Consider the following 141,443-nt stretch of genomic DNA (forward strand, 5'->3'; position numbering starts at 1 on the left):
GGCCGCCACGAAGCTATGTACCCTCAAATCAAGTGGACTTGTGCCCATTGTCCCAGTGATGATGATGCTGGGAAGCACGCATGTTGTTCTTCGTCATCATCAGCGGATGAGGTGGTAGGGAACTCATTTGGGGTAGCACTGGAGGGCATGTTGCTGCCATCATCTTCACCATGTCATGATGCTCATCTAGTGGTGCTCGGGGAGCCGGAACAGCAGCAAGCACAATATGAAGAGTATGGGCCTGTTGTTCATCATCATCAGATGAGGTGGTGGTAGGAGACACATTTGTAGAAGCATTGGAGGGCATGTTGCTGCCATCATCTTCACCACCATGTCATGATGTTCATCTAGTGGTGCTTGGGGAGCCGGAGCAACAGTAAGCACAATATGAAGAATATGGGTAGCAACAGCAGCAGCAGCAGGTGGTGCAGGTCAAGCAAGACCACCTCATTTTCAACTACACAATGCACAAGCAATCACTCTTGCAAGAGGCCGCTCAGTTGTAAGGTACCACCAACTTATCATGTGCTGCAGACAATGCCAACTGGCTCAAACATTTTATTGGTAATGTGGATGAGAGGACCCATCATCTTCATGGTTGTGTGGAGATTGGCTGAACAACGTCCCTATCGCTCCTATACCTGAGCTATTTGCTACTTTCTAGCTCCTTTCAAAACTTGAGACCAAACAAGAAAATGCATGAATGCCTCTCAAAAAGATGACAGTGTAAAAGAGCTCGAGTATGTTTTTCAACTCACAAAGCTTGTCAAGGAATTTTACTTATATAATCAATCAAATGAAACATAACCTTCATACTCTTTTCTTTCTATAACTTTGCATAAAATTATATATAACCAGGGATGTTGTTTGTTGTTTACATTCCTACCTTCAAATATAACACTTTAGTATTTAATTGCATGAATGGAGGTCTACCATACTCCAAGCAACTTTTTTTGAGCAAACCAAAAAATCAAGCGGAGTGTGGCAAAAAGCCTCCTATAAAGAAGGCTATTCACCATTACACAAGTGATTGGCACACCATGACTTTGACTTTCTAGATAAAGTGAATGCATTATCTTCAAATTGGTACAACCGGGTGTTTGCGTGCTTGTGTGTGTCCATAAGTAGATTGACAGTGGACCATATAAATATTGAGTGAGAGATAGAGCTAGAGGGAGCAATAGAACAAAAGAGAGTACTACAGTGCATATCTTCTGACACATTCATTAGTACATTGACCCCAAACCACATAAATATTGATAGCCATCGGTAAAAGTTGTGATAATTGATAAACCATAGCAATCCAAAATCATAGGAATCATAAACAACTACTATAAAAACTACAAATTCCTAGTCACCATTGTAAGTATGAGGAAGGTGCAGATGCTCACTAGTCGTACGGGCTTTCTCCCACACGTGCATCAATCTCATCATTAGCAGCCTATGAACTGCTAGCCTCCTCATCTCTTCCTCACTTCCTAGCATGTAGTAAGGGCTACACGTATGCAAATAGTAGTCTCTCATCCTTGCTCATCAATGCATACACACGTCTTGTCTTTAAACATGCCAAGAGAATAGGGGTTGAACCACATCCCAACTCAAGGCAAATACCATTGTGCTGGAAACACAACTCAACAAAGTGAGCCATAAATGTGAAGTCCTCTCCAAGCCACCACACCACTCCTCCCCAGTAGTAGGCTCTCCAGCCTATGATACCTTTGGCAAATGGTGGTATGCCACCCCACTGACTCCAAAGGTTGCATATGCAAAGCCTCAAATAGTGTTGAACTCTCCAAGCAAAACATAGGAGGCACCGTCTCTCGTCTACGCGTCACAAAGAGCATAGAGGAAGCATGCTACAAATTAAACCCATCACTTATATAATTAAGAAGTAATATAATCAAGTCTCAACAAACAAACAAGATTGCAACCTCATGTCGTATCTGTTCAAAACAGTCCTATGTTTGCTCTTCTTTGCCCCTTGGTAGTGTGAATTTTTTTGAGCTTATGGCCTTGACCACCACTGTCAGCGGCCCCAGGCTACATGCATGCTTTTAAAATAGTGTAGTGCTTGCCCACCATGCGATCATTAAGTCTTAGCTAAGAAGATTTCACTCTCATGCCATATATATATCTGTTCAAAATAGTCCAGTAAATGCTCTTCTTTGCCCCTTGGTCATGACCATAAACCTTATATTTGAACAATTTAACCCTTAGCTTAAGCTTAGTTGGTTTCCGTTGAACATTCTTCAAGTGGTAAGTTTGACAGATGAGCCTACGCGTATAGTTTTTTCCACTGAATCTACAAAGTACATTCTTAAAGAGAGGAACCTACATGTACATTCTTAAAGAGGTAAGTTTTCTCAATGAACCACCTTCTACATGTTTAATATCTCTCCATAAAATAGAGCAAAAGTTAGCTCAACTATATATACATTTTAAAACATTTTCCTTACTTTGAAAAATGACAATAAAAGTTCATAGGTATTGCAGTTTTCTATTCTGAATCAATTCAACTTCGCACGTAACATTTTATTTTTTGTAGGTTATTACTTTCTCTTACTCTCTTCCCACTTAACGTTTGGGTTTTTTCTTTCTCTTACTCTGCTTTAAAAACTTAGCATTTGCTTTGTCTCACCCAATGGTTTTTGAAATAACTCAAAAGAACTTACTGAAGTTTCATCAAAATGAAAACTAGCAACATAAGAGACCGGATCAACAACTAAATGCTTTCTAATGATCTTCAAGAATCATATGTTAAGGGAGGCACCTCAATTTTTTTTGGAGAAAAACAAAGGGAGAAAATTGAGAAATTGAGAAATTGAGAGAGAGAGAGAGAGAGAGAGTGTGTGTGTGTGTGTGTGTTTGTGCGTGATAATAATGACGACTAAATTCCTAAAAAATAAGGCTTACATGAAAAGTTTTGAAATCGTACTAAGTATTATAAATAAAATTACTCTTATAATTCATATTTTCCAAAGAAAAAAGGTGTTTAAAAGACCCTTTAGCATACATTGTAATTAGATTCTTAAAAGAACACTTTAAAAGCCTTTTGATTTTTCAAATGGAAGAGTTTCATTTAGTAACGAATTTTGACTAATTCCAATAGAATTTGGGACATAACATGTTATTCATGAGGCCATTATGTTATGCAATGAGGCCATTATGTTATGGATGCACATGTTATTCATGTTATTCATGAGGCCATTATGTTATGCAATGAATCCCACATCTTTTATGTTAGTATTGAAAAGTCTAGAGCAAAGGATGTGAACGACTTACTCTATGTCAGTAGTAGCTGACTTTCTGTGATGCACATGTGAAGGGTTTCAAAAATGAGAGAGCAAGTGCCTAGCACACATTCAATACTTCGTGTACTTGTGGGTGCTAGACTTGGATTTAGTGGCTCATGAGTTCATGCACTAGGCATCACTCACTAAGGTGGAGTTGTTCTAGGCCCTTAGTTGGCAGAAGATGCAATGTGCCTGCATGAGAGGCAGATATTTTTGGTGTCGCTTTTCAATAAATGAAATATAGCACCTCGACATACGATGGAACTTTTTGTGAGCTTCGAATTTTGTGCTAAAAAGATTTGCTTGCATGTGGCTTCAAGAATGTTTTTTTTGGATTGTGGTGAAGTTTCTTGTAGAGTGAGCTCAATATTAAAGGCGTGCTTGTACCCTTGGAATATCAAAATTTAGCTTAGATTAGAACTATAAAACCTAAACTTAGTTTCACTCTGGCGGCGGCTGAGTTTTAATAGCGTATGAGGAAACCAATGTTTTTATGTTTTTTTTTCCTAGGTGATGGTTGGTGTCATTTGTTCAATAATTAAATGGTAACTATAGTGTTATGCTTGTGTGTGCTGTTTAGAAAGTGTAACTATTTCCTTCTTTTTGGAGGTTATTTAGCAAGTTTTTCTTGGCTTTTGCCTCTACTTGGAAAAAATCGCTCGAAGAATGGTTTTCTTCCATGAATGCTTTTGATCTCTAAGGCATATTACATGATTTGCTTCCGTCCATCATACATCAAACAGTTTACATTTGATTATACAAGTATATAAGGTTGCATTTCACTTTTTAAAAGGTTTAAGTATATAATCTGTGCTATATAAGGTTGCATTTCACTTTTTAAAAGGTTTAAGTATATAATCTGTGCTATAATAACTTCCACTGATGGGTTTGAACTTCCATGCAGCATGGCAATGATTTTATTTTCTTTTTAATGCAAGGAGGGTTTCTTTCTTTATTACCACTTAGGGAGTGAAAAGGGGGGGTTGATTTCAACTCACGCTTGCATAGCAGGGCTCGAACACCCTCCTACTGCCAAGTTATCTCCCTCACCCCTTAGCCAATAAAATTGTTGGGTCCAAACTTTTGTCTTTACACCCATGTGACTAGTAGTGCCATAAATCTAGTCATGGTCAATTGCACACGAAAGCTCTTCATGATTGGATATCTTTCAAGAATATGTGTATCGAGAGTCTCTTGTAATTCAAGGACATAAATAACATGGAAGTGACAAATTCCTTCTTTTTTACCAATTCCTAACAAGTATAAGTAAAGTTTTCTACTATGACCACTTAGTGTTTCCTTTCTGACCAGCATGCTCTGAGTGAGAGAGAGAGAGAGAGAGAGAGAGAGAGAGAGAGAGAGAGAGAGAACCCATGTTGATACGAGCTCACTAGCTCTACAAAGCTTCCCAATCCCCATAGCTTTGATGAGACACAAAGGAGCAAGTTATCTAGTTTTGTTTAGCGGGGGTAGCCTTAGGTTTAGCCCGAAAACAGATAATTTTTTATACAGAATGGCTAATCTCTCCTAGTTAGCCAAGGAATTTCACATCAAGGTCTTTTAATGAGGCATCATATGAAATTTGGGCACCTAAAACTATAATCCAATCAAATATCCAATAATTGCAAAGCCTCTTTTGTCTGGGTACAAAATCTGTGCGCCTAAGCCCTGTCCCAAGTTTGGATAGGTGGAATAAATGAGAGTTAATTTTCTATAACTTCTATAACATTACTCATATGATGTTCCCACTTTGAATATCCCAAATTCACATAAAATAAAGCTTAACTTGATTTATTGAGTGTTTTTAATGTGTTTTTCTATTTTCTATATTATTTAAAAGGCATTGGAATTGTCAAGAAATGCACTATTTTTTCCTCTCATCACCTCTACCATTTAAATTGCTCAATTTGTATGGATCTAGTGATCATTGGATTGGAAAACATTACTAGAATGTGGATCAAAGGTAGAATTATAAATCTAATGGTTGGATTTTTGTATATGTAATTTGTAAAATTTATTCTAACTATCAAAGTTTCAATAAATAAATTATAATTTAATTCTAGAAAATCAAATATTAAGTTTTTCCATCTAGAAACTCTAGGGATTACTATAATTTTTATCACAAATTTATTTTTTAGAGAAACTGGCTTAGTTTGAGTACGAGAAGGTCCATTTTCACTCCTCCCAAGTAAAAATCTCCATAATGTGTCCACTCTCCTCTTTTCGAGTCTAAAACCAATCTTAATTAGGTTTAGAAATCTAGGCTTGGTAATCTACAAAGACTAGAGATCATGCCATGTGTGTGAGCCTTGGGTGGGTACAAATCTTACATGTACATACCACTTTGTGGCCACAACAACTTGGAGAGGATCCACATAAGCAACACCATACCACTTGCACCCCCATGTCAACATGGTCAACCTAGTTGACTTTCCATCTCATCATCCTAGTCATCATTAATGCCACATCATCTTGTCACCTTTGCATGCCACCTCACACTTGGTGACATGGCATGCCACATCATGGAAAGCCATGTCATGCATCCTTCCATATCATCCCTCAATGCCATATCATGGAATGCCCATGCATCCTCCCACATCATCTCTCCATATGTGAATCCATATAGCCATGGAGAGTAGTGACATTAGCCATAATGGTGTTATGGAGCATTGTTATGGCTCACCCTAACCCCCTTGAAATACATCCAACAAGAGATTACCTGGTGAACCGCAACTGTGGTGAGAGGATCTTTCCAATGGCCGAGCTCGTAACCCTTAAGGTCTCCAAGCTCTACAACTCCTTGAAGCAATTCCACTGCACCTCTCGACGAGCATTGTCACATCGTCGTGTTGCACTATGTGTACTCATCCCTTCTCTCACCTCACTTCACTCACACACACTCACTACTAGCATGCATTAGGGAGAGAGATTAGCAAGAGCAAGACTCTATTGCACAATGGGAGAGTCTCCTTGTATTATGAGAGAAATTCACTTATATACATGGCCATAAGTGTTCACACTCACTTAAATTGTGGCCAACCGAGCATTTTAGGCTTATAAGAGGCCTAATGCTATTATAATGACTACTCTCATAATATATCCATGAACTACATACTTAGGACTTCATCCTAACTTGATACCACATGCTCTTGAAGTGGGAATCGCCTTAAGTATTCTATAGAACCATTACGCGCGCCCGTCCAAGTTGTAGCTTTGGACACCATTGCTTCATATCTTGAATGTATAACCTTTTGGTATATCTACCTTGACTCCTTAATGTAAGATAATGGCGGTAGCTCTTGTTAACCCTAGGAATAGGTTAACATTCCCCCTTTCTTGATGCCGATCATGTCCTTGTGATCACATTGAAGACCTTTGTGTGGGGAGAATTGACAAGCTTATAGATGGCTTTGACGTTGAGTGACATTCAATGGTCCTTGTTTCTTCAGAAGGAATGAGAAGGGATAGTTAGTAAATGAAAAGGTTAGTGGTTTTTTGGGAAATCCTAACGGGTGGGTCGGTGGGATTTTTGCGAATGATTGCATTTTTATATTTGTGTGAGCATGTTTCTTTTCTTTTTGGTCACTTTGTTTTTGGCAATCATGTGCAATGTTAAAATTAATGTGTTTTAGTTGGGAAACTAAGAGATGTTAATAACAGGGAGAGAGGAGGAGGAAGGATCCAGAGGAACGTAGACATAATCATCAGAACGAGATGGTGATTCTCAATTCTTGATTTGATTCATTGAAGCAACATTCATCATTTGAAGAAATTGGCCTTCGATGATGTCCCTTTGTGTGGCAGGATTCTTGTCAAATGTTGTTGAGTAGGATCTATTCCTGCATGCTTCTTCCCATGTGCTTTTTATGCTTGTATGTATATTTAAGTGTTCTAATGAAGTAAATATATATGAAGTACAAGAATTGAGTCAAATAGACTCTTATTAAGCTGCTATTTTTTGTTAAAGTAGCCACTCATTGGCGAAACTTAAAAGAATTACGTCAACTTACGAGGCTTAGAGAGATATCTTCATAAAGGATTAGATATCATTATGTTATGAAGATTTTATCTTCATTTGGAGAGGTTTGCAATTTGAAGGAAAGTTCCAGGCGATGGGTTGTACCATTGACCAAGCTTTCACCCACCAGAGATGTTTCTGGAAAGTTGTCGATGATGATGAGGCCTTGGTGCAAATGTCCTCGAGTGCATGAGTATGGATATGTACTTATGGAGCAGCCGACTACATTAACTTAGCCAAAAAGAATAGTAAAGTATAAGCTTAACAAAAATGTATTAGCTATTAAAGATCATTGGGAGTTGTTTGTGATATTCTACCATTTTTAAGTATGCCATTTATGTGACTCCCTTGTGTTTGTTTGTTTGTTTGTTTGTTTGTTTTTTGGTTACCACCTTGCCAGCAAAACAGGTTCTTGTGGCTACTCTCCTTTTTGAGAGAGTAGGTTCTTATGTCTGCGGGTAGCTTCTGCACTTACGCTTCACATCGAGAGGGGTGAAAAGAGCATTATGAGTTTGTCTTTGATGCGCTCATCATAGTCTCTGTTTGCAGACGTGGGAATTGATTCTTGAATTTTTGGCTCAAATGTTATCGAGGCGGTATGTAAGACTGCTGGTTGGTTACCATTGGGGTTGCTTGAACACACAAGCTCTTGTGTAGGTTCTAAATGCACGAGAGTGGTTGAGTGTCTTACTTGGTGTTGCTTGGTGTTGCTTGGGACTCCATTCTTGTTGAACTTTAGGTGAAGCTATTGGGGTTAAAGTCTATAGTGAGGTTGTCTTCACTTTGTTCGATTCTGGCAACCACCACATGATGGAATTACCATCATAGTATCCTTGTTGTTGAAGCACGTGCATAGGCACCCATCTTTGATGAACATTATAAATTGGTGGTTGATGCCTTTGGTGCTGAGGTTTGTTTCTTTGAATAGGCTTAGGGAACTTTTTGATGCGCTTGGGAATCCAAGCTTCAATATTATCTTGGTAGTACCCTTATGCTTGCAGTAATCTTTTTGGTACCCACACTTGTTGACTTGGTGGAGTTCTTTGAGTAACTCGCATAGGCTTTTGTGGACAATGTTGTGGTATACTTTTGCCTTTCCTTGGCCTATAGGTGTGGCATTGAGGAAGATGCTTTGACTATCGAGGCACCCAATTTGGATTGGTGCCTTCATAGTAGCCTTGGGTTACAAGTAGCTTCTTCTCCACCCACCTTTTAATACCATTAAGATACCTTGATTTGTATTGTCGAGGCACCTAATTTGGATTGGTGCCTTCATAGTAGCCTTGGGTTACAAGTAGCTTCTTCTCCACCCACCCACCTTTTAATACCTTTAAGATACCTTGATTTGTATTGTCTTGGTGGATTTTTCTTTTTAGTGGAAGTGGAAGGTTTTAGGACCTCCTTCACATTGGTTGGCACACGAGGCTACAGGATTGAGACTCATGGGCATTGTTGATGATGAGGTTCGAGTCTCTTGCAGAGTGGTGGTTTTACTAATGTGGAGGCTTTTAAGCATGCAACCCCCTCATTTGGCGAGGTTGGTTGATGAAGAGGCATTTTCTCTCGAGTTTTTTCTTGAGTTCCTTGTTAGATGGTTGCACTTGGGAAACTTCTTCAGGAATAGCGGTTGATTGCATGGTTTTGGCATTAGAATTTGTTGGTGAGGATGGAGTTGAAGGAGTAGATGCTTTATCGGAGTCGGTCGTTGAGGTAGATGGTGGGTCATTGTGTAGAGGGGCTTCCATGGAAGAGGCTTGTAACTTTTTGCATTCAGCATCATAGAAATCCATTAGGGTTGGATCCTCTTCCGTGTAGTATGGTATTGTCAACTTTGTGTCGTTGACCATCATGATAACCCGATCGCTAACAAAGCACAGTGGTGCTTGGGTAGCAATAGTCCATTTATGCCCCAAGATAAAATTTGCTTCCAACACATACTCAACCAAAAAAAACTTACAAGTAAAGGGGTTAGTTTCAATATACATTGTATGTTCAAAATACCCCAAACATGGCATGTTCAAGTCGCATAAATGGAATTCTTTCAGAATGAGCCATAAGTGTTGGTTGATTGAACAAATCCCATAACTCGAGAGTCATGAGAGTGTGTTCTCGAGTTAGATAAAGTTGTGCTTGGATTGTGGTGATTTTATATAATTCTTGGGATATTCTCAGTGAGATATATTGGAAGTTCTAGTTCCTCCAAGGTCTCTTCTTCTCGTAAATAGCAATTGCACAATGCCTGCAGGAGTGTTCAAGGTGACTATTTGCATGGATTCATCAAGTGAATACAACGAGTCTCGTATCCAAGTTCCACCGAGGGTGACATCATACTCAAGGGATCTGTGGTAACATGGAAACTAAATTCCACATCTCCACCAATTGTTTGAGTAGCATAGCTAAAGTAACCTTGAACTTTAATGTTTTATCCATTGGCTCCTCTTGCAAGACCATTGTTTGTAGGGATTAGTTTTAGGTTGTCCCAATGACACCCATGTCTATTATCACGACTTTATGACTAGCTTGAGGGCTAATCAACACGCATTTGCGCTTAACATCATTGTCCGTAGGAAAATCTAACCATACCATGATAGAATCTTCAAGAGGAACCATGGATGTTTCAGTTTCTGTTTCAGCTTCAGATCACATTTCGGTTTCATATTCCCATTCACTTTCATCCTCCTTTTGGCTCTCAGATTTTTCAAGAGAACCCAATGTGTACGATGGCACACGGTCCTCTGACAATTTTAATTGAGGTCTATTTAGAAACTTGTGGATCCTCATAGTCTTGTTCTATGGATCTATTTATGTCTTGGTTTGACTCATGGGTTAGCCTTTAAAGGTGTAAGTGCTGATGCTATGCTGCCTTCACGTGCATTCCTCCAAATGAGGTTTTGAGAGACTGCTTTAATTGCATAAGGGATTCATCGAATTCCTCACGTGCTTTCTCAACCACATAATTCGTGCAATATGTCTCTAATGACTCTTCTATAGAGATTATGTCTTCCTCTCTTAAAAGGTGAAGCGGTACTTCTCTGGGTTTTGTATTTTGGTTGTTTTTTAAGGATTGGTCTTATTATGAGGTTCAATCGTAATCGGTGATCCTATAAGACACTCAACCATGCTAAGCATGCTCTCCTGAGCTTGCTTTTTGTGTTCTGCATATGTCATATGATCATGATTTTCAATTTGGGGTGATTGGGCGGGTTCTAGTTTCGTGATTGGTCCGTGAGGTGCACCTAGTCCCGAATCAGAACTTGTTTCATCCTCACTAAGTGACATACTAAAACTTGTTTCTTTCTGACTTTTGGTGGATCGTCAGGTTTTCATTATGTTTGCCCATGTGACGAGATCGAATTTTATTTTGGGCTTTTATATTTTGTGTCACACATTTGGGTGTTGTGGTTTGTGTGGTGGCCTTTGAGGTTGATGCTTATGCATCATGTGTAGCTTCAGGCTCTTTTGGGTTTATGTTTTCTACAAGTTCCTTTTCCCTGTCCTTTAATTCAACCTTGGTGTTGATAGTTTGTTGCACCTTGTTTTTCTAGAAGGTTTTGGTTTGTCTTTTGGTTCTTGCTTTAAGGCATGTTCTTCTACCCATTTCGAAGTATTATCTTTTGCGTTCTTTTTGACCGTTTCTCATGCCTTGGCTTGTAAGCATGTCAGCACATTCAAGTGTACCGTGGAAAATTGACCGTTTTGTACATTTAAGATGTTTAGAGTTGTATTGTGTGAGACAAGTTGCAGTGAAGCAATTCGCCTTAGGAAATCTTGGAAAATGTGATCAATGCCACATCATTCATACATGGGTTACAAGGTGTCAGTGATCATGGGCATGAAAGCATTACAAACTGTGCAGTCTGCCACCTTGTGCGGTCCACGACAATAGAAACATTGAAGTGTTCGATTAACTGCTTCTTGAGTGGTTGCTACTCTTTAGACTGTTTCTATTTGGTGTACGGGAGATGGAGGTTTTGAGTCAATTATTGATGAATTGGGACACTTTGTAGTATCATGACCAAAGGATTTATAATATATGTAGTACAAAAAAACAGGTGTCTTGTATAGACAATGGGGATTGGGATGGTCGTAGTGATTACACTGAACACAACGAGGATTGGGATGGTCGTAGTGATTACATTGAACACAAGGCATTTCGCTCCTCACTTGTAGAGGCATTAAGGATGCTTGACTCTGAAGGATTTCATCCTCTCTTAGAGATATCGATTGAAAGCTTTTAAGCAAGGCTGCATAGAATTCAAGGAATGACAATTCTGAGATCGATCATTATTTTGCCATTGCTTCACTTAGTTTAGATGAGGAACATCTCGTAGCATGATCATCTTCCATCATGTTTTTATCTAAACATATTGCTTCTTTACAACATTGATCAAATGTTTCTCTGGATTGGATACAATGATCAAGTTATGTAAGTTGTTATTCTTTAATTCCATCATGAAACATCTCTTCAATTGAGAATCATTTAATTTTTTCCATGACTCACATCGTGAGTCCAAGAGTTTTATCCGAAGGATAAAGTCTCTAATGGTTTCGCTTGGTTTACCCTCAATTGAATAGAGTTCGCTTGCTGCACTCCACCGATCACCTTGTCTTGAAAATTCATGGATAAAGGCTAACTTCAAGGTTCTGAAGTTTGTCTTCGCCACCAGCATCAATGTGATGAACCATCGACTAGCTTTTCCCACAAAGCATAGGTTCAACACATGAACCTTAGTGGGGTAATTTGGATTTCCAAAGGCTTCACATCTCTGTTCAAACATCTGTATGAATTGAACAGGATCAATTGTTCCATCATATTTGCCCATGAATTTGGAAATCTGTACGGCCGTATTTTTGTAAGAGTCATTGAGGCCATATGTGAGTTCTCTTGTGGTGGGTAGAGACTTACTTAGTTCTTGGGAAACCCCCCTTCCTAGATTAGTCAATATATACAAGGTGTGGGCATCCATGGGTTGGTATCTATAGGATTTGTGGGAATGTTAGGTGAAAGACCAAACCCCGATGGGATTGAAGTGTTAGGGGGTGTAAAACTCGATGACACGATTGTTGTCAGCATGACAAATGGTATTGGGAGTTGCGGTTAGGGCATGGATCTCAATGGCTTGAAGATGTCAGCCACCATTGGGTTCAATGACAGTGGCGGCCCACATAGTCCCTCTATCATTGCCATGTCTAACGTTGTCAATTGCTCTTTAATGAGCAAGCACACTTGTTTTTTTTCTTTTTAAAATTTTAAATTTTCTCACAACCCGTGGGAGACCTAGCATACTCTTCGTTGGGTCAAACGAGTGTCCGTTTGCCCTAATTAACTTGAATGCTACATGCACGTGAACCTCTTAGAGGTATTTTTCCTAAAAAGGTGCATGCTAGTAGCTTCCCAGATGGAAGAGGAGGTTTTAAAACATATTATCCATCATTGTCTCAAGACCAAAAAAATTTTCATAAATGTTTTTCCTTGTTTCGCATCCCATTTTAAAGGTGTTCCAAAAGGAATTTAGAGAACTCTGTATGAGAGAGTTGTAGTATTTTTGGAGTACAACTTTGTCTCTCTGAGTCGTTCATGATTTTGTTGTTTAGATCCTCAAAAAGTAGCCTAATATGGTTCGTAGTCGTTTTCACACTGTTTTGAGCAATTTTTAGTGCTTTAAGGATTGGTTTTTGCCTTAATTTTTGGGTTAAATTTTGAGGCTGTTGGTCGGAGGCCAAAACGATTGATTTTGCCTTCGAACGGTCTAGACCAATTTCAAAGAGCTTGATGTTTGCTTTCTGATGAGCACTAGAGCACGTTCATCGGATTCACGGTTTAGGAGATACAGGCCTCCGAACAAATAATCAAATTTGATAAAATCCGTGAAGTCCGCTTCATGCCGTGAAGCAGACTTCACGGATTTTATCAAATTTGATTATTTTTTTTCACGTGAGGTCTTAAGGCGTGAGACCCTTAAGCCGTGAGATGCTTAGGCCATGAGATGCTTAGGTTGTGAGACGCTTAAGCCGTGAACCGTGAGACACGTGTCTCACGTGGATTTTTTTGTACAGATCCCTTGGACGTGAAACCTTAAGGTGTGAGAGTGGATGAATGGTTCACGACGTGAGCCACGTGGCTCACTCAATTTTTTTTAGCGTGGACTCCTAGGACGTGAAACCTTAAGGCATGAGAGTGTAGAAATGGTTCACAGCGTGAGCCACGTGGCCCATGCTTTATTTTTTTGGTGCGCGAAATCCTAGGACATGAGACTTTAAGACGTGAAAGTGCAGAAATGGTTCATGGCGTGAGCCACATGGCTTACACAGATTTTTGTTTTTGGGCGCAGGCCCCTAGGACGTGAACCCTTAAGGTGTGTGTGCAGAAATGGTTCACGGCGTGAGCCACGTGGCTCACGTGTTTTTTTTGGAGTCAAGAGGGAAATTCGAATTTCCTTGTTTGGAGAGAGTATTTTTTGAATTTTAAATTAGGGAGATATTAGCATTTTCTCCAAAAGGAAAGGGGGAATCAAAAAAGTCAACCCTTTTGTGACACTCCCTTACACCTTCATAAATGACTCCCAAAATGGCTAATTTGACAACTCATGAGCATCTACCCATTCAATTTGACAACTCATGAGCATCTACCCATTCAATGCTCATTAGCCTTAATGAGTTATGTAAAAAAGTGATTAGAAATTAATTAAAGATTAATTTTTTCACTAATCTTTACCTCTTTTTAACTAATTAAAGACTCTAATTAACCCCTAATCACTAATTAATTCACACAATTGAGCACATCATTCGATAGAGCAAGATATTGCTAAGCTATGTGTATCAACTAATATTTAAATTAATATATAATTAGAGATTAATCAGACTCTTAATTTTGATCTCTTCTTTTAAGGCAAAATTAAGCAAAAGAGAGTCAAATTTCTCCAATTGATGAAGAAATTGATGTAATCAAGTGTTTTAAAGCATTTAGATGCTCTCAAAACACTAAAAAACACTAATTTCAACTACTTACATGACCAAATTAGATCCCAAAAAATACATTTTCTTACTTTTTTAATCTCTTGAAGTGGATTAATCACCCTTAATGATAAAAACTAGTTAATTAAGAAAGATTAGTCATTTTTAAGAGTTTTTTATGGTTTTAAGAAATTTTTTAAAGAATTAAGCTACTCCTAATTCTTGCTAACACTAATGCATACAATTCCAACAAAAAACACACAATTTAAGCTAAAATTAATGATTCTAGTTCTATGTTTAACTCTAAAGAGAGCTAACATTCACTAAAAATTGCATTCTATTGCGTTGTTTGATGCAATGGATGCAAAATAAACATAATACACTCTCTGTGCAAGTCCTAAGAACATTAAAAACCACATTATCAACAACAAATTAAGCTAAAAATTAAGCAAAAAGCATTCTTTACAAAAACAAAAAAGAGAGCTATTTTACACCAAATCACACACAAATCACCATCAAATCCACATCTTTTTCATGGGAAACCATTAATAAAGACAATGGGCAATGGAAAATGCGTAGATTAGAGAAAAATGATGGAAAAATCCAAGGGATGACTCCCCGATAGCGGTGCCAAAAATGTTATGGCTCACCCTAACCCCCCTTCAAAAATATCTAACAAGAGATTACCTGGTGAACCGCAACTGTTATGAGCATCTTTACAATGGCCAAGCTCGTAACCCTTGTGGTCTCTAAGCTCTACAACTCCTTAAGAAGCAATTCCACCATACCTCCCATGAGCGTTGTCACACCGTCGCGTTGCACTACGTGTACTCATCCCTCCTCTCACCTCACTTCACTCACACACACTTACTAGCATCCATTAGGGAGAGAGATTAGCAAGAGGATTAGCAAGAGCAAGACTCTATTGCACAATGAGAGAGTCTCCTTGTATTATGAGAGAAATTCACTTATATACATGGCCATAATAAGTGTTCACACTCACTTAAATTGTGGTCGACCGACCGCCGATCACTTTAGGCTCATAAGAGGCCTAATGCTATTACAATGACTACTCTCATAATATATCCATGAATTACATCACCTAAGAATTCATCCTAACTTGCTACCACATGCTCTGGAAGCGAGAATCGCCTTAAGTATTCCATCAGACCATTACGGGCGCCTGTCCAAGTTGTAGCTTTAGACACCATTGCTTCATATCTTTAATGTATAACCTTTTGGTGTATCTACCTTGACTCCTTGATGTAAGATAATGGCAGTAGCTCTTGTTAACCCTAGGAATGGGTTAACAGGTATGCACGCCTGCCTCTCTGTCACATGGCATCTCTCTTACCTCTTTTTAAATTAATTTAGTATATTTTTTTTTGAAGATAACATCATATATGAGAAACATATATAGAAAGATTAAAAAATATAAAATTTTAAAGAATAAATATATAACATATAAATATAAAAAATCTAAAATGACTAATTTCTAAGGATTCTAAATTATAACACTAGTTCTGTAATTGGACACTTAAGTGTCCTGAGACACTAAAGTGTCCTAAAAAGTTCTTGAATTTTTGTGGGCAATCTATTAAGAGTTTTGAAATGCTTAACATCCACAAATGTTCCTCAAGACCCAAAAAATCCTTGAGATTTTTTAAATTGCACTTTTCTTAGCTTTTGCAAGGCAATATTTTAATTTTCTTAGACACATGCTGATAAAATGCATGATTTTTGCTGTTTTCAAAATAGTAGTAATTTGGACATAACTTTTAGAAGGGACATAGTTTGATCATGAAACTTGGCTTGATGGAAAGCCCGTGATGTAAACTAAATCTTGGAATCATCAAACGACAATTATTGGATAAATTTTTGACTCGCTAATATTGAAATGACGTTTTTTATACAGGTGGAGCATGAATTTTTCTCCTTCCATATGCAAGCTAATAATGTAAAACTTGAGGTGCACCCATGTTATATAGGGTAAATACTACTTTTTTTTGAATTTTTCAAAACTTTAGAGTCACTATTTAGGCCTCTTCTCATACATGGCCTTTTGCGCAACCTGTTTTTAATACATAAAATGTCTAATTATGAGCCTAATTTTGATTTTCATCAAAGGGAAAAGCTGTGTAAGTGCATTATTTGTTGTAACTATAGGTGTAGACTACTTGTGCAAGCATAGTTATGATTAGTTTTTGATAAAAGATGATCAAATTTTGTATTTTTATTTTTTATAATTTTTTTAGAACTAGGCGTAAGAACCTACTTAAGTGGAGGCTAAGTTAGTGTCATACACATCAAAGTATGGCTTATTTATCTCATCTCAAGCATGAAAACCAATAATCAACATTCTCATTGATAGGGCTACATTATTTTTTAGTGGCGTGATTGAGTTTTGATAATACGCGTTACTTTTGCTGATTTTATGCAACTTTTTTGGAAAAAATTCTAGGAAAGGAAAATGATTTTTTTGGTGAACTATCTTCTTGGACTGATGTATGCTATCAAAATATCTTGGGAAAAATACTATTGATATCATTGGATTATTTTTTTTTAGAGAATGATGCTTGCATATTTGGAAAAATCCTGAAAAATGTTCATTTTCAAGACATATGCTACTTTGTTGCTTATGTACTTCCAAATAAAAAGGCATTTTATATGTTTAGCATTTTCTACATAAGCATAGGGTTATGTTCTACATGCCCAATGAAGCATTTTGGTTTTTAAAGCCTACATTAGGAGTTTGATTTTTTTTCGCAACCCCCAAAAAAGGACACTTAAGTGTCTTGTTTTGGTACCAAACTAGTGTTAAAATCATGAAAATAGTAATTTTTAAAAGTCCATGTTATTTCATTTTTAAAAGTTAAATTTTGGGAATTAATATTTTATGAATTATGGAAGAAAATATAGTTATATTACCAAAAAAGATAAAAGTTTATTTAAATTTTTTTATATTTAAATATGATAAATTTATAGATTTTTTTAGTGAATAATATACTTTTTTAATCTATATATTTATCTTAATTATCAAATCAATCATGTACTATATAGATAGGAAATCTAATGAGATGTAAATTGGATAAGCTAATTTTCGTATATAAGCACACATCTTTAGTACTATCCCATTATTAAGCCCTCATAAATTTTTCTCTCTTAGCTTTCTGAAGAATAGATTCTCAAAGTCGTAGGAGTCAAAAATATGATAGGACTAGACTTCCCCTCATCCACCAAGCTCAAGAGGAGGAAAGAAAAAGTATAGCTCATGAGAGAAAGAGAGAGTGGAGAGCACACGGGTAACACATACCATTGTGGTGACGATCCAAGCCTTGTCCCTCCTCTTGCGCTTCCTCCACCACTATTCCTTAGTTTAACCCACTTCCTCCTCCACAAGAACATCCCCCTTCTCTTCAACAAGACTCCACTCCCCTCTTTTGGGTGCCCATAGTGTGGATAGGAAAGAACTATCAAAGTTGGATGACCATGTAGTCTTCTAATCCTATTTCAAAGACCTTGAGTCTTCATCACAGTCGTGTGTTTAATGATTTGATCCATTATCCTAACATGGCCAAGTGTAGGGCGCTTTCTGATATTGAGGGTCGAAGAGAGAGGAGAGCTGGCATGGTGGTGCTACAGAGTGTTTGCATAATTCCTATACAATAGGATCTATGCGGATGCTTAGGCTACTCAAAGGGATATATTGTAGCAACCATAAGTAGCTCCCAAATGAAGGGCAAAGTGAGTGCCACATCTCACATCCTTTCCATAGTACTGTGTGGACTTAGAGTTGGCTCCAGATGGCAAAGTTTAAATGCTATATAAGGTTGGTGCTTTATGGGGGTGAGGACCGTGCCTCACCAATTTTCAAGAAAGCTTTGCATAAGGGAGAGGAGTGGTACTTGCTTTCTTGAAATGGCCCAAACCAAGTCGTATTCTCAGTTTGTGGCATTATTTCCAGACCTCAAAATTAGACAAAGGTCATTTGAGGGGTGTAAGCCTTGATTCATGAGGTACTCACGATGACGACAATGCAACACGTATTATTACCACTATCATGTTGAGTTTCAACTGTTTTATGATGTGTTCCATTCTCTTAGAGGGCATTGAGGGTTTCCTTACAGTCCTCGTAATTTCAGCCTGTGTTTTGTGTGCACGCAGAGCATGCCCATTACCATGTGATGCCTTGTGTGGAGAGCAACATGTATTGTTATCAATATCATGTTCAGTTTCAAGTGTTTTATGATGTGTTCCATTCTTTTAGTGGGCATAGAGGGTTGCCTTGCAGTCCTCGTAATTTCATCCTGTCTTTTGTGTGCACGCACAGAGCATGCCCATTACCATGTGATGCCTTGTGTGGAGAGAGAGGCAATAACACATCATGTGGTTCACTTGCACGGCTACAAATGGTAGATCTTGATGCAAGTATCCAAAAGATAAGGGAATGGTAGTGCTATGAGTATGTGACGAAGTTGCAGGTTCTGGAAAAACATACACCATGTTGTCACTTCACACAGCAATGACGTTTAGGCAGGTCTGGAGGTAGAGGGGTGGTGCCGAGTGAGGCATTGAGGAGAGGATGTGGGTGCGTCGATATAGGAGGGAGATCTTTGAAAGCAAAGGCAGGCCCAATCCAAGATGGAGGGAGGAAGGGGGTGACAGTGGTGTTGGTGAAGGGGGTGGCGAGGGAACACGAGGAGGGGTTGTATGAGGTGAACTAAAGAGGGGAAGAGGTTGGAGAGGAGAAGCTGGTGCCCGAGAGGAGTTTGGCGTGGAGGGTGGGGGGTTCGAGGGAACGTTGGTGAGCACCGGTGTGGGGTGGGTTGGGTGGTGGTTGAGAGGTGGAGCTTGGGTGATCCTATAAAAAATTAATACCATGTGGAGTTCAATAATTTTATGCTTCGAAACCTTAGAAATCTATCCTGCAAGATACGAGTGAATATATCTAGAGATCTAGACATGCTCTTCCAAATCTCAAAGTGAGAATATAGAATACATTGTAATATGCAAGAGAAATAAATGTTATCAATACTCCAGCTATTAGAAGTGTTTTGATCCAATCTTTTTGAGTCCTTATAAAGTAACAATATCCCCTTGAGATGTTATAAAGAAACAATATCCCCTTGAGATGTTGGCTCCATCTTGTGACCAAATTGTACCCACCGGTTGGGCAAGAAGAATTCCCCTTTATAGATAAGCCTACAATGTTGTTTAGAAAAATATGAGAAACATCACATGGTACCCTCCTGAGTCCTCTTCCTTCAACCAAATTGAGGGTTTCTTCTCTAACACATAAAGGTAAGCATCAAATGCATGAACTTGACGATATAGAAAACCTTATGTAGTCTTGAATGGTTTGTGTCAAGGTACCACATGAATGGAAATGTTGTCTTTATAGCCTTCTAACATCAAATATTTCATAACAATAACAAACCCATAATGATTGCAACTCCCCAAGGAGTTGTGCCAAGTACATATCCATGTTCTTTACATGGCCTTGTCCCATAAAGTTGTGTGCTACTAAGCTATTAAAAGGATCAAATAATAGCAAACATCACTAAGCTCAAAATCAAGTACTATTTCTTTTTCCATCTTACACATATTCATTGTCGGCTTCATGCAAACTTTTCGCACCGTCTCACTATCATGGTCAATTGCCAAATTAATGATTATCAAAATCCTTGCTAAGAATCTCCAAAGGGCTAGGATCACTTTTGCAAAAAGAATCCTAGATGGACTGAAGACTATCTATCAAGTTAACCTAGGCAGCTTGAAATGAGAGTGAAAACAAATAGGCATAGGAGGAACAAATAGGACGAGGAACTGTAGTCATGATGTTGTCACCAACCTTGATTTATTATGATTATTTTATGTTACATATAAAAAAGACGAGCGAGTAGGTCGAGTGTGTTTGGGTCCAAAGAAGTAGTGTGTACTCATTAGGATTCAAAGGAGTAGAAAGGTAGGTACTTGTAAATAAATGAGCCAAAATCATCAATATATTGATGTTCAAATGAGACAAATCTAATTCAATGAGTAGAAACTCACTAGGCGTGTAGATTGCATATAATCAAGTGCAATCTTTATAATGCACTTGCTTATAAAGATTTAATGTAGTTACTCTCAACTATTTAATCAAATTTATTTTCCACACATTGTGGGCCCCTATTGCTGTAAAGAAATGATACCATGTGGAGGTAGATATTATTATGCTTGGAAACCCTAAAATCTATCCTGCAAGATAGACGTGAATAGATCTAGACATCTCAACACAATCTTCCAAATTTCAGTAGTGAGAATATAGAATACATTGTAATATGTAAAAATTTTGTATTAATACTTTGGCTAATAAAATTGTTCTCCTCTAATCTTTTAGAGTCCTTATATAGAAATAATATCCCCTTGTCAATATGTTGGCTCCATCTTGTAGCCATATTGTTAGAGCACAAAGAATTGCCCTTTGTAGATAAGCCTCCACTATGTTGTTTAGAAAAGTATGAGACTTAGTGGTATTGAGGGTTTCTTTGCTCACACATAAAGCTAAGCATTAAATAAATGAACTTGGAGATAATAGAAAACCTCATGAATGGTTCACGTCAAGATACCACATGAATGGAAATGTTGTAATTATAGGCTTCTAACATCAAATATTTCATAACAAACCCATAATGATTGCAACTCCCTAATGAGTGGTGACAAGTAGACATCCATGTTCTTTAAATGGCCTTATCCCATAAAGTTGTATGTTACTCAAGCCATAAAAAGAATCAAATAATAGCAAAAATCACTACGCTCAAAATCAAGTACTCTCTGTTTTTTTCCCATGTAAACCATGGATATTGCACTTTACAAGTACAATTGGCCATGTTCATCATCTGGATGATTGGTTGAATAATGCATTGATCTGTTGCTTTACTCTATCTAAAAATATGGAATGTTATTTTGTTATGTTAATATCCCCCATGATCGTATTCGTAGTATTTCATCAGTGCTTCTATCTTTTACATGCCAATCCATGTACTGAGTAATTGATGGTACTGAAATATATGATGCAACCACACCTTTATAGGAAAAACAAGAAAAACAAGAGAGTAGCCTCAATTGCGCATGTGTCGCATCCGGAAAAGTGATGTCAAGAAAGCAATGAACGGCGTAACATGAAGTGTGTTCAAAGTGACCACCCACACCTTTTGCCGGGAAAGAGCCTCAGCTCAAAAAAGTAGCGCATGAGATTGGCAGATGACTAGGCAAATTGGTGGCTTTAGGGTGTAATAGTAAGTCCATGGCAAGATCTTCTTCAAAGCATCTTTGATTGAGCAGTTGGAAAAGCTAAGTTCCTTTGTCTACAGTGGCTGCCCTTTTGGACCCTAGAGAGATGGCTGTATCAAGCAGTAGAAATAAAGTCTCTCCGCTTTCTTGCCGCCTGGAAAGATTTTAGAAGTTAACATTCAAATTTGCTACCTTATTGTGAGACTTTTCTGTGCATTCAATTTCAAAGAGAAATAAAATTATATAAAACAGAGCCACAGTAGAAGATGATTCAAAAAAAGGGAGAAATCAGCAGAGACAAGCCAGCTGCCATAGAAGAGCATAATTCTTTTTCAAGATACAAAAATCAATGGAAACATATCAAACCGAAAAATTATGAGTAGAAAAGTTACAACACAGCGAGTCCATGTGCAATGGTACTTATGATAGATTGTAACCCCAATGACCAATCTGAATTTTCTCCATCTAGTGTACAACTTTACAAGCGTGCCAGTCAAGAAGGGCCACGGACACACTTCTTAACTGCAAGCACATCTAAGGCATTTGAGTCTGCCTTATTTTGAATAAGGAGCTAGGTCTCAACTTTGGATTCTGATCTCTGTAGAAGGATGACTTTGCACGTCCTAATGGCCAACAGTAGTGCAACTGGAAATCCATCAATCTTTAGTGCCACAAATATCAACAAAAGCAAGCCCAAAAAGTCTTGCAGCATCAATATTGCCTGGTCCAGGGTGGTGAAGAAAACATGCCATCATGGTTATTGACTGATGAAGGAGGAGTAAATGTCAAATCAAGGTTGTGAAGCTGCTCCATGAGCTGAGAGCGTCTCTCCTTGAAAAAATCAAGTCTTGAGCTCAACTCTACAAGAGCAGAAGAGGGCACCGCATGACGTTGGTAGTTCGTAGTGTTTGCCACCTAGCAGAAGAGCTAAGCAAGATTAACGTCTTGGACTGAAGTTTCTCATTCTTTTTAAGGGAGAAGAACATAATACAACACCACCCCATCCTAGGTCCCCCACACTTCCACTCTTACCATATCTGTGGTAGGGCCATCACTTGTACAGCTCGTCAATGTCTCATATTGCCTAGAATCAGCAGCAATTGTGTCCAATCCATGCCTCCATGCAAACTGCCTTCCACTGGAGGATGGCCCGGCCGGTGGCTGTAGTTGCCTCCAATCACCTGCAGCCACTGGTTCCTGCTGCAGAGTGCGCCAACGTAATTCCATCCCCCGTGCCCTTTCTACTTTCAAGGTTTCCTGGTACAAACACAGGAATTCAAAAATTAGACATTTGGCAATGGTCTTTCAAAACTATAAACGGATAAATAAAGACATGCAAAACCTTGGCCTCTGCCAGAGCATTTCTCTGGTGTAGTATAACTTGCTCCAAAGTCGATGTGTGTCCTGTGCCATTACAACCCTCTAGCTGAAAAACAGAACAAGTTTATTTGCTTTATGAACTTCACACTTTCTAGAACCCCCAAAAATAAGCTTTCAAGCAATACAATAAAAAAAGCCTGCCCTTGATAATGATACCATTGAATCCTGTTAGCAGCAAATGCACCTCCTTACATGTATGAATTATTTAAGCTATACATTACAGAGACACTGCATAACACAAAGCAATAAGTGACATTAAGCCATGAAAGTGCAGTCTCCCATTCGGAAAATTTGGGAAAGCAAATTAAGAATTGAGACTTCAAGAGACAATACCCCATGAGGATAAGGCAACTCTGCATTAATCATTACCTAAAATATGCAAAATGACAACTCACATGGATTGTCAGGTCCTGTAGTACCTGGTAGGGCAGCTCTGCCTTGAGGTAAGGATGTTTTAAAGGAGGTCCAGTGCCCTACCGTGTCCCACAGTGCACGATCAGTAAAGGGGATTGGTCTTTGCATCCGTCCTATAAAGCTATCCTGAAGAAGTGAGGGTAAGAAACGTTCTGTACAGTACTGTATGGCTATCCTGAAGAAGTGTGAGTAAGAATCGTTCTGTACAGTACTGTATGTACTGTACCAATCAAAGGGTTAGGTGGGTACTGCTTTGCAACTGTGCTGTATGGTGTGCAAGGTACTGCACGAGTAAAAGCTATACACTACGATAAGGCTCTACTGTAGCAACTTTGGTCTAATTAAAGACTTGCACACTCTTGAGAAAAATAGAAATATAAGCCATCTAAACTCTCAATCTATATGTTGAAGAGACAAAGCCCATAACAATATACAGTCAGCATTGAGCAATAGGATATGTGTATTACCCTGAATCTGAAACCATGCCAATATGGGTCTGTATCACTATCAGCTACACTGTTAATTTTGACGCCTACACTATTAGCTGGGAGTCTTTGCATCCAATGCACAGAACATTCAGTTAAGCCCACAAGAATGCTGCAATTCTCAACTCAACACCAAAACAAAGCAGGATTAAACCTCATTATTCTTCTGCTTTTCACTATGGCAAAGCGCTAAAGTTCGCTCCAGCTCTTGCTGCAGAACTTTCCTGCAAAAGTACCGAAAAAAAATGCCTATTTGAGATTGATAAATTCTTCAGCAAAAGCAGAAAAAACTTTTTATCACATCACTGGCTTGTGTAGATGCAGAAAAAACTTTTTATCACATCACTGGCTTTTGTAGATACCTGCAAGTAGTGGTACAATCACATTCAGATCAATAAGTTTAGTAAAAAACTTCATTCTAGGAGCTCCTTTGAAGCTTACTGTTGAGCTTGGAGATTTTTCACTCGTTGATATCTTTCATTTGTCTCTGCCAGAGAACCACCTTGCTGCTGACGTTGTTGGCTTAACTGTGAGTGAAGCTCAGTCACCTTCTGTTTTAACCTTGCCACATCAGCTTCGACGATTGCTATTTCTTCCAGTTCAGCTCTCGTCTAATCTATCAAAAACAAATACCATCACTTCAACCTATCTTAAGACCTCATAACATGCAGCCCTCAGTTTTTATGACAGTTGACCAGTGGATTTAATAAAGAATCCATACAACTCCAGATGTTCTTGCTGAGCTTAATGTTTTGTTTGCAGCCACTCATTCATGAACTTGAAAAAAGGAACAAGAGCACTAAATAAAAAAATATGTCCCTTGCTTTAGTAACCTACTCGAGAATAAACAATGCACGTCGAGCTCGCACTAGATCTTCCCCACATTGCGCACCTGCTCCCCGCACCCCCCCCCCTCCCGGGCGTGCTTCCCTCTCGCCTTTGCCATCTCTTCCACCCCCCCGACCTCATCTCCTGCTTCCTTTCCCATTGTGCTGCTGCCAAGTTGCCTGCCACCGCCCCTTCCCCTTTGCTGCCAGCTCTCCTTCGCCCCCCTTCACAGCCCGCCAGCCTGTGTGCTGCCCCCAGTCCCCTCATTTGCGCCTCCTCACCCTCCTCTTTCTCTTCATTATTGCCCTCACCTCCCCTTGTGCTGCCCAACTCCCTGTCAGTTCCTCTTGCGAGCTTTCTGTCTCACCATCCCTCCCTCTTCCGTTGCTAGTTTCCCTCAGCACTGCTGCTTTGCTTCCAAGTTGTTCTTCATCGACAAGAGTAGCAACCACTGGTCTTCACCTTCTAGGAGGACTCCATGGCAACAACTCCATCAGCCGCCGTCCCTTGCCTATTTTCAGAGGTGGACCTCCAGCTCTTAGCTTTGACAGCATCCTGCCTCGCGGCCTCTTCTTTGGTTTGCAAGATCGTAGGTGACCACCCTGCCCACAAACAAATCTGGGATTTGCTCCTGGCAGCCCTCATCGGCGAGCCCGGAAAAATCACCGACATTCATTTTCTTGGGTTTGGCTACTCTCAGGCATAGCAACAAAAAAACCTGTTTCTAGCTTTTGAAACCTTGAAACTTCGAAACGGTTTTTAAAAACCTCGAAACCTCTCCAGTACGGCAGTTTCACCCACATTTCAAGTTTTGTTTTTTTCTCCTCTGATTTTTTTGGGATTTTTTAAATTATGTTTTTCTTCCATATCCTCCTCATCACCTTCCTTCCCTCTTCTTCTCCTGCCTCCCTCCTTTCCTTTTCCATCTTCTGCTACTTTTTTCACCTCTACTACTCCTTCCTTCATTCTCTTCTTCCATTCTTCTTCTCTCCTCTTCTTCTCCTTTTCTCTTCGTCTCCTCTCTTCTTTCCCCTTTTCTTCCTTCAATGTCTTAAATCTCTCCCAATTTCTACCTTCTCTTCTTCGATTTCTTGAGAGTCCTTGATTGAACCACTTGTGGCATCTAATCAAGCAAAATTGCCATAATGCTTCACCAAAATAACGATGGTTTCCCGAGATGTGTGAGAAGAGACCATTTTTCCATCATTACACTATGTTTTTAGATGGCTACTATAAGTTCTTTAGGTATTTAAACTTTATGAAATTATTGATTTTTCGAAACCTCGTTGTTTCTTAGCCTAGGGACGAAACCTTTCGAAACAAAACCCCAAAAACCCCGAAACGAAAAAAAACCCGAAACGTTTCTTGTGACTATGCTCTCAGGTGGAGTTTGATTCACCCACAGCGGCTTATCGTGTGATAGAGTAGAGCCCCGTCACAATACGCAGCACTCAAGCGTTCTTCACAAAATGGCACCATGGCTGTCATGTGCACACACGCACACAAGACTAGCTTTGAGGCTTAGGGAAGCTTGGAGCTAGGCAGGCTGATTGGTGAGCTGGGCTAGGGATAGACTAACAGGCGGGCACCAAAGTATGGACGGGCGGATGTCCAAGTGTGGACACACGGTGACCGGCCAAGAGCCTATAAAAGAGTGGCCAAGGTTAGTCAATAGTTCATAGAGTCTCGCCTTTGTGAGAGCTCTATGGTCAGGAGCCTGGATCTAGTGTAGACGTGCATCTGCTTTATGCAGACGAGACCAGCAACAATCTCGTGGCCTGCAAGGGTAGCTTCCTGGCAATATGGGACGTCACGAGGTAGAGACTGGTCGGTACGTCCATCTAGTTAGCTCAGCTCGTGGCTCGGTGGGGACAGCCAAGACTTGTGGGCTTGCCCACGACTGTCAAGGTTGGGAGGTGAGTCAGGCCTACAGCCCCGTCATGTTTGTTTCGTTTGTTTGCAGGTTTCGAGTCTTGTACCAGGAGCGTTCTACGAGGAGATCCTATGGGGATTTGATAGTGGTATCAGAGCAGTCGGTAGGTAGAGAAAAAGAGGTCGAAGAAAAGGTATGAGTTCGAGAAGCTTGCTGTTTTTTCTGTGCATACTGCTGTTTTTTCAATTTCAGCATGTTGCTTTTTCATCGTAGGAACCCGTGAAGAAGGTTTTGGTCTAGTTTGGGTTGTTTGCTTTGCAAAGAAAAAGGCTAGATGTGTTTCTTGCAACTGTATGAACAGTTTGAAGAGAGAGAAAACAAGGAAAAAGCCTGTTGGCTGTTTGTAAGAGAGAGAGAGAAATGAAATGAAATGAAATGAAATGTTATATTAACGTCTTCAAAAGGCCATAATGACCTATGAGACCAAAAGTTACATCATGGTGGATCTGATACAATGTCTGGATAAAAAAACCCAGAAAATGAAAAAATAAAGATGATACTACTGGCACCTAAAAAATGAAACTGGAACTGGAAGGTACACTATGGAGGTACCTCCATCTCATAATATGTGCCGCATCGGACACTGGCGGATCTCCTCAATATCCAGTGTGGTCAGCACCCTGACTGGGTGTCTCGCATGCCTCGCAAGAATAATCCTCGCAAGAGAGAGAGAGAGAGAGAGAGAGAGAGAGAGAGAGAGAGAAGTAGCGATGGCTGTAACTGTGTGACGCCTATGTGGTTGCGCAGCTCTTATGAGCGAAGAAGCCAACTGCAAGAACGTTGCACCAGTCACGCAGGCAGGCAAACTGATCCACGCATGCAGCTGTACTGGTACACGCAGGTAGGCAAGCGGTATGCATAGGCAGGCAGGCAGCGTGCGTAGGCAGGCGAGTATGAGCACACAGGCAGCACTCCATTTGCCACTAGCGAAGAAGAAACGTCTCCTTAAGGCTTTGAAGCTCAAGGAGGAGGGACGTTGCTTCATCTGCGAAGAAAAAGGACAGATGCATAGTGATGAGTGCACGAAGCAAAAGCATGCAAAGACCAACGCAGGACCCAAGCCAAAGGCAGCTAACCAGTTGCCAAAGTACGTCAGTTACTATACTTTCTCGTCCTAGTACATGTTTTGATTGTCTGTAGTTTTTGGCTTGCATGATCTTCTCCGAGTTTATGGAGAAGTGAATGGCCATAGAATCCACATTCTTCTAGACCCTGGCAACTCACACAACTTTGTTAATTACAAACTTGTGCAGAAATTGTGTCTTGACACAACACCCAGCGATCATACCTATGAGGTACACCTACCTGCGGGTCGGCAAGTATGGGATCGAAAGGTGGAGACGCTACCGATCCCGATTTAGGACTACAAAGATACTCTGGAATGCTATATTATGCACCTAGAACATGTAGACTTGTTATTGAGGATTGAGTGGTTTAAGACTCTTCGAGTCCAGATAGATTTGTCTAGTCATATTTTTTCTTTTTAACATAGGAACACCCAGTATAGTATTTTAGGTGATTGTATACATCCCTCTCAGGGACCTCTTGTAAATACAGTTGATTTTGGCAATATAATGGATTCTTCTTTATATACTGCTTTCCATTGTATATTAATTCCACTTTCTTCATTTCTCATACCTTCTATGAATGTCAATGAATTAAGTGTATTTAAAAGCAAAGAATTACACAAGATACTTGATTTGTTTCAAGATGTATTTCCTAAGGAACTGCCACTGGGCTTACCACTTGAAAGGGCGGTAGATCATCGTATTGATCTGATCCCTGGTGCTCACCCTGTTAGTATTCCACCTTACAGGATGAGCCAAGCTGAGGAAGATGAGTTGGCCAAACAACTCGAAGATTATTTGAGGATGGGCCAGATCCGTCCAAGTAAATCACCTTGGGATGCACCTGTGTTGCTTAGGAGAAAGAAGGACAACAACAAGAGAATGTGTATAGATTACAAGAGATTGAACAAGCTGACAATTAAGAACCGTTATCCTCTCCCTGGATCAGATGACCTGATTGACCGCGAACTATTTCACGAAGATAGATTTACGTACTGGCTATCACCAGATACGTATTGATGAAAGGCATGTCGAAAGAACCGCCTTTCGGACTAGGTATGGCCATTACGAGTTTCTCGTATTACCTTTTGGGTTAACCAATGCTCCAGCCACTTTTCAATAGATGATGAATGATCTTTTTCGTGAACATTTGGAAAAATTTGTGATTGTGTTCTTGAATGATATTTTGAAATATAGTCGTACTCTTGAGGATCACGTTACACACCTCACGATAGTCTTAACTATTTTAAGAAAGAATCGACTATATGCTAAATTAAGTAAATGTGAGTTTTTCATGACAGACATCATTTACTTGGGACACAAGATCACTAGAGATGGATTGAGCATCGACTATGACCCAGTTTAGAAGGTTCTGGCCAGGCCTATACCGCGAACAGTGAAACAACTTCGTTCTTTTCTCGGTTTTATTGTTTTTCTTCGAAAATCTGTGCGGGAGTACTCTCAGCTCACACTACTGATGACCAACTTGTTGAAAGGTTGTGGACGTAAGTCAAATCAGCCTATCACTTGGAATAACGATCTGGATATGGCCTTCATACTTTTGAAAGATAAAGTCAAGGAAGCACCTATCTTAGCATTACCCAATCCTAGTCGGCCTTATGTTCTTGAAACTGATGCCAGTGACTATGCCATCGGGGCTGCTCTATTTCAAGATAGTAGACCTATTCTTTTTGAAAGTAAAAAGCTAGACGACACTCAATCTCGTTGGCCAATCCTTGAGAAGGAGCTTTATACTGTGATTCATGCTCTCAAGGTTTGGAGACATTATTTATATGGCTCCAAGTTTGTGGTATTGACTGATCATCAGTCAATCAAGTATGTGTGATGCGGATGATTTGAGAGAAAGGAAAGCTCAATGGACTTAATCAATGCAAGATTTTGATTTTGAGATTCGTTATAGAAAAGGATCCATGAATAGTGTTGCAGATACGCTTAGTCGAATTAGAGAGGTGAATACTTTGTCGTTCACCGAGATTTCTATTGACTTATTTCAGTCATTGAGAGGGCTTTGCAGGACTCGTAGTTATTTTGGTCCATTTTGGCAGAAGATCCAGGACGGGAGCTCATTGATTGACCAAGACTCAATGACTGAGCAACCTAACATTCAGGCTGCAGAAGGCCAGTGGATGATTCGAAATAGTTTACTATTCCGTAATGACAAAATTTATGTACCACAGATCCCGGACATTAGGTCCAAGATTCTTAAGGAGTGTCACGACGTCCCTTCTACTGGACACCCTGGGGTACACAGGACATTATCATTAGTGAAACACACTTTTTATTGGCCAAAGATGAAAGGGTATGTAGAAGATTATGTTCTCAAGTGTCAAGTTTGTCAAGCAAATAAAGCTGAACACTTTAGACAGGCTGGGTTATTGCATCCTTTGCTAATCCCAGGTAATAAATGGGAAAGTATTTCCATGGATTTTATTACCGGATTGCCAAGAACACATCAAGGCCACAATTCTATTTGGGTTGTGGCAGATCGCTTGACAAAAATGGCTAGATTTTTACCGACTCGAAAGACCATTACAGCTACGCAATTAGCAAGGCAGTTTATCGAGCAGTTGTTTAGACTGTACGGATTACCGCAGGACATAGTCAGTGATAGGGACTCTAAGTTTACAAGTGATTTTTGGAAACTTGTTTTTGAGAAGATGAAAACAACTTTGCATTTGAGTTTCTCAGATCATCCTCAATCTGATGGCCAGACTGAAAGAGTGAATCAAATTTTGGAGGATATGCTTCGAGCATATGTATCCAAAAGACAAAGTTCATGGAATGATTATCTTGTATTTCCTATCAGTAGACTTAAGGAAGTACTGGGTGGAACAGACCAGTTAGTTACTCCTCAAGAAATCATAGATGTCGAGGACATGACATTTGTTCCACACGAACTTGAAAAGATTCTTGGATTTCGTGAAAGAAGATTGCGTAATACGCTTATCACGGAATACAAGATCAAGTGGAAAGATCGTGTTGAGGAGGACGCTACATGGGAGACATTGTCTACTCTTCAGAGAGATTACCTTGGCTTTTTAGTGAGCTCAGGAGTGAGCTCTTAGAGGAAGGGGGAGTATGTCATGTGCACAGTGTGTATCTACCGTGTGCTACACACACGAGACTAGCTTTGAGGCTTGGGAAAGCTTGGAGCTAGGCAGGCTGATTGGCGAGCTGGGTTAGGGATAGATTAACAGGCGGGCACCCAAGTATGGATAGGTGGGCATCCAAGTGTGCACGCCCGGTGACCGGCCAAGAGTCTATAAAAGAGTGGCCAAGGTTAGTCAATAGTTCATAGAGTCTCGCGTGTCTTTGTGAGAGCTCTATGGTCCGGAGCCTAGATCTAGTGCAGACGTGTACTTGCTTTATGCAACCGAGGCCGGCAGCAGTCTCGTGGCCCGCAAGGGTAGCTTCCTGGCGGTATGGTACGTCACGAGGTAGAGACTGGTCGGTACATCCATCTAGTTAGCTCAGCTCGTGGCTCGGTGGGGACAGCCAAGACTTATGGGCTTGCCCACGGGTGTCAAGGTTGGGAGGTGAGTCAGGCCTGCACCCCCGTCATGTTTGTTTCGTTTGTTTGCAGGTTTCGAGTCTTGTACCAGGAGCGTTCTACGAGGAAATCCTATGGGGATTTGACAATGGCTTCGACCCTCCATCTGACCCCCTGGCAGGTGATAGCCGAAGTCTCCTCATTCCCTCTCAGTGTCGCTCCCGACAGGGAATGGGATTGTGAGTCAGCCTCCTCCACTCTAAGATGGTCTCCCTAACTCAGCACCTAGGAGATAGCCGTCTTGTCGACATCGTCAACCATTTTTGGGCCTTGGCCCAAATGGATCTAGCAGGATCATGCCTTGTTCCTCCACGTGGCAATCATTGTTCCTTTGAGGCCCTTCTTCCGTATCCTTTATTGCAACGGATGGAGCACAGAGCACCCATACAGAGTGGAGAGGAGCTTTATGGAGGAAAGGATCAGGGATCACTTGGCCCGCATCCAGCCACAGTCAGATTGTGATTATTCCCCCTCCAAACCAACCCCAAAAACCCTCTGTGGTGAGGGTGTCTTGAGCAAGTCTCACTCCTCCCATCCTTAGTATGGGGATCGTCTCTTGGAATGTTCACAGAATGGATCATGGGAAGACCCCACTTCCATCGCTGAAGAAGAGTCCTCCTCCAAGAGCTTCAGATCCTCTCGATAGGGCGCACCCGCAAATGCGGGAAGATCTTGTATGCACGCAACCAAACTTTCTGGTCCCCTGCCTTCGGCCCTAAGGGGAACCAAGGAGGGTAATGCATTTCGGTCAGTGAGCAGTTGCTTCCATCAATGCAAGATTCAGGCACCATTGTTCAAGGGAGAGCATAGTGGATTATAGTCAGGGTTGGGAAAGACCATGTGGGCTTCCTCAACATTTTTACACCCAACAGGGTGGTAGGGAGGACTGAGTTGTAGACCCAGATGAGACAGGCACTTCCCCATGCAGATTTTTGGTGCTCAGGTGGAGATTTTAACATGTTGGAGGACCCAAAGGACGGGAAGGGAGAAGGCCTGGATACTATCACAGGGAGAGAGTACAAGGCCTGGAAAGAGCTCATCCTCTCCCTGAGGGGCCACGATCCATGGCACTTACGAGAGCCTTCACTTCTCCAGATCAGACCAGAGGATACAGGGACCGAACCTCTCGCGCATTCCCAGATTTTGTGAATTAGTGGGTGTGCAGTCCTTCCTCTGGAGGACAACACATGAAGACCAAAGCGTCAGCTTATCCGCATCCCTAATTACTTGGTCCAGGACCCACAGATCGTCAGAAGAGCCGAGAAGATTTGGGGGGGCCTTGCTTTTAGGCCGGGAGAGGTGGCCGCAGTGCTCAACTATGGACTACAAGAGATCAACACACTTCTGCAGAGCACGACGCAGGACAGACTCACCATGTTCAGAGATCAAGAGAGGAGTCTCCACAGGGGCCTAGCCTCCATCCAACGGCTTCAGGAGCAGACTCCAAGCAGCCAGTGGATGGAGTCTGAGTTGGAGGCCACCTGCACGGAGATCCAATCGAAGAGAGGAGAGGAGGGTGGACTATTGGTACCATGACAGGACCTCAAGAAGGGGACAGGATCCCGCATGATTTCTTTAAGCCTACAGGCCCTAGACGAGATTCTGAGGATGAGGGCCTAGGTTCGGGCCTTAGCCACTGGATTTTTCAGAGATCTCCTTTCAGCACATTCAGTCACCCTGCAAGTGGATGCGGCGAGGGAGACCTCCAAGCCCTGTTGAGCTCCCCTTTCTCTCTCATCGAGCTGTGAGATTCCCTTTGTGCCCTTCCGCGGGGCAAGTGTCCAGGCGAGGATGGCTTACCAGTCTCTCTTTTTCCACACCACTGGGATATCATGGAAGGCAGTTTCATGGCCACCTTCAATGAGATCATGGCCTCACATCACAAACCAGAAGGACTCTGAGGGGCTGATCCGCTTGAGGGTGCTGACCGTTTGGAGATTCGTCAGTGGCGCCACATTACCCTCTTAGGAAATGCATACAACATTCTCGCCAACATAGCCATCAGTCAACGACTGCAACCTCATCTCCCCGACCTAATTCATCATTCTTGAACTTTCATCCATATGGAAACATTCGTATGGAAGATGAAGGCACAAACAAATGTTACGACTGTAGAACCCAAAGCAGCTTCATCCAGAATAGGAGCATCTTGGATATCTTCAGCTTTTGGGAGGCGACAGCTTTAACCAAGTTTTATAGGGAGGACATAGCAGTTCTACTTCCGGACTCTGAGAAGGCTGACGACAGTCAATTGGGTTTTCTTGGAGGGTACCAAGCTTAGGATTGGCTTTCTGGTTAGATGGATTAGAGGTGTCTGTGCCCTTTATTCAGCAGCTCATAGCCAGGTCCTCATCCAAGGGGCCAAAGGGACGGGTTTCTGATTTCCACATCAGTCATACAAGGATTCCCCCTTGTTCCTTTCCTCTTCCTCTTCGTAGCTGAGGCGATGAGAGGTTTTCTCTCCGCACATGAGACAGGACTTCAGGGTCTGTCTCCCCATTAGATCCCAACAGCAGCTTCTTGAGTCCAAGTTCGCAGATGATGCAGCTGCCTATCTCTCAGAGGAGGAGGGGAACCTTCAGAGATTTTCCCTCGCCATCGAGACTTTCTGCGTAGCCTCTGAAACTCAGATCAACTAGCACATGGGTGGAATCTTCACCCATCCCGGCTCGGCGCCCAGTTGAGTCATTCCAATGGATCCCCAGGGGGCACCCAGATCAGATAATTCGTGTTAGGTTGGACTGTCATCTCAGCCGAGCAACATCACATCTTGCTGGGTATTTTCCAGAGCATGCATGGGTCAGGTTCAGTAACTCGTCTGAAACTTTCTGTGGGCCGGGTCCGACGGCCAATCGGCTCGGGCCAAGGTGGCTTGAATGGTGATCACTCAGCTACAGACATGTGGAGGACCGGGCATCACTGACCCAGCTGCGCTGAGCAGAGCCCTGTTGGGCCAGTTGATCGTCAAGACCTTCTGCCTACTGCCTAGTGGTGAGCCCTCGAAGGCTTTTCTGATTGACCAGATCTCACCTTGGACCCCCTCACTTGGCGGCCCCCAGACTCCTAGTCTACGATGGATTTTCATGGAGGCCTGAACTCGAGGCCTGAGCACTGCTTTTGAGGACATATTTGCAACCAGTTTGATGAGATCTTGGGGCCACCTCAAGCCAGTCCTTCAGCAGCTCTCCTCGGCCTCGGACAAGGAATGACTGCGCCAGCCATTGATCTGTAACCACCTCTTCAAGATGCCCAGCGGTCACTCCTTGGGCGCATGTTCTCACATAGCATGGGGCCCCCTCCGCTTGGGCCCTGCCTAATCTCTTGGCAAGTAAGGTCATGGAGACTCTGGCTCTCAGAGAGCCGACCCTTGACGCAGATCCAGTGGGACCCGGGTGAGTGGGAGTGGACAGACTCCTTTAGCCCTGAGAGCCCCACCGCCCCCTTTCCGCTACTCAGCAAGACTAGGCCGACGGATACATATGCATGAGATTGACGGTACTCCCGCTTCAACAAACCACTGGTGCTCCCAAGACATCTCACCTAGCTTCTTCAAAGACTATTGGAAGCGACTATGGGACAGCTTCGAGCCTCGAAAGATCACTCTGTTCCTCTAACAAGTTGCTCACAAGAGTTTAGCAGTTGGCAGGTGGCTAGCCACTGGTGGTCGTCCAGTGCAATGCATGGGATGCAGCCACCTGCAGGAGACATTGCCTTTGGGACTGCCCCAAAGCACAGAAGGTCTAGCAGAGGATTCTTCAACTATTCACCTCTCAGGATTCATCCCACATCATCACTTGGGGGGCAGTCAGAGTCTAGGCCCACCCTCCACTATGAGGAAACAGATAATGGACAGGCCCTCAGGCTGACACATTACAGGATAGAGTCTATCCCCACCCCTGACTCTCTAGTAGAGGCTTGGTCCCCTCGCACTTGTCAGAGATGGGAGATCATCAGCAGCATAGCAGCATGGCACATTTGGCAGGAACGATGCAGCGAGACCATTGACAGCACCCCCACTCCCCCAGCGGAGTCCATCTGTGCCATATGGACAGATATCACTCATACCCTCCACGGCCAATTGGGGAAGCTACAAGGAGATTCACACCGCATGTAAAAATGTGGAGAGGCCTTCCTTCACATACGGCAGCAGGGTCCCTTCCTCTCGGATAGACCTCACTTGGCACTACAGGGAACCTGCCCCCTCACCCCTCTTCTCTGGTGTATGAGGTAGTTCCCTCCCTCCAAGAGCCGCCAGCCATGGCCATGAAAGGGACTACCCTCCCGTGTTTTGTCCTGACTCTTCTTTTAGAGGTTCTGTGCATGTAATTCAGCCTATTGGCTGGTTTTTCATATAACTAACAGAAGGATCTTTTTTCTGGGGGAAAAAGAAAAAACTACTTGAGAACACACAACAAACCTTGCTATCAAAGCTTCCAGGCATCGATAATTGGGATGACTGCATGCCGAGGCCGTGCTCCAAAGCTGCACGCAGATCTCTTTCTGTTTGTAACTGTTCCTGCAGCCTAACAACCTACACATTTCAAACCACAGAAGTCAGATTGATGGCTCTCTGCAGATAAATTACATCATCCATAATGTGATGATAATTCACAAAATATGCATGCGTAGATCTTACAAACATCATACACTCTCTTATCAAGATATACTGCACATTGACAACTAAATAGGCTTCTAGTTAGGCAAATCCCAATGGCAAAAGTAAATAACGGTGTGCTTGTGAACAAAAGGCAGCTCCTACCAATTTAGACAACTGATCCACACTTTTATCCGAGAAATATAAGCCTCAATAGTATTTAACAATGGAAAGTTCAGATTATTTCCAGAATGTAATAAAAACCAAATTGTGATCTTGACTCCATGAGCATCTACTCGCAAAGCTTTATATCACCATTGCATGTTAAGGCATACCCCCTCACGTCATCGGTGCCCAAGAGTAGATCACCATAGTAGACAAATCTCCGTAGATAAACCATCAAACTGAGTTTCTATCGCTTGTACAGACCTGGTTGGCAATTGAGCAGTTTTGGATAGAGAGGATTAATATAAACCAGCTGGCTCCAGCTTGGACGAAGACTTCAAAACAAATCTGCAAGTCCACTAATACCGCCAAAAGATCTACCACTGGAAAGTTCAGGTTATCTCCCAAACTTAACAAAAACCAGAATGCAAGCTTGACTCCTTATGAGTCTACTCACAAAGCTTCCTATCATCAACTTCATCATGCATATAGCATAGACTGTGTTATAACATCTCCACTCGAATCATCAGTGCCCATGAGTTGTAGCACTATCCCTCTCTGTGTCCATGTGTTTCCAATACATTATTACTTCTCGTAGCACTATCCATCTCTGATTCCGTGTGTTGAAACGAAGACAAAGGCAATATGTAATTGCACACAATTATTTTGTCCTTGTTTATTTTCTGGCAAGAAATCATTTTTCACTCAAAAATTAACGTAAAAAAGGGCTGATTTATTTTGTTCTCCCAAAATGAATTTGAATTGGTTGAAATGCATTACGATTCTGACGCCATCCCAATTTGTATGGAGATCACTGCAGCCCTCCTACCCTAAACATGAAGCACTTAAACAAGCTACAAGACATGATGGCAATGATAACCATAACAGAATGCAAGCACGAAGTGAGCGAAACCTTACCATGTGCATTCTCATACTCCACTATATTCCACTTGCGCACATATGTGACATGCACAAGTTCATCAAGAAGTTTGTATAGGTAACATTGATAGAGCGTTTAAAGGGCCACTTGAACTCTCAGCATGCATGCACATGTAGAAACATCAGGTGAGAATACTTGACTTTTTCTGGGTAGTATGTGTGATGAGAAATCTAAAATTAAGTACTAAAACAAATGAACCTGACGAGTATTCCAGCACATAACAAGAATTCCTTCATTTTGTGTGCAAGTGCACATGCATTTATGTACATACAACTGCAAGAAAACTTTAAACTTCCTTATGCTTATGTACAAATGGTGTGTTGTACAAGATCTGGGTATTCATCCTGAAATGACTTGCCCTTCTCAAGAAAATAACACAAAACCAAGAATTGGAGCTCACATCTTGTTCCAGAGCAAGACGACGTTCATGAAGTGCTTGTTTCCTTCTTTCAAGGCTGGCTTGTAGAGCTGCATTTCCCTTTGCCTGCAAAACAACAAAAAGTTTGTAAATATCTGAACATGTCAAGTGAAATGGGCCAAAAGTACTTTGAATTGAAATGGGGAATTTTTGCAGGTGCTTGTTTTTCATGCCATAAGTACGGGCATCTGGCCTCTGAATGCCCTACTGTCTTGCATCCCCCTCCAGAAAGCACATACACACACTCCTGTGCATGCACGCGCAACTTTAAAAATGCAATTGCAAACCTCTTTGGCAATCTTATTGCAAAGTTCTTGTCTCGTTGCTTCCAATCTCTGTATAGCAAGCCTGCAAAAGGAACATATATTCAGTGTTTCCTCAACTCCTCAGACATGGTGGACTTTACACAATCAATTAAAACATTCATGTTCAATTTTTAATACACGAATAAAGATAGCAGATAGTCAGAAGAAGAAACTCATGTACCCAAAATATATAACCACATACGCCCTAACCAATACAATTGTTTATGATGACCCACTTTCCAACAGTCCCCTACACCATAAGCTCTTGTAGCCAAAGTCCAGACTGGCAGTATCCTACGCAGAAGTCACAGCCATTAGGGCAGCTACCTCATTGAGACGTGTTATGGTACTGTTTTCAGTTGCATTTACCAGAAAACACCAAAAACAAAATAATCTGCAGTCATGTTTTGAGCAACAGACCGCAGACACTTTTGATCTTAGTTCTGTTAATATCCACGGACAAAAAAGAATCCTGTGCCAAGGCTAGAGGCTAGAAAAATATGTAGAACTAAGGGATGACATTGGAATGGGAGCTATGTCTGATTCTATATCAAAATAAAATCTTGATCTGGAAACCATATTTTACCACCGGCTTTGCAAGTAAAAGTGTGTTTTTTAAGCACGCATGCGCGCGCACACACAGCGCATGCTCCTGTGCAAGAGTATAAACCTCTACATCCACACCTATAAAAACAATTTATCTTTAGAGAAAAAGCATTTAGTTAAAAATGTTGTGTAAAAGGAGCAAATTGATGATACCTTGACCCCCGTCCCCCCCCCCCAGCTCCCAAAAAAAAAAAAAAACAACACAACTTTGTTAGCCTCACGGATGCATGGCAGTATGGTAAAAATCAGAAAAAACTTACTCTTCATCTCCAGATGAATCTGTTGCATCTGTTGATACAGTCCTCTTACCAATCTGAAACAATAAATCAAACCAGTACAATTAACAGTAAAGATAAACCAGAAAATTCTGGTTTTGCAACCACATCTACATTAATTTCAAGAAACCTATCAAACGAATGTTTTGCTTTGCTATTTTCTCTCTATAGAAAAAGATCAACAGAAGGTAAAAGATGAACATGGAAAAAGAATAATGACATGGATGCATACCGATGAAAGACCCCAGACAGATGACCGCGTACTATTGGAACCAGACCTTTGAACCTTCGAGGTTACTTTGTCAGTGCTTCCTCCTGCATTACCATTAGGGGTCTTTGCTCTAGGGCTAGCCACAGGCGACTCTGCATCACCCCATGATGTAATACTTACAGCAGCTGGAGGTGTATTAAATCCATCATTTTCTGGTCCTCTGGCCCTCTCTTCACTTCCCGTTATTACAGCTTGAGACCATCCTTTTACTTTCTGTTTGGTTGAAGAGTTAACCATTACACTAGGTGATTCTACTTCAGAGTCACCACCTTCAAACACCTTCATAGTGGATAAATGTGTAAGAAAGTGTCAAATAACGGTTGCATAGCAGAATAAACTTGTGTGTCAAGCTCAAATTTAGAGACTCAAAGGGATGGCCACACCTTAAGATCGTAAACATCACTCTCTTCATTGCCACTGCTCTCACTCAAAGTTCCACTAAGGTGCCGATCTGCATCTACATCAAGCTCATTATGAGCATCATGATAACCCTCATCATGCACCTGAGGAACCTCGTCATCCGCCGACAAACCCTCACTACCACTGTCTTCCACATGTGGATACATGTCAAAGGATGTCTGTGTTGGTTCAACAGTACAAGCCTGTAAGAAGATACACAATGGCTATTGGGGGTCTAAGCTCATCAAGTTCTTTAAAACTGCTTAAGTACACAACTCTAATCAGAACAAGTACACAACTCAAATCAGAACATTATCATAAAGAAAGAAACCAATGGTTATTTCCAAATTTAACAAAAACCAAAGTGCAATCTTAACTCCATAAGAGTCTACTGTAGAATTTGTGCTATGTATGACATCCCCACTCACGTACGTCATCAGCACCCAAAAATAGGTGCAGGCTCTTGCAAAAAGATGCGTCCATTTATGTAGACAAATTTTCATAAATAAACCCCCATATTTAGTTTCTCTCACTTCTCGGGAGGTGAAGGGCAGACTCAGCAGTGATGAAGGCAAGCACTACATAGTTAGGCAAATGCACCACTTAAGATAGAAAGAATTAGGCTGAGTTAGCATAAACCAGCTGTGTCATGTGCACAGTGTGTATCTACCGTGTGGTGTGCTACACGCACGCAAGACTAGCTTCGAGGTTTGGGGAAGCTTGGAGCTAGGCAGGCTGATTGGCGAGCTGAGTTAGGGATAGACTAACGGGCGGGCACCCAAGTATGGACGAGCGAGCGCCCAAGTGTGGAAGCCTGATGACCGGCCAAGAGCTTATAAAAGGGTGGCCAAGGTTAGTCATTAGTCATATAGAGTCTCGCGAGATTTGTGAGAGCTCTATGGTCTCGAGCCTGGATCTAGTGCAGACGTGCACCTGCTTTACGCAGCTGAGGCCGGCAGCAGTCTCGAGGCCGGTAGCTTCGTGGCGGTATGGGATGTCGCGAGGTAGAGATTGGTCAGTACGACAACCTAGTTAGCTCAGCTCGTGGCTCGGTGGGGACAGCCAAGATTGTGGGCTTGCCCACCACTGTCATGGTTGGGTGGTGAGTCAGGCCTGCACCCACCCCCCTTCTTGTTTATTTGTTTGTTTGCACGTTTCGAGTCTCGAACCGGGAGCGTTCTACCCGGAGATCTTTTGGGGATTTGACAAGCTGGCTGCAACTTGGACAAAAACGCAGAGTGTTGGGTGCAGAAATGGACAGCTGAAGCATCCTCCACCAAACTTGTTGCGCCTTCACACAGAGTCCCAAAGGCAATGTCGCAGAGTCTCCATTGGGGTGCTGCAATGACTACACAAGGCTGGCCAACCTTCAACACCTAGCCATGTACCCACCGCGAGGATGCGATGTGAGGGACTCCTCGCAAGGATCGCCTAACACACAATATAAACAAGATTAGAAAAGGGGTGCAGGCAAGCTATTGTAGGTTCACATCCGCAAAGCTCCCTCAAGCCAAGGGCTAAGGTTCCACTCCCACAGGCCAAGCCAGCCAGCCTTAAAGCCTCTCCTAAGGGACCCTCGGCAAGACCGCCTGTGATCCACCATGTCCATGTTAGGAGTAAGCCTCTTGGGCCAGATCTAGACCACAATGAATCAATAATAATCCAAAACTCACTTATACAGTGCTTATTGCTACTATAAATAACAGTGCGATCATAAATAGCCAATAACCTTGGATTTATGAAATGTGACCCTTAGCCAACTGAATCCGCCTGCTTTCCCTAATCCCAAGGCTCCCCTAACCTAGATGGATTAGTCCTTAACCCCTAGGGTCAGTGCTAGGTACATAACATTCCTCCTCACTTTAGGGTCAGTGCTAGGTACATAACATTCCTCCTCCACTCTTGGAAATAAATAAAGGAGAATCTAGCTACCTACATGAACTGTCTCCGAAATCGGGTTTATGCCTGTCTAGCAAATCCACATAGCCATGTATCAAGGAACTAGCTCAACCAAAGCTGTTGTTCCTCCAACATATGACCATGGAAACAAGACAAAAAAACAAAACCTTCTCATGTCCTTGAAGAACATAAGCCATCCTTCAATCCTCCAACCGCCCATGGAATTGGAAACCGGAAATCGACGAGACAAATATCAGCTATAGCAACAACATAATGCGCTTTGACTGTTAGTGTAAAGGGTGGTGGCAGATTGCTATTCGATACTAAGATCAACCAAAAGACAGCAGAGCCAGACACACTCCATCGTAGCTCTGAATGCTACTATGTATTCAGCTTCACAACTGGATGTGGCTTCTTGCTGAGCCATGAGATGCATGAGCTTCCAAGAAGGAAACCGTATCCACTAGTTGACACTCTTGTGTCGGAACATCCTGCCCAAGTCACTATCTATGTATGCAGACAAGCATAAAGAAGACTATTGCTGTAAAACAATACATGGTGCTAAGTGTCTTGGAGGTAGCAGAAGACACGTTCCACTGCCTGCCGTCTCACACAAAAGTCTTATACATTCTAGTGGTTGTTCACACACATTCGAACCACTTTATTTAAAGCCTACATACATTGCTAGTTTACTCAACCACCTAGCACTTGTTTATTCCCACATTAATCACTATTAATATTTAACATCCTTTCCCATAGTGATAATGTGGCTAGAAAGCTGAGTCATCATGGACTAGGTTTACTTTTTCTTATGGTTGCCGGTCTTGTCGTCCCCTCGCAGGTAGAAGAAGCGGAGTTTGCAGAGTCTTCATCAACTTTCAGCTTTACAAGCTTTGATGTAGTGCCCTGGCTTGTGGCAGTAATGACACTTTCCTTTCTTCTTCTTGGTGTCACCTTGTGACGAGTCCGCTTTGCCTTCATCCCTAGAGAAGAAGGCTTGGACTCCTCTCCTTGCTTCACCCCTAGATCTGTTCTTTCTTGTCTACTCATGGAGAAGAAATTTGCCAGCTCCTCAAAGGATATAGGATTGCCTCCTCCTTCCTTAGAGAGATTCAGAGAAGTATGGAAGCTCTGATAGGACTCAAGTAAGGATTTAAGAATGGTGGTGACCAACTTTCTGTTATCATCTATATTCAACAGCTATTCTTTTCGGTTTGCTACCTTGGTAAGATGATCTACAATGGAATTGCCTTCATTCATGGTCAGATTTTCCAGCTCCCGCATAAGATACATGACTCAAGCTCCATTACAGGACTGGAACATGGTCTCAGGGACAAGCTCTAATACCAAATGTTGACAAACACACAGCTAGTGGGAAGAAGAGAGAGAGATGGTGACCAACAAGATATTCAACACAAGCTGAAACGGATTGAGGAAGTACAAGATGTAGTGGAAAGCATAAATTCATTATAAGCATAGATCCTTTTTATAGGAGAGACCCCATTACATATTCTAAAGCATATGCTAAATATGAAGTCACCACATATGCTAAATATGATGCCACCACATATGCCAAATATGATGCCACCACATATGTCTTCTAAGAGGTTGTTCCCACACAAAAGTCTTATACGTTCCAGCGGTTGTTCACACACATTGGAACCACTCTATTTAAAGCCTGCATACAATGCTAGTTTACTCAATTGTTTATTCCCAAAGTAATCACTATTAATATTTACCCCCCCCCCCCCCCCCCCCCCCCCCCCCCCCCCGAGGTTAGAGGCATCGCATCCTGTCACATCCGGCTTTGGCAGAGGATCCCCCTACTCCATGTTCAGCAAGACCAAGGAGAGTGGACCGTGGTAGTGGCGAGATCCATCGATCCCAAATCCACATGAACCCATCACTTTCTTTGATTACTCTCCCCGGCTGGGCAGATGGATTCTCTTACAGGCTGTAGATGGCACTCTTGCAGCACAACAACACTGGCGGGCCCACAGAGCTCCAATCCCATTCATCGGACTTTTAGCAGAGAGTGTGTAAAAGCTTCCGACTCCGGAAGGTATCCTTTTTCCTATGGCTACTCGCCCGCATGAAGCCTCTCCCACACATAATTGGTCCATGGGTGGAAAACTAAATTATGCGCAATAGCCATAGCACTCTGACTGTAGGTAAGTAGGGGAGTAGCACCCTGCTGATGGCATGCATACACGTCATCGAGTAACCTCCTTGGCCCTACATGCACTCAACCGTGGCTCTGAAGACTGCTCCATACTCAGCTTCACATGAAGATATCACCTCTGTAGGTTGCTTTTTGCTAAGCCCTCAGATGGAAGATCTCCCCAACAAAAAACAAAAACTACTGGTCAACTGTCATGTATCAAAGTCGCCAGCCCAGTTTGAATCACTGTAAGTGCAAAGCTGAAAATCCCCCCCCGGCACCCCCCCCCCCCCCCCCCGGCGCGCGGCATAGAATAATCCATAAGTCTGTGTATCATAGAGGTATCTGAAAATGCACTTGACAGCTTGCCAGTTTTTGGTCCCTTGGCTATGCATAAATTTGCTCAACATGGAAACACCATCAGCTATATTTGGCAGTGTCGAACATAAATATACATGGTAGCATCAAAAGGCTCACCTCCAGGTGTCTGTTGTATCTGTTGTCCAGAAATTTCAGAATGTGGGAATGTCACATGATGACGAAACAAATCATCTGGGTCACCAAAAACTTGCTTGTGTGTAGTGGCGAGAGGTTGAGCCAAATTTTCAGCAAATATGACATCCCTACTGATGATAATCTTGTGAGTAGAGAGGTCATAAAATCTGTAACCCTTACTGTCATGACTATAATCCACAAAAATGCATTTCACGGCCTTATCATCCAGCTTGGTCCTTTCCTCTTGCAGTACACTGTGCATATGCCAAACTACCAAACACACTAAAGTAATCAACTTTGGGGTTCTGCTCATACCAAGCCTCAAACGGTGTGATGGTCTTCGGGGCTTTCGTGGGGCATCTGTTTAGTACATGAGATGCACATAACTCGCCAAGAGCCGACTTGCTCTGATACTAAATGTTAGAAAGAAAGAGCAATGGAAAGCTTGATCTGCAACTTGCAAGTTAGAGCAACACCCAGCACACACACACACGTTGGCCATGGGAGAGTCTCTCACATGAGGTGTGAGAGAATAATACTTAGCAAAAGTAAAATGCCCCTAATACAAATATACAATTCCACTACTAATCTGGTATCTCCTACATAGAGACACTCCCTTTGGGACTGCCCCAAGGCTTAGCAGGTTTTGGCAGCGCATCCTCCGCCTATTCACCTCCGAGCCACCGCTCGCAATCGCATGGGGGATGATCGCCCAGGTTGCACAGGTGGGGCAGCCCCTTTTTAACCACGATGCAGCCTAGCACTGTGCCTATCCCACTTGCACACCTTTCAAGGCATTGTACGGGACATTCACCCCCACAGCTAGATTGATCACCATTCACACAATACTATTTTTGGCTGCTCATGAGAAGTGGCCAATAATATAGATGGATGTGAAGTCCGTCTCATAATCAAAGATTCATGCATCTTTGCAGTTATCTATTTCTGAGTTTTTGTTGCGATTATCTATTTTTTGCAAATTCGAGTTGTGCGGATGATGATGATGCAAGTGAGGAGGCCTTGAATGTCATTTTTGTATTTCAAAATATGTTTTATCTATGACTTTGCAATCCTAGGTGAACACGCATATGGTATTAGAGCTTTTGGTTATCTACCTTGCTATCTAAACCTTCAATGATACTGGATAGGACACTGTGGGAGGGGTAGGCCTGTTGAGCAGTCATCCACTTCACTGCCTTGGTGTAACTCCTAATGAGCATATGCACCGTTGTGTTAACTGCCACGGTCCAAAAGATACTCGGCAATCCTTTCACCTTTAGCATACTCCACGCCATCTCCACGACCATGCAGTTTTTTCACGCCGTTTTGCTGGGGAGTATAAGCAATGGCCAAGTGTCTCTTGATCCCATGGCCCTTGCAGTATGCATTGAATTCACCTGATGTAAACTCTTCACCTCAGTTTCTCTTTAGGTTCTTTCCTATGTCATTCCCAACCACCTTATGTCACAACTTAAACTTTCCAAAAGCATATGCCTTATCCCAAAGAAAATACACCCACAATAGAAAGAACCACCCAATGCACTGGTAGACATCTTACCACAGAGATCAACATGTACAAGCTCTAGGGAAGACTTAGCTTTGTTGTTGCTCTCCTGCAGAAAGGGTTGTCGATGCTGCTTGTCCACCATTACAACCTTCACATCCATTTGACATTTTTGAAAAAGTTGGTAGGTGTTCCACAATTGTAGACTTCTACACCTCTTTCAAGACCATGCAGCTCAGGTGTAGAAATCTCTCAAACCATAGCTTGCTAGTGCCCACATCATCTTGTGCAAAAAAAACTGATAACTCATTTAAATTGTTTCATCTTGTGCCTCTCCCAACAACATTGCCGTTGGCATCCAAGATGACTGCACCAACCCAATCAAGGGAACCCTCAAGTCACGATCTGTTATAGCCACAATAGAGAGTCCTCTTGATATCTGGGAGCATAGAGGACATTTGACAACTTCTTAGTATCACCATTACTTCACACAAAAGAGGCCTTTTGCTGGACATTTGGCATCGTTCTCAAGATGGACTCCCTTGCTGCTATATTAGCCCAGCTGACGGGTCATGTGTCGGGACGGTCCACTGTCAATGATCCACGATTCACGAACCATCGGGTGTTGTAGAATGCTCTGCCTTTGCACAGACGTTCTTCAATTGCCACGATCTTCACTTGAATTATTGATCCCAACCGCCGCAGTTTGATCTCGCAAATCCTTGATCCACATAGCTAGTTAAACCTCTGTAAAGATTCCACATCAAAATCCTCACCTCCAGAGGTGTCCTCTTCCATGTGAAATGTCCATATTTCATAAATATAAGCCTGCACTTGTGCACACCATACCATGTATGCGTGAATCACAATTCATACAGTTCTAAATTGTCTAGCAATCCATAATACCTTGGAAAACTCCTCGTTCACATGCTTTGTAAAATAAGTCCGGGCTCACTGATCACTGTCCAAATCATTAGGGTGGACCAAATGGTGACAGAGGCATATCCCTTACGAAAGAGCGTGACTCTTGGATGAATAGTTATGTATTTTGGACATAGGGATGTGTCTCTTTGAATAGACGTGTCCTTTGGTGATGACCCATGTGACAAGGTGTGACCCTTCACCGGTGTCCTTTCAATGATTAAAGACAAACCAATAGTAATTAGAGAGATTAAGTCACAATCGTGACATTCCCTCCCACTTAAAATAAGATCCAAAGTTATATAAATAATTACCGTTGACTAAAGAACTCTTGAAGTAATTATGGATCCCATTGTAGATCATCATTTTGCCTAGTTGAATCTATATCATCCAAATCTTTCCATTGTACCACGAATGCTGTAATAATTTTCTATCAAGTTTCTTTCTGTTGAACATCAAGAATTTTCTTTGGAATCAAAATCATATGTTCATCTTCGATCTCTAGAACATAATTTGAAACGTTTGGTATAGTAGAATCTCCTTATAGGAATTTCTTAATCCATGATATGCAAAGAGTCGGATGAATTTTTCTCTATAAAGGTGGTAAATCCAACTTATAAGTCAAAGGAGAATTCTTCTTAATCATCAAAAAGGATCATAGCAATGTGATCGTAACTTTGGAAATTTTGATTTCACTATTTTATATCAATGAGAAGCCACGAACAAAAGAACCATATCACCTTCATGAAATTCATCATGTCAGTTAGCTGCTTGTTGATATTGTTCCTGAACTTGAATCATCTCATCTCAAACCTGAAGAAGAATGTCTTGCATTTCTTCAACTGACTAATCCACCAATGCCATCTTGTGTTGAAGAAGAAAGTCCAATGGCACAACTGATGTATGACCATTAGCGGCTTGAAAAGGACTCATACCAATTGCTATATGATGAGAATTGTTGTATACAAATTCCATCAATGGTAGATAATCTTCACAAGATGCTAAGCGAGACTGAATATAATGTCTGAGCATCTATTCAAGAATTTGATTAACTTTTTCAGTTTATCCAGCTGTCTGTGGATAATATGCAGAATTGAATAACAAATTTGTGCCGAGTGACTTGAAAAGGAAAGTCCAAAAATGCCCTACAAACTTAAAATCTCAATCTGAAAAAATGGACTTTGGCAATCCATGTATCTTGGAAATATACTGAAGAAATAATGAAGCAATATTTGGGACTTGAGCTGTCTTCTTGCATGGTATAAAATGTGCCATTTTGAAAAATTTGTTGACCACCACCATTATCTGTGTATTACCCTTCGAAGAACGAGATAAAGATGTAATGAAATCCATATTGATAATTTCCCAATGTTCATTCGGTACGGGAAGTAGTTGAAGAAGACCAACTAGAACTTATCTACTGGTTTTCATTTACTAATAAGAGAAACATGCTATAGCAAACCTTATAACATCTTACTTTATTTGAGGCCAATAATAGGAAGTTGTCACTAATCGATAGGTCTTGTCGATACCAAGATGAGCTGCATAAGGAACCTCATGATGTTTCTTTACCAAAACATTTACGCATACTGGGGGACAAATGCGATCCTGATAATAAAGTATATATACCTAGATGAATCCAAGAACATGTCCAAATTCACCTTATAAGAAAGTGCAATTCATAACCTCATGGTAGTCATCCACAAGACAATAAACCATCAACTCTATCATGCATAGTAAGGACTAGATACTACGACATCCCCACTAACGTCATCAGTGCCCAATAGTGGGTGTAGAACTTGGTATCAATATATGCTCCCACACACACACACACACCCCACGCGCACACACACACACATAAGAGCATACATTCATACAAAGGTCTATGAACTGAGTTTCTGTCAAAGCTCCGGAGATACACAGCAGACTCATCCATAATGAAGCCTAGCACTAAGGATCAGGAGAGAATAAATTAATCCATCGGCGAGAGAATAAACGGCATGAATCTTTAGATCAAGAAGACTAGACTATGGAGTCGTAATAACTCAAAAAGCATTTGCAAATTCTCGATCGTCTACATATTGGCCACCGGCTATGAGTGCAAGCACAGGGCACTAATCGTCACCCAAAGGTTCCACCCTTAGAGCCACGGGCCTCACATTGTTTGACTTCAATTTTGTCGAGAAGATCCCTGCTGAAATGGACTATACAGCCCTGTTTTCAGCCAAAAATCTTGCCGGACAGGTCAAGCCAAGTGTAGAGAAGGGTGTCCTGTTGATTGCCTTGAGTTCAGGGCCTTTGGAGCATCAGAAACCAGCCCCTATGACTGCTGTCCAGCAGTTGACCAGCCCAAAAGATCAGCCAGAAGCAGTTGCCTGCACCAAAAGAGAGAAAGAAAGAAAGAAAGAAAGATTTTATTAACGTCTTCCAAAAGACCGAACTCGGCCTATGAGACAAATCGGTGTACCTGTATGGGGTATCCTCTATCATCCCAACAAAATGAAAAAGTACTGAACTAAAAAGCTGGATCTGGGTGTGCAATAAGTACAATGAGTGGTGGAGGGGATGGAGCTCTACTACTAGGAGAATGCAAAGCTATATGCATGGAGTATACAATCATGATATGCAACCTAGCTAGCTCCATCCTGTACCATACTGGGGGTATAAAATGGTATACATCAATGAAGGGGGTGTCCACAGCTCCCTGAAGAACATGCCTGGGTGTGCTCTGAAGCGAGCCAGTCGCTCCGCACCCTCTCTGTGAAACTGAGCTCTGATCTCTGTCATCTCTCTCTGGTATAGGCGCGGCGTCCGAAAGCTAGGTGTCCTCTGTCTCCTGCGGGCTTTGAGTGTCTCTGCTCTCTGGAGAGTAATTCCCTGCCATGTAGGGGCTGGGAGTGGGATGGATCTCTGAAAAAATGCAGTAATCTGTGTCTGTCGTCCTCCCTCTGGAGCTATCTGAGCCTGTAGTGATGTCTCTCTGTGGCACTGTATGTCTAGAATGAATCTCCCCAGTATGCGCTGGTCTGCTGTCTCAAAGATCTGGCGTAGGAAATGTGGCTCTCTGAACAAAATGGGATATCTCTCTCTGATGGTTGTATATGCTCTGCATCTACATACATAATGCTCCTCACTCTCCACCTCCTCTCTGCACAATCTGCATACCCTCTCCTCTCGGGGGATCCGTGCTGCTCTGCCAGTCTCAATCTCCAATCGGTGTGATGAAACTCTAAGGTGACCAATAGCCACTCGAGAGCCGTGTGGTAAAAAGCCCTCCATGTATCTAGGCCTCTCTATAAATCCATCATCAGTGATACTCATGAAGTGATCTCTGTAGTACTCTCCACCTCCTCTCTGCACAATCTGCATACACTCTCCTCTCGGGGGATCCATGCTGCTCTGCCAGTCTCAATCTCCAATCGGTGTGATGAAACTCTAAGCTGACCAATAGCCACTCGGGAGCCGCGTGGTAAAAAGCCCTCCATGTATCTAGGCCTCTCTATAAATCCATCATCAATGATACTCATGAAGTGATCTCTGTAGTATAGCATCTTCGGTGGAAGAGGCTGTGTAGGCGATATCCATGTCTCTCGTATATAGAGCTGCCATAGATCCTGTCTCAATACTATGTTCCTCTTGGTGCATCCCTGTCATACTGGAATGGTGGTAGATGGATGATCCATGTCTAGGCCATGCTGTGAGAACCAATGTGTGACCTGTGCATACCATGATCCTCTGTCTCCTGCCTCAGCCAGCTGTCTAGATGCCTCAAAAGCTCTGTATGACAATCTGTCCTGTGGCATCTCTCTGAATCTGTCTAGCAGGCATATAGTCTGAAATATAGCCTCTACCATCATAGGAGGTGCAGCAAACTCTGCTCGGATAATGTCAAGGGGTACTGACGGTTTGCTGCGTATCATGCGTGCCATCATGAGGGCCTGTGGTCTCTCTATCTGTGTCCACCAATGGGTAGCAAGGCCTGGCGCCCATACCGCTGCTCCATACATCAATGCCGGTGTGACTAATGTGTCAAATAGCCACCCCTTTGTCCGGGGCTCCTGAAAATGCGCCTGGTGGCACTGTCTCTCTAGCATAGCCGATGCTGCATATCCACGTGTCAATCTAGCTCTGGCTGCTGAACCCATGGTGAAGCGTGTGGCTGTTGCAGAGAAGGTAACCCCTAGGTACACATATGATGTCACCACCTCCACCTGGCGTCCTGCTAGAGTGAATGTCAGCCGACTCCTGCCCTGTCTCGATGTATGAGAGCCTCTATATGTAGCACCTCTAGGAGCAAGCGATCAGCCTTTATGCAACCTTGGAAGCAGTCAACCAGCTTCAACACTGCTGGCCAGCATGCAAACTGACACCTATCAAAACCCTAGAGTGTCCAGCACTCCCCAAAACTGCCAGAAGTACAGCGCCTAGCTGATCTTGGCTTTTCCTACCTAGAACAACAACTCGTGGAAGCCAATCTTGCATGAAGAGTGCTCACACTTGAGTTTTGGCCAAATTACATTAAAATTTGGTCCAACTGACTAAAAACTGTCCGCCCAATTTTAAATGTATGTGAGCACTTTATAAATTGTCCGCCCAAATTTAAGTGTATGTGAACACCTGCACTCATAAACCTTAGTATAATAAAATATAAGCTGTAAATGGAGTTTGGGGTCACTTACCACCTGTAAAACACATAAGACCACTGCCTCAATGTGCACACATGCGTCCAGAGGGTTTCCAAGCGTCCCCGGAGCCCATGGACAGTCACATGCAGAAATACCAAGCATTGTCTAGGCAACTAAGACAAGTCATTCATGCATGTCAAATCACACCAATGCTTCATGCACAATATTCTAGATTCCATCTCCCAACTTACTCAACTTGTATGTACAGAACCTGTCTCGGGCACCGCCCATAGAGGTACAAGGAATGCTCACCAGGGTGTCCACCCTTCCATAAGACTTCACCATGCCACGAACTCTCACCAGGGTATCTACCCTTCCATGAAGCCCTTCCACATGTACTAAACCATGCCAGGAACTCACACCAAGATATCAATCCTTCCATGCAGCCCCTCCACATGTAATAAACCATGCCAAGAACTCACACCAGGATATCAATCCTTCCATGGGGCCCTTCCACATGCAATAAACCATGCCAAGAACTCACATGAGGGTCTATACCTACCTTTCCATGGTGTTCCTCCACGTGTATAGTCAGGAATCTGACATTCTCCCCGGCTTCTAATTAGTTGTCCGCCGCAATAGAAAAGCGGCCAAATAAGCCTATAGAAGATCCGGATAATCCTTGAAGTAGTCTTCATCTACACACTTCGCATCGAGAGCAAGGTAGTTCTTAAACTTCACAAGAAAACTACGGATAAGCTTGCCACCGATAGCTTTCCGTTCCTTATGAAACACAAACTATTCTGGTTAAGGCACTTCTTCAAGCTCATCAATTTCGGGTTGATCCTCAATAACCGGCTCAAGTGGCACAAGACCCACATATTTCTTGAGAAGGCTAACATGAAAAGCATTATGTATGCGCCAGTGCTCACGCAAACCAAGCCTGAAAGCCACATCATTAATCCGTTCCAACAATTGGAATGGCCCATAGAACCTGGGAGACAACTTTGGACACTTGCCTTCCTTGCCATGTTGCTTCCAAAGGCATGCCTTCTCAAACTTGAGAAGCACCCAATCACCTTCTTTCAAATCCACATGTCTATGATGTCTATCTGCAGCTTTCTTATGTTTTTCTTGAGTTCTTCATATGGTTGTCCGTACCTATGAGAAAGCTATATCCACATACCTAACATACTCATCGCGGCAGCAAAGATTTCATCATTCGTGCGAAGGATAAGTGGAAGCATCACCCTGCCATAAACAATCTCTCAAAGGTGCTTTCCCACTGGAAGTGTGCACCGTATTGTTATAAGCAAACTTCACAAGTGGCAAGTACGTCTCCCAATCTGATTTCTGCTCAGCGACGTAACACTTGAGAAATCAAGTACAGCTGAATTTGCAATTTCACTCTGCCCATCCGTCTAAGGATGATAAGCTAATGAAAAATTCAGCTTTGTGCCCATATTATCAAATAAAGCCCACCAAAACAAACTTGTGATTCTCGGATCTTGATCACCCGCAATAGTCTTGGGCATCCCATGATGCTTGAAATTATGGGCCAAGAATATTCTCGCCATGTGCTCAGGCTTAATATTCTTTCACACAAATGAAACGAGCATGCTTGCTAAACCTGTTGATGATGGTTCATATGGCATCATTCCCCTGCTGCGTTTTAGACAAATCCATGATAAAATCCACGGCTATGGACTCCCATAGCTGATCTAGAATAGGCAACGGTTGAAGTAAACCAAGTGCCTTATGCCTGTCGAACTTCACTTTTTGGCGAACCATACGTTCGCACACATAAACATCTATGTCTTTACGCATGATTGGCCAAAAAAAGTACCTCTCCAAAGCCTGCGTAGCGGCGAGAATTCCTCTATGTCCTGCATATGGCAATGCATGGCATTCACCCATCACCTTAAGCCGTAAATCCTTATGCACACATAAGTGGTTTTGCATCATTAAATAACCATCCCGTATGCAATGGTTCGAGGCTGAAATGCCCTGCAGTAAATTAGTCCATATAAGCTGAAAATCATCATCAGTCTCATACGAATTCCGCATGTAGGAAAGATCCTGATGATAGGCAATAATGATAGCATGCACCTAAGGCCTTCTAGAGAGAGCATCTGCCACTACATTCTTCTTACCATGGTAGCAAAGAAACACGTTTCTTTCGAAAAGAAACGTGCGGGACGTTTCTTACAATAAGAAACGTTTCTTTCATAAAAAACGTGAGGTAAGGGTTTTTTTTAAATTGACTTTAGCCTTAGCAAACGTTTTAACGTTTTGACGTTTTCAATCTCCTTCTCTCTCTCTCTCTCTCTCGCTCTCTCGCTCTCTCGCTCTCAGACTTGATGTAGGTGCCTTTGAGGACAACTTTAGAGATAGAGATATTCTACTCGGAGACTCACCAAGCCCCTGGTCAGATGATGCCACAGGTGACAGGATACAGATGGGAGATAGCTTGCAGAGGAGGGATGAGATCGGTACACAGTAGTAGAGGATCAAGGGGGGTGGCAGTTCTTTTCAGGAAGGAGCTGCAACCACTTCTACACATCGTTCGGAGAGATGATCAGGCCAGATATATGTGGGTGAGACTGAGGGCCGACACAGGCAGATTCCTGTATATTGCCATATGCTATTTTGCTCCTAGTACATCGACATATGCAGCACCTAGAGGGCAGTCTCCTTTCTCTGTGCTAGATGATGATATATGGGAGTTCTCTAGGGATGGAGACATCATCCTGTTAGGGGACTTTAATGCCCGGACGGACAACCACCAGACGGCCTTTTATGATACCTCAGAGGAGATGCTGAGAGAGCTAGACACTCTGGATATGGGATTAGACAGATGCTCACAGGATGTGGAGTGCACAGAGTATGGGAGATATTTGGTAGATATGGGGACTGCACATGGGTTGGCCATACTTAATGGCTTGCAGAGGTTTCCGTTAGCAGCTGGATTTACTTGCTTTCCACATAGACATGGTACTAGCACAGTGGATTATGTTATGGCTATGCCGAGCTTTATTTCATGCATTGAGGACTTCACAGTTGGATCTCAGCCCATTGGGGTAGTAGTGGATCATGCATTGTTGACATTGACCATCTCTTTTCACTTTACCACAGCTCAGAGGACACGAGGGGCAAATCACACTCGATATACTTTTACTTCAGAGACTGATGCTGTCTACACAGATGGGATTTATAGACGTCTATACACAGAGGAGCCAGGGAGACCTTTGGAGGAGCTAACGCATATACTGACAGAGACTTTACAGGATGCAGCGAGAGAGGCATATCCACATACTCAGCCTGGACAGAGACAGCGTTCTGGGTGTATGCCCCAGAACAGCTGGTATAATGAGGAGTGCAGAGAGACGAGAGCCCGACTGCAGCGGGAGGTTGCTTTGAGAGTCACTACTCACCGACAGTCGTGTATTGCCTTCCGACGTCTTGTGCGAAGGAAGAAGCGGGCCTTCCTTGCTCAGCTAGAGCAAGAATTATACCAACTGTTCTTGAGCCAAGATTCGAGGGAGGCTTGGCGTTTGTTTCATGAGTCCTCCCCTACTTTGGCCATCACTTCTACAGAGGTCTGGGGTAGTTATGCAGCATCTCTATATACAGTTCCTGGACAGACACCTTTTCCGGACCAGCCAGTACCATGCCCACAGACATGTACTTTCTTTACGGCAGAGATGGTAAGGAAGGCTATTGATAGGATGAAGACTGGGAGAGCATATGATCATGATGGATTGGCCGCTGAGCACTTTATTCATGCGAGGGACATGCTAGCAGAGCTTCTAGCAGTGATGTTCAATCGTGCTATGTGTGAAGGCTTACCCGAGACTTAGAGTATGTCCACCATCGTGCCTATCTTCAAGTCAGGGGACCCTATGGAGCGAGGGAATTATCGAACTATTATGCATCCATTCTTGAGCAGCAGTTGAGTAGATGGGCAGAGAGAGAGGGCATTCGAGCAGAGGGACAGGCAAGGTTCAAGAGAGGTTTCTCTACTCTTGACCACATCTTGACTCTGCGAGCCATTATTGAGGAGGGCAGGTCGCATGGGCGACGGATTTATTGTAGCTTTGTGGACTTCCGCAAAGCATTTGATACAGTGCCCAGAGCCAGATTGATGAGGCGATTACAGGAGATGGGGGTACCCACAGAGCTCATATGGGGGATTATGGCTTTATATAGATCAGTTGCAGGACAGGTACGCACCCCAGAGGGGGTCTCTACTTTGGTTCACTCCACTATAGGAGTGAAGCAAGGTTGCCCGTTATCTCCTTCATTGTTTGGTATGTATGTGGATGAGGCTTCTGACTACATTGAGAGATTGGGGGACAGAGGAGCCCAGCTAGCAGGTACATGGATCCCACTATTGTTATATGCTGATGATATTGTGTTGATCTCTGACTCCCCTAAGGGTATGCAGCGTCATCTGGATGCTTTACATGAGTTTGCACATGATAGTGGATTGTCTGTCAACCTTGGCAAAACCAAGGTTATGGTGTTCAACACCACGCCACAATGGGTTAGGCGATCAGCTCCCACATTTACATATGGGCAGGAGATTGTGGAGTATACAGATGCATATACATATCTTGGGGTAGTATTCAGTGGGCCAGTGTTTTCGATGAGGAGAGCAGCAGAGACGAGATTGACTAGAGCACATGCAGCCTTGGGTGGTTTGGAGAGGATGTGTTCGCAGGTTCAGTTTCAGGAACCTCGAACGAAACTTTGGCTTTTTGACACTCTAGTGACATCAGCTATGCTTTATGGAGTGCAGATATGGAGACCTTCAGTGGGCCATCACAGTGCAGGCGGGTGGAGAGGTATGTAGAGGCCTTTGGTATCTATGATTGCTAGGATTATTAGAGCCAAGGCCGTGGTACCTCATGAGATTATTCGAGCAGAGCTGGCGGCTGCTCCTCTGGTGATTGAGGCTCTTACGAGATCAGTCTCCTACATACATGGCTTGTGGGATCTCCCCCGTGACAGATATACACGCCTCGCCCTTGAGTCCTCCCGACAGTTAGCTTTACAGGGAGACACGGCTTGTTGGTATGGACAGATGACATCTTGGTTGCAGGCACATGGTTTTAGCATGGACGCCTCCCTTCGAGTATTCTCTAGAGGCACCCTCTCTCACTCTCACACGGACAGAGATTACCAGACTCATCCGTCAGGATTTAGTTCAGCTGGACATTAGGAGGACATGGATACAGCCGACTGAGGAGCTGGGCACAAAGATGGCTTTCTACAAAGAGCATTTTCTTCAGCTCACAGCAGATGGTTTTGTGATCATGCCCAGTTACATGGATGTACACTTGTCTCATGCAGTACGATGTGCTATTGGTCAGATTCGCACATCCTCACACCAGCTTGAGATTGAGATTGGCCGATATAGAGGTATACCTGCTGAGGCCAGGATATGCCGAGTATGCCATGGGGAGCCAGAGACAGAGCTGCATTATATATGCCATTGTACTGCATACTATGAGATACGTGGTCGTTTTCACTGTTTATTCAGAGAGGGTTTTGGACCACTTTCCAGAGTCATGGGATACCAGGACCAGAGGTGTTTGGGATTGTTCTTACTTGAGCTGCGGAGATATAGAGATAGCCTGCTTAGGCACACAGAGAGCCAGACTCAGAGGCACATTACAGACTTCTTTAGTCCAGCCATCACTGCGCCAGATGGACCACAGCAGCAGCAAGACATGGATACCGCCCACACCAGCGGTACACTAATTGATCGTGCGATTGAGCTTGGGTGGTCCAGACGCCCACGACTACGGAGGAGGGCATCCCAGCATAGACGGAGGTTGCAACGGCGAATTCGGATTATTCTTGCGAGACATGCGAGACACCCAATCAGGGTGCTGACCACAGAGGATATTGAGGAGATCCGCCAACGTCCGATGCGGCACATATTATGAGATGGAGGCACCTCCATAGTGTACCCCCCCGTCCCACATGATATTGTATCCCCTCACTAAACTCCACTCACCTCCATAGCGTAGCCACCCCTCACTATATTCACACCCTATAAGGGTTTCTGTTTACCTTCCAATTCCAGTTTCATTTTCTAGGTGCCAGTAGCATCATCTTTATTTTTCTTTTCCATTTTCTGGTTTTTTATCCAGACATTGTATTAGATCCACCATGATGTAACTTTTTGGTCTCATAGGTCATTATGGCCTTTTGAAGACGTTAATATAACATTTCATTTCATTTCATTTCTCTCTCTCTGCCATGTTCTCTGATCTCTCTCTCTCTTGCGCTGCTTCTTCTTCTTCTTCTTCCTTCCCTCTTCTTCCTTCTTCCTTCTTCTTCTTCTTCTTCTTCTTCCTTCTTCCCTCCCTCTTCTTCTTCCTCCTCTTCTTCTTCTTCTTCCGTCTTGTTCTTCTTCTTCTTCTTCTTCTCCTTTCTTTCTTTATCTTCTTCTCTCCCTCTTCTATTCTCATAGGTCATTATGGCCTTTTGAAGACGTTAATATAGCATTTCATTTCATTTCATTTCTCTCTCTCTGCCATGTTCTCTGATCTCTCTCTCTCTTGCGCCGCTTCTTCTTCTTCTTCCTCCTTCCCTCTTCTTCCTTCTTCCTTCTTCTTCTTCTTCTTCCTCCTTCCCTCCCTCTTCTTCTTCCTCCTCTTCTTCTTCTTCTTCCCTCTTGTTCTTCTTCTTCTTCTTCTCCTTTCTTTCTTTATCTTCTTCCCTCTCTCTTCTATTCTTCCTCTTCATCCCCATATCATTCTCAGTTGAAAATTGAAATCTCCAATTTCTCCCAATTTGCAAACCCTAATTTCCCCCAATTATGAAATTAGCCCCAATTTTTAGCCATTTCTCAAAATTGCCCCAATTTTGAGCAACTCCATCTGCTACGTGACAATGACAAGTGTTAGCTTCTTACTACTTTAGTGTTGCTATAATGTTTAGGTCTGAAGCTAAAATTCTATTGGAAAATATTAAAAACCTTTTTTAAAAAAAAGCGTCTCTTATTTTGGCCTGAGTTTTAGAAACGTTTCTTACGCGTTTCATACGTTTCTGGCTGCTATGCTTCTTACTAGGTGTATGCAAAATCTGAAAATGAAACATAGAGAGAAAATTCACCCATCTCATATGCTTGTCTGATAACTTAGTTTGCGTCAAAAAGTACCGCAAACTCTAAACATCCGTTAATTTAGCCCCAAGAAGATAATGCTTCCACACAATAAGGGCATGAATCTCTGCCAAAAACTCTCATAAACCTACAAGTGTAGCTCTACATGTTGAAGATGCCTACTTTCAAAAGCTATGGCATGACCTTCCTGATTCAAAACAGCTCCAATGCTATCTCCACATGCATCACACTCAACCAAAAAAGGTTTATGTAAACCCAGAATGATCAATACCGGCCCCGATACGATACAAGCTTTTAACTTATGGAAAGCTTCCTTTTCTTCATCATCCCACTTAAAGACAACTTTCATAGTGAGATCATGCAAAGATGAGACAATCTTAGAAAAGTGCCTAACAAACCTCCTGTAGTATGCACATAACCCAAGAACACTTATGACTTCATGAACAGACTTCAACTCTGGCCAATCCTGGATAGCCTGTATCTTGCTTGGATCCATGCATGCCCCATTCTTGGATACGATATGACCAAGATAATGAATCTCAAAAAGAAGAATTCATTCTTCTTACCATTTATGTAAAGCTTATGCTGCCTAAGCTCTTCAAAGCCTATCGCCAAAATGTTCTGTATGCTCTTCCTCATTCTTTGAGAAAACAATGATGTCATCAAAGAATGACCCAGTACACTTCTTGTGTTTCTTGAATATGCGGTCCATCATTCGACTAAAAGTGGCAAGAGCATTGGCAAGGCCAAAAGGCACTACCGAAAACTCAGAGCCGAAAAGCGGTTTGAAAAGCCGTTTTATGGACATCCTGAGGTGCCACTCTGATCTAGTGATAGCCACTTTTAAGATCAATGTAGCTAAAACAAGCAGCTCCTCCAGTTTATCCAAAATATCATCAATGCATGGAATAAAAAACCTATCTTAATCGTGATCTTATTCAAGGCACAATAATCCATACACATTCGATACAAACCATCCTTCTTCTCTACCAATAAAACTGAAGAACAATAGGGAGAAGAGCTAGGACGTACTAGCTCTTTCACAAGCAAGTAGCTAACTTGCATCATAATCTCCTCTTGTTGGCTGGTACTTACCCAATACGGTGGCCTATTAGGAGGAGAACTATCTGGAATTAGATCAATGTGATGATCTTCGGGTCTCTCTGGCGGTAATGCACCAGGCAAAGCATCACAAAAACAATCGCTAAAACCATGTCAGAACTTAAACCTTTCTTGCGTCAAATGATCCACAGTCAACTTCATCTCTCACAAAAACCAAGTAAGAACAAGTAGACTTTTTCATTACTTTGCGAATTTGTACATGACTAACATTAGGTATGCTACTTCCTGGAGTACCAACATCTATGACCACTTCCCTACCTCTATGCAAAGAGCTATTTTCTTGGACTTATAGCCCTTCTTCGGCTCCATACAAGTATGCTAGGGAATTCCCAACAATACATCACATCCCGTGAGTGGAGCAACCAAGAAGCTCTCGTGATCTAGATAGCCTTTGATATGAATGCGAAGTTTCCCGATGACAAGAGTTACATTAACCCCTTTACCAACAAAAGGGGCATCTGCATTCATTTGCATACCATAATTTGATATATTCAACCCATTAGCTATAGCCATCTCCTCAGAGATGAAGTTATCTATAGATACATCAGAAAGAAAGAAAGAGAGCGGGCTGATCCTTCAATTGCCCCCAAGCCTTGCATATGGTTCTGCTCTCAGTATTTCCTTGCACATCGGGAATCGCATTCACATTAGGCTTCTCTGCATTGTCTCTTGTATTCTTGGGATTTCTTGGACACAGGATACAAATGTTCCTTACTGCCACATCCAAAACATTTCCCATCACGTATGTAATCAAGTCGCTGCTGTTTGGACAGCCCATGATCAAAGAATTTACTCCCCGGCTTCTTACGCGAGCCTTCCCTTGTGTCTGAGGAACCTTTCTGGTCACTTTTATGGGGCTGTCCCTCCTTTTTCTGGTCATAACCAGCCCTCCTTTTGCCCTTGTATGGATCTGAAAATGACCTGTTTTGGGGCAAAACATGCAACTGTTCTGCCATAGTAGCCGAATGAATGAGATTCTCGAGTGTTTGATTCGCGTACATCTCAAGGCTATCCTGTATGACGGACTGTAAGCCTACCTCAAACTTCCTTTTCTTCTCTTCTTCCTCAAGAGACATGAAAGGAGTTACTTTCAGCAGCACCTTCCAAAATTTGGCCACATAAGTCTTGCACAGACTCACCCTCTTCCTGCTTAAGCCAATCCCATTCCTTCTTCACATTCTTAGCAAAGTTTCGCGGCAAAAACTGTGCGAAAAATTGCCTCTTAAAATCAGTCCATGAAAGAGCTCCAGTGCCATCCAACAATTTGGCCATCCACCAATCACTGGCCATGTCCTTCAAGTACATGCCAACATGTCTCAACTTGAACTTCTCTCTAAAGTCTCCATCACAAAAGGCTATCTCGAATTGCCTGACAAATGCAAGAGCCTTTGTAGTATCCATCTTCCATGGAAATTTTCAAACTTAATATCCTTATCTCCTGATTTAAATTCTTGGGTCTTCTTCCTACTGTGTCACATGTCACGAGAATCAAATCTGTCTCTCTTACTCCTAGAATGAGAAGAGCCTTCATGCTTGGAGTATCCTCATCTCCAAGAAACATGACAAGAATGAGAAGGAGCATCATCAAACTCCCTAGATGATGAGAAACGTTATTTGTAACTATTTGGCCCTCTTAGCTCTATTTCACATGATAGAACTCATGCCCGGACACATGGACACATTGAAATTTAGTATCGTTATGTGGAAGAGTTAATTGAGGATGAGATAATGGAGCTAGAGTATTGTTCTATGAAGTGCACCGACATATTTACCAAGGCTCTTGGGAAGTACCAACTCACTAGGCATCTTCATCGACTTGGCACTGGGCCAAGAACATAATCTATCTTCGGGCAAACATTAAGGTGTGTTAGTATACGTATACTCAATGCCTATGTCTTAGCGTGTATTTCACATCTATGTTTGGTGAACATTTGTAAATTCCCTCATTATGAGAGGAGAAGACATTGGTGCATGTGTCTCTAGGGGGAACCATGGCTTAGATACTGATAAGGTCATTATTATGACCATTAATGATTAGGAGATGGTCAGGGGTTTGAGCATTAGAACCAGGGCCTAGAGAGGAGCCCCGACTGAGGGGTCTTAAGGGGCCAGTAGCCCCCCTAGCACGGTCCAAGGCCAAAAGTAGGACGCCTAGCTGATCTTGGCTTCTCTTGCCCAAAATAGCAACTCGTGGAAGCCAATCTTGCATGAAGAGTGCCCACGCTTGAGTTTTGGCCAAGTCACATTCAAATTTGGTCCAACTAATGTGAACACTCTAAAAACTGTCTGCCCAATTTTAAATGTATGTGAACACTATAAATTGTCCGCCCAAATTTAAGTGTATGTGAACACCTGCACTCATAAACCTTAGTATAATAAATTATAAGCTGTAAATTGAGTTTGAGGTCGCATACCACCTCTAAAAAACATAAGACCACTCCTTCAGTCCCAAACAAGTGTGCACACATGTGTCCACAAGGTTTCCAAGCGTCCCCGGAGCCCATGGACAGTCACATGCAGAAATACCAAGCATTGTCCAAGCAACTAAGACAAGTCATTCATGCATGTCAAATCACACAAATGCTTTATGCACAATATTCTGGATTCCATATCCAAATTACTCATCTTGCACAGAACCTGTCTCGGGCACCGCCCATATAGGTACAAGGAATGCTCACCAAGGTGTCCACCCTTCCATGAGACTTCATCGCCATGCCACAAACTCTCAACAGGGTGCCTACCCTTCCATGAAGCCCTTCCACATGTACTAAGCCATGCCACAAACTAGGATATCAATCCTTCCATGGAGCCCTTCCACATGTCAGAAACCATGCCACGAACTCACACTAGGGTCTATAACTACCCTTCCATGGTGTTTCTCCACATGTGTATAGTCAAGAATATGACACTAGTCAACTACATTGGGGAAACTGTTGGATTGCCAAGCGATAGGATATTGATATCTAGAGGCCCCAAGTGAATTCGCTCTATCCCCTTAGTCTAGTCTTCCGTTGTGGTTTCTCTTTTAGAAGGGGGTAGGGGTTGCACATTTGGTATCAAAGCATGGTTATCAAAATAAAACTTACAATATTTTATTGGGTAATGTCTTTTCGGGATACCTAGATTATCCCAGGAGGATGATATTATAGCTTTCGCCTTCAAGCATTTATTATCAGGTCATGGGCAATGCGAGAGGCTTGTTTTAGCTTGGCATTTTGAGGAGCCATATTTACCGACATGGATTGAGCACAACGACATTGTGGTTCACTCACAACACCATCACCGCTTACTGCAGTCACGACAGGAGAATCCAAGAGAACGTTTCTTTAGCTATGGTCCGTTTTCGAATGAGGAATGTAGTTCAGCTTAGACTAGCCCAAGGATTAAGAATTGGTAGGCTGTTAAACGCATATTTAGACACCTCCAAGATACAAAGACATATGGGTTGTTCTATGCCAGGGGGTGATCTACATTTACGCGCTTACGGTGATTCGGACTCAGCTAGTGAATATGATACATGATAGTCGACCAGTGGTTTTTGCTTGTAGTTAGATTATTCTTCCATCTCATGCTTAGCAAAAAGCAGCCTATTCTTCCATCTCATGCTTAGCAAAAAGCAACCTACAGTGGCGACATCTTCTGGTAACTTTGTTTGATCTTGAGGTTCGAAAGAAGTAACATATCAGAATGAATTCTAGTAAGAGACTTGTCTTTGAATCCAAAATACAAGTTACATATCCGAATGTGATGGGCCGGTCCAAGGCGGTTACATTTAAGGCAATAGCTTATCTCACACCTCTCATGTATAGATGTAACATATTCGATACAAAGGGGCATACCCTCGTGGCACCATGGTCTCGGGAAAGAAATCCTGCCATCACACTCAAGAGCTTCAATTATGTTAAAAGCAGCCCCCTCCCCTCCCCAAAATGATCGTCTCCACCAAGTAGTACTACTCCCAAGGTCTATACCGAGGCCAAAGGGGCATACCCTCGTGGCACCATGGTCTCGGGAAAGAAATCCTGCCATCACACTCAAGAGCTTCAATTATGTTAAAAGCAGCCCCCCCCCCCCTCCCCAAAATGATCGTCTCCACCAAGTAGTACTACTCCCAAGGTCTATACCGAGGCCAAGAGGACCATGGGCAGCTAGTGTCAAGGATTCACAATCCGTGCATCACCTCCGTGTCCTTCGTTGGTTTAGGGCACTCTCATACAGAATCCTCCCCAAGATCTCACCACAGAATCCTCTCACCTTCCAAGTTCTCCTAAACACAATACAAATCAAGGTTAATTCTCAATTAGGGTTCAAGAGGCTAGCTCACCACCCAACCATAGATCCGAGAACGTCTGATCACCCCCAAGCATAGGGGCTAAGGCTCCGTCCATACAGACCACACCAAACCAGCCCTAGCGTCCCATACTGCCAAGACCTGCCCTAACAGGGCCATCAGTGGACAGTCTGCATCACAATGGACTAACCAGAGTGGGTTAACACTCATGGTCCAAGTGCAGACCCCATCACAATACCACAATAACCCACTCATAACCCCAGTTATATAGCTTTTCCCAATAGCCAATAAAAGCTATACTTCTGAGATTATTAACTTATAAGGTTTATCATTAATTTGTCATCTTTTATGAGCCTTAACCCTTATAATCAGTTTGCTTACTGATGTTTTTGACCCCCTAATGCACAAATTAGCCAACCTAACCCTAGGGTTAGCCTTTGGTACATAACAGTTGTATCATAACCGTTACCTCAGGTTTGGTATCCACTGAGATGTGGCCCCCGCAATGGAAGTCTCTACTCTCTGCATGCAAATCCGAGGATGAAGCTTTTCTTTTTTCTTTTTCTTTTTTTTCTTTTTTCTTTTTTTTTTTTTTTTTTGGGGGGGGGGGGGGGCGCTGCTGGTGTGGATGAGGCTATTTCAGAGTGCTTGAGCCCTTGTCGCTCAGGGCTCGCAACAAGTGTCATTGTACTCATGCGCCACCAAGGACACACCTGCACCCAATGATCCGTCTAGCAGCAAGCAAACCATTGTCCGGGCAGTCCCAAAAACTCCACCTGTTGCAAGAACTGTGAACCATCAAGCTGGGAGATCACAACCTGAGGAGGGAGGTTCTTTGGAGAGGTGATTTGCATGTGGAGGGTCCAGAGCACTGCTTCCCTCGCAACGGCAGCTGCTACCGGAGGACGAAGAACCTCACCCGAAAATTGCCCAATCGCTGGGAGGAGGGCATGGTTTTTGGAGGCCAGGAAGCAAACCAAGACCAACTGAAACTCCAGCTAGTGCCTATCAGTCCAGAGAGCAGTTGTGATTCCATTAGTTGAAGTAGACCTCAAAGCCCCACACCGTGAGCAGGCAACAAGCACTTTGCAGCTAAAGTGGATTCATCTGGATGTATCCATTGTCAAGGAATCGGATGTCTATGATGCACCCTTTCTTGCGGAATGGCATGCATGGCTTGCAAGAAATCCCGTATCTGTCCCCGGGATGCTCTGCTGCAGAGAAACTTGCAAATCAATGTAGTGGCTTCCAATGAGGCCACCGAGAAGGCAAGGAGCTGGAAAATCAGTTCTAATAGTTAACTGCTGATGGCAGCCTTGGAGTGGAAAGATGCAGCGCCTGCCATGGAGTCCTCGGAAAGGGGGATGCCAAACTTCTACAACCAGCTACTATAATCTTCTCTTTTGCTGCATTAACAGCATTGGGCTTCCATCCTTTTTGTCTATCTTGGGAATTTTCATCAATATTGTTACCTTCCTTACGTTTGCAAATTGAGCACTGATCTATTCTTACCTACCCATTATTCTTTCATACCATCCCTGCAGTCAACCAGAAAAGTTCTGAAATAAGAGTCCCAAATCATTTATAGTACCTGGAAAAGGGCATTCAAAACATAATTTTCACACCTGTGAAAAAATATCCTGCAACTACATCATTTCTTTCATCCTTGAGCAATGTCTGGGACTTGAAATGCATTTTCAGCATCTATACAACATTAACTGTTTTATCATACTCCCAAATACCTCTTGCTCAGCATTTTGCTGAGCAAGAGCTACTAAATTCTTTCCAAAGCTGTTGCTTCTATGGGCCTTTCAACTCCACAACTGTTGCAAGATCTTCCACAGCTATGGCACTGGTTTGAGCTTGCAACATTAATTCCCATGAGCAATGTTTGATACAAGGAATCGCTATCAAGTCTTCCTAATGTGTCAGATGTTTTATAACACTCGCAAAAAAAACCAAAAAAAAGCAAAAAACAAAAAAAGTGAGTGCAACTGCATACTTTGCAATGTCTCATATGGCTTTAAGGTTCTTCTCCATACCCTCAGTTCTCCATACAATGCATGAAAGCCATCTGCAGCTTTCATCCTAGAAGTATGACAACTTATTTGTTACGTTTTTATCTAAAGGAAGAGTGGACTACTTCACGAAATTAGTTTCCCACCTACTTCACGAAATTAGTTTCCCACCTTTAGCTTTATTAAGCTGCAACTAGCTGTGAGTTACAAATTCAATATAGAAGCTGAAACCTCCAAATATAGCTGCATAATCGTCGCTCAGTTCTCTTGTACTCTTAGCCTATTGATTCAATGACTAGCTCAAAGGAGCTAGAATTGTGATATCTGGTACCAGAACACTTTCTCATTGTAATACATATTAAGCAAAACAACTTAAGTTCGATCTAACCCATCACGATAGTGAGCACTACCCAACATGACCAGACATACAGACGCACAAACAATCCAATAGAATATGGAACTAAAAGATGTAAGTTTACCTCAAAGATTTTATCATACTCTTCTAGAAGTGTTGTAATTATGGCTTGAGCACTATTTGCAGCTGCTGCTGCTGCAAGAAGTTGAGCAGCGTTGTCTCCACTAACATCTGAGTCATCTTCAAGGCCACATTCACCAGCCAAAAGAGGTCTTAGTAGCAAAGGAGCCATGCAAGCTGCAACAGCTGATGCTGTCATGCGATTCTCAAAACTATGATCCACCACGGCTCCCATCATTTTAAGCACTCTGCATCCATGAGAATCAAATGTTTTCTTAGCAAGTAGTGTAAGCCTTAAAGTGTTTGCAAGCTTAGAATGAAGGCATTGATAAGAAAGTGCTAAGATGTATCAGGCAGCTTTTGGCCGATAAGCCTCACACATATAAAATGGATCCAGAAAGAGAGACTGCCATTCTTGATGTGGGGTAGTATCTTGTTTACAGGACTCATTCAGATTCACCACTCATACATAGTAAACCCTGTATCCCACAACTACATCATCCTGCAGAGTTTCCAAGCCCCCAACTTCACACAGATGCCTCATTTCGATTGGTCACATACATATTGAGAATGTAAAGCCTAGGAGACGCCCCCTAAAGCAGACCAGGGGTACCATGGTTTGCTTTCACATCATCTATGCACCATGCCTCACAAGAGTAGAACATTGTTGTGTTGTATGTCCAAGTCACAAGATGGACGACTTCACATGGAATGCTCTCTCATGCATTACCGCCACTCCAATCAAATTATTAATGAAGTAAACCCATAAACAATTTCCCCACAAAATGAACAGAGTTCTCGAAGATGACATTTGGCTGCATGAGATGGATTGAGCCAAGGATGCTCCAACTTCAATGACCATGTACCATAACCACTTCCTCATAATGAGCTATAGATATCCTAATGTGTAGCATGAAAGCATGCCCAAAAAAAAAAACAAAAAAACCAAAAAAAAACTATGACTGAAATGTACAATCAACCTTATCCCCCCCCCAAAAAAAAACCATCTTCAATCATGATTTCTCAAACCTGACAGCCCGAGCACTCAGCAAATAAAATCATGATTTACAAATCATTGGAGAACAAAAGTCAAAGCTAGTTACAAATTTCAGAAAAAAAAAATAAACAAATGAAAAGTTCTGAAAGATTCTCATACGGTTTCATATTGAATGAAACGCACTAACCAGACGAACCAATTTTTCATGTTGAAACTAGTTATAAAACAACCAGACAACAAAATGCTGGTTAAGGTCTGGCGGCTCTTGACCAAGTGGTTAGCTCACAACCCACCCTTACCCAAGAGATCGTGAATTCCAGCCCCAACAATTCTTGAAATAAAACTGTTGGGTGAGGGCCAATGAGAAGCCAGCTAGCTAGGACCACTATCTGAGAACCTTGGTGGTGACAGATACATCCTGAGCATGAATTTAATTTGTTTTTGACTGTGACCAGTTTGCCCATATTTTCTAAAATACCAGGATGAATAAAAGGAAGATTTGCTGATAAAAACAAAAAGAAAATACCTCTGCAGCAACCTTCGGTTGGGTTCAGGAAAGGTTTCAGCTACGGCCATGCGCATAGCCATGATTCGAGCCTCCTTACCTTCAACTCCTACCATCAATTATAATTATGCTAATAAGCAACATGCTGTGCTACCAACAGTCATATGCCAAAAATATAATTATATAAAGCGACGTGTTTGTCAAGACTCAATAGGGCCAACAAAATTTTTAGATACAAGCTTAAAAGAGCTAATGAATGCTTACTGTGAGCTTCTAGAAGGGCGGTGCAGCAAGGAGTTGGCACAGGTGACGAAGGCAACTCTCTGAGAACATGCTGTTTACATATGCAAATTGTAGAAAGAAGAAAAATTACATATAGAATCAATAACCTTACGTCTATATCCCGTCTAGATACAGCATTTTATGCAAACACTTCTCAGGCACTTGAGAGTTCTATCACAACTGCATAAATAATTGAAGGTTACCTTAACACAATCACTAATAATATGAGCATCTTCCTCCAGCCCAAACTGATTCCTCCCTGTAATGTCATACTGCAGTAATCAGTTTGAACAATCTAGAAAAGATGCAAAGTAAATTGATGAAAAACAATATAGCAATGGGAAGTTCATATCACAGAAAGCTAAGTGTGATCTTGGTCAAATCTTAATAGATAAACCACCATTCTGAGTTCTCACACTTTTTCAGAGAAAAAAGGTAGAATCAGTGGTGATGAAAGCTAGCACTCAAGAGAAAACGCACACACAAACACATCCCATAGTTCTATGGAACCAAAAAGGGAGCGATTGATATCTGTATAATGAAAACAGCTGAAAACAAGCAAATGGAGATAACTAGGAAACACCAGGTCCACAACATTATTACAGTGTACATGAATGGTGAACTGTAAAAGAAACTCGAAATGAGAGAGAAGTAGAGTAGAAACTCGAGATGGACCTTAATTTGAAGTAGAGTAGAAACTTTAGGATGGACCAAAATTTGAAGGAGAAAGCAAGGAAGCTTGGAGTAAAACTTAGCCAGGAAATTTTTGCAGGTGAAAACTTGAGAGAAGATGAGGAAACGGCAAAGGGAAAGTGAAAGGGAAAGGGAAATGACAACTCGAGGAAATAGTATTTCTGTGTTTTTGGCTAGGAAACTACAAATTCAAGGACACCACCAGCTGGCAATCATTCTTGGATCATAGAGCAGCCCTCAAATGTGAGAAAACTTATCTTGGTGACGACCTCACTCCTGCACATGTGGAGCATAGAAAAATGAGCATGCTGCAGGTGCTAAAAAGCCCGTAGGGTGGGGAAGTGGGCAGTTTATAGAGATAGCAAGGTCATCATCATAGACAAATGTCCCGAATAGGGACACGGGGTCTATGGGACCATACATCTGAGGATGGCGGTCTGGAGCTGCAATGGGACTTTGAGGTCAGACATTGGGGATTCAAGGAGACTTTCACAAGACGGGACATCAACTTCTACACAAAGACGTACCAAAGCTAGGAGAGGGGACTGCCACATGTATCGGGATACCAATGGGTGTCAGCATACCGGGGGGAGACCCGAAGAGTACGAGGAGGAGAGGATCAGAAGGAGTGGATAGGTGCAATATTGTGTGATGACCAGGTGGGGATAAAGGCCTCAAAGGACCCTATTAAACATATGGCCTAGGAGAGGTGCCAGGATGTCGCCTGCATAAGAGGTGCTCAGCCATAATCCCCTTGTGATCTTGTGATCGGCCGTTTTGAAGCCTGCATATAGCCTTTACCATCATGTCTCCAGTGAAGAAAGTGGATGTGGGAAGGGGGGTTGGTGGGGTATGTGGTATAATGAGTGTGCATATGAGTGCCAGATGTGCGAGTCTGTGATGGGGGTGGGTAAGCGTCGTTTCCGGATCCTATGCCAAGCCTCGTCAGAATTCCCGCTTAGGAAGAGTTGGTATAAGTCCTCTATTTACGACAATGTGCTCGTTTCTTGCACAAGTAAGGTATCGGTTAGTCCATTCAGTGTCACGCTTGCGGATTTGGCCAGTAGCTAATTCACACAAAAGACGTGCACGTGTGATACGACATTTGTCGTCGTGCCAACAATTTTGACACATGAATGATGGTACTTGTGTGAGGTTGGCGGTGGACCGGTGGATGTGTGGAAAACTGTTGATGGCGGATGTGTGGATAATTGTTGTGAGCTGTGAGGTGAGGGTACTGAGAGGTGCAGATGGGTGTACATCCAAGAGACCACAATAGAGCTGATTTGCATAAATAAGATCACAATCATGGGTGAAATGGATCTGGGTGTAGTATGAGATGGGCAATGCCTGTGGTGGGGTAGGTGGTGTGCAAATGAAAGCGAAGGCAACGTAACTGTGGTCGGCACCAAGTGGGGATGGTAGGATGGAAGGCAGGTACAAACGAGGCTAGTTCCGACGATGCCATAAGATAATCGACTGTGCTGGAGCCCCCCCTCGTACAGAAAACCAGTAAGCCCTCTTGCTGCATACCACCATGCCATCTCATTATTGATAGCAAGGCTATGGCATGAGCCAAGATGTAGGAGGCATCTCCCATACAAAGTGATGTCTCCATCGTCCTGTGAGACACGTAGCCGTGTGCCGTCCTGGTCCATCACTTGCAAGTTGCAACCTGATAGGGTCCTCAAATCATACATCTATATCTACTCACTCTAGGTTCTATCATTGAAGCCTCGTAGTAAGATGTGTATGGAGACTCCTCCCGGTCATGTGGGGCATATTGTGAAGAATCTAGGGCCAAATAGCATATTGCCACATAGATGCATCTTGAGGCTGTAATTTGTAACCAAACCCACACGTAGCGGGCCTCCTCATCCCTCTTGACTATGCTAACCATGGGCTGTAAGTTTGTCAAGGCGGGACAAGACCATCATCATTGGCCATATCTTGGCCAAGCCCTATGGATCTATACTTGAGTCCAAGCTCAACACATTGGCAAAGAGAGAGGGATATAGGGCACCAAGGAGGTAGTGGGCCTCCTCATCCCTCTTGACTATGCTAACCATGGGTCATAAGTTAGTCAAGGCGGGACAGGACCATCATCATCGGTCATATCTTGGCCAAGCCCTGTGGATCTATACTTGAGTCCAAGCTCAACACATTGGCAAAGAGAGAGGGATAGGGCACAGGAAGGCAGGATTCAAGAGGACCTTCTCCACACTCGATCACATACTCTCACTTTGGGCTATCATGGAGCAGGCCGAGGTAGATGGCCGCGGACTATTCTGTTGCTTTGTGGACTTCCGCAAAGCTTTTCGTACAGGGCCTCTGGTCAGTCTCCTACAGCGCTTACAGCATCTCAATGACCCGTCTGACATGATCTGGGCTATCGTTGCCTTATATGAGTCGGTTATTGGCAAGGTGAGATGCTCATGAGGTCTCTAGCACCATCGGAGTGAAACAAGGATGACCACTATCTCCAACCCTCTTTGGACTCTACTGTGATGAGATCTCGGACTTCACTGACAGAGCTGGAGGCCGAGGAGCTTCTCTAGGAGGTATTCTTAATTCCATCTTTTTATATGCTGATGATATTGTACTCATTGATCCCGGGGAGGGGCTACAAAAGCGTGTGGATGCTTTACAGGTTTTTTGCACATACAGGGGGCTCTCAGTCAACCTTGGGAAAACCAAGGTTATGGTATTCCACACCTCCTACCCAGTTGCAAGCTGTACAGAGATCACTCCTTATATGTCTATCTAGGAGCTACCTTCACTAATCCACGCTTCTCTATGAGACAGGCAGCATAGAATAGACTCACTAGAGGATATGCAACTCTAGCCCTGTTGGAGAGGCAGTGTTTTCACGCGCATTTTCAGGAGCTGAGGACAAAGGGTTAGCTTTTCGACACCCTAGCAACCCCGGCGTTTATGTATGCAGCTCCCTTCTGGGCACCCAAATTTATCCCTGACAGATTGGCAATGCATAGAGCGTCCTCAGATCATGATGTTATCATGGATGATATGCAGCAAACCATCTGTTCCCCACCAGGTCATCCAAGCAGAGTTTGCTGAGTCTACTATATTGATGGAGGCCCTGTTCTAGACATCACTTATATACACTTGACTCCCCTCCACTTGCACTATAGTCATCACAGCAGACAACAGCCAGCGGAGAGCATTCTTCCCAGTATGTCGCAGTACTCACACGGTTTCAGGCACATGGACTACACATGGACCGGCTCTCTCTTTACATTCGGCTTACACATTAGGACAGAAACCGGGTGATCCGATATGGTCTAATTGGGCTATACATACGTCACACATGAATCACACCTGTTGCCTATTGAAGGAGAGTTGAACGGTTGGTTTTGCACTTCAAATTTTGAATCGCCCTCCCAATTCCACGAAGTTTTTTCCCGGGAGTTGAAACCTTGGTGGTAGGCCAATTGCCTACCAAGATGCAGTACTACAGAGATCATTTCCTGACATTCATAGCAGATGGTTTCATACAGCATCTCGTTGTCTTCGTGCCCCATGTTGATAGCCATTGGCCAGCTTAGGGTATCATCCTATAGATTGAGGATAGAGACTGGCAGAGCTGAGCGGATAGCTAGAGAGGGCAAGACCTATCAAACGAGGGTTGAGTCAAAGGAGCACTATGTTTGCCTGTGCCCAGTCTACTACGAGATCAGAGGGAGATTTCATTGTCTATTCAGAGAGGGCTTTGGACCCTTATTCCAGATCATGGAGTCCCAAATCAGATGGATCTCAACCGACACAGAGAGTCACTACTCAGGGATCCTTGCCCCCAACACTTATCTTATCTAACCAGTTTTTTCCAGTCCAGAGGGGTGGATAGGGAGGCACCAGAAACACATTCCAACATAGTTTATGGTCATAGAAACTAAACGGTTGCATTCTACTTCATAGCATGCACACAAAAATATGCTTAAATTGAGTCAATCCATAGCAGCAACTGCCTCACTCCATAGAAAAGAAAAGCTGGCAGTAGCCTAAGCAGTCCATACCTTGTTCATAATCGCGAATCCGTTGGTCCACATCATCAACATCAGCAGACTGCCTAAGTACACCCTCAACTTTTACTCCTGAGCATGAAACAGTCTTTAGAACTTCGCTAACTAGCATGTCAAAGCTCTCTTCATCTAAGCAGGCCTACTGAAAACCTTCTCAAGTAAAAAAGAGAAAATGAGACGGTAAATAATCTACAAAGCAAGTACCATATTGCTCGATGAAGCAAAGAGCTTTTTCCAGAAAAGAGGGGCTTCCATCAATATCCTCCAGAGCAAGAAGTATTGGCCTTCCAACAACTAATGATTTAACCGGCCGTCTCTCTCTACCTGCAAGGCATGGCAGAAGATACAATAAGCACCAAAAGATTTGATAACTTTTCATGTCAAGATCTATGCTTTTGCACTACCTTCACATTGTGCAAAAAGAACGGGTTTGAGAGTTCACATTCATGTGTGCACATGCAAAGTGTACAGGGAGGAGAGAACATTCCATTGATGAAAATTGGAGCACGTCAGTGTTAGGTGGAACTTAAGAGGTTAAAACAAGAATGAGACCGAGGTCAAAAACAATGTTTGATGTGCACGAGCAGTCTAGGCAATCGCAGGCTGCCTGTGCAGGATGGATGGGTGACAGGACAGGTGGACAGGCCAGTATGCAGGCGGATCAGTAGCATGGACAGTCCAGCAGGCCAGTTGGACCTGACAGAACCATCGGACAAGCCAGCAAAATAGCCGAAGCAGCCTGCAGAAAAATCGGACCAGCGCACAACCAGAGTGATGCTGCCAACTAGAACCCAACCTTCACAACTGAAGGGGTAGTTAGCCTATAAATAAGCTGCCCAGCCCACCCATTCTGTAAGCCCAGCGGGGCGTGCCGTAACAAACTCAACCACGTGTCCAAGAGATAGAGATATAGAGAGAGAGGGGAGCGAAAGAAGGGAATAGGGATCTTGCATAGTACACCACATTGAGCGGGGAACAGGCCGCGCCCCCTTTCAGGAATTTATTCAAGAACAATCCACAGGCATGCTTGTCATGTGCACAGTGTGTATCTACCGTGTGCTACACGCACACAAGACTAGCTTCGAGGTTAGGGGAAGCTTGGAGCTAGGCAGGCTGACTGACGAGCTGAGTTAGGGATAGACTAACGAGCAGGCACCCATGTATGGACGGGCGGGTGCCCAAGTGTGGATGCCCGACTGGCCAAGAGCCTATAAAAGGGTGGCCAAGGTTTATAGAGTCTCGCGTGTCTTTGTGAGAGCTCTATGGTCAGGAGCCTGGATCTAGTGTAGACGTGCACCTGCTTCACGCAACTAAGACCGGCAGCAGTCTCGAGGCCCGCAAGGGTAGCTTCGTAGCGGTATGGGACGTCACGAGGTAGAGATTGGTCAGTACGTCCATCTAGTTAGCTCAACTCGTGGCTCGGTGGGGACAGCCAAGACTTGTGGGCTTGCCCACGGCTGTCAAGGTTGGGAGGTGAGTCAGGCCTGCACCCCCGTCATGTTTGTTTGGTTTGTTTGCAGGTTTTGAGTCTTGTACCAGGAGCATTCTCTATGAGGAGATCCTATGGGGATTTGACAGTGGTATCAGAGCAAGCCTCATGAACGAGCAAGTCGGTTGGTAGAGAAGATGAGGTCAAAGAATAGGTATGAGTTCGAGAAGCTTGCTGTTTTTTCTGTGCATACTGCTGCTTTTTCAATTTCAGTATGTTTCTTTGCATCGTTGGAACCTATGTTAGGGATTATGGTCTTGTATGGGTTGTTTGCTTTGCAAGACGAAGGCTGGATGTGTACTTCAACTGTATGAACAGGTTGAAGAGAGAGTAAAAAAGAAAAAGCCAGTCGGTTGTTGTTTGTAAGAGAGAAAGAGAGAGAGAGAGAGAGAAACAAAACCTTGTGTGAAGCTTCTGTAAAAAAGCTTGTATGCGCAGCCAGACTGGTTAGTGTAGGCAAGCTAGTACGTTCGCGCTAGTAGCCTGTACACGCAGCCAAGCGCAAGCGTCACCAGTATGCGTAGGCAGGCACACGTGCGCAGGCGACAGCTTAGGCAGGCGGTTACATAAACGTCCAGGTACACGCACACAGGCAGTCGGGCGCCAGGTACGTGCGCTGGCGACAGCCGTATGCAGGCGGCCAGTTTCGTGCACAAGCGTCAATGCTGGCAAGCGGGCGTACAATGGGCACTGAGGCGCAGCAGAAAACGCGAAAGCATACACGTGTAGGTTTTTTTTAGCTTTTGTTTTTTTTTGAAAAAACAAAAAAACCCACGCCTTGTTTCGTTTGCTTTAGTTTTTGCTAAACCTTAGTAAAAGGGTTTAAAAACCCAAGTATTGCTTTATAAGTGTTTTTTTTTTCTTTTTTTTATAAAGAAAACAAAATATATATATATTTTTTATTTTATTTTTTTTGCCAAAAAAAAAACACAAAAGCAAAAGCTAAAGTTAGCTTTTGGAGAAGCCTATATATTCCCCTTGAGCGAGCTTCTTGCCACACATCTCTCAAGCTCTCAAGCTCTCTAGCACTCTTATTTTTGTACAAGATCAAACTTTTCTCTCCTCTTGCCCTCTCCAAGAATCCGAGTTGGAGTCCTTTCTCGAACGTGAAGACCTGCTGGCTACAGAAGCCACCGATGCCGATCTTTTCGAGGATTATGTTTCAAAATCAGATTTCCAAGAGTTTAAAGTTGCTCTCGAAGCTTCTTCCTCCGAACGTCAAGCACAAATCGCCGCGCAGATGCAGGCTTTACAGAACTCCATCTCTTTGTTGACCACTACCCTATCTACTCTTTCGGGTAAGGATACCTTGGCATCTGCTTTAGGTCCCAGTAGTACTCCGGAACAGTTTGGGGGCGAGCAAAAGCAACGTACCAAGGAGATAGTGGACACTTGGCTACATAAGTGGCAAGTCCATTTTTAGTTTTATCCATATGACGATGGAAAAAAGATCCAATTAGCAGCAGGTTTCCTCTTAAGCAAAGCTTTGCTTTGGTGGAAGGAACTCAACCCTAAACCAACGACTTGGACACAGTTCGAAGACGTCTTCAAGAAAGAATTCCGCAAGGAGGAGGATGACTATGATGTTGTTGCCCCGTTTACTACTTTGACCATGACCTCGCAGAACCTCACTTATGAGGTCTATCTCCAAAAATTTAGGGACTTGCAGATGAAAGCTACAAAGATGGATTCCACAACTCTTTTGGGTTTCTTCGTAGCCGGTTTACCCGACTCATACCGTTTACAGGTGGTTAAAAACAACAAATGCAAAACTTTGGACGAAGCCATTCATTCCGCTCGTATCTATGATGATACAATGGTCTCTTCCAAGTCTAAACCTGTTACCGAGTAGGGGAACAAGCACAAAAGGAAGTTCTCCGCACCAATGGCTAGCACGACTGAAGGAAAGTCTTCAGACCAACCTTCAAAGAATTCCACTTCGACACCAGCGAAGAAGAAACGTCTCCTTAAAGATTTGAAGCTCAAGAAGAAGAGACGTTGCTTCATCTGCGAAGAAAAAGGACATATGTGTAAGGAGTGCCCAAAGCAAAAGCGTGCAAAGACCAACGCAGGACCCAAGCCAAAGGCAGCTAACCAATTGTCTTTGATAGGTACGTCCGTTACTGTACTTTCTCGCCCTAGTACATGTTCTGATTGTCTGTTCAACTCTAAAGTTTTTGGCTTTCATGATCTTCTCCGAGTTTATGGAGAAGTGAATGGCCATAGAATCCACATTCTTCTAGACCCTGGCAACTCACACACCTTTGTAAATTACAAACTTGTGCAAAAATTGGATCTTGACACGACACCCAGCGATCATACCTATGAAGTACGCCTACCTGCGGGTCGGCAACTATGGGATCGAAAGGTGGAGACGCTACCGATCCGGATTCAGAACTACAAAGATACTCTGGAATGCTATATTATGCACCTAGAACATATAGAATTGTTATTAGGGATTGAGTGCTATATTATATTCTTCAAGTCCAGATAGATTGGTCTAGTCATATTTTTTCTTTTTAACATAGGAACACCCACTATAGTATCTTAGGTGATTGTATACATCCCTCTCAGGGACCTCTTGTAAATACAGTTGATTTTGGTAATATAATGGATTCTTCTTTGTATACTGCTTTCCATTGTGTATTGATTCCACTTTCTTCATTTCTCATACCTTCTATGGATGTCAATGAATTAAGTGTATTTGAAAGCAAAGAATTACACAAGATACTTGATTCGTTTCAAGATGTATTTCCTAATAAGGAACTGCCATCGGGCTTACCACCTGAAAGGGCGGTAGATCATCGTATTGACCTGATCCCTGGTACTCACCCAGTTAGTATTCCACCTTACAGGATGAGCCAAGCTGAGAAAGATGAGTTGGCCAAACAACTCGAAGATTATTTGAGGATGGGCCAGATCCATCCAAGTAAATCACCTTGGGATGCACCTGTGTTGCTTAGGAGAAAGAAGGACAACATCTCGAGAATGTGTATAGATTACAAGAGATTGAACAAGCTGACAATTAAGAACCGTTATCCTCTCTTTAGATCAGATGACCTGATTGACCGGTTAGCAGAAGCGAAATATTTCACGAAGATAGATTAATGTAGTGCCTATCACCAGATATGTATTGATGAAAGGCATGTCGAAAGAACCGCCTTTCAGACTAGGTATAGCCATTACGAGTTTCTCATATCACCTTTTGGGTTAACCAATGCTCCAGCCACTTTGCAGCAGATGATGAACGATCTTTTTCGTGAACATTTGAGAAAATTTGTGGTTGTGTTTCTGGATGATATGTTGATATATAGTCGTACTCTTGAGAATCACGTTAGACACCTCACGATTGTCTTAACTATTTTAAGACAGAATCGACTATATGCTAAATTAAGTAAATGTGAGTTTTTCATGACAGACATCATTTACTTGGCACACAAGATCACTAGAGATGAATTGAGCATTGACTATGACCGAGTTCAGAAGATTCTCGCCTGGCCTATACCGCGAACAGTGAAACAACTTCGTTCTTTTCTCGGTTTTGTTGTTTTTCTTTGGAAATCTGTGTGGGAGTACTCTCAGCTCACACTACCGATGACCGACTTGTTAAAAGGTCGTGGACGTAAGTCAAATCAGCCTATCACTTGGAATAACGATCTGGATATGGCCTTCATACTTTTGAAAGATAAAGTCAAGGGAGCACCTATCTTAGCATTACGCAATCCTAGTCGGCCTTATGTTCTTGAAACTGATGCCAGTGACTATGCCATTGGGGCTGCTCTATTTCAAGATGGTAGACCTATTGCTTTTGAAAGTAAAAAGCTAGACGACACTCAATCTCGTTGGCCAACCCTTGAGAAGGAGCTTTATATTGTGATTCACGCTCTCAAGGTTTGGAGACATTATTTATATGGCTCCAAGTTTGTGGTATTGGTTGATCATCAATCGATCAAGTAGGTGTGTGATGCGGATGATTTGAGAGGAAGGAAAGCTCGATGGACTGAATTAATGCAAGATTTTGATTTTGAGATTCGTTATAGAAAAGGGTCTATGAATAGTGTTGCAGATGCGCTTAGTAGTAGTCAACGTCTCCCATGTAGCATCCTCCTCAACACGATCCTTCCACTTCCGTGATAAGCGTATTACGCAATCTTCTTTCACAAAATCCAAGAATCTTTTCAGGTTCGTATGGAACAATGTCATGTCCTCGACATCTATGATTTCTTAAGAAGTAACTAACTGGTCTGTTCCACCCAATACTTCCTTAAGTCTACTGACATGAAATACAGGATGAACTTTCACATGAGAAGGCAAATCCAATTCATATGCAACTAAACCAATCCGTCGTGTAATACGAAATGGTCCACAGTATCTAGGGAATAATTTCGGAGATCGACCTGTCCGTAAAGTCTCGGAATCTTTCAGAACTCGCAAATACACCATCGTTCCTTCAGAGAGCTCTCTGGGTGAACGATGTCTATTAGAATAAAATCTGTCTCGGTATTGAGCACTTCTAATAGATTCCTTCGCAACTTGTAGCATTTCTTGCATATCTTGTAAAAAATGACGTGCTGCATCATGCTGAAGTCTTGAGAATCCCACTATAACAGGTGATCTAGGTTGAAAACCATACATAAGCATGAAAGGGCTAAAACCTGTACTCGTATGCTTAGTATTGTTCTATGCAAATTCTAACATAGAAAGATAATCCTCCCATGAACTTTGCCTTTTGCATACATATGCTCAAAGCATATCCTCCAAAATTTGATTCACTCTTTCAGTCTAGCCATCAGATTAAGGATGATGTGAGGAAACTCAAATTCAAAGTTGTTTCCAACTTCTCAAAAACAAGTTTTCAAAAATCACTCGTAAACTTAGAGTCCATATCACTAACTATGTCCTGCGCAGTAACCCGTACAGTCTAAGCAATTGCTCGATAAACTGCCTTGCTAATTGCGTACGCCGTAGCTGTAATGGTCTTCCGAGTTGGTAAAAATCTAGCCATTTTTGTCAAGCGATCTACCACAACCCAAATAGAAATGTGGCCTTGATGTATTCTTGGCAATCCACCAATAAAGTCCATGGAAATACTTTTCCATTTATTACTTGGGATTTGCTAAGGATGCAACAACCCAGCCTGTCTAAAGCGTTCAGCTTTATTTGCTTGACAAACTTGACACTTGAGAACACAATCTTCTACATACCCTTTCATCTTTGGCCAATAAAAAGTGTGTTTCACTAACGATAATGTCCTGTGTAGCCCAGAGTGTAGAACAGAAGAGGCATCGTGACACTCCTTCAAAATCTTGGACCTAATGTCCAGAATCTGTGGTACACAAATTTTGTCATTACGGAATAGTAAACCATTCCGAATCATCCACTGGCCTCTTGCAGCCTGAATGTTAGGCTGCTCAGTCATTGAGTCTTGGTCAATCAATGAGCTCCCGTCCTGGATCTTATGCCAAAATGGACCAAAATAACTATCAGTCCTGCAAAGCCCTCTCAATGACTGAAATAAGTCAGTAGAAATCTCAGTGAACGACAAAGTATTCACCTCTCCCATGTGCTACACGCACACGAGACTAGCTTCGAGGTTAGGGAAAGCTTGGAGCTAGGCAGGCTGATGGACAAGATGAGTTAGGGATAGACTAACAGGCGGACACCCAAGTATGGACGGGCGGGCGCCCAAGTGTGTGCCCGATGACCGGCCAAGAAACTATAAAAGGGTGGGCAAGGTTAGTCATTATACATTTAGAGTCTCGCGTGTCTTTGTGAGAGCTCTATCGTCAGGAGCCTGGATCTAGTGCAAACGTGCACCTGCTTCACACAGCCGAGACTGGCAACAGTCTTGAGGCCCGCATGGATAGCTTCGTGGCGGTATGGGACGTCACGAGGTAGAGATTGATCGGTACGTCCATCTAGTTAGCTCAGCTCGTGGCTCAGTGGGGACAGCCAAGACTTGTAGGCTTGCTCGCGGCTGTCAAGGTTGGGAGGTGAGTCAGGCCTACACCCCCATCATGTTTGTTTGGTTTGTTTGCAAGTTTCGAGTCTTGTTCCAGGAGCGTTCTACGAGAAGATCCTTTGGGGATTTGACAACGCTGGCCAGGATCAATACAATCAATGAATACAAAACAAACAGATATGCCAATGTAGAATATCCAAGTTAATGTCGATGTCGAGGCACGAGATCTCTGATGCCGAGCACACCACGGGAATGACCCACAAGTATCTCTCACCGCACTAGTACCAAATCTAATATCCAAATCCAAATCCAATGATTCCAAGTCCAATGAATCCAAGTCGAAGTCCAAGTCCAAATCCAAGTCCAAGTTCAGATCCAAATCCAAGTCCAGACTTCCATAACCAAGTTCCATGTTCATGTCCAAGCTTCATGCCCAAGCTATATGTCCAAGTTCCATGTTTATGTCCAAGCTTCATGCCCAAGCTATATGTCCAACTTCCATGTCTATGTCCAAGCTCTATGTCCAAGTTCATATCCAAGTCCAAGTTCAAGTAGTCCAAGTTCCCATGAGTAATCTCCACAACTCCTACAACCTTGTCAATGAAGAAAACCATGGAAAAGCTCTTTCTGGCAAGAAAACTGAGTTTTTAGCGTTTTTGGAGCAGTTTTAGGGTTTTTGAAATTTATGTCCATACAGCTCCATTCACGCGTCCGTATCGCCCATGCATATGCCCATACAAGTCTACGGCTGACCGTACATCTGAAAAGCAAGTTGGAGAAGGTGTTGATGGCGAAGAAGAAGTTCTCCATGATCATAATGATGCCCACACACACTCCACGATCTTCTTCAATCTTCAATGATCTTGTTCATGGTACTACAAGAGAAGTCCAATCCTTTTTATACTTGTAAGAGACCCTGCTTTTTTGCTTTGCCTTTTTATGCTTTGCTTTTCTCTTTTTGCCTTTGCTTTTTCTCTTTTCACTTTTATTAATAAAATATTACTCAACTTTTGGTGCTTTGCTTTTCTGGCTTTAAGGCCTTGCTTTTTGGCCTTAGAGCTGCTTTTTGAGAAAGCGCCTTTTAGCTTTTTGGTCCGGCTCAGTCTCCTCTTTTCAATGGTGCCCTTGGCTCACGGTCAACCTTGTTTGACTTTTTGTTTTTTTCCAGCTTTTTGACCAAGAATGGTGCTTTTTTCTGAATCAAACCTTATGGAGCCTGTCCCCATGTCTTCTTCCACCTATTTGGTGTCCGGGCATGGATTTCATCATGTGAAAAGAGCTAAGAGGACCAAATAGTTACACCTTCAGTAAGGTTTGGGTTCCCCTTTTCTCCAGCTCTCTCATGAGGACACCAACCGGATTATCCGATTAGATCTTCTCAGCCTCTACACCCACTGCACATGGATCACACATTCGGAGCTCCCAACGAAGATGCACTTCTACAAAGATCACATCCTCACACTCATTGAGGATGGAAACATCCATCAACCAAGCTACCTTAGTGTCCACATGTCCTACGCCATGCGGATTGCAATCGGCTAGATACGGGTTTCATCCCACCACCTCAGAGTGGAGACAAGAAGAGCAGAGCGCGTCTTCAGAGCTAGGAAGCTCGTACGAAGACCTAGGAAGGAGAGGATTTTCCGATTACACCACACAAAGGTTGAGACAGAGGAGCATTACATACCTCGCTGCCTAGTATACTATAAGATCTGTGAGAGGTTTCAATGTCTATTTCGTGAGAAATTTGGTCCACTCTCCAAGATCATCGACTTCCTGGACCAGCATTGCCTAGGGCTCTTCCTGCCTGAGCTCTGCAGACACAAGGACGCTTTCTTGAGAAAGCTTCAGCCCTCGATCCCTCCCTCACCAGCTAAACCATCACCAGCTTCTTCCAAACCCATGAGGTGGTGGACACCCATACACTGGATCCTATGGCCCACCTCGCCTAAGAGGACTTACCTCGGACCGGGCCTTCGCATTCCAACGTGCCCGACGCCCCGGCCCCCAAACGTTGGCCACGATCCCCTCGTCAACTCCAAATCCAGGACATGCTCCACCCCCATCAAGCTACCTTTCCACGTTGTCCCAAATCTGCAAAAAGGTGGACAGCCACCTAAAAAGAGCTTCCAGGAGATCCAGAAGGGAGGTAAAGCTGAAAATACCTCATCTAAAGATCATGGCCCAAAGAAGAACAAATTTGGCTTGAACCCCGAGCAAAGGGAGCAATATGCCAAGGAGAGGAAATGTTTTTCTTGTGGCAGCAAAGAGCACATGTTTAGACAAGGCCCTGACCGCAAACCAAAGCATGAGGACAAGCAAACCAAGGCTAATGTGCATGCAGTTCCCGATGTGCAGGAAAACACAAAAAATGATGCAAAAGAACGGATGGTATGCAAAGCATGGGGTCAAATCAAGGATCAGCCCACCTTATTTATGTTTGATGATTGTGCAACCGATAACTTCATCTCTATTCAAATGGCAGCTGCCTTGGGTATTGAGGTTGAGAACATGGGACCTCAAATTGAAGCAGAAGTTGCCTTTGTTGGTAAAGACGTGCAGGTTACCCCACTAATAGGGAAGTTGCACATACATATCCACGGTTACCTTGATCATGAGCATTTCTTAGTTGCACCACTTAATGGATGTGATGTATTGCTTGGCAAGCCATGGCATCATAGGCTTGAGCCCCGCAAAGAGTACAAGACAAACATGATTTCTTTTATGCATAGAGGCCGCATGCATATCATTGAGGAGAGATAGGCCGCTCCAACTCCACACCCTAGAGGAGTTCTTAGTGAGAGAGCTCGATCCATTCTACGAGCCAGACGTCCCCGACCCAGAGCATCAGGACCCTCCACCACACAAAGACAGATTCGTGAGGTTCTCCGCCGACATGTCACGCTCCCATCACAGAGGCTTGACATTCACTCCACCATCAGATCGGTTCTGGCCGAGGCGGGTATTGTCATTAGTTGATCACAGCATATCTCACTATACGCAGGATCATCTACTGATCACATGTATTGTCAAATGTTTTTCATTTTACTTTTTCTTCCAGTTTTCCATGGCTCAGTATATCCATGGTGCCATTGTATTACTCTTGGTCTCATAGGCCCTTGGGGTCTTCTGTAGACCGTCTCTCTCTCAAGGTTGCCCGTTATCTCCTTCACTAATTGGTATGTATGTGGATGAGGCTTCTGACTACATTGAGAGATTGGGGGACAGAGGAGCCCAGCTAGCAGGTACATGGATCCCACTATTGTTATATGCTGATGATATTGTGTTGATCTCTGATTCCCCTAAGGGTATGCAGCGTCATCTGGATGCTTTACATGCGTTTGCACATGATAGTGGATTGTCTGTCAACCTTGGCAAAACCAAGGTTATGGTGTTTAACACCACGCCACAGTGGGTTAGGCGATCAGCTTCCACATTTACATATGGGCAAGAGATTGTGGAGTATACAGATGCATATACATATCTTGGGGTAGTATTCAGTGGGCCAGTGTTTTCGATGAGGAGAGCAGCAGAGACTAGATTGACTAGAGCACATGCAGCCCTGGGTGGTTTGGAGAGGATGTGTTCGCAGGTTCAGTTTCAGGAACCTCGAACGAAACTTTGGCCTTTTGACACTCTAGTGACATCAGCTATGCTTTATGGAGTGCAGATATGGGGACCTTCAGTGGGCCATCACAGCGCAGGCGGGTGGAGAGGTATGGAGAGGCCTTTGGTATCTAATATTGCTAGGATTATTAGAGCCAAGGCCGTGGTACCTCATGAGATTATTCGAGCAGAGCTGGCGGCTGCCCCTTTGGTGATTGAGGCTCTTACGAGATCAGTCTCCTACATACATGGCTTGTGGGATCTCCCCCAAGACAGATATGCACGCCTCGCCCTGGAGTCCTCCCAACAGTTAGCTTTACAGGGAGACACGGCTTGTTGGTATGGACAGATGACATCTTGGTTCCAGGCACATGGTTTTAGCATGGACAGATTGCCTCCCTTCTAGTATTCTCTGGAGGCACCCTCTCTCACTCTCACACGGACAGAGATTACCAGACTCATCCGTCAGGATTTAGTTCAGCTGGACATTAGGAGGACATGGATACAGCCGACTGAGGAGCTGGGCACGAAGATGGCTTTCTACAGAGAGCATTTTCTTCAGCTCACAGCAGATGGTTTTGTGATCAGACCCAGTTACATGGATGTACACTTGTCTCATGCACTACGATGTGCTATTGGTCAGATTCACACATCCTCACACCAGCTTGAGATTGAGATTGGCCGATATAGAGGTATACCAGCTGAGGCCAAGATATGCCGAGTATGCCATGGGGAGCCAGAGACAGAGCTGCATTATATATGCCATTGTACTGCATACTATGAGATACGTGGTCGTTTCCACTGTTTATTCAGAGAGGGTTTTGGACCACTTTCCAAAGTCATGGAGTACCAGGACCAGAGGTGTTTGGGATTGTTCTTGCTTGAGCTGCGGAGACATAGAGATAGCCTGCTTAGGCGCACAGAGAGCCAGACTCAGAGGCACATTACAGATTTCTTTAGTCCAGCCATCACTGCGCCAGATGGACCACAGCAACAGCAGGACATGGATACCGCCCACACCAGGGGTACACTGATTGATCGTGCGATTGAGCTTGGGTGGTCCAGACGCCCACGACTACGGAGGGGGGCATCCCAGCATAGACGGAGGTTGCAGCGGCAGATTCGGATTATTCTTGCGAGGCATGCGGGACACCCAGTCAGGGTGCTGACCACAGAGGATATTGAGGAGTGTCCGATGCCGCACATATTATGAGATGGAGGCACCTCCATAGTGTACCCCTCCGTCCCACATGATATTGTATCCCCTCACTATATTCCACTCACCTCCATAGAGTACCCCCCCCCTCACTATATTCCAGTTCCAGTTTCATTTTCTAGGTGCCAGTAGTATCATCTTTATTTTTCATTTTCTAGGTTTTTTTATCCAGACATTGTATCAGATCCACCATGATGTAACTTTTGGTCTCATAGGTCATTATGGCCTTTTGAAGACGTTAATATAACATTTCATTTCATTTCATCTCTCTCTCTCTCTCTCTCTCTCTCTCTCTCTCTCTCTCTCTCTCTCTCTCTCTCTCACACGCGCACGCTATATAAATGTGTGTGTGTGTGTAGCCGTTTCGGTCCAGGCTTTTAGTAAGCACTTGTCAAGGGGTGAAATGTTTTGGCATTTCTTCCCTGTTTCGAGGTGAAACGTTTCGGGGCTGAAACGTTTCACAGTGACGTTGGCCCCGCTAAGTCGCTAGGAGATTGTCTTGCATTTAGATAGTTACCCCCAGAGGCTCGGGAGAGAGGCCTTCTTGGGATCAAGGGAAAAGACTGACTTAGCCTTGACATCGACTCTTCCATCCCTCCAGAGTGGCAGGCCCCGATACTGGATCCTTCTCCTCCGCAATTGCTAGGAGTGTTCACCATGCATGGCATACCCCTGGCAGTTCATGGCGCAGAAGGTACTCGCTCAACTCACCTTCTCTATTGGGCTTCATGGCAGTCTGGAGAGATCAGAGATCCCCTTAGGGAACCTCAAGGCATGCACCTTGGAGAGGGTGAGGGTTATTGGCTTTCACGCACGAGTGGCACATCCACCCTCCACCGGCCAACGTGGCCAGAGAGAGACTATGGCGACTATGGATGTGGAGGCACAGCCTATTACGAGTCTCCAGCAAGACCCAGGGACAATGGACATGGCAGTATCCAAAGGACAGAGAGGAGTCGCTTGGTACCCCGTTCTTTGCTTACACTGCACGACTGGGCCGTAGGATTCACATGGCAGAGGTGGAGGGCACTCCAACAGCAGCAACACATTGGCAGTCACGAGGCCTCGCGCCGCATTTTCTCGTAGATTTTTGGAAGCAGCAGTGGGACAGCTTTCGGCCACGGAAGATCACTCCTTGCATGTGGCAGCTGGCACATAAGAGCTTAGCAATTGGCACTTGGTTGGCCATTAGGGTCAAACCAGCAATATGTTAAGAGGTGTAGCCATCCTAAAGAGCCTCAGCATCACTATCTTTGGGATTGCCCAAAGGCCCAATAGGTCTAGCAGAGGATCCTACACATATTCACTATGGATCGGGCTCCCGCCCTCCGTATTGTCACATGGGGCACTATTGCTTGGGCCACTGAGGCCACGATCATCATGTTGTACAAGAAGGAAGGCAGGGGACTAGCCCTTCAAGTCTCTCACCTTCATATTTCCACTGTGCCAGTTTCAGCTCCGCCTAATGGCCGTTGGACCCTAAGTTCTTGCCAGAGATGGAGATTTACAGTAGTATAGCCGCGTGGCATGCTCGATGCAACGAAGCCACATAGAAGGCACCCTCACCCCACCAGTGGAATCTATCCAGCGCATCTGGCTCGATATCATGCATACCCTCCGTGGTCAGTGAGGGCAGCTTCAGGGTGGCTCAGACTGCATGAGGAAGCATCGAGAGGCTTTTCTCAAGATCTGGCAACACGGTCCCTTTCTTACAAATAGAGGTGGCGAGCCCACTTGGCGTTACAGACCACCTGTGTGGTTATCCCCCCCCCCCCCCCCCCAAATGTATGAGATAGCCTTATCCTCCTAGAGCAGCCAGGCAGAAGAGAAGTGCGTCCTCCCCCTTTGATCATCTTGACTAACGTTTCCCTTTGGGGACGGATTTGTCCTTAGCCATTTTGGCTGTTTCTTGGTAACTAATAGAAAGATCTTTTTCCGGAGAAGGGGGGGGGGGGGGGCGGGGGTGGGAGAGAAATGAAATGAAATGATATATTAACGTCTTCAAAAGGCCAAAATGACATATGAGACCAAAAAGGTTACAACAATTGGTGGATCTGATACAATGTCTGTGTAAGAAAAGCTAAAAACAACTAACTGAAACTGAAATAACTATGAGGAAAAGTACGGTACTAGGAGCTCCTAATGGATAACATCTGGGAGGAAAACTCTAGCAACAAAGATAAGCATCATACACATCACTATCCAAAGAAGTCTCTCATCGGTCGATGGCGAATATCCTCAATGTCCTCCATGGTGAGTACTCTGACTGGACGTCTCCCATGCCGTGCTAGTATGGTCCTGATCCTCTCTTGTAGTCTCTGCCGGTGTCGAGATGGGCCTCTCGTCTTGGGGCGCCTGGACCGCCCCAGCTCTATAGCCCGATCAATCGGTGTACCTGTACTGCGGCTATACTCTGGGGCTAGCTGCAATGCCTGCTAGCCTGACTGCTCAATCTCTGGCCGAAAGAAGTCTGTAATCTGCCTCTGTAGGTGTCTCTCCCTCTCTGATCCCCTCCCTCTTAAGAGACCCTCTCTATGTCTACGAAGCTCCAGCAAGTATAATCCGAGGCATCTCTGATCCTGGTATCTCATGACTCTAGAAAGTGGTCCAAAACCCTCTCTAAACAGGCAGTGAAAACGGCCTCGTATCTCATAATATACTACAGTGTAACTCTGTCTCTGGCTCCATCTGGCATAGCTGACAAATCCTGGCCTCAGCTGGTACTCCTCTGAATCTGCCAGTCTCAATCTCTAGCTAGTGTGAGGATGTGCGCATCTGACCAATAGCACACCGTACCCCATGAGAAAGATGAGTATCCATGTAGCTGGGTCTAATCACAAACCCATCCTCCGTGAGCTGGAGAAGATGATCTCTATAGAAAGCCATCTTCGTACCAAGCTCCTGTGTCGGCTGTATCCATGTCCTCATAGTGTCCAGTTGAATCAAGTCCTGCCTGATAAGTTTGGTAATCTCTGCCCGTGTGAGAGAGAGGGAGGGTGCATCCAGGGAGTACTGAAATGGAGGTAGCCTTTCCATACTAAAGCCATGCAACTGGAACCAAGCTGTCATCTGTGCATACCAACATGATCCGTCTCCCTGTGATGCCAACTGTCGTGAAGACTCCAGGGCTAAGCGAGCATATCTGTCTCTAGGGAGAGCCCAAGTGCTATGTATAAAGGAGACTGATCGAGTGAGTGTCTCTACTACCAATGGGGGGGCAGCCATCTCTGCACGGATAATATCATGTGGTATGGAGGCCTTGACCCTAATCATCTGGGAAATCATAGAAACCAAGGGCCTCTCCATATGTCTCCATCCATCAGTGCTACCAGCTCGGCTGTGGTGATCTACTGAGGGTCCCCATATCTCCACTCCATACAACATGGCTGAAGTGACCAAAGTGTCAAAGAGCCAGAGCTTTGTTCGAGGTTCCTGAAACTGAACCTGCAAACACATCCTCTCTAGTCTCCCCAATGCTGCATAAGCTCTGGTCAATCTGGTCTCCGCTGCTCTCCTCAAGGAAAATAGTGGGCCACTGAAAACCACACCAAGGTAAGTATATGCATCTGTATACTCCACTGTCTCCTGACCATATGTAAAGGTGGGTACTGACCTCCTAACCCACTGTGCTGTGGTGTTAAACACCATCACCTTGGTTTTACCAAGGTTAACAGACAATCCACTGTCCTGTGCAAAGGTGTGCAATGCATCCAAATGACGCTGCATCCCCTCTGGAGAATCTGAGATCAGCACAATATCATCAGCATACAATAACAGCGGAATCCATGTCCCTGCTAGCTGTGCTCCTCTGTCACCCTCCCGCTCTACATAGTCTGAAACCTCATCCACGTACATCCCAAATAAGGTGGGAGAAAGGGGGCAGCCCTGTTTCACCCCAATAGTGGAGTGAACCATCTCAGATATACCCTGAGTAGTACGTACCTACCCCACAACTGTCCTGTATAAAGCCATGATTCCCCAAATCAGCTCTGTGGGCACTCCCATCTCCTGTAGTCTGCGCATCAGTCTAGCTCTCGGTACTGTGTCAAAAGCTTTGCGGAAATCCACAAAGCAACAATAAATCCTCTTGCCATATAATTTGCCCTCCTCAATAATAGCTCTGAGTGTCAAGATATGGTCAAGAGAGGAGAAACCTCTCCTGAACCCTGCCTGCCCTGATGCACGTATGCCCTCTCTCTCTGCCCATCTACTCAACTCCTGCTCAAGAATAGATGCATATAATCTAGCCAATGTGTGACCAATCATGATGGTACGATAATTCCCAGGAAGCATGGGATCCCCTGACTTGAAGATAGGCACAATCGTGGACATATTCCAAGTCTCAAGAAAACCCTCACACATGGCTCGGTTAAACATCATAGCAATAAGCTCTACAAGCATATCTCTGGCATGAATAAAGTGCTCTGCTACCAAACCATCATGATCATATGCTCTCCCACTCCTCATCCTGTCAATAGCTTTCCTTACCATCTCAGCAGTAAAGAAAGCACATGTCTCTGGGCATGGCTCCGATGGGTCTGGCAAGGGCGGCTGTCCTGCTGCTGTGTACAGGGATGCTGCATACTCACCCCAAATCTCTGTGGAGGTAATGGCTGGTGATGGTGAATGCTCATGGAATAGTCTACATGCCTCGCCTGAGTCCTGACTCATAAATAACTGATACAAATCCCTCTCTAACTGAGCAAGATAAGCCCTCTTCTTCCGTCGCACTAGGTGCCGGAAGGTAATCCGTGATTGTCTGTGAGTGGTAACACCCATGAGCACCTCTCTCTGTAATCTGATCCTCATCTCTCTGCACTCCTCATCATACCAACTGTTCTGGGGCATGTTCCCAGATCGTCTCCGTGTAGGCTGACTATGGGGATATGCCTCTGATGCTGCAGCATGAAGCGTATCTATCAATATCTGAGTGAGCTCATCTAATGGCCGTCCTGGCTCCTAGGCAACATAAGCGTCTGTATATCTCATCCATGTACACGGTGTCAGTCTCCCTCGTAAAGGTATAACGAGTGTGTGTGGAGACTTGTCCCAATGGAGCGGTGCTGAACTGAAATGTAAGAGTGAAGGACAAGATAGCATGATCCATTGCTATTCCAACCGGCCTAGTGCCTACCATAAAATCCTGAAAAGAGGGAATGAGACTGGGCTGAGCCATAACATAGTCCACTGTACTAGCACCATGCCTATGTGGAAAGCAAGTGAAACCGCCCGATGTCGGGAATCTCTGTAGGCCATTCAGGATGGCCAATCCATGTGCAGTCCCCATGTCTATCAAATACCGCCCATACACTGTATGTTCCTCATCCTGTGAGAGTCTAGATAGGCCCATATCCCTAACATCAAGCTCCCTCAACATCTCCTCTGAGGTATCATAAAATACTGTCTGGTTATGGGCGGTCCTGGCATTGAAGTCCCCCAGGAGAATGATGTCACCACCCCTGGAGAACTCCCAAATGTCATCATCCAAAATAGAAAAGGGAGACTGCCCACAATTGATGCATACACTGATGTACTAGGAGCAAAATAGCATATAGCAAAGTAGAGATATCTGCCCGTCTCTGCCCTCAGTCTAACCCATATGTACCTAGCCTGCTCATCTCTGCAGACTATATGTATCAATGGCTGTAGCTCCTCTCTAAACAATATTGCCACTCCTCCTGAGCCCCGTCCTCTATGCTCTGAACGAGTCTCCTGTCTACAAGCTGTCTCCCATCGGTATCCACTAACATGTGGCATGGACTGTCCAGGAGCCTGATGCGTCTCACAGTAGAAGATGATGTCCCTCCCAGTGAAACTATCCTCAAAAGCCCCTACATCAAGATGTAGAGATCCATTACAATTCCAAGTAGCAACTTTGAGTGTAGTCCCATAGGTCTCGCGCCGTCATGAAGAGCGCCTCTCCATAATCACCACTCTACCATCTCTATAGAAGGCCACTTTCCCATTCTCTCGGGCTGCCCTTATCTCTGGCATAACTTCTTTCATGTGGGTAAGTTGCGAGAGTGTGAGGTCATCTCCAAGAAATATTCCCGTCTTCTTGAGTGTAGGACGTCTCTTCAAGAGGTCCTTCTTCGCTTCCATGGAGGGGAAACGAATGATAAGTGCTCTCTCCTTAGAAGATTCGCCACCACTACCTTCTCTCTTCTTTCCCACTCTCCATGCCTTTGTGTGCGTGGCTTCAATGCCTATCATAGAGAAGAGCTCCTTGGTTTCCCCTTCCGCATCATCACGGTCTTTTAGACCGGACACTCGTACATGTAAGGCCCGGGTCTTCCTCCTTTGCTCCTCTTCAAGGGTCATGTTGATGATGGTGGGAGTGGGGATGGGTGGCGATTCTTTACCTTTCCCTTTCTTGGCGACCTCGATCCATTTCTCCACCTCGTCCATCTTCTTTTGTGTCTTTGTGATCACCTCCACCCATGAAGATGTCTTCTCTTTATGTTGCTCCTCCTCCTCTCGAATGATCCTCATTTGTTCCTTGATGGTATTCAGCTCTTCAAGAAAGGAGGGCTGAGAGAGAGAGAGAGAGAGAGAGAGAGAGAACAGCAGGATTTCAAAAAGCTAAAAGCTCAATAACCCAGCTGGGGGCTAATAATTAATAATAACCATGTTTTTTGTACTATAAAAGAGTACCTTGAGCTCACTTAAGATAACTATGAGGAATCCTCGTGGTAGAGATATCTACCAAGTGCATTGAATGTCAAGGCTAAAGGTAGCTCTAAGCAAGCACGCAGTCCAATTATATGGGACACCAAGGTGTGTTGTCTAGGCGAAAGCTCGCTCACGGAAATTTGGATCTAGGGCCCAGAGGTCTCTCCGCCGACATCCCAAGTATCCTTTTCACTGGTGTCTCCCATAAAGTACTTATTTGGCCCGTTTTTTAATTATTTTAGTTAGTGGTCATTGCTCAATAGTTAATAGATTAGTTTTCATTTCAGTATTATCATTGTCTTTCATGCTATTTTTGTATGGATGTTGATATTCCTTATTTTATATATATATATATATATATATATATATATATAGTAAAAAACGTGAACGTATTTAAAGTACTTATCTTGATTCGTACTTTACGTACGCGTACCGTACACGTACCATACTGCACCGTACCTAAAGTACTCAACCACTATGAATGGTCATCTCTTCGCAATGAATATGAGTATGAGAAACTCAAACACAAAATACCATAGCCTTGAGTTTGCAGCAGGAGAGCGGCTTCATAATCGTGGCTAGCTTGAATGTATAAGGTTGCTTCTTCTGACCAGGCAATGCACGGGCTCGCGGTTGCTAGGACACCCATGCGTACGTCGATGAAGATTTCCGATGGAAGGGGACCTATGGCTGGAGGGAGAGTCACTAGCCAAATTCTATCGCAATCATCAATCTCGGGTTCAATGCAGGTTAATTCGACCACAAAGGGTTCTTACGTACATGGTTTTCACACATCACCAGGGAAATAAACCACAATAGGGTTCTCAGGTATGTGCTTTTTAAATTTCAAAACAAACAATGCTTGAGCACATGGTCCAATGGTATGGGACACCAAGGTGTGTTGTCTAGGCGAAAGCTTGCTCACAGCGATCTGGACCTAGGGCCCAGTGGTGGGGTTCTGGAAGGGGGCCTATGGCTGGGAGGAGATTCACTAGCCACATTCTATCGCAGTCATCAATCTTGGGTTCGATGCAGGATAATTCAACCACAATAGGGTTCTTAGGTATGTGGTTTTTACACATCGCCAAGTAAATCAACCACAATAGGGTTCTCAGGTATGTGCTTTTTACACATCCCAAAATTTCAAAACAAACAATGCTTGGACCCCTATCCTTTAGCAAAAAAAACATACAAATGATGCACCTTGTTCAGTAGGCCCTTCACCAGCATCTATTGAATCGTGCCTAAAGATTCCACCCTGACCCACCAACACAGCATTTGGAGCTGCAGCAAGTGCTTTTTCCAATGCAGCTTTCCATTCTTCCAGATCTTCTGTGGTTTCTGCCTGTACATGAAGAAAAATAAAACTATCCTTAAGACAGCAAAAGAGAGCCAAAAGTTGAAATAATCATTTCACATTGCGGAAACTTAAATCCATCTTTGAATTTGACACAGAAATGTTGACGTCTGGGTATTCAAAAGCACAAATATAGCACTCAATTTTCCTGCACTTGAATTTAAAAAACAATTTTGTTGACTCAAAAAGCTTAGTTCATAATGGGGAATATAATATCAATAATACAAGAATTAACCCAAATATCCACAAAACTAACGTTGACATTGGCAGAGGGCATAATGCTACCATTAGAATCCTCCACATTCGAAGTTGAAATTCAGCAAGAGAAAGATTCTTATAGTTTTAACAGCCTAAACACTAAGTGAGAAACCTTGGAAATGCAGGACCAAACCGGTATGCATGAGCAGCAATTAAAAATTCGGCACAAACTACCTGAGCTTATTAGAAAAGTTAACTTTCTATTCGTACAAGTAAGACAAAAAATCACACTCACACAACCTAGATAACATTTTCAATCGTAAAAAGGGTTTCAGAAAGACATGGACTCAGAAGAAACTGCACAAACAGGAAAATACAGGAAACTGCTCAGAAGCTCACAGGATAACACACCCAAGCACAGACTAGCCTTCAGGAGCCACAATCCACCATGTTCAAGCCAATACAAGATGCGGTCAATATATAGATTTGAGTCCCTGCTGAGTGAGCCCCCCTTGACTTGAGAAGTGTGCCAACATTAGCAACACCTCTGCCTATGGGTCAACAATCTAGCCATTTATGGCAAGTCTAAATCTACTGCAGTGTTTGTAATGCCAATACCCTTCTTGCAGGCCTCATTGATCCAGCTAACCCAACTGCCTTAATTAACCTGATCGGACAAGGCTAACTCAAGTCTAGAAAGGTTCATCTTGTCTCTTGAATTGAAAGAAAAAAGAGTCCATCTGTTGATGTACGACATGAAAACAAATACGGAAGTTCATACATTCCAAAGATAGGAAAGCCACAAAAGAGCTCAAACAAGATTACCTATCCTGAAAGAGCTTGTCACATATGAGAATTTACAGTTATGTTGTCAACAGGCACATAGCCTAATGGTAAAGGGAAAGAATTGCTGGGTCAGGGCCTGGACCTGGGTTCAATCCCTGCTGGCGCTACACCTTGCAACCTCTGCTGCAAGGGCACCGTTTGGGGGGGGGGGGTGGGGGGGATGTTGCGTGTAGACAGGAACAAACTTCCCACAAAAAAAAAGAGTTTATAAAGCTAAATGCAGAACTACCCAAGAAAGGAAGTATAGTGCACCTTAAGAGTAAAGGCTCGCCCATCAGGAAAAAGCACAGTCAGCAGCTTCTTGTCTGTCCGAACAAGCACACTAGATAACACATGGTAAGGCTAGTCAGAAATGCAAGAGGAAGCTAGAGAAAATCACAAATCATACCCACATAGCATCAAGAAAAGTTCAAGAAAGAAGCTAAACCTTCCCGAATTGTTCAAGTCTATACCACCCAAAGCCAAGTTTGTTTCACCTCCTTTATTTGATGGCACATTCTGTAGCACAAAAATCAGTGACAATGTGTTCAGATAGACAAAAATCGGTGTTTCATTGCTGTGCATATTCAACGAAAAGATGATAATCCAAAAGTTCAACAGATTTGAGATCAATCAAAAATCTACAATAGGTTGCAGAAGTACTATTTGTTCATCAGTTGGCCAACCACACACATTGTCAACACTAACTTTTCAATCCTCCCCTGCCTCACATCTCTCTCGAGTCTCATTCCCCTAAGGCATGCTAATATATTTAGCCTCTCACCATTGCAGAAACCTGACCTCTTTAACAACTGGGAAACTTGCACTCAAACTGTTCGTCCTACATGAAGGTTATTCATCCAGCCATATAATTATTATACGTATATCAAAATCACGTCCCAAATGAATAGGCGACACAAATGAGTCCCATAAGTCCAGATATCATAACCATGACCCAAATAAATGGGCGAGACAAATCAGCCCCATAATCACGCCCAAAATAAATGGGCGAGACAAATCAGTCCCATAATCATGTCCCAAATAAATGGGCGAGACAAATCAGTCCCGTAAGTCCAGATATCATAACCATGGCCCAAATCCACTCTACCACTTGCACTCGGTATTGGTACTATGGCCACACAACTTGGAGAAGAGGTGGGCTTAAGCCCACTCTACCACTTGCACTCCGTGTTTGTTCACTGACCACACACCTTGAAGGAAGTGTGGGTAACATAAGATAAGAATCACTCCCAGGAATAGATATCCTGGAGGCTGGTGCTCCATAAACATTTCTGCTACACATGGTTTATAGGCATTTCAACCACCAATAGTTTTACAGGCATTTCGACCGCCAATAGAAATCCATATCCTCAATCTATGAGTTGGCATGCGCTCCATGAATCCAATACATCCCAAACTCCAGTAAAGGGAGCCATATCCGTATGATAATTATGTATACCATAGATACCAAGCTTTTCAACTATTGACAATGTTTCCTTGAAACAACTCAAGGCAAACAATTCACCCTCTCCTTGTATACACATAAAAGGGTAAGCACTTATCCAAATACATATTTGTTATACACAAAACAAACAACAATGGAAACGTACTTATCTCTTGTTTGTCATGAGTCCGAAAGAGATTGCTATGGGCTTCGATAGAACAACCCAAATACCAATAAATTGGTCCAGGCACAAACGCGACGATTGTGCTTCCAACATAGATTACATGAACTCATATATCCATATGCGAGGCATTCTTCTGCTCATGCTCATGATACATGTCTACTTCCATAAATTGATAGGCTCGTAGTGTTTAACTACACTAATAGCTAGTGTTTATATCCCCGAATAGGATCATCTTCACACGAGAGCATAAAAGAGCCAAGGCTCTAATTCCAATGTAACTCCATGTTGGGAGGCAAGGGTTTCACAAAACACTTGACCATTAATGCAATTAAACACTTAAATTGGCCAAAACCTCAAACATATGCCACTTAAGTCCAAAAAAACTATAGAAGAGAGCTATGCACATTTGACACCACGTACACGCCGAAATGGGAAGATCCCCCCCCCCCGCCCCGTGAGTATTTTATTACTCACGGAAAAAAATATCATGTACAAGCTTTGAGGGCCTTACCTCCCCACAAGAGATATCAGATTATCCATAAGAAACCATCATTTGACCATGCACACGGGCATTCATCAAAAGAAGCCCCAAAATATCATGAATGTGTGTAAACCACCTCTTTCCGTGAGGGTACTCATCTTCCCCGTCACCATGGGTCTTGAAGCTGCCATATGTGATAGAAAAACTCGCATCATGAAGCAAATAATGCTTCCACATATACCATAAATCCAAAACACTGGTAAAATACAAAGTCTAATAGCTATAAAACCGGTGTAGAACAATCCAAACAGCTTTCCAGGCACTATGAACAAGTTGGGCATTAGCACAGGCGACCAAAACAGGTTGGGCAACAACAATAGAGCTGGTAAAACAGGTACAGAATCTGGAACAATAGGTACATGGGCTGGTACAACAAGTACAGTCACTCAGCATAGTAGTTATAATGGCTGGTATAGCAAGTACAAAGGCTCATACAGCAAGCCCAATGTTTATCACTCAATAAACTCATGTTGCTGCTAGGAGGGAGGGAGCTACACTAAGAACAAACAAGCCTATATACACAAGGACTGTCAGGGAAAAGAATTTTGGATAACACTGTAGACACGTACAGCTGAAGCCAGAAACATTGTCACAACTCAAGCATGAGGCAAGGCCGTGATTGGTGCATTCTGATGCATGTTTAAGAAACAATAATGCTATCAGAATGAGATTTTCTCGTCTGAAAGAACTAATCTACTGAATAAACAAGGATCTGAAACACACAAAGAACTAAATGTATTGCATAAGCCAAAGAGAGCACTCACAAACCAGACAGTGGTAAGGCTCAACTGATGCGAAATTTCTGTATAACATGGTGAACCCTAACCCTAAAGGGATTGCCAAAAATGTGCAAAATATGTATAGTGCTTAGAGTTCAGAAGTTTAAGGTATAATTTTTTTTCCAAAAACATCATGGATCTTTTTGTGACACCATCTACTGACTACAAAAAAGGTCATGCTTTGGAGAGTTAAGTGAGAAACTTACAGGATCACTTTTGTAAAAAAACAAAGAGGTGCGTGTAAGAATGAACCAGCGCCTCTTCCATGACTTCCATCCCAAACCTGCAACCATTTCTTGTGTTAGAAATACGCAAATGTGCCATCACAACCCCAGTTTCATAGTCTCAATAATCCTTAAGTAGTACGTTAAGTAGAAGCACAAGCTTCATACATGAGCTTATGCTGTGGAAAGGCTACACATGTCATAATGAATCATATAATCACCACTTTGAGTCAAACTAATTATTTTCTGTACAATATCTTATAAAAGATTCAATGATTCATCAACCAAGTATATAAGATCAATAATTGGACAAGGAGAGAAACCCAAGCGACAACTTTCACAATACAAATAATGAGCATATAAATAGAAGCAGAAAGAGGCAGCAGGGAAAAAAGGGCAATGATATGTTGTATTTGCTTTTACTCCAAAGGGCCATCTATGGATGGGATACACAATATCTAAAGAAATGCTCTGCAACACAAATGCGCCCCTCCTGAGTTCATTGTGTAACAACAGAGAAGTTTGTCCCCTCTGTTCAACCACTTAGCATCTAGTTGTAGAATTTTGCAAAAGGCCAGCAAAAGCCTCTCATCTTTGGGTAACAGCCGTATAAACAGGATTAAATTCATGGCTTTGACCAGTGCACCTTCTTTTGATAGAGCCCTCGCTTTGTCCAAGGAGTACAAGCTTATAGGATTGAAACTATCAGGAATGGCTGGCGATCCTCCAACAAGACAAACCATCACCTGAACCAAATGGATGGTTTAGGCACCAAACAAATGTCCTGAAACGTTTAGATAGCAAGGTAAACAAGCTTAAAACTTGAGAAGACAAGGAATTGGGTCAACCCCTACCCCACAAGCTCTGCCTATTTTACAAGGGATTTGGCTGTGTTTTCAAGTATCTTTTGAACTTTGCCAGATTGCAATATTTGTTGTTATTATATGTTTTTGCAATACTTGTCGATTTGGTTTTGTGCATGCTTATCCTTGCAACTGTGCAAGAAGAATGTGGATTGTTTTCTTGCATATGGAGAGGAGGATCTGAAACTTGGTGTGCAAGTGGTAAGAGTTTTGGATTTGGATGACACTATAGACTCAAGTGCTACAGTACCCGGAGTCTAGGTGTGTTAGCTCAAGTAGTACTATTCTCGGAGCTAGTGGCTCAAGTGGTACTACTCCCGGAGCCTGATTTTGAAAAGAAACATCAAGTGATACTATTCTCGGATCTATGCCAAGTAGACGATTAAGTGATGATCCTTGGGTCAAGTGGTAAGATTCTCAGACCCTATGGTCAAGTGGTATGAAACTGGACCATGTTAGATGAGCTCGTCGATTAAACTCTTGAAAAGATCATGTGTGATATACAAGAGTAGGCCCAATTTTCCTCTGGACTGAGTAATGCTGGTAGAGTCCGAGACTTTACTCTTCACTTGACACTAAGTCAAAGTTGCCGGTAGAGTCATGGAGTTTGTCCCGAGGAATCTTGTCTTGGTTAGATTGGGTAAGTACATGTAGCTTTCTTGTAAGGCCTCAAAGGTTGGGCACGGTACACTAGATGGTAGCTCCATCGTGCCAGTCACCTAGAGCCTTGGCATGGATGCCTACTCCATGAAGAGATGAGATTTTGTGACAGAGGAAGAGTACTCTGGGGACTCATTTCCTGAGCACCATTACTACGTATTGTTGATATGTTGCTTTTATTTTTCATATATCCTCCAAAACACTCTGGATCGCTCTCGAGAGTGTTGGATAGCTCTGAAAATGTTGGACTCGAAGACCCAATGCGACTAGGTGATTCCAAGACAGATTGTACTTTTGAGATTGGATTCTTGTGCCCATGAATCAAGAATTTGAGATGCTACATTGGCTAGTCTCAACATTTGGTTCCCAATTTGGAGACAAAGGGTGCCTCTTGTATTCGTACTTGAGTTTGGACTATGGATCTTCTTCATGGACAGATGGACTTCCTTTGGATTATGGATCTTCCCCATGGACGGATGGAGATTCTTATGGGAGTATGGTATACAAGTTTTTGGATCGGCACTGTGGATTCCTAGAGTTGTCTTCTAGGGATATGGATCTATCGACAGCTCTATGGATTGGTTTTATGGATTCCTGGATTTGTTCTATGTGATATCGATCTACCTTGTGGAGTCATAATTTTGCCTGCAACGTGATCAGTTTTGCGTCCAGTGTTTTGTAGATGTTGAGAATTGTTGGGTATTTCAGAATTAGTCTAGAGTCTTGTCAAGTTTCCTTAGTTTCCAGGAGCCTCAAGATGAGAGGCCCATCTCGACACCGGCGAAGACTACAACAGAGGATCAGGACCATACTAGCACAGCATGGGAGACGTCCAGTCAGAGTACTCACCATGGAGGACATTGAGGATATCCGCCATCGACCGATGAGAGACATCTTTGGATAGTGATGTATATGATGCTTACCTTTGTTGCTGGAGTTTTCCTTCCCAGATGTTATCCATTAGGAGCTCCTAGTACCTTACTTTTCCCCATAGTTGTTGTTTCAGTTTCAGTTAGTTGTTTAGTTGTTTTAGCTTTTCTTACACATACATTGTATCAGATCCACCAATTGTTGTAACCTTTTTGGTCTCATAGGTCATTTTGGCCTTTTGAAGACGTTAATATTTCATTTCATTTCCCTTGATCACTGTCAAACATTTGAAATCAAGCCAAAATTGAATATGTATTAGTATAAAACGACATGAGCTATCTAGAGCTGCCAGGTGGAAAGTTGCCCAGGGTTTCGCCGCCGCTACTACGCAGTATGTACAACAATGAAATTTTGTTGCTCAGTAGAGGCGAAATAATGTACCCATATTGTTGCTTACCAGCAAAATTAGCAGTGAAATTTTGCTACTAATTTTGATGATACTCCCACCTAAATCACCACCTACAGCGATCTGCAAACTAGTACTTCCACCTAAATTGCCCGCCACCGCGAGTCCTTTCTACCTATCCTCTTTGTTGCACATGCTAGGACGACGGATGCAACAGCTCTTCCTCCCACCCAAGTCCTTCCACCTCTCAATCCATTAAATCTCTCTTTCTCTCCAAGGTATATGCTTCTCTCCCTCTCCAAGTTATGTTCTTTTCTCCCTCTCCTATTCTTCATTCGTTTATTCTTTTCTCTCAAGCTTCATTTGTTTCTTGTTTTCCAAGCTTTCATGGAAAGCTTCAACCATTCTCTCTATGTGATCTTTTCTTTTCCTTCCCCTCTCTTTCCTTTCTCTTTCTCCCCTCTTTTTGCCTTGCCCTAACCCTAGCTTTTACATAGAAGTGCTAATAGAGAGCTTTGATGGAGATCTCTCCATCAAAGCTCTCTATTATGCTTTCTATGTAGAAGCCTTAGGGTTAGGGTAATATAAACCACAAGCTTTCAATCATTACGCATTAGGGTTAGGTTAAAGAAACTCACCTTATTTTTATCCTCTTCTCCTTCTCCTCTTTCACTTCTCCTCTTGCTTTTTCAAATCTTAAAATGAAGTATACTTTCTAACTTTTTGTTTTATTTTATTGCTATTTTGTAGGATTATTCATGTCAATAACCCAAAACTCTAGCTTCTTGAGGTAAGAGGTCCCTCTTTTCTATTATGTTTTTAGGGCTTTTTAGGGTTTTATGCTTTTAGGGTTTTGTGATTTTTTGGGGGGTTTCTGTGCATGTTGAGAGATCTCTATGCATGCATAGAGCTCCCAGTGCATGCATAGAGCTTTTAGGGTTTTATATTTTTTAAAGGCTTTATGCCCTTAGGGTTAGCATAGAGCTCTCAATGCATGCATATAGTTCTCAATGCATACATAGAGCTCCCAATGCATGCATAGAGCTCTATGCATAGGCTCTATGCTTAGGCTCTATGCGTAGGCTCTATGCCCATGCTTTATGCATAGGGCCTATGTATAGGGCTCTATGTGTAGAGATTTATGAATAAGGCTCTATGCATAGGCTCTATGCGTAGGCTCTATGCATAAGTCTCTATGCGTACAGCTTTATGCATAAAGCCTTTCTGAATAGCTATTTATGAATGTTTTATGCCTTAAGAAATTGACTCTTATGCATGTGTTTGGGTTGAGTTATATGTATAGGCAATGTCGATCGACCCATCGTAGGACCCAGATGTTGCAAATCTGCTTAATATCATCAAAACCAATGACATGGGCAGTAGGCTTGGACTCAGTTCTCATAGACACATGTATGGTTTAAAAAAACTTTTCACATACACAAAGTTTATCCTTTATGCATTTTGTAAGTCAATTCATTTAATCTTACATGTAGGCCAACATACCATCGCGTAAGTTGACTCCATATGGAAAATCTACCCCATATAACCAGTTGTCTCAATGGGGACAATCCACTCCTTTGATAGGCGCAGGTTCGTATCACCAATTGGCTCTGTCTTCTGACGAGTTTTGATGCATGTGAACAGGTGGTAAGTATATTGCACATGTTGGTTTAATATTTAATATTTCTAACCTTTTGTTTTATAAGGTCATTCGTTCACACTCACTTAAAAGTGGGCACCCACTTAGGGGCCAAGGTGGGGAGCCCCACTTAAGTGTGTGTGTGGGGGTGGGTGCATGGTCACCTACCCACACCCCCATAGAACTGGCCGCCCACATGCATACGTGGGGAGCCAGCCAAACACTATAGCTTTACTCCACTTTATTTTTTATAAAAGAAGCCATCACCTCCATTGTGGACACACCCGGCGTGCACTCCCCCCATCTTTCGTAAGAGAGAATTTGGCAACCATCTCCTGCGCACGAAATCCCAGGCGACTGCATCTCCATAGGCTGCTCTACCTTCCGTACAGACGACTGTACTTGCAGCAGGCGGCTGCACCTGTTTCCCTGCAAGCTGCGTGATCCTCTGCAGGCAGCCAAAACAGGCTGCGATTAGACATCTCCTCCTCTGCACAGCAGCTGCCACCACCTGAAGATTGCAGCCGGCTGCTGCTCCACGTTACCTCCTCTCCTTTCAGCAGCCAGGCGGCTGTGGCTGTGCGCCTCCAGACAGGCAGCCAAAACAGGCTGCGCTGCCCACCACAACAGGCGCCTGTGTGTGTATGCGTCTCCGGACAGGCAGCCAAATAGGCTGCGCTGCCCACCACAGCAGGCGACTGTGTGCTCATCTCCAGCGGTGGTGCTCTTACAGCTAGGCGGCCGGTGGCCAAACTCTGCAAACTGGCGGCTGCTTCTCCATATACAGTGGACTGTTCAATCTATCCCAAAGGCGCCTTTTCCTCTCTCCACAAGAAGGTGGCTGTGACCTACACAGCAGGTGGCTGATCTCCTCGGTAAGTGGTTGTACTTCCTTTCCATGGGCGGCGTCTTCCTTCTTCAAGTGGCTACATCTGGTGTCCCACTCAAGTAGCTACAGATACCTCGGGTATTGGTCCTCCAACTACTATCCACAAGTAAGTGAATTTCAGATTTCAGTAAAGTATTTTGTGACAAATCTGATAACGGATTCCCGACTCCCTTTACGGCCAACACCCGTTCGGTGCGGGGTAGTCCAAACTATTGGAGAACCTCGGTCCAAAGGTGCTGAGATCGGGAGAGCCAGGCGTTAGTACGAGAGCGCCTGTTTGTGCGTGGTCTTGGAACACCAGTTGGGCGCGTGAAAGCACAGGACCGTAGAGATTGGACCACGCTAGTGGTCGTTCTGCTTCGAGCATCTACTTCAAGCCTATTTGTTTGGTACTGTATTCATATGTACATGGACATCATCTGGTTCTTGGAACCCATGGAGCATTGTATTTGTTAAATACTCCCAATAAATATATCATATATTGAGGGGGGGGTCGGCCCGTTCCGGCCCCAGTGCTGGTGTCCATTTATCTCATTTTATTTCATTTCAATTTCAAGTTGTTATTAAGTTGTCCATTTCAAATTGTGGTATTAAGTTGTGCTATTATCATCTACTCATTTTGAGCCACCCCCGAGGATACCCATCTACTCTTCTGACGAGTTTTGGTGCATGTGAACAGGTGGTAAGTATATTGCACATGTTGGTTTAATATTTAATATTTCTAACCTTTTGTTTTATAAGGTCATTCGTTCACACTCACTTAAAAGTGGGCACCCACTTCGGGGCCAAGGTGGGGAGCCCCACTTAAGTGTGTGTGTGGGGGTGGGTGCATGGTCACCTACCCACACCCCCATAGAACTGGCCGCCCACATGCATACGTGGGGAGCCAGCCAAACACTATAGCTTTACTCCACTTTATTTTTTATAAAAGAAGCCATCACCCCCATCGTGGACACACCCGGTGTGCGCTCCCCCCATCTTTCGTAAGAGAGAATCTGGCAACCATCTCCTGTGCACGAAATCCCAAGCGACTGCATCTCCACAGGCTGCTCTACCTTCCTTACAGACGACTGTACTTGCAGCAAGCGGCTGCACCTGTTTCCCTGCAAGCTGCGTGATCCTCTGCAGGTAGCCAAAACAGGCTGCGATTAGACATCTCCTCCTCTGCACAGCAGCTGCCACCACCTGAAGATTACAGCCGGCTGCTCCTGCACGTTACCTCCTCTCCTTTCAACAGCCAGGCGGCTGTGGCTGTGCGCCTCCAGACAGGCGGCCAAAACAGGCTACGCTGCCCACCACAGCAGGTGCCTGTGTGTGTGCGTCTCCAAACGGGCAACCAAATAGGCTGCGCTGCCCACCACAGCAGGCGACTGTGTGCTCATCTCCAGCGGTAGTGCTCTTACAGCTAGGCGGCCGGCGGCCAAACTCTGCAAACTGGCGGCTGCTTCTCCATATACAGTGGACTGTTCAATCTATCCAAAGGCGGCTACACCACCTTTTCCTCTCTCCACAAGAAGGTGCCTGTGACCTACACAGCGGGTGGCCGATCTCCTCGGTAAGTGGTTGTACTTCCTTTCCATAGGCGGCGTCTTCCTTCTTCAAGTGGCTACATCTGGTGTCCCACTCAAGTAGCTACAGATACCTCGGGTATTGGTCCTCCAACTACTATCCACAAGTAAGTGAATTTCATATTTAAGTAAAGTATTTTGTGATAAATCTGATAAGGGATTCCCGACTCCCTTTACGGCCAACACCCGTTCGGTGCCGGGTAGTCCAAGCTATTGGAGAACCTCGGTCCAAAGGTGCTGAGATCGGGAGAGCCAGGCGCTAGTACAAGAGCGCATGTTTGTGCGTGGTCTTGGAACACCAGTTGGGTGCTCTCCGCGGAGTCCACTGAAAGCACAGGACCGTAGAGATTGGACCACGCTAGTGGTCGTTCTGCTTCGAGCATCTACTTGAAGCCTATTTGTTTGGTACTGTATTCATATGTACATGGACATCATCCGGTTCTTGGAACCCATGGAGCTTTTGTTAAATACTCCCAATAAATATATCATATATTGAGGGGGGGGTCGGCCCGTTCCGGCCCCAATGCTGGTGTCCATTTATCTCATTTTATTTCATTTCAATTTCAAGTTGTTATTAAGTTGTCCATTTCAAATTGTGGTATTAAGTTGTGCTGTTATCATCTACTCATTTTGAGCCACCCCCGAGGATACCCATCCCACCATTTGATCCATGCACCCTACCATACAATGTGGATGTCGATGGTGCCCTCGTGATGGATGCATGAGGGAAGCAAGTCATCAACCGCATGCATGTACTTGCTAACCTGGAGTTCACAAACTCCTTTATAAAAAAGTGAAAAGCCTAGGATAAGATCTCAAAGCAATATGTCATTGATGCGCTCAAGACTGAGCTCATTTTTCCACATGCGGGTCTTTGCGTCTCGCAGGGCTAGATGAAGAAAGGATGAAGCTTTTACCCTCCTCTAATAGGAGAGCAAACATCAAGAGAACGGTGAAGAACAGTTTGGCCAACATTTTCTCACACGAGGAGTGGAGGCATGTGTGGAGCTTTGTGAAAAAGCATCCACGTACTTTTCAACAACAAGCAATAGGCGAGTGCTTCCCGACTAAGAAAGCAAGGAGCTTCACACTTTGGCTCAGGAGGAAAGTCCTCCTTCATTGCTCGCTTCGTAAGTATCTATTTTACTATTTTCCTTCTCCTCTTTCAGTTTGTTTTGTACTATATTGTTTCCTTTAACTAATTGTATATTTTTTAATTGTATTTTGTAGAGGAGGTTGTTGGGTGTGACCCAATAAAAGAGGAGTACGATTATGGATACAGTGCCCCCTATCTGCAATTGTGGACTTGGATGCGTACGCGAGGTGTATGCTTGAACGAGTCCATTTTGGGGACTCAAGTAGACGAGGTGAGTAGTTGCTAAGTCCTTCTTTTATCTATATGTAATTATCTTTTATTGTTTTATACTTACCTTGCTCGTGTTTGCATGTATTTAGGATGAAGAGAAAGAGGAAGAGGAAGAGGAAGATTACGAGCGTGAAGTGGGTGAAGGAAGTGAAGACAAAGACAATGATGAGCCGAAGGAATCCGATGAGGATTTTGAGTAGCCTCCTCTTCCTTGATTTCTTTTTTATATATGGGCCAAAGGCCCAAAAATTCAATAAATATAATACATATTTGGTTCACTTGCATTCTTCTCAATTTATGTCTTTTTCAAGTTTATGTTTGTATCAAAAAATTGTGACTCTATTTTAATTTAAAAAAAGAGTTGGGGCAGACTAGGGGACTTGTGGACTCCCCAGTCTACCTCAGCTTTTTTTCCACGCAATTGCATCGCTACTCAACAGCAAAAATAGCAGCTTTTTTAGCAGCAAAATGGGCCCAATATCTCTATACGCTTCTAGATGCTATTTTCATTGCTGCACCCTCATTCGTTGTAGCGGAGGAAATTCCAGATATAGTATGTCAACAAGGAAAAGGAGCATATACTATAGCATCACAAAATGTGGCTAATACACAAAACCCACCTAGGTCAAATTTCTAGCATGAAAAATGTCATGGATATGGCATGGAAAATGTCATGGATATGGAAATTTGGCAACTGAATGTCCCACAACCTCTAGGATAGATCCAAACCAACCTCGAGATCTATGGCTAGAAGGTGCCTTGGATTATCCCATAAGCGGAAGCATGGGAAGTTGAAGAGCCATATATAGGCTAGAGTGACACCTTGTCATAGTTATCTGCCGGTGTTTTGGGAGGCAGCTCACCGGGAGATGGGAGCCCAGTGGAGGGATGCTGCAGTGCCTGTTGGGGGTGTTCGTGGAGCTCGATGGTGATGCATCTCCTACGTGCGTTAGTCTACCGCTGCGCATTCTGATAGTCTTCACATGCAAGGCCTAAATTTTACTGCCGTCATGCCCGCCTTTAGCAATTTCGCCCGTCAAAACCGGTTGAAAATTTTTTTACTTTCCAAATGACATGTGACATTAGATGATTTGTCTGTCATTTTTTATTATACCATAACTAAATATATATGATTGTTTCAAAACATATATATACCTAGATGAATCCAAGAACATGTCCAAATTCACCTTATAAGAAAGTGCAATTTATAACCTCATGGTGGTCATCCACACGACAATAAACCATCAACTCCATCATGCATAATATGGACTAGATACTATGACATCCCCACTAATGTCATCAGTGCCCAATAGTGGGTGTAGAAAGATACTCTAAAAAATTTCATGTCATTTGAAATTTTGATGGACCCGTCAAATTTAGGCACTTGACACACATCCACATGAGCCTACGAAGGCTTTGGCATGCTAAGCCACATCTCCCCACTCCACCTAACCATCCCTCCAGTCTTTTCCGGGAGTTGAAGATAGGAATCGTCCCTCTGGACTATATATAACCTTTCACTACCTTTGCATGTGGGATTACTTGGCATCCCTTTTCCCATCTTGCAATCTCCAGTACCCATGCGAGATTTGAACCTCCAACACCCCCCTCAAATCACACACAGGGAAGTGGCCCAAAACCATGAACCGGGGCTCTAATATGATCTTGGAAGCCAAGAGCTGCCATGCCACCCATGGTGTGTCATGATACCACACCACGAATGACAGATGACTAGCCAACATGTGTGTCCAACGTGCCTCTTCAACAAGGGCCGCTAGCACTCTTGGAGACACACACATCTGCATGGGCCTACAGAGGCTCTGGCATGCTAAGGCAGGTCTCCCCACTCCGCCTAACCAGCCCTACAATCTTTTCCACAAAAGACAAGCTTGGGAGAGTTGAAGATAGGAGGGGTCCCTCGGGCCTCTAGACTATATATGCCCTTTCATCTTCTACACTGCATTTATATGTGGGAGAGTTGAAGATAGGAGGGGTCCCTCGGGCCTCTAGACTATATATGCCCTTTCATCTTCTACACTGCATTTATATGTGGGATTACTTGGCATCCCTTTTCCCATCTTGCAATCCCACCACCCATGAGAGATTTGTACCTCCAACACGATATTGGTCTGAGCATACAGCACCAAGGAGGTACACGTATATGCACGTTTGCTGCAACGCTTTTGAGAAGTGTGATCTATGGGTGGGATTCTTCATCCACAAGAGTGTTTTATGTCAAGAATGCTAGAGAAGCATTTTGACCGTCTTGTGAATGAGGTTGTGATGGAGACCTAATATGATAAAGTTGCAACAGCTAACGGAGAGTCAATGGAGGACGTCTCGCATAGCAAGGTCGGTAGAGGTCTTAACCAGCCTCGGTTTGATTAAAATAGTGAGCTTCCGATACGGTGGATGAGGGACCAAAGAAGCGGCCTATGAGCGAAGCGCTAGGTCACCTGCAAAGGATCCTAGAGGGTGCTGACCATATGGTGCTCGGGCTCTGGGTCGCGGACGATACCCATGCATGCGTCGGGGAAGATATTGGAACAAGGAGTAAGAGTAATGGCTGGAGATTTGATCAAGAGTATTCTCTAATTACAAGCACAAACTGAAAACGCACAGTAGACAAGAAGAAACTTGCATCTCACCCTAATCTACCATGTATATTGCTGATGAATGTATACAGTGATTACAATGCTGAAAACTCAGATAGGGACTCTTAAACCCTAGCATTAATGTTTACGATGCATGAACAAAGTGTTGACTCATTGTCCCAGGACTTGTGCAATTGTGTACTGCACATTAGGACTATGTTATTGCTTATCCAACACTTGCCTCTGCTACTCTAGGACTTGGCACTGCAAAACTAGAACTGGATGGCAGTTGGCCAGTTGGAAGTGCCAACTATGGGGATGTGTGCTGCCTTTTAACCCTAGACTGGCCAACTAGCAGATAGTGCACCTATTTAAGGATAGGCGGCAGGCCAATCAGACTGAGGGCCCAACTAGATGCACACTTAAAACACCTGGTCTTGGCTCTTCTAAGAAACTTCCTTAGTGTTACGTACTGACGCTAATATTCGGGATTAGTGACCTGATCTGGTAGGGTTAGGGGACCCTCAGAGCCCCTATATCTCCCCTTGAACCTACTAATGCTGAGTGTCCATGTTGCACTCACCTATGTGATGCACACGACACACTAATCCTTGTGTGCGCCCCTGTAGACATGGCATTTAATGTCATGCATGTGACAAAGTGAGGCAGTCTACAATCGTTCCTAGCTCGAAAAATGTACACAAATACAACTGCACTCAGCATATGCATCAGACACGAAAGGGAACATCAATGCCATTCTTCACCATAGCTCACAAGTCAGCATCAGACACGAAAGGGACCATCAATGCCATTCTTTCACCGTAGCTCACAAGTCAATGCCTTTAACAAAAGGGGTATTGCCACAGAATGCTTTGCTCAGTGTTGGTGCTATTCAATCCAAACCATACAGAAATTTTGATGTCACCAGCAGTGGTGCAAAAAACTATGCTCCCATTACCACTATCACTATGTATAATCTGAAAAGTGCTTTCTAGGGGGTGTAGATTTGGAGGTGCATATAATAGACTCAATTGCATGAATGGGCAGATATGCCAAAATTTACTTTGGCTAGTGTAGAGCTGGTCGGATGGTTTGTCCTGCTGGTTGACCATCTCACAGACCCATAAAGTTACATTCCAACTGGCCAACTAGCTCTACATTTGGTCGCCTTTCTGTCTGCCCAGAAGGTGCCTATTCTCCCACTGAACTTGTCCTTAATCCAGCTAATTGTTGAAGCCATGTCGACATTGCACTCACACAGGTGATACACATGACAATGGGCTAGGGCTAGATATGCTCAAATCAAAAGGCCATAACATGACCCAAATTAAGGAGAGGAAAGAAGACCATAGAGTGATAAGGAGTCGTAGTTAAGCATCAATTGGACTACCACCCTGGGGCAACAATCACAAGCCATAGGAGAAAGGGCCAGAGATGATATGTCGCAGGAGAAACCAGCAGTAGTCTTCTATACAAAAAGGTGTTACAATATTGTTGGGCCAAAAGATAGGACCCTAGAGTGAGTCTAAGTCATGTGGAGACTAGCCATTATAACAAACAATATCATTCACACCACAATTGTTCCAAGGTCTCAAAAACATTTTGGCACCTTTTGGGACGTACTTCTCAGGGTCCACACATATAAGACATGACATGTGATTCTGTAGCTAATGTAGTTCGATCCAGAATCTCCTATGTTACTGATTACCAAGCAACTCCTAAACAAACATTCTCTATATTCAAGGTGAATCGTTCAATTGTTGTGCTCAATTCTTACCACTTTAAGAAGACAGAATCTTCCCAAATTGCTTTCAAAAATTGGCAAAAGTCTCATCACACTGCAATACAGAATTCTGCCACAGAAAACAGAGAGGCTCTTGCTAAGAGCCGGATGCATTGGCTCTAGAGTCTAAACCCCTCTCTCCCTTGTTAAGTTTATCTGGAACATGCAACTTACATTGGGCCAGGCCACATCTCATAATATTGACGAACTCCTTTTGAAAAAACAATTCAAATAACCAAAAGCTTGATGCTAAACCAATATTTATGCGAACATGTCTAGTTCAAAATTTTACTTCACACCAAGAATGTTCAAGGCACTTGCATGCATCAAAAACACATCTGAAAACAATTACACACAAAACTTCTGTTTTATTTACAAATCTTTGATAGCTTACCCTTTGAAGAGATGTACAGTGGCCCGCTCTTGAAGACCTGCAGCAATGCAACATCAAACTACAGTAAGCAACCACACAGCCTTCTAGATATTTGGTGATCCAAAAATTGCGTTAGCCGTGTCTAAGAGTCGATCGGACAAAACTGGGAATGTAGCTCTTGATCCAAAGATGGCAACTCTTGACTAAACTCAGCATTCTCTTGTTCCTGATAAAAGCCCTATACGCCTTTGGTAGAACCAGGAAAAGCTCTACTGCATGCATTAGAGTTCTTAATGCATGCATAAGAGCTATATGCATGCCACAGTTGATTATAAACTACTACTCTCAAACTACACTCTGCTGGTTTTCAGGATCTATCTCTTTAATGCTCGCTAAAACCTGTCCACATGTAGCATTTTTGTTCGAAAAAGTAGGTTAAGTGTGTGTAAATAAGAGAATTTTGCAACCAGTTCCAGCTTCTGCCCTATGCTTGCTGAAGTAGATTACTTACCAGGCTTATTCCTCGACCCCTCGAACGCTCGTAAGGAGTGACAGGAGCAGACATTCTCTGTACGTTTCTCCTGTGCTTTCACAGCCGTGAAGTAATGGGAGCACGCATTGTCTGCGCGCTTCTCCTGGTACATGTGCGCGAAGAAGAAAGCACTCCGTTGGAGAGAAAAATGTCCAAAACGTAATGCAGAAGTTAAAGGATTCTCTTATTAGTCCAAACTTGCAAGAAATCTCCAAATATATAGGCCTCGTAAAACGTAGAGCAGAATTTCTCGCTTCTGTGAGCTCAAAACGAGGATTGGACGGAACCGTTCTGTGTTGAAAGGAGGACTCCAGGGATTTTCTGTCTACGGCGTTCTGCGACGCTAGGGTTTCGCTGGCTATGGCGTTTCTCCGTTCAATGGAACATCACAGAGAAACAAAGCGGAGACCCGCAGAGCCAGATGCACCATCCGTGTCCCCCAACTTAAGTCTCTTCACATGCCTGCCCACTCCCTTCCCTTGCACTTTTTCCACGCACATGGGGCCTACCTTAGGGTACGCGGCAGATGTGATGGCCTAAAAATAATGCGAGACCCCAATCTCTTTTTTTTATCGAAGACGGGTTTAGCCCTCTTGTGGGCTTGAATCAAGAATTATGAGAGAACCTATATATATATATATATATAGGTTCTCTCATAATTGTGAATTATATATATATATATATTATTCACCCTACATATTTACATACATAATTAATTATTCGCTCTAATGTATTATTTAATTTTTTCGATGGTGCTTGTATTTAATTTTTCGTAAAAAGCTTAGCCACACTAAGGTTTGGAACCTTAGTGCTAACCTTAATGTAGGGTAAATTTAAATATTTAATTATTAGCCCTAGTACAGATAGAAAAAATACAAGTCACTAAGAATTAAAAATTTTACAACATATTAAAAATTAAAGAAATAGTGGGCCAACCAAAATAAAAGAAAATACAACCTACTGCAAATAGAAAACAACAAAAAAATTACAACATACTCTAAATCAAATTATAGCATAATCTCTTAATGTAGGGAAATTTTAAATATTTAATTATTAATCCTAGTACGGATAGAAAAAATATAAGTCACTAAGAATTAAATTTTTTAACAACATACCAAAAATTAAAAAAATTGTAGGGCAACCAAAATTTAAAAAAATACAACCTACTGTAAACAAAAAACAACAAAAAAATTATAGCGTACTGTGAATCAAGTTACAACATAATCTCTTAATATTATTTTATTATCGTCTGCCCTCTCTCAAGCCTCCTCCGCCGCCACCTCCTTTGGGGCTTCTTTGGCTTTTCCACTAGTATTTTCCTGCTTGTGCTAATTGCAGAATACCACACGAAGCAGGTGTGGCTGCTACTAACATAGTCATAGATATATGGTGAGATTACATCACCAAGACATCTCTCTTTAGCATAATCCTTGCGCTTAGCTTCTTCGGATAGCAGTTGCCATTTGAACGCTGCTAAAATAGTCGACTAAAGCTGTTAGGTGAGACTAGATCTTGGCCAACAAAACGAGATGCACCTGCACTCTTGTCAAAGAGTTGAGCTCAGAAAGCACAATAAATCGATCTAAGGGGACCCACCAGGAAAATTGACCAACATCTAAAAAGTTTTGCGAAACTATGCGAGGGCAGGAGGTAAAGTGCAGAGGGGGCTATAACAGTGAAACATGTCGGAGGGAGGAGCAAAGAGGAAGTCAAGAGAGCAGGGGAGGAGAGCTAGAAGACAGGGCCTCCTTTAAGATAACACGACAGGAATAAATACACGAGAATGGCTCAATGTGTACGTGGCTTCCATGCAATCCACTTATACATACGTGTGGCTCATAATGGATTTGACAAGATTTGGAAAGATTTATTTTCTAAAATAGGTCTCCAAAGCTTAAAATTTTTTTAGAAGCTCGATTTTCCTAAGGTTAAATTTTAGGATACCAAAATTATTTACTTCAATCCTAATTAATTCAAACCCACAAAATGTTGTGGGTGCTTATTTACATACATAATTAATTAATCGGACGTCCGGTTGATTAATGTATATATGTTTCTAAGGTTTAACCTTATGAAGACCTTTACATCTTTTCCCTCATCGATCCACCTATGCTCTCTCTCTCTCTCTCTCTCTCTCTCTCTCTCTCTCTCTCTCTCTCTCTCTCTCTCTCTCTCTCTCTCTCTCTCTCTCTCTCTCTCTCTCTCTCTCTCTCTCTCTCTCTCTCTCGTGCTGAATCTCTCTCTCCCTCAACCCCAAGCACTTAACGTTATGTTCTTCCTCTTTTTTATCAACCTCCAAAGTCGATGCCAATAGAAGTTTCGAGAACCAAAACGCGACACCGACAAGCCTCCATGCATCAAAAGTGTCCTACTTTCGTTTAGAAGGTTTCCACTGCACTACTTTTGAAGGTTTCGAAGGTTTCAATGCACTACTTCAAATTAATGCAAATAATCGTTTTGCACCTATATTATTAAGGCAAACTATTTATCATGTATTAAATTTAACACAATAAGATCAACAAAGGTTTCGACCTTAGGGTGCTCCTCTAGGTCGCAACACAGCCTCCTTTCCTCTTCATGTCCTCTGCCATGCCAAGCTCGCCCCTCCAAATAACAGCACGTATGTTGTCTACTCTACGCGATAAAGATCACCTCCTATTTAAGAGAGAGGGGATGAGAAATTTGTTCACTGCATTTCGAGAGAGCAACAGAGAGCTTGTCTCTATGCAATAGTAAGAGCACCCCCTTTGTGCTCTTCTTCATGTATAGAAAGACAGAGAGAGAGAGAGAGAGAGAGAGAGAGAGAGAGAGAGAGAGAGAGAGAGAGAGAGAGAGAGAGAGAGAAAGAGAACCTCCCGTGCAAGGCAAAGTTATAGTACAAGAGCTTTCATCTGTTTCGAGGCCAAAGTACAATGTCTCAACACCTCATCGTCTAAGAGAGAGAGAGAGAGAGAGAGAGAGAGAGAGAGAGAGAGAGAGTGGTAAACCTTCTATTTGTAGAGAGCGCACTCCATGATGGGGCTCCTATGAGCGTAAGTCTTCGAGAGAGTGTTGAGTCATCGAAAGAGAAGGAACTGAACATGTGTGTACCAATGCCACTATATTTCTAAACAAGAGTAGATATTTTCTAAATAAGGCGACTATGACAACTCAAGTATTCGAACCATCAAAAACATCATGTGCCCTAGGGTCCATGCTCTCTTCTTTGCTTGTTTTAATTAATTAATAGACAAATGTGAGGGGATATATTTTATGTTGTATGCCTATTCACTATAAATTGTATACTATATTAGTATATTTAATACTAAGGTTTAGCTTAGTGTAAACCTTAGTATCTTTCCCATTAAACAACACTAGCCCTTGTAACACCTCCTCCACAACCCCATCACCCCTCTACTCATTGCCCCTCCCCGTTGTGCCTCCTATATCTACCGCGCTATGCCATGATTCCTCTGTGCACAAGACTAACCCCATTCTGTTTACCTCCATTCATGTTGCAAACGCCCATGCTCCCTTACGTTCGCCTCTCCCACCTCCTCTATCTAATCATAGTCCAACCTCACCCAACCCCTCTTCCATCCTCAGCCTGCCCCACCCACTTCTACCCATTTTATCCCTCAAAAATGATAAACTGACCCCTACCCCTTTTACACACCTTTTCTTTTACAACTTACTCCACTGCATAGCCAACCACAAAAGGGCCATCATGCATGACTCATGACTCATGCATGACTCATGAGTCCTATATTGTAGCCTACAGACATTATCGCATGGGGTGGTGAGAGAGAGAGAGAGAGAGAGAGAGAGAGAGAGCTCTGTGGGGTCAATGCATTGTTGTGTAGAGAAAAAGAGAGTACTCTACTCCAAATATTAATGACAAATTTAGAGTGCTTTTTCCATGCAGGATGCGTGAGAAAAAATACCATATAATGCAAATTTACATGGATTTAATGCTAAAAATGGATTTTTAAAATAAAAAACATGAAAATAAAATTATTTACATGGGTTTAGCCATGAAAAAAATAGATCAACCAAGTGTTGAATAAAAGAGAAAACCTATTAAAAAAAACAAAGCGAACGAGCTATACATATGTACAAAAAGTACAAACATAACAAAGAATGCAAGGTAAACATGTAAGACACTACATAGATGATTATTCTAGCTAGAGAGTGTTAGAAAATAGAAATAAGGTCCAAACACACTAAAGAGGGTGATGCATCAATTTATGTGTCAATGTTTAAAATAGAATAATGGTATGCAATTTAGGACACTTGTGGGTATCAAGCTATTGATGCCAATCGCCCATCCATTCTATCGGCACATGTGTGGAGTTACATAGTCAGTGATCACAATGCCACATGTCTTCCTTGTGTTTACATGAGTCACATAGTTAGTGGGTTTAGTGGATTTTATTCTTTATAATGGTTTCCAAGAGAGAAAACATCGAGTAGTAAAGCTTCACTTTCAAGGCATTGTAAATGTCTAAAAGAATCTTGTTGCCACATTGTCTTTTACTTTACCATCCCATTGGTGTGTACACATGGTGTACTAAATATGGGCTTGCCCATGGCACCTATAAATTTTAATTTCTTGGCCCCATCTTAGCTTGATATGTAACTATTGGTATGAAACTACTAAGTCCCCCTCAACCTAACGTGCTAATGAAGCCATACTTTTTGCCAATTTTAAATGGCATGTTGCATCCAAGCTTCTCCGATGGGGGGGATTTTTCCTTCCTCCATCGAGAGAGAGAGAGAGAGAGAGAGAGAGAGAGAGAGAGAGAGAGGGGGGGGGGACATGTCAACATTATGTGAGAGGGAGAGGGAGAGAGAGGGACATGTCAACATTAAGTGAGAGGGAGAGATAGAGAGAGAGAGAGAGGGCCTACTCGCTTGCAAGAGGTAACTGACAGATTAAAGAATATTTAAGTTGAATATCTAGAGGAAGTGCTATTTGAAGAGGAGACAAAAAAGGGAAATGAACTCTAGTACATTTCACCTACTTGCTTGCAAGAGGCAACGGACATATTGAAGAAGTTGAATATTTAAGTTGATGATCTAGAGAGGAAGTGCTCTTTGAAGAGGAGACAAGGGAGATATGCCTTCTAGTACATTGATGGCCTTCATGTTTTTTGGGTTTTAGAGTTCCCAGTGTGATGGATATGTAGAATAAAAGTAGTAGCAAGATAAAGATAGAAGCATACCTATTAAAGGTTCTCTTTCAAGGTATGTTTGTGGGAAATTCACATGGTGGAAGTGACCCATCATCATGGCTAGTAAAGGCTTTTGACAAGCTATCATGAAAGAAGTATTCACATGGTGGAAGTGGCCCATCATCATGGCTAGGAAAGGCTCCTAACAAGCTATAATGGAGCCAAAAGATAAGTGAAAAACAACATAAGTACTAGAGTACTATGTATAAATGGTTCATAATAGTAGGTGAGTAGGCCATAACTCGATTAGACTAGGTAGGTGTAGTCCAACTATAAATCACTTGCGAAGTTCCATTATGTCACAGCTACCACTTGTTACTCTCAAAAAAGGTCTATAAAAGATAAGTGAAAAACAACATAAGTACTAGAGTACTATATACAAGTGGTCCATAATGTGAACACACTAAGTAGGTGAGCTGGCAAGATAAGTATTCCATAACTCAGTTGGACTAGGTAGGTGTAGTCCAATTGCAGAATCACTGGTAAAGATCCATTGCCTGATAGCTACCAAATGCGTCAGTGATGTAAAGGTGGAGCAGTGGTCACCCAAGCACGTCATGAGTATCAACTTATGTTGAGGTGACATCTAAACACTCCCCCTCAAGCTCAGTGGTATTGAAAGGTAGAATGGTCACCCAGGCACGTCATGAGTGTTAGCTCGTCTAAGCTCGACATCTTAACACTCCCCCTTAAGCTCAACTTCATCTCCAAGATTCCAAGCAAAGTGTGCAATTCGCGAAGCTTCTCTTCTCCCAAAGCTTTGGTGAAAATGTCATCTACCTCTTCCTCTATGCTGAGGTACACAAGATTAACATCTCTTGCCAAGATCTCTTCTCTCTAATGAAGTGATACTATTTGGCCTAGGGATCATCATGTAGATCAAGCTGCCCACTATCTTCCTGTACATAGTGGCATTCTCCAAAATCTCACCTACGTTTACACTCAACTTGCCATTTTGATCTAACGATATAGAAATGGGCTTACAACCAGCCATACCACATTTGGACGTCATGTCCAATGCATACTGTCTCTATGACAATCATATGCCCTCAAACATTTAGGATAGCCAACCATACCTCATTTGGTCATGTCTAATGAATATTGTCTCTATGACAACCATATGTCCTCAAGCATCCTGATGATCTCAATGCTAAGAAAGCATCTTAACTCACCCAAATCCTTCATGTCAAACTTCTTCTTAAGGAGACCTTTTACATTCTCAACTTCCTCTTGATTGCCACCCCAACAATCAAGTCATCCACATAGATTGTGATGACCATAATTCCCTTATCACTCTTCTTGGCTTGTCGCCCCCATGACACATCATACAATATGTAGATACCTCGATCGTGGTATCTTTATAGATTGGTAGTTGACATTGTATGCTATGTAGATACCAACGAAAACCTTGATTGAGGTTGATAATGCATCTAGACTGTTAATAATTAAGGTCAAGAAAGCAATAGCCTCAAATTGCATACAGGACCTCGATCGAGGTCAATGATACATTGTGTCCATCATAATAGACAACCTAGATGGCATCTCCAACCTCAATCAAGGTCCAAAATGCATCCTCGCCATGGCGAAGAATATTCTAGATTGTATTTACAACTTGGATCGAGATTGCACGTGGAATCTAGACCATCCATTAAGCCTTTAAGATGTTGGCCAATCTTTCGTATGTTTCAACGGTTGAGATTGGCTCCAAGACCTCGGTCGAGGTTTTTGCTACATTGTACCTTTAATTTAATATTTCTAAAATTTTATGTCCAAAAAATACAAATATTAAAAATATTAACTAGACCTTAGTATAAGCATTTTTTAATTAATATTTCAAACCTTAGGATATCACCATTAACTAGACCTTATTATAAACATTTTTCAACTAATAGTGAAAACTTCAAACCTTAGTATCACCATTTGTAATTTATAATATATTTTCCAAGACCTTGCCCTTAGGACAATATAAAACCTTAAGACCTTAGGATATGACTAAAACCTTAGGACATGAGTAAAACCTTGGGACATAACTAATGTTTCTTGCCCCCTTAGGAACGGCCCATACACTACTTTCTTTAATGATAAATACCATTGGATATTAATTAAATTTAGTATTAAATGTACTTTTCATTCTTTTATAATGTAATAAAAATAGTTTATGTTATAGATTTTTTTAATTGATAGTCCTCTTTTCTGTGTTACGTGTAGTACTTATTTTCCTTTTGTGTGTTACATGTGTAGTACTTGTTTTCCTTTTTGCCCTTTGTTTGCTTGTTTCCTTTTTGCCAATATAAATTGTCCACATGGAGGAGCCTAGTGCTAGTGGAGGAGATTGGCAGGAGCCTAGTGCTAGTGGAGGAGATTGGCAAGAGCCTAGTGGTAGTGGTGGAGATATATTGTTTGAGTCGATTGAGCAGGAGTTGATAGCTATTTGGAGGTTAGGCAGGGACTCTACCATCATGATGCACATTGTTGTCGATCTAGAGTCTATGCTTGCATCACCTCTCCTAGTGGCTAGAGCGACAACATAGAGAGAGCATCTCGCATGGCATGACATTGTACTGACAATTGTCTAGGATCCCTGGGATTAGAGAGGGAGTGCTAGATCAGTACCCATCCGCATATCTAGTTGTACACATCATGGCATGGCAGCACATGTATATAGCCGATATGTTATCTATGCAGACTCCTGCAACTACTAGTGTTGAGATCATTTTGTAGCTGCTCTGTAGAGACAATCACTCAGAAGCTACATGAGGCAAGAGATGAGATCTATAGAGGCGCATCGGGCGAGATATATTGACATCCACTTGGTAGATCTCTCTTTGTAATTAAATTATTTATAATTAAGGTCTAAACCTATAAATTTCTTAAGCTATACCTAATTAGAGAGAATAATAAAAATTTTCATATGCTTTACACAGCTTTAGTAGGCTAGGGTAGAGGTGGAGAGTGCTAGAGTGTAGATAGAGGAGCACATAATTATCAAGAGGATTGCCCAACATAGGGCAAAGCAACTAATTTTGCATGTTCAAGAGTTTTGTAGGTCCTTCGATGTGATAGGGCCTTGCGTGTTATGGATGTTTTTTGACAACCTATCTCTCGAGATGCGCTGCCATTTCTTCATGAGGCTTGTTACGCTCTTTGCCTTGAGGATATGGATACAAGGGGATATGCTCTCATGTGTGGATATTTCTTCCATTTTTCCTACATCATTGAGGAGTTAGTACATTTCTTGGCATGTCCCTCTTGCTGAGCGCACATGTCGACTTAGCCACATATAGACTTCTTAGCATTGATGACCTCCACCCAGGCTTTGCTTCCATTGATGCTAGGATTGGCAAACCTTTGGTTTTACCCTAGACAGTGACTTAGGAGTTGATGATGGCCCAAGGACACTCTCAAATTTGTAGTCAAAGATTGCGACCATATGTGTTTTTCACGTCCTTAGCCATAAACCTATGTTCTACCTATATCACCTTATCCTAGGTATATTTTTTCTTTAATTCTATGCAAAATATAAAGTTTTATGGAAAAGTTGATGTTTTGCATAAAATTGATGTAAAACATCAACTTTTTCATAAAACTTAATGTTTCGATGAAAAACATCGAGTTGTGTGGAAAAGTTGATGTTTTGCATCAACTCGATGCAAAACATCAACTTTTAGGCTAAAAGTTGATATTTTGCATCGAGTTGTCTCCTCTTGTTCCTTCTTCCTCCCCCTTCTTAGGGATTTCTATCAGGGTCAATTGGTTCATGGGGGTCACTCTAGGAATGGGTGGTTCTAGGTAGTTAATGTCCCCTCATATTCCTTCTTCCTCCCCCTCAGGGATTTCTGTCAGGGTTTTAATCGGTTCATGGGGGGGTGACTCTAGGAATGGGTGGTTATTGTGGTAATATTGGAGGTATTAAGGGTAGTTCTGTAACTCTTAGAACTCCTCTTTGGGGCACAACCCTTGGTGAGGTGCATTGGTAAGCATGGGTCTTGTCGATGGAGCTAGCAAAGTCAAGTGCTAGACAGGTGAAGTTGGTAACTAGCATTGCCTATGAGGTTAACTCCTATAGCAATGGGTAGTATCATGGTTTCCCATCCTCATGTAGTACTACAGACCCTAGATTCCTCCTTGTATCAATCATAGATGAGGGCATTCCATGTTGGTGTGGTTTACGTAACATATATTGAACACCAAATCAACTCACGTATGGGCACAGATGTAGTTGGCCTATGTTATCTTTTCTTACCCTAACCTTACATTGCTAAGACATTTGCTACATGAGCATGGCTGTTATGTCTTCTATGGTTAGTGTAAACAATGTCTCTTTTCCTTTATCACCGACCTTTAAAGGTACCGCGTGAAAGAATGCTTTGGAAGGGGTTCCTTCAAGGAGTTTCCTTGAAGAAGTTCTCATGAAGTTATCATCAAAGTCTATGGAACTTTTATAGCATGGATTAAAGTTTTTATGCGTTTCTAATTACAAGGAATTATGCAATGTTGAATCAAGGATTCCTTCCAATAATCTCCTCGTTAACTATTTGTCCATTGTTTGAGCATTGAGAGTGAAGGTATCTCACTATGTTAATGTAGTCTTTGATTGATTCTTTCTCTTACTGTTGACATGGTAAAGTTGATCAATTAGGTTCCACTGGGTTCCCTGGTGGGAATACCTAATGGTGAAATTAGTCTTTAGGGTGTTGAAGTCAACCTTATCTTCTGGTTTTAATGATTGAAACCATTGACCTACCTTTCCTTCCATGATAAGGCCAAAGCCACTTACCCATACAAGGTCATCACATCGACCACAAGTTGTGCACATCTAATCAAACACTTCTATGTGTGCAATGGGGTCTCCAATTTCATTGAATTTGTTCATTAATTTTGCGATTTACATGGGCTTGATAGTACTTTGGTGTCTAGGGTTTGTTTTAGCAGCAACGTGGTGGTGTTGCTATTACTAGTCCCGTGTTGCTACCCCCTCCCTATTTGGGATGCTATGGTTAGAGTAAAGGGTAGTGTTGTAGGTGGAGGTTGAGGCAGTTGGCTATGGGTGATAGTACGGGTATGGCTAAGTTGGTGGAGGCATGGTATATGTTGGGTGTTGCCTTGACATCCAATTTGGGTACTATGGGGGATAGCCATGGATAATAGTATGGGTATGGTTTGGTGGAGGCATGGTATATGATGGGTGTTGCCCTAGCATATTTGAGGCATGTTTGGGTACTATGGGGGATAGCCATGCAAGGCCGATTCGTATTGTGGCATGTATGATCCTCCTAGAGTTTGGATCTACTTAGAGCTCCCTACTTTATGCCACAAGGTTCCCATAATTATGTATTTGGTAGCTTGCATTGACTCTTTATCCCTAGTGGCTTGAGTGGTTTCTGTGGCCTCTGTGGTTATATTGAACCTAAATCCCCCTGGACTGCTCATACCAAGGCCTCATGATATAAATCAAGAAGGAATATTGGGTTTCCAAGCTGCTTCAAACACTCTAAGGTTTGTGTTTTGAGAGCTAGCTAAGCCAAAATCTACAACTGTGCTATCTCACAATGACTATTCTAGTTATGGTTGTAGGAGGATTACTCCTTCCTCTATTAGGATTGATGCTTCTCATTCCTGAGCAAGAATGGCTAAGATCCATATCAATTGCAAAGGACTCCATGTTTGGTCTCTTTCTCTTTCTAGTAGTCGGGCAGTCTCTCACTTGATGGTGGAGAGTTTGATGAGTCTTAGACTCCCACTCCTCAGTTGGTCCTCCCTGCCTATGATAATATTTCTAATGATGTCTAAAAAACTCCTTTAAGTGGGTGTAGTGGAGTTAGGCTCTCCAACTTCTTGGACCATACACATCTTTAAAGCAATGGGTTCTTAGGAAAAGGCCTCACTCAAGCTAGCATCCTTGCTATCGCTTAAGTGCTCCATTTCTAGGGTTCCTTAGTTGTTGTGAGGTCTCAGGGATTATGAGGCATGCAAAGATTCTTGGACCATACACATCTTTAAACCAATGGGTTCTTAGGAAAAGGCCTCACTCAAGCTAGCATCCTTGCTATCGCTTAAGTGCTCCATTTCTAGGGTTGCTTAGTTGTTATGAGGTCTCATGGATTATGAGGCATGCAAATATTCCTTTTGAGAAGGTGCCGTTGATTCATTTGTTCGAGGCACTCTCCTCAAGTGTAGGATTGAGTCTACAAATCCTTCTTAACCTTATGTTCATGCTAGGATGATCCGCTTAGAGCACTCCCCCAATTGATACAAGTTAAATAGTGGTCCAATATTCTAGATTTAGTTGAATTTTTAAAAATCATCTTTATTGGACTTGTGAATGCACCTGCATTCACAAGTTGAGAACTTGCATTTTGAGTAAGTATGTGCATTTGGAAATGTGCATGGCCAACTTGCGTACATTCACAACATTAGGAATGTATGTGAGGAACTGAGAACATACATGGCTAGGTGAAATCAGTGGATTTGTGAACTTGTGTTCTGAGATAGGAATGTACATGGCCAAGACTTATGAATGTATGTTCATATGTGAGAACATGCATTCCCATTTTGTCATATATGTATAGAATTTGGACAGGTCTACCACGTGTAGTGTTGGAAATTAGCGCCACACGTGATAGTCAGTTTTCAACCTTTTTATCAGTATGATCATTTATGTGAAGAATATTACGTGACCCTTTCTTAATGAGAATATCATGTAGATATTCCTTATTAGAATTATGAATGTGTTTTTGAACTTGCGAATGTGAATAACACGTCTAGTCGAGCACACAGACATAGGCAAACCAGAGAGTAGTTTTTTGAGTTTTGGGTTTTTCCTCTGATTTCTCCTTTATGGTGTATATTTTTGGACTTTTGATTTGATAGCATGTGTTAGCTTTCTCTAACCTATCTAACGACGTGCACAATGCAACCTAATAGTGAGATTAAGTCCTTAGATGAACAAAAACTCAGAAAACTGCAAATCCAAGAAGGAACTAGCCAAAATAAAGGGAAATTGAATTGAACACTTTTTGTACCCATGCAATCGGAGACATCATACAACATTGTATCAAGATGAGAAAAATAAACCATAAAACATCAATAAGCAGAAGTTGCAACCGGTGGATTTGCACTCCAACGCACTATATCAATACTCCAAATGCAAAGTATAGTAAGGGAGTCAAAAGCAAAGGCACTTTCTCGACAGCAGTGCCAAAGATGTTTATGGGAGAGAACACTTGAGCCTTGCAAGATAGAGAGAAAGCAAGGAGAATGCAATGGTTTAACCGGTTGCACCTCGAGCCACTCCTCTTCGTAAAGTAACTCTATCTTGTGGAGAGCCAAGGTCCTCAACCTTGCCTCCTTTATTATCACCGTAAAGGAGCTTTGCAAAATGGGTAGGGAGAAAAGAGAGAGAGAGAGAGAGCTATGGAAAGCTCAACTACTTTGATGCCATGATGAGTGAAAGCATGAGAGAGTAAACAAGAGAAGGAGAAAGGGAGAAGAGAGCATACATCAATACCATCACTCACCCATATGATCCCTAAAGCATGCATGTAACAAAGAAGAAGAGAAAAGCATACAAGCAACTGTTAACCACTATGGTTAACATTACTTTTGCAAGCGTGGCTACGCTTATTGTACTCATATTTCGTAACCGCACTGTGTGCTTAATGTAAAAGAGACATGGGATGATCGAGCTTACGGCTTGTGTAATGCCGGTCATGAGAGGAATAGTTATACATAGAGCTAGGAAGACTAATTTTGGGCCCCCAATTTTAAATGGGCGGTCGGCCATTGTAACAATGAGCTTTTGTATATAAGATATTTATGGAGTATGAAAAGGGACAATCCCATTAGTCTCATTTGAGTTTTGCCTCTTCTCTCTCTCTCTCTCTCTCTCTCTCTCATTTGAGCTTGTGGATGTATGCTTGCTTGTGTTTGCTTGCTTGCATGCTTGATTGTTGGTGTGTGCTTGTAGGGATGGTGATGCTCTAGCTTCTCTCCTCTCCCTTCTCCTTGCTCTCTACCAAGTCCCTCTTGCATGGATGTGGCATGAGGTGAAGGTTGAGATTTTCATGGCTCCCTCCTTATTGCTCTCTACATAACCATTGAATCTCTACTTGGGTGACACACACGCAGAGGTGGAGTGAGCCCCTAACGGCTTCACATGGAGGAGTTAACCCTCATTAGGGTTGGCTAAGTGTAACTCTCTGGACTCAAACCTTTCATGTTGTCTCTCTTCTCTTCTCTCTATTTAGCTCCACTTTGTTCATTTGCTAGAGTCCTTGTTTGGCTCGGTTGGAGTGCAAATCCACTGGTTGGTTTCTTGATTTGGAGCTTGTTTTTGTTTGTTAATGGTGATTCCATGGAGCATTAAAGGTTGATCGAGCATTGGAGCATTGAGATCTTCACCAAGTGTAGGAGAAGTAAGTAAGTGCTCAAACATTGCCCTTAACATTCATGCAAATCTTTGATTTCTTGTTCTTTTTTCATCAAGTTTGCACCTTAGTTTAATTAACAAATTAATCTTAATTAGGTAGGTGTTATTAAGCATTGTAGGCATCAATAGATAGCTTGAGACTAGCTCTAGCTCTCTATTAAATCAAAAACCCAAAAAAATTGGTGGGAAGATACCTGAAAAAGTAGGAATCTGAGGAAAAAACTAAGCAAAAATCACATTCTACAGGCAGTATGAGACGTGAAATGGTCGTTCCCTTTACAAGTCACAGCCGTGGCACATCTGCCACACATGTTCCCTTCTCATTGGCCGAATTTGAGAAGATCTTTAGTCCTAAATGTGGCATTTTGCATTAAAAGTGGAATAATTGCATTAAATTAGCATAAAGAGCATTCAATTGCTTTCAACCAAGTGGGTTCAACTGAATTTGTCAGGGAATAAAGTGGCAGCTGTTAGAAATGTAGCCTTAAATTCCCTGAAATCCCCTAAAAAATTTGGAAAAATCTTTGAATCTGACAGTGCCACAACCGTTCCACATTTGCCCCCTCTCACGGCCATTCCTTCCCAAAGGGTATGCCCATTCTTGAGCATTCATTGTGTTGCCACGGCCATGTCAGTTTTGCCACGCCTGTGCCATTCTCTTTTGCACTAGCTTCACAAAGAGTATGGCTGTTCCACTTGTGCCACACCCATACCACTTGTCATGTCCAAAGCGAACGCCCGTACCAGTTGTTCTACTTGTAGTGTGCGCTCGTGGTGGTGGCAAACCTGCAACGCCCATATCATTCATCTTGCATGCTCATACCTTCTCTATTTTAAACCACACACCTTTTTCCATTGTGAAGCCACGCCTGTGCCCTTTAGAAAGCGAACGTCCATGCCATTTATTCTTTGAGAAGCGTACATTCGTTCCCTTCAGCTCTAGAAAGTGTATGCCTGTACCATCCCAAAGCATACGACTGTACCATTCTAAAAAAAGGACTTTTCGTAGGGGGGTTCTACACAACAGTTCCACATTTCCATGCACCTGCGTTCAGGTAAATTGGTGCAAAACAACTCTCTTTTTGATGAAGTGAACTCTCCCGAATATCCCTTGCTTATAAGATCAGATCCATTGGTCAATACCACGTGGTGCCAAATGGTGCTCATCTTTGACAGCACCAGCGAAAGCGAAGACCACCCCAGTATAGGACGAGAAACTCCTGATATCAAGGTAGGATAACCTGAATCTCAGTGTATGGATAGACTACCTGTCCACCAAGAGCAAGCTCCTACCTCTCCCACACATTCACAGAGAAGCCTTACTTCAAGGCTATGCAATTTTATCCTGGGAAACACACAATTGGAAGAACTGCAACCTAGAGCGAGAGGTATGGACCATCCACAAGAAAGTGAGCCCACACCATCTCTAGATCCTAGAGCGGAAGTAGGGCGTAGAGCGAAAGCCGTGTAACCCAAACTGAACCCCGAGTTTGGAGAGCCATGCTTGTTTCAGGAGTGACTAATTCTTATAGAGCCCAAAGACCTGTACAAAACCTAAGGCCAGGTCCATCTTCTTAAGGACCAAAAACATCATACTAAAGAGAAAGGGTCTACCCAAGCCCATCACATTAACCCAGTCTGCCTATATGCCACTTATACCCACCACAAGGTGCATACCTAGGTACCACATGGGACCACAAGGGGCATAATCTAACCCACCTATGAGACAAGGGCCTCCAATGGTATATTATCCTCCTAGCCCCGCTCCTCCTCTAACCTTCCCTCAACTTACACTTGCTCCAACCATGGCAAGGCTAACCCCATAAATGTTAAGATTAGCCATGGAAATAGGGAGGGGGTGGCTGCGGGCATCACACCCCCAGCACTAGTGCAACCTGCACCTGCACCCAGATTAAAGCATAACAAACCCGCCAACATCTCAAAGCTTATCTCACTAAGTTCGATGGGACTGGACCCATCCCACATTTGGAGATGTTTAATCAAATTTGTGAAGCCATTGGCCATGTAGAAGATCAGGTTAAGGTGAGTGCCTTTGGCCTCACCCTCGATGGTAAAGTAGGCCAATGGCTTAGGTCCTTGAAAGTTGAGGACAAGGCCACCTTTGAAGTCTTGAAAGAGGCTTTCAAGGTAGGATATTCTCGCCAAGGCACCAAATGGAGTCCGGTGGAGCAATTGCACAATGTCAGACAAAGGGATGATGAAACCATGTGAGATTATATCAATAGAGTCAGATATCTCCATTCTTGCTTGCAATGCTAGAGACAAGTTCTCTGATGAAAGACTAATAAGGAGATTCCTAGAAGGTCTAGATGATGTACCCTTGCACAATTCATTATATGCCATGGCCCATACCTCCTTCGAGCAATGTTGTAGGGGTGCTATGGACTTTAAAGATGATTTTGTTGCCATATATATATAGGCAGTGATGTGTGAACACACTTAGGACCGCCGGGGCACTTTTTCCCTCTTTAGGAGGTTTTTTCCCCTGGCTTGTATATACGCCCATCCTTCTAGGGCTAACTTATCTTTTGTACATTGACACAATCTAATACACTTTGTGTTGTGTGCATTCTTGCTTCTTCTTCTCCAAGCTTTGTGTGCTTTCCTGCAACCCTAATTCCAACAATTGGTATCAGAGCAGGCATCGGCTCCCAGGGCTACACTGCCAGCACCCTCCGACTCACGTTCTCCGATTGAGGTGAGTTTTCACGAGCGCTTGCAGGTCTCTATACTCTGCAAATGAGCTCGTAGGGATTCGCGTTCTCAGAATTTGCATCTGAGGTTGTTTCGGGCTCCGTTTTTGCATTTCAAGTTCTGCACAGGTGTTTTCGTCATTTTCTGCAGAAATTTTAACAGTGCAGTTTTCTGCAAAACAGGCATACGTGTTCTATTGTGGACCGTGCTACATAGCACAAGTTGTCTTCTGTTCAGTCTTTGCTTCACATGTAGCTTTTGCATCAGTTTCAGTCAGTGGCCATGGCTGATAACAGCAATGATGTATTTTGCATGTTGTCTGCTGAAGACAAACTGGATGGAGACAGCAACTACCCACTTTGGGCATACATGATGTAGCATGTTTTGGTTGCAAAAGGAGTGTGGAACATTGTGCAGGGTACGGATGTACGTCCAGGTTCTGTGGATGTAGGATCTGTTGAGGATGTTGCAGGTTCTAGCAGCTCTACTGTTGCTGCTGTTTTACCCACTGCTAAACAAGCTCGTTGGGATGGTAAAGATGCGCAGGCTCATGCCTTGATTGCACTTTCTGTCAAACGTAACATCACCCCACATATTTGTTTAGCTAAAACAACAAAACAGGCTTGGGATATTCTAGCTGGTTTGTATGCAGGTCGTAATGAGGCAAAAATCGCTTACCTGCGTAAAGAGCTAGAATTGAAGATTATGCAAGAAGATGATGACATGAATGTTTTTCTTGCTGAGATTAAAGATCTCAAAGAACAGTTGATATCTACAGGTGAGATTATTCCTGATCATTCTCTTGTGCAGACTGTTCTTGATGCTTTACCTGAGACATATTAGACTTTTGCTTCCACGTGGAGACTTCTTAATGAGGACAGACCTGATGCTGTCAAGTATGATACTTTAGTCAACAAGCTCTTGCAAGAAGCGCCGTCCAGGCAAAACAGGGCTAGGCAGCATGTAGTTGATCAAGCATTTATTGCTGCCCAGCAGGCAGAGAAGAAGTGGTAAGGCAGCCCCTTCCACTGTTTCTTCTCCTATTAGTAGGTCTACAACTTCTTCTCTTTCCACAAGTAGCAACAATAAGTCTGAGAAGGCTCTTGATAAAGGCAAGAAAAAGACCAGGTACAACTATTGTAAGGCAAATGATCATGTCATTAAGAATTGCCCTAAGCTAAAGGCTAAAGAGGCAAAGAAGAAAGAGTCAAATGCAGCCACAATAGCGGATGCTTCTACAAATGCAGATTCTGCAAATGTTGTGCAGGATACAAAATGGGCGTTTAGCGTGTATTGCCAGTATGACCCATCTGTACATGATGCATGTTTGGCAGTTTCTGTTGATTCTCATGTATGGTATTTTGACAGTGGTGCTACAAAGCACATTACCTCGCATCGTGATATGTTCACTTCTCTTGAGGCTGTCCCTAATGGGAATACTGTCACATGTGCCAATAATGCTTCTTACCCAGTGAAGGGCATTGGTAAAATTATACTTACTGCTGCAAATGGCAGCGCTTTCACACTTTCAGATGCTTTGTATGTGCCAGGGATAAAGAAGAATCTATTGTCCGTCGTCTCTGCGCTTGCTAGACTTAGACTTGTAGTCAAATTTGTGGATGATAGATGTACTGTTGATGATTTGACTTCTGGTGATACGATTATTGTATCTGGCACCTTGTTTCGTGGGCTGTATAGGCTCAATTCTTATGATAAGTGTGTGGAAGATTCAGCAAATGCAGTTTCTGATAAAAAGGCAGTTTCAGATGCAAAACTATGGCATGCTCGTTTTGGTCATCTGAACTTTGCTAGTTTGCTGCGTTTGCAGAAATTTGATATGGTTGCTTCATTGCCCCCTCTTGAGGCACCATTGAAACATGTTTGTGAAGGCTGTATTTTGGGCAAAATGCAATGTTTTGCGTTTCCAAAGGATGGTTCTGTGCGGGCCAATCGCAAATTGCAACTTGTACATAGTGATGTATGTGGGCCTATGCAAACTTCGTCATTTGGTAAACACTTGTACTTCGTGACTTTCATTGATGATTACTCAAGGCATGCATGGGTATATCCATTGAAGGCAAAGTCCGAAGTGTTTTTGTGCTTCAAACAGTTTTTGCTTATGGTTGAAAATGTATCCAATTGTAATGTGGGCACCCATTGTTCTGATCGAGGGGGGGAGTACATGTCTAAAGAGTTTGATGCATTTCTGGCTAGTCGTGGAATAAAACACCAATGTACAGTGCCATATACCCCTCAGCAAAATGGTGTTGTTGAGAGGAAAAACAAGTCACTTATGGAGATGGCACGATGTATGGTCAAGAGCCAAGCTTTGCCACATGCGTTTTGGCTTGAGGCTGTCATGTGTGCTGCATATGTACTCAACAGGTGTCCCACTAAGGCCTTGCAGTCTATTACTCCATACGAAGCTTGGCATGGCAGGAAGCCTTCTATTGGTCACTTGCGTGTCTTTGGTTGCTTGGCCTATGCTTTAGTGCCTGTGCAACAACGCAGAAAATTGGACGATAAAGCTGTCAAATGCATTTTTGTTGGTTATAGTGCTGAGAGCAAGGGTTACAGATTGTATCATCCGTAGTCAAAGCGTATCTTGATTAGTCGAGATGTTGTTTTTGTGGAAGATGCTGTGCAGCCTTTGTTATCATGTACCAAAGAGACAGGTGTGAGCTCACGGGATGTATTTGATACATTGTTGCCTCTGTTTACAGGTGGGAATTCAAACGTAAGTCCTAATGAGGCAAATATTCAGCCTATGCAGATTTCAAACGACATCATAGATCAGCCTATTTCTGATGCAGATTTACAGGATGTAATTCATGAGGATAGGGCTAAAAATGAGCAGGCTAGAGGTATGCCAAAATGGCTGGTGCAAACCTTGCATGATAGTAAGATTGATGCACCTATGGCTAGTCGTACTCGTTCAGGTTTTCAGCATGCCTCTTATACATCAGATTGTTATGCTTTGGCTGTGTCTAGTATGTGTGAAGAGGAAGAACCTCTTTCATTTGATGAGGCACAAAATTTAGAAAATTGGTTGGCTGCAATGCAAAGTGAATATAAAAATTCGTTTATGCATCTATTTATGCATAAATTCAATTTTAAGGAGAATAACGCTTTCGAAAAAAAAATATATCTTTTATGCATCTTTCTATGCATAAATTCAATTTTAATGAGAATAACACTTTTGAAATAAAAATAAATTTCTTTATGGATAATAATAGCCGTGCCCAATTGGCCAAGCACGTGGACATTAGCATTAGATTTATTTCAGTGTGAACTTATCATCATGTAGATGTGATGATTTGTGAAAGACAATGAAGGAGATCTATGGAGATTTGCTACTTGGTACGAGATGATGAATTAAGCGTAATGTGTGTTTAGGTGTGTCTCCTGTATTCCCTTCTAATCTCTTTGAGAGAGAGAGAGAGAGAGAGAGAGAGAGAGAGAGAGAGAGAGAGAGAGAGAGAGAGAGAGATCCTCTAGCACCTTCACACAAAGAGTATGAGAGGGAGGGAGATACAAACACGAAACTCAACCCTCTCCCAAGGTAGAAAGATAACACTCTAATTTTTTTAATGTAAAAGAATGTTTTGTGTGTGTGTGTGTGTGTGTGTGAGAGAGAGAGAGAGAGAGAGAGAGAGAGAGAGAGAGAGAGAGAGAGAGAGAGAGATTCACTCAACATAGATATGGCAAGCACTTGAAGAGATGGTAATGGATGGCACTCACATACTTGTAAAATCTACTAAAAAAGTAAAATTTCTCTAGGATTTTTGTTGTAATCAGACCATTGCCAAAAAAATAAAAAATCTTAAGAAACATATTCCCATTTTCATCCAATTTACCACATGTTCATCTAAGGTATGGGTCATCATGGACCAACTTTCTATTGGTTGATCATGATGTTTGGATTATGAAGTGGGTATCCCATGCCTCCTGTATAATCTTTGTTATAAATTACTACAAGAATGGCAAAAAATATCCATAGCATCTTGATGTTTTCTTTCAAGATTACCAACTATATTTTATTTTTCACAATACACTCTTCTCATGTCTAGCCATTCTCACCATTTGATGCCTCTTTTGTGTTCGAAGTCTATTTCATTCTTCACAAAATATGTTTAGAAACCTTCCCTTCCTCATTTCAATGGCCTTTCTCATCCTTGGTTCTCAATAAAATATGTGGTAGTCTCCAACACCCTTGATGAAAATGGATTCAAGTAGCAAATGCAAAAGAAAGCTAGGTCCTTCTTCAATGTAAGGAAACGAAATGAGCTAAGCTATGCAATGACTTCTTACATCATTAGAAAGCTCTGGTTAAAGACTTTGCATTTTTAGGCTACAAGAGAAGCATTAAGGAGGAACTTGTTCACAATTCTTTGCTTTTGAGATATGGTGGATCAAAGGTGATTAGATCCATGGTTGAGAGAGAATGATGAAATAAAAGAGATTAAGAAAATGGATTAAAGTAATCACATAATGATGGGATTAAGGTAATAAACTCACTAATGATAAATGAGCATATAATGATTAAGGAAATGAATTAAAGTAATCACATAATGATGGGATTAAGATAATAAACTCACTAATGATAATTGGGCATAATGATAAGAGATTGATGCAAAATAGATTGTGTACTGCATTAATATGAGAGCCTGATTATATAGCCTTGAGTATAACTTAATGTGACATCATCAATGGCCTCAAATCATCCCCCTGAATGTAGGATCTAGATGCGTCCCCCCATGTGGGCTGAACGCAACCTTTGCAGGCTACTATAAATGCTTATCATCGTCTCCATTTGTAGAGATTATCTAGTAGCTCCTTATCACTCTTTTACATGTGCTTTTGAGCATTGATATTTGCAGCATACAATTTTCTAAGGTCCACGTAATGCATCCTTGCTCCTAGAGTGAGTGTCACTTGGACCCATTTCCAACACTCCCCCTCCAAGTGATATAGGCACATGGGGCTTAGGACATCTTTATGCATGTGGGACTAGGGCACATGTGGCCTTAGGACTATAAAAGGCACATGGCCTATGTACTTTAGATCCTTTTGACAATCTTACCTACTAGTTTTCTCCTCTTGACATCATCTTATTGGTCATTGAGTTTCATTTCTACATCATTGTGCAAATTATCTCTCCTATGTCTAATCTCGTTTCTTGGAAGTTTCATAATTTTTGATTATCAACAATTCCAAATCAATCATAATACTTATGCTTAAAGGTATTGCTAGGCCCTTGATATTCAAAGGCAACATGATTATCCCCACTTAAATGCTAAGCTTCTTCCATTGTCAGAATGAAGGTTTAAACCAGTCCCTAAATATCAATAGTAAAATAACACCTTGCTTGAAGCAAGATGATAGAGGTTATTAGAAGCAACATAGCAATGGCTGATGAGCATAAAATAAAGGTTCAGAAAAACAAGTTGCTAATCAAAGAGGAGAAAGAGGCTAAAAAACACAAGAAAAGAAAGGCTAAGAAAATTATAAACAATAGAATTGCACTATCATAGCCATATAGCAGAGAAGTAATTGAATCGCATCTTGCCTTAACACTTGATAATTACCATTCAAAAAGAGACAGTATTACAAATTAATTGAAATAGAATTTATCCAACTTGAATGTTTTTAAAAAACTATGCTTTTTGTCCTGTGAAGCACCATGTCTAAGACACCACTTTTGGGTATGCTTTAGCATGCTTCCACTTAAGTGCAATTTTTTAAAGCCTTAGTCTAGAGTTTATGTAGCAACACCTTGGTTCAACTCATAGAAATTTTGAGTGCACCTAACATATGAATCTTCAAGTATCTTAGTATTTGGATAAACCCATATATACTTACTTTGTAAATTTGGTAAATTCATGTAATTTTTTGAGACAACATCCACATTATTGTTCATTTTCCATCTCTAGTGATTGTTCGAGCATGATATGATGATAGGACTATAAACTATGTAATTTTTTGAGACAACATCCATGTCATATCAATATAAATTTTCCATTTTCCATCTCTAATTATTGTGCTAGCATGATATGATGATAGGACTATAGACTATGTAGTCATGGGGTTGTGCACTACACAAGAATGTTTTACATGCACTACACTAGAATGATTTAATGTATGATAGGGTTGCATGTGCTACACTAGAATGTTTTACATGCACTACACTAGAATGATTTAATGTATGATAGGGTTGCATGTGCTACACTAGAATGTTTTACATGCACTACACTAGAATGATTTAATGTATGATAGGGTTGCATGCACTACACTGTTAGGGTTACATGTGCTACACTAGAATGTTTTACATGCACTACACTAGAATGATTTAATGTATGATAGGGTTGCATGTGGTGCTACACTAGAATGTTTTACATGCACTACACTAGAATGATTTAATGTATGATAGGGTTGCATGTGGTGCTACACTAGAATGTTTTACATGCACTACACTAGAATGATTTAATGTATGATAGGGTTGCATGTGCTACACTAGAATGTTTTACATGCACTACACTAGAATGATTTAATGTATGATAGGGTTGCATGTGCTACAATAGAATAATGATTGTGCTAGCATGATATGATGATAGGACTATAGACTATGTAGTCATGGGGTTGTGCACTACACTAGAATGTTTTACATGCAGGACTATAGACTATGTAGTCATGGGGTTGTGCACTACACTAGAATGTTTTACATGCACTACACTAGAATGATTTAATGTATGATAGGGTTGCATTTGCTACACTAGAATAATGATAGGGGTTGTGCACTACACTAGAATGATTTAATGTATGATAGGGTTGCATGTGCTACACTAGAATAATGATGATTTAATGTATGGTGGAGGGTTTGAGGTGGCTATTTTCAATTCATATATCTAGATGAGATAAAAAATGCCAAGTTATAAGTGATGAATAGATTACATTTAGGTCAAATAGTCAAACTCCATGCGATTAACATTTGGCAAGCTAAGTAAGACATCAATTGACATCCTACAAGTACTTTTTTAAATTTAACCCATTAAAAGTAGTCAGTAGATCAAACAACTAAATGACTTCCAATTGTTATAAATTATAACGACAATGTTTAGGTCCAAATGATGTGTTTGATGACATGAAAAGCACTATATCAAGAATTTCACATGCGAGGGTACACTTTTCATTGGCTATTATAGATCAAGATTCCAGGTCAAATAATGGATGGTCACAAATTTTGGTAAAAGATTATGCTAAGCATGCAAAAAATAAGAATTAAAACCTATTTTTAAAGGCCTATTTGCCTTAGAGGCAAGTGTTTTAAAGAAGATAAATGGTAAACCTCTCTAGATGATTCTTCTTAGAGAGGCAAAAAAGACAATAGTATTTAATGAATCCTCTATTCTAGAAAAAGGAGGGAGGAAAAGAAAGAGAAGGAAAAAAGAAACCACCTAAAATACTATGCTATCGTATCAAGGAGAAAAAGTTATAGTCACACAAATCCTACCAACGTAGCTCAAGATGAAGCCAAGTGAAAATTGAAATAAAATTGTGATCTTTAGTAAATGATGCCTTCTTGATAACCCAACTTGTACCAAAACCTCTATCTCTTTGTTAAGAAGGAGAGAAGTTTTCCCCTTCAATCGGGTATGTTAATAAGCACCCATGATTGACCATGATTTTTGAAGGAGAGAGGTAAAGCTTGGGTATTGAATGGCTTAAGAAAGAATGAGCGGAAAAGAAGTTTGGGAATACTTTTTATACAGGCCCACACTTACAAGTTAGCTACCATGAGGGTGATCAAGGTATAGGTTTAACACCTTATGCATTTTTTTCAAATCATAATATAGCATTTTTACTCATATGAAGTTTGAGTGTTAAGGATTTTTCTACTTTTCACATATGTTTTTGTTCATTCTACTAGTGGGCACCTTGCTTTTCCTACTCTACACATGCCCATAACATTTTCTTATTTATGGCAAGTAAAACATACTATAAATGCTTAAATATACTCAAGCTGGGTTGTTCAAATCTTATTAAAAGAGCAATAAAGCTTAGATTTACAAGTTGTGGTTCTAATGAGTTGACATGTGCCCTTGACAACCCAACCCTAGCCCAGATACAAGATATGCAACATCTCTTACTCCATGACAAGTAATGTGGCCTAGATCTAATTGAGTACTAGCTTCTCCATACGTTTGGTGTGCCTGTAACCTCTCCTATTAGTAGTTTTTTTTTCCACAAAGGCTTTGAAGGCTTCAAAGTGTCCGAAGGCTTCACCCTTCTCTTTCATAAAGTAAACCCATACTTTCCTTTTATGGTCATCTATGAAAGTGATATAATAGTGACAACCATGCTTGTAATTCCCTTAACCTTTTGCACATAGTCACTAACACCACCCATAGACTTCTCTAAGTTACGCAACTCCCACTCTTCTTGGCTTTAGTGCTTGTAACATGAATGCTCATGAGCTTATCCCCAAGCTTCCTACAAGTCTTAGAATTATTGTTAACACACAGAGCTATCATCCTAACACCAAAGCTCGTGGGTGATTTGCATCTTGAGGTGATTCACATAATGTGAGGTAATATTTGATTATGTGTCTTGAGTGCATGATGGTCTAGGTGTGAATCCCAACATAATGTAAATACTATGGGCATAGTAGTGCTAGGGGGTGGCAAAGGGAAAGCTCTTGATGACAAGAGGAATTGGTTCAAGTGGCATGGGCACTTAGAACAATTGAGTAAAGTGGCACATGCACTTAGGACAGTTGGGTGACATAGTAGGCTAGGAGGTTGACAAGGGGAATTGGGTGAAGTGGCACGGGTGCTTAGAACATGTGATACCCCTACCCCCTAATTCTAGATTACATAAACAACAAAAACTATCCTAGAGGGTAGAGAGACTAACTCGATGCCTCCCCTACATTTTCTCAAATAAGAGGCTATCCCAAGAGCTCCCTGAGGCTCAACTAAAAAAATCCCTTGAGAAATGGAGGTGGTTTCTCCAAGTAGTTCTGATCTTCTAGGGGTCTCTTCTATAATTCCCTTAGAAAGTAAGTAACCAAGCGGCTCCTCGAGGCTCAACTAGGAAAGCTCCCTTGTCGAGAAATACGGGTGGTTCCTCAAAGTAGTTCTACTCTTCTAAGGGTCTCTTCTATAGTTTCCTTAGAAAGTAACTAACCTAGCGGCTCCCCGAGGCTCATCAACTAGGAAATTTCTCAACTTGAAAACTATAGATGATACCTCCAATTGTAAACTTCTAAGGTTTATTTCTTAAGCCTAAGACAAATTCTATCATGGGTTAGTTGATTGGTTTGTTTTGGTGGAATTTATTGGATGTTTTCCAAGTTTTATATGGACTCATCAGGTTCTGCCTAGATCACTTGTGTCTATAGGTTTTTTAATGAGTGTTACACACATATATTTCACTTGCTTACTTTGGAGTTTTGTTTGAATAACACTACATTCATATACTCCGGATTGATGAGTTGGCCACCAATTTGGCATGCATTGATTTTTATTATCAACTATGGTTTTCATGGATTTGAGGAGCTTCTATGCTTTTATCCATGGTTTTATAAGGATCTTTTGATCTTTTGGATTATATTATGTGCTTTGAAGGTAGCATCTGCCTTCATTTTTTGCACGTAATTTTGGACTATGTTCCTTGTACTTTTGTACATATTCTAACTTGGATACCTAGTTGCTTATGTATCTAGGTGAGTTATTTTTCTACCCTAGCTTTATTGTGTTTATTGGGTAGTTATCATTGGAAAGGCACCAATAATTCAAATTCTTTTCCAATGATGTACTTGGAAAGAGTTATTCCTTGATGTAGTCTCAGGTATATAGAGACAGATTTTAGTATGTGAAAGTCTGGGATAAGGCCATCTTATTCTTTTTATACAGGATTTTATTCATATTTTCGTAGACGGCATACTAGGGAGTTTCAAATTGGTAAGGTATATATGGGTGGTATCATGGTGGTATGGGACGCTAGTTATCTCTCACATATATTATCTTATGGGATAATTTGGGCTCAAGATTGTTGCTTTGCTTACATCACTTAGCATGTTGACCTCAACATTCAAATACAATCTCATTTTTTAAATTCACTAGAAGTTATAGTGTGGGCATTCTCTAGATAAACTTCTTTTATCTATAGCCTGCATGTTTTGATGAGGGTAAATCTCATCGGCATTTTCACTTGATGAAATCTCTTTCTTTAGAGTTCAACGAGTTTATCTTGTTGTGTTCGGATTAAGTAAATTTAGACTTTTCGTTTGTTGGCATTTCTTTCTCTAGTTCCATACTTTAGATGATTTATACAGTCAACCTAATGGTTTACAGATGGACATATGTGACTCATCGAGACGTTGATGATTCTCTATGTTGATATGGGTAACTCGGGACATCGATTATTCCATGTGTAGATGTGGGTATGTCGGGGCCCCTGTCGGGGCGCCGATGAATCCTTGATTCTTGCTGTTATAATGCCATGTTTTCCTACTTTATTCCAAATGGTTTACAACGAGGAAATTACTTTGAGTATGGATTCTTATGATCATCCGCAGTCTGATGGGCAAACAGAGCGTATGAATCAGATTATTGTAGAGGATATGCTTCGTGCATATATCTCTGGAAAAGCATCAAATTGAAAAAAATGTCTTCCAATCATGGAATTGCCTATAACAGTTTTAAACATATAGTTATTGGTTTTAGTCCGTTCATGCTATGTATGGGTATCAACCCAGGGCACCTATTGATGTCAGACTTAAGGACATTGAGCTTGATGCATCGAGGGATTTCTTGCGTGATATGTAGGAAATGCTGACCGAAGCTCGAGATTCTATCAGGAGTGCTCAGGATAGGGCACGGTTCTATGCTGATAGAGGACGCTCAATTTGGTCTTTTGAACCATGAGCATTGGTTTTATTTAAAAGTTCCTAAATATTTTTAGACTTTGTCAAAAGGAAAATGCTCGAATCTATCTCCTAGATATTGAGCCTGATAAGGTACTTGAATTCAGGGAAAGGAAACTTTTTAGTTGACTAATCCCTGAGGTAAAAATTAGGTGGAAAGATAGGGAAATAGAGGTTTCGACTTGGGAGTCAGTTGATATTGTTCAGTGCAGTTCTCCTTCTTTTCATTGCAAGAGTGCAATGTTTTGAGAGAGGGGAAGTATGTTATATGCGTGTGCATATACTAAGAGGCTAACCCACATTAGGCTTGTGAGCATGGGAGCATGGGAACAAGCTCTAGTGGAGCATAGGTTAGGACTAACCTTAAGGGTTAAGGTTAGGGTCAGGCATCCAAGGGTTACACATGGGAAATAGAGAGTCAAGAGCACACTCAAGGGAGGCTTGGAGGCTTGGGCTTGTGAGGCTTAGAGGCTATGGTCTCTTGTGTAGAGGATCATATCTACTCACCTACCATTTCACACTATGGATACATGCTATTGGATTGGAGTTATACCTCTTGATGGTATGGGACATCAAGGTAGAGGTACGATGTATTTCATTTATAATTCATGTGTGCATCCCTTGGGCTTGGGGGTGGTTGGGTGGATGAGTTTATGCCTGATTTATGCATAACAATTATCTAGAGAGATCTTAGGGTTTTAACATTGGGGTTCATAGGGTACACTATTTTCTTCACTAGTCTCACTCCCTCTACCATGGGGATGGTATGTTTGACCGCTTCTGGAGGTACACCCTTCATGTCCATGTACTTCCATTGTGAAGCAATCCTGGAATTTGATGAGAAGAGCAACCAGGTCTTTTTATTCTTCAACTAAGAGGTCTTCCCCTATGTAGATGGGTCTCGGATCTTCACCTGGTCCTGCCAGATTAATTTCTTTAACTTTTCATACGATGTTTGTGGCTCTCCATCATGGGTTCTTTGGGCCGAGTCATATTATACAAAACGATCAGCCATTTTGAAGGTCCTGAAGTGTTCGGGGACTTTTTTAGTCTCCTCAACTTTAGCACTTTCTTTTATCAAAATTTTGGCTTCTTTTTCTGCGACGAGCACTAACTTTTTGTTGCGTGCCTTGCGCGCGAGCGGAAAAACTTTTGACGTTCAGGTTGGAAATTGGCGGGTTCTATCAATTTGGAGGTTACTGTATGGACTGGAATGGGGACATTGGCGACCTCCTTTTGCGCCAAACTTGGCTAAAGTATGTGTGTGCGTCAACAGCCCCTACATATTTCAGCCCACTGTGTTTTCAAGTCAATAGGGAAGACAATTGTCTCTTTTCCAAGAAAACCATTGGGTTTACGAATATGGTTTCCCCATGATGGTTCCTCCCTATTATCATTCCCAAGCTCATGACTTGGGATCTCGGGGGCATACACATGATGCTTAGCATGTAGAGGGACGTGATTTCTTGCCCATCAACTATAGCAAATTGGTACATGTGCATCTTAGAAGTATGTCCAAGGTAGCAAGGATATGCATCCAATTCACAGAGTCTTTTGGAACTAGGAGAGGTGAAAATTTCACGCTATCCCTCTCCTCATCAATTGTCTTATGGGGCAGGTTTGGCACAAGTGGGCTACGGTGGATCAGAAGTTCACTAAATCCTCTACGAAGGGTCAGCCACTCATGGAATGGATTTTACAAGTGCGTAGGTTCACCTTTATAGTTTGGTCTTTCTTTCGGATATAGATATAATCCGTGTCCCAATTGTGGATCATTTTGGTTTCTCTCATGAGGGGATGACCTAGGATGCAATTGGAAACAGGCTGTTGGCCAAAGTTCATCTCACCCCCATGAAGGCGTGTCGGGAAGTTCGTTCCGAGGATATTTATCTTCAGATCCTGCAAAAGGCATATGGGCCTTGCAGTGGATCCATCAGCAAGTTTCACAAGTAAAGTCGTGTCATCCATGCAAGTGCTCCCCATTTCTCCCAGGATTGTTTGGTAACAATGCTCACTCCCGCTCCTCCGTCAGGATGGCGGCCATTGAAAGTTATGGGTAGTGCTGCGTTGAGTTCACCTCCTTTGAATTATTTCCCACTGTTTGTTGACTCAAACAGTGGGCATGCCAGTGATTCCTTGTGGTTCTATGAATCCGTCCTCATTAGTCTCATCAAAGTTTACTAATTTTGTAGGCTCTTGCATTACTACTCCTAGGCGTCCTTCCATCCAATCCTTCAAATCCTTCCATAGACTCGGGCTGCCTTGGAGTAAGATGCCAATGAGGATTTGGATTTGAGAAGATAGGAAGGAGGAGAGACCTGCAATGTCTCTAGGAATAGATGCATTTTCCTGAGCTGGATCACCCTTATCCATGTTTAGGCTCTTGCAGGTGTAGGGTATTGGAATTTAGACTTCTGTGTCCGTTCTTTTTGGGTGATCGTCTCTCAGGTTTTTGAGATACTCTGGAAACCGGGTTTCCCTGGTGAGGGGTATCCACAGCAATTTGGTGCTACCATTTGAGGAGTATCTTCAGAGGGTGCTTGGTCATGGGAACCTCTATTATATTCTTGGGCTTCCTCAGTTGGTCTTACATTGGGAATCAGGGGACATTCTTCAAGGTATGCTATTTGAGGTTCCTCCTCCAATTGAGCTTGATAATCCCTAACCAACTCTTGAGCTGCCTTTAGCCTTTCTTTGTCTTCAATGGGATTAGGATATTCAGCTAACTTTTGGGACAGCTATTTGGGGTCTATCTGTCCTCTCACGGGAGGGGCTGAAGGTTACTCAAATGAGGAGGTTGACTCATTGGTGGTTGCTCTGTCCTCAGACCCACTCTTTACCATGCGGCTATCCCCCTTGCCTATCTTTGTGGCCTTCTTCTTTTTGCGAGAGCGCCTTGTTGTGTGTGCTTGTTCTAGGACTTCCTTACAGGATAGAACTTTTGCGTGTTTAGGGTGTACCTGATTTTGTGAGGTCGATGCCTCAGCGGTAGCAACATGAGCTGCGGCCCTTCTTCTACTTTGCATCCTGGATGGTGACTGCGTTAAGAGGCACCATATGGATGAAGCCATCTCGTACACTCAGCAAATTAATGTTGGTGCTAGGATTAGCCTCACATGCCTCTCCTATTGGGCTTGTTCGCAGTGGACAATCCTTGTAAATACAGCCTGTTCCACACCGTGTGCATATGGGAGTTAAGGTGGGAGGTACTCACGGGAGTACTAGCCATCCCTTTTTTGACCGGACACTCCGCTATTCGGTGAGATCAATTCGGTGAGATCCTGCACAATGATAGCATTGCATAGGTGGGTGTTTGGCCATGTTATTCAAGTCTCATGCCTGTGAGGTTGGGGTTGCTAATAAGTACAGAGGGTACATCTGGTCTCCCTCCATCACATAGTGACTTAGGATCTGGGAGGGTGGACTATTTCATTTGAAGGGCTCAAAGGTGGTACCTTCGAGCCCTTCAGGCGGCTTCCCTTCATCCTCCTCTTCATATTGACTTAGGATCTGGGAGGGTGGACTATTTGATTTAAATAGCTGAAAGGTGGTACCTTCAGGTAGCTTCCCCTGCATCCCCCTCTTCGAAGATCTCTGTCAAGGTTAACTAATAAACAAGGGTGATTCGAGGTAGTGGGGGCTGTGGTGGCACTACAGGGGGTGGTAAGGGCACTTCAGGTACCCTAAGAATTCATCTCTCAGCCACTTTATGGCCTATTTGAGGTGCATTATGCACTGCTGGTGCTGGCAAGGCTAGCGGTTGTCT

The 141,443-nt window shown here is 42.7% G+C and overlaps 1 protein-coding gene across 4 annotated transcripts; it reads right to left on the reverse strand.

The window, feature by feature from the left end:
- Positions 1-21,844: 21,844 nt before the first annotated feature.
- Positions 21,845-110,877, reverse strand: LOC147636640 (rho GTPase-activating protein 7-like). 4 transcript variants are annotated; one of them, XR_015266181.1, is made up of 23 exons: positions 110,374-110,877; positions 109,884-109,920; positions 96,834-96,910; positions 94,128-94,198; positions 93,953-94,022; positions 92,503-92,644; positions 72,559-72,678; positions 72,349-72,426; positions 67,825-67,880; positions 67,604-67,673; positions 67,361-67,448; positions 65,842-66,085; positions 39,173-39,367; positions 38,751-39,068; positions 38,504-38,556; positions 37,620-37,680; positions 37,315-37,398; positions 35,633-35,746; positions 24,258-24,432; positions 23,971-24,040; positions 22,880-22,963; positions 22,570-22,794; positions 21,845-22,452 (listed from the first exon to the last, which is right to left on the reverse strand). XR_015266181.1 is itself a non-coding variant. In XM_086800092.1 (23 exons), exons 1-23 carry the CDS (start codon positions 110,425-110,427, stop codon positions 22,249-22,251), a joined length of 2,685 nt encoding a protein of 894 aa, XP_086656218.1. In that variant the 5' UTR covers positions 110,428-110,877; the 3' UTR covers positions 21,845-22,248. The 4 variants fall into 4 exon arrangements, 2 of the variants coding, with proteins under 2 accessions (XP_086656218.1, XP_086656216.1); XR_015266180.1 differs by having other exon boundaries at positions 39,173-39,391; XM_086800092.1 differs by having other exon boundaries at positions 24,258-24,427.
- Positions 110,878-141,443: the final 30,566 nt, after the last annotated feature.

The sequence above is a fragment of the Cibotium barometz genome, chromosome 7 (genome assembly GCF_041138505.1).
Source record: "Cibotium barometz isolate CiBa-2024 chromosome 7, ASM4113850v1, whole genome shotgun sequence".
In the NCBI taxonomy this organism is placed as follows: Eukaryota; Viridiplantae; Streptophyta; class Polypodiopsida; order Cyatheales; family Cibotiaceae; genus Cibotium; species Cibotium barometz.

Excerpts from the sequence above, each read along its gene's own strand:
- LOC147636640 (XM_086800090.1), bottom strand. The coding sequence starts at position 110,427 with ATGTCTGCTCCTGTCACTCCTTACGAGCGTTCGAGGGGTCGAGGAATA. Across the intron at positions 94,199-96,833 it reads TTTTTTACAAAAGTGATCCT|AATGTGCCATCAAATAAAGG; the intron begins GTAAGTTTCTCA and ends TTTGTGCTACAG. Across the intron at positions 38,557-38,750 it reads CTGTCTGGGGTCTTTCATCG|ATTGGTAAGAGGACTGTATC; the intron begins GTATGCATCCAT and ends TTATTGTTTCAG.